Source organism: Saimiri boliviensis, chromosome 1 (assembly GCF_048565385.1).
Source record: "Saimiri boliviensis isolate mSaiBol1 chromosome 1, mSaiBol1.pri, whole genome shotgun sequence".
Classification (NCBI taxonomy): domain Eukaryota; kingdom Metazoa; phylum Chordata; class Mammalia; order Primates; family Cebidae; genus Saimiri; species Saimiri boliviensis.
The window spans coordinates 31,274,940-31,396,835 of NC_133449.1; the positions used below are offsets into that span (position 1 = coordinate 31,274,940).

Below are 121,896 nucleotides of genomic sequence, written 5' to 3' on the forward strand. Positions count from 1 at the left end.
TCCTTTCCAGGCCCTGCTTGCCTGGGGGTCACCTGCAGCAGCTGCAGAACAGTAAGGGTTGCTACCCGTTTCCTCTTCTGCTATCTTTGTCCCAGAAGGATGCTCGCCTACTGTCAGTTTGTTCTCTCCATTATGAGGTGAGTCTTTGGATCTATGGGGGTCAGGGAGCTACTTGAGGAGACAATCTATCTTTTATTGGGGCTTAAGTCCTGAGTTGTGAGCTCCGTTGTTCGTTCAGAGCTGCTGGGCAGGTATGTTTAGGTCTGCTGCAGCTGAACTCATAAAGCACTTTTTGTTCCCAGGTGCTCTGTCCCAGGGAGTTGGAGCTTTATGATTTTCCATTGCACTACTGCCTTTTTCGTTTTTTCTTTCAGGTCTGACCCGCCCAGCTAGCAGCACGCCTAGCCACTGCCTGCCCGCAGGGGCTTTGCTGAGCTGCTGTGGGCTCCGCCCAGCTGCCCTGAGCTCTTCCCTTCAGTCGTGTTTATATGGGCGTAGTTAGAACTGTCTCGGCAATGGTGGCCCCAGCTCTGTTATGGTGGACTCTCTCTGTTGTGGCAGGTTGCCTCGGCAACGGCAGCCTGCCTCCCTAGCGGTGAAGAGTCTCAGTAATGGCGGAAGCCCCTCCCCCACCGAGTCGGACCGTCCTGGTTCAGCTGTGTTTGGTTTGAAGGGCTCAACCCAGAGGGTTTCCAGTTACTGTTTTTGTTTTCGTTGTTGTTGGGGGTGGAGGGGTGGGACCAACCGAGCCTGATCACCTGGCTCCCTGACTCAGAGTCTTTTCTTTTAAGTTGAACGACCCCGCGTTCCAGTCGCTTGTTGAAAAGGTGCCAGGATCTCCCGTGCTGCGACTCATGGAGTCGGCTCGAACTGCGGCGCCGGCTCCTGGCGGATTTTTTGCCTAGGAATCTCCTGGCCTGGCTCGCTATTTCAGATGAATGGGCAACTCTGCTGTCTCAGGGCTCTGCTCGCCAGCTAAGAGGGCTCCCAGACCAGTGGCTTTTGTACGGAGAACCGCAGCAACAGGGCATGGTCACAGCAGCCGCGCGGGCGGAATCGGCCCTGCGGGGGCCAAAACAGCCGCACCGGCTGGGACTGCGACGCTGGCGACCCCTCTGCCTGGGTATCTGCTGGTCTGTGGGCAATAAGAATTCGTCTGGAAATGCGGGGTCCACTCACCCTCTGCACTTTCACTGGGAGCTGAAGTCCTGAGCTGTTCTTAGGCGGCCGTCTTCCCAGCATTCCCCAATAATTCATACATTTTAAAAGCTCTGGCAATGGAATCCATTTCAATAAATGCAGTTTGATCCAACATTATGTGTTATCATCCTTGGTAGTTAGTACTGTATCAGTCAGGGCTTAGGCAGAAAAAGAAAACCTTCTCAGGTATTTTAAGCACAAAGTAAGTTAATACCATGGATATTGCTTTAAAGTGTAAAAAACAAAAACCTAGTGAATGAAAATGGAAAGAAGGGAAGAGAAGTACCACCACCCAGAGATCAGGTACTGCAAGAAGCCACTACAGCCTGTGTTAGTTTTCTAAGGCTGCCATAGCAAAGCACCACAGACTGGATGACTTAAACAACAGAAATTTATTTTCTCACAGTCTTGATAGCCAGAAGTCTGAGATCAAGGGTTGATGTCTCCTGAGGTCTCTCTCCTTGACTTGTAGATGGTCTTGGTACCAGCCTGAGTTCTCCAGGGAAACAGAACCAATAAGATTGATGAAATGTTTAATAGAGAGAGATAAAGAGATTATAAAGAATAGGCTCACATGGTTATGGAGGTTGAGAATTCCTGAGATCTTCAGTTAGCAATCTAGAAACCTAGAAAAGCAGACAGTCTCATTCCAGTCCAAGTCCAAAGGTCTGAGAACTTGTGCAACTGTGTAAGTTTCAGCCCAAGTCTGTATCTGAAGGCAGGAGAAGACTATGTCCCAGCTCAAAGATAGACAAGCCGAGAGTGGACTCTCCACCTTTTTGCTCTACTCAGGCCTTCAATCGATTGTATAAGGCCCACCTACACTGGGCAGGTAAATCTGCTTTACTCAGACTACTGATTCAAATGTTAATTTCATCCAGAAACACCTTTGCAGACACACCTAAAATAATGTTTAACCAAATATCTGGGCATCCCATGATCCAGTCAAATTGACACATGAAATTAACCATCAGAGCCATCTTTTCCCTCTATCTTCTCTTGGTCTTCTGTACACATCTGGGTCCCAATTTTCTTTTCTTATATGAATGTCAGTCATACTGAGGTAGGGCCCACTCTAGTGACCTTATTGTAACTTAACCACCTCATTAAAGGCTCTATCTCCAAATACAGTCATATTCTGACACAACAGGGGTTAGATCTCAACATGTAAACTATGGGGCACACAATTCAGTCTATAACCCCTGAAGGAGCCCACAGAGATCTGCCTCACAAATCTGTTTCTTACAGGAGACTGTGTTGGTCTGAGTGCCATCTCCACAGGAGCCTACATGGCCATTCAAAGGCCCCTGGAATCCCCACTCATCAGAGTCCATGCTTCTCTCTCTCTCCATGCTGCTGTGCTCTTTCTACATGAGGTGATTACTTCTATTAATGCCTCCAAGGGGCACAGTAGCCAATAGTTGATGCTGTCACAGGTGAGATCACAGCCCATGGCATACTGGAGCCACCTTCATGGCCACCAAGAATGACTGCTGGAGATGCCGTCACTGCCTGAAATGGGGTAGCTTCTTTCTCCTGGCTTGTAATCTTGCACGAGTGCCTCTCTTAGCAGAACGTAGCTGCAAGTCTACTGGCAACAGAATCTGACTTGCAGCCCCTGCAACACAGGAGAGAACATAGAAGGGCAGCCATGCATCTGAGCACCAACAAGGAGTGTCTGGCACAGAAGCTTTCCCAAAAACATAACATTTGAACAGAAACCTAAACAACAGAGGCTAGTGAGCAAGGCACAAAGCTAACGTATTCACAGCAGAGGGACTAGCTTGCAAACCACTGAGGTGCTTATTAGTTTGAGAAATCCAGAAGACTCAAACTAGTATACCCGGAAGGGAATGGACAAGGAATAGTAGTAAGAGATGAAATCAGAGGGATAGTTGAGGGGCCAGACCACTAAAGTCCTTGTAATTTGAGTGACAATATAATTTATTCTACAAACCAAAACATTTTGAGAATGAGAGTGAAGGAGGTGGTATTACTAATAATTATACTGGGACAACAGCCATAAAACAAATTTTCCCAGACCAATCAAGGCACAATCACTCTACTTATAAGCCACTGTTAGGATTTCTTTTCTTTTAAACTGACTGACAAGGGAAGGTATTGGAGGTTTTAACAACAGTGATATGATGTGACTTACATTTTTAAAGAACCACTCTGGATTTTATGCTAAGAATGGGCTATAAGAAGGCCAAGGGTGAGAGAAGTTAGAAGCTTCTTGCAATCATCAAGGTGAGCAATCGTGGTCTCTGGAAGCAGGGTGGTAGCTGGGGAGGGAGTTAGCAGAGGGATTTATTGATGAATTGGATATGGGGTACAGGAGGAGCAATCCTTAACACAAAAGCTAGAGTGGCCTGAGTCCACGAACCTCTTCTCTTCTCTCTCTACACTCATATCCATAGAGATATCACCCAATTTCATGAATTTAAATGCCATATGTTTCTGTATATACCTCTGATCATGATATCCAGTTCATATATTGTATCTCTAGACTTGTGGATCCAACAATATTCCCAAATGTTTTATTCAAATAACTATATCAAAGTTGTTCTACTCCAAACTGCACTTGTTTCTCTTTTACTTTTTCAAAAGTTTCCCTCCTCTGACATTCCTCCACAACAGTAAAGTGATAGTCTTTCAATCAGTTGATCAGGCCAAAAAAAGTCATGACATAATCCCTGACTTCTCTCTTTTTCTCACATATAACACCCAATCCATCAGCAGTAATGTTAGCTCTACCTTAAAACATAATCTAAATCCACCCACTTCTTATGCGCTCCATGACTACCACCCTGGTTCTTGCCACCACCCCACCACCCTGCCTCACCTACTACAGCCCTAGCTCTCTGGCTGATTTCCTTAGCTCTGTGTTTAAGGCCTGGATTTCCACTGTCCAAACAACAAGCAGAATCATTCTTTTAAAACAAGACAGGTCATGTCTGGTGTCTTCACACTTCCCCTCCCTACTGTATATAATATATTGCCTTCTCTATCACTTACCATTGACATCTGGCTAAAGCAAGGAACAAAAAATAAAAGCCTTCTAAACTTTTCAAAACCATCAAAGCATAAGCTTTGGCCTTCAGGAGGTTTGCAGATTTCTGTGGGCCTCAGATTTGATTATCAGCCTTTTAAACAGATACTTCTTGGCCTTTCCTCTTCTCCTTAGCCCTTTGAACCCTATACCTCCCTTGCACCTGTTTCTCAATATATCCCGGAATGGCTCATAATTCTCAAACTTTATGACATTAAATGTGATAATATATACAAATATGTGATTATAGTCACTTCTCCATAAACACGTTCTTGTCTCCTTCTCTACTCCCTTCCCCTAATATGTATTTACTTTTTCTTTCTTCATATTTTATTCCCCTTTCTTTTTGGATCAGAGTCAACTTTGTGTACATTATTATCCAAATAAAGTGAAAATTGAAGTAGATGCCCAAGTTGTTTAGAGACTCTCGAACCTCACTTTTAATGATGTGAACAGAGACTCTCAGGTTAAAGCAGCAAACTGTGCTGTTTGAAGCTAGCTTGATTCTTTGGCTTCTCTTGCATTGAGGAAACCTGGTTGCTACTCCCCTACTTGTCCAGCCTAAGTTAATATAAGGTGACCAATTTCTTCTGTTGCCAAAAATAATGAGATCTCTAAAATATGGTGGCTCAAAGAGGGGAATTCAGTGTGGAGCTGATTTCATTTGATAAGATACTAAATTTTAGTGCCTGCAGAGAAACTCTATTTTGTTGAACTAAGAATGCATTTGGCTCACACCATATATTTATTTCTTTCTGTAATATAGCTTAGTACAGTGGAGAGGAGAAAAAATATTATATTCACCACCAGCCTGGGCAACATGATGAAACTCCATCTCTACTAAAATACAAAAAATTAGCCAGGTGTGGTGGCATGCACACACAGTCCCAGCTATTCAGGCTGAGGCAGGAGACTCGTCTGAACCTGGGAGGCGGAGGTTGCAGTGAGCCAAGACCACACCACTGCACTCAAGCCCGGGTGACAGAGCAAGACTCTGTCTCAAAAAAAAAAAAAAAAAAAAAAAAATGAAAGAAAGAAAAAGAGAAAGAGAGAGAAAGAGAGAGAGGGAGGGAAGGAGGGAGGGACGGAGGGAAAAAGAAATCTATTCTTAAAATGTGACCCTCATTTTATGATGGAAAACCAGGGAGCAGTAGGTAAACTTTTGTAAGATAATAAAGACTTAAAGAAATCAGGTTCCTGGAAACCTTTGTATCTAGAAAATATGATCATAAATACACCAGAAAGTTGCAGGCAGATATGGTTGCTGGAGTGATTTGTGTCCCAGTTTTATCAAAGTGGAATCCTGATTACACCTGCAAAATGTTATCAGAAAACTGAAAGAGATTAAACAGATCATCTACCACTTAACAGCAGTTTTCTTCTCGTATAATCTATTCCTACATGCTATTCATTCCCTGATTTAATAATATAAAAATTTTTGTTTGAGGTTTTCAAAAACACAGTTTTCTGTTTTGTTTATGAAGAAACAGTTGAACCTAATGCTCAGATTGTGTAATTTTGGGGTCCCTGTTACAGGAAAGGCTGAGGCTGCCAAACTGTAACCAATGTTTCCAAAGTCTTGCACCGTGTCTTCTCTGCAGCATAGCTCAGGAAGATGATGACTCTCCAAGAAAGATGAATGACTACTCAGTTTTCTCGGGGCTTGCCTGTACTCCCACTGGAATAAGTCTGTGGTATGGAACAGTGATACATAGTTCCTGTCAAAATTAACGACCTGCAGAGCTTCATTCAGCAGCAACTCATCTGACTCCAACACATGAGCCGGACCAAGAGAGCAGAAATCACTGTGCATATGTGGGTGATTCAATAAAACCCATGGGGTTTTTCCATGGTCCTTGAATTAAATATGTTCTAACTGAGCTCTCTTTCTAAACACTGTATAAGTATAAACTAATCAGGCAGCTTTTTTTCCATGCTGGTTAACAACAGCAGGGGACAGGAGCAGCTACCACAGTTACTAAAAGGAATCTGTCTTCACTCACGGGAAACTTGACTTCATTTTCCTTTACTTAGAAGTTGATTTCAAGAAATGTAAAGTCCATACTTTTTATGCTATCACAATATGTATCTATTTTTTGGTATATACAATGAATGATTCTGCAACATTTAAAAAAAAAACAGCATGTTAACTCTAAGGCATACCTTACTACACAATCTGCGAGAATAACAAAAAAGTTAAGCATCCCTCTGAAACCCCGAAGTTGGAGACCAGCTGTGGTCCCATACCAGTCACTGATATGGTCCACACAGAAGCCCAAAATATGAAAAAGGGAGTACGAGTTCTTCATCTTGAGGTCACCAAGTTTTGGAGAGAAAATGAGTAACGCAAGGACATTTTCCCTGGGGATCACACCAATATTTGGGAAGCAAATAGAAAGAGGAGTGGAGACTGAGAATTAATAGTCCAAGAAGTAGAAGGCAAACCAAGAGACAAAAAAATCGGACACCAAAATAGAAGAAGGGGTTTAGAAGGGAGTGATCAGGTGAGGGAACGTGATTTTCTAGGTGAACGGCTTCTCTAGCCACATTTAAACTTTGAAATAGTTGTAGTTCCAGTTGGCAGCTTTATTGCAAGCTTGTGAGAAACCCTCAGCCAGCACCACCCAGCTGAGTCTCTCCCAAATTCCTGATCTTCAGAAAATGTTTGTTATTGTAAATTGCTAAGTATTGGGGTAATTAGTTACACAGCAGTAGACACCTAATACAGTGAGAGCCATTTCAGTGGAGCAATGGGGTGGAATCCAAGACACATCGGGCTAAACAGTGATTTAGGAAGGAGGAAATGGGAAAACGAAATGTAGAAGTCTTTCATAAATCTTGACTATGAGGAATTTTAATAATGACAAAAATAGCACGGATTTGGCACCAGGGAAGTTTTATTGTTTTTGTTCTTTAATGGGAACCAGATTTTTATTTCAGGAGCAAAAAGTCGATACACAACCAGGTTTGAAGATAAAGATCCTGTGGGGATCTCGATGGGGATGCCATCACAGACATGAGGAAGGGGATGGGGCGGTGCAGGTAACTGAAACGGTAGAGGGGAAGAAGTGAAACCCTAATGACTCCAGCATTTATGACTCTACCTCTTGCTGGCTCTAGGTCATTCTGTAAACATGCCATCTCTAAGTGACCTAGTCTTTTCAGATTCCAAGGACCATTAGGTTCTCCTAACTGTCCAGCCAGGGACCTTGAATATCAAACTGTAAGATAGGAATGAACTCACAATATGAACACTTTGGTTATGTTTCAGGCATTTAATTTCATCTGATCAAAGCTAGAATTTCATACGGTCTAAGAGCATAAGAGACATGCTGTTCTGGGGTTGTTTGCTAGAGAAGGTGAAAGGACCCGATAAGAACTATAATCAAGTCCTTCAGTAAAAGTTAAAGGCCCATGATTCCAATACTATCAATTCAGAATTTAACATAATTCCCTCCCAGCATGAGCTTTGAATCTTTTGCTTAATGTTTTCCTCAACTTGGTATGCTCTTCACCCCATCCTGTGCTTAGGCTCTGCATGGTCAAATTGTAACCAGTTCAGAGGTCACACACTTCATTCTTTGTCTCCTAATGCTGCCCATTGGTTTTGACATCTCCTTTCTCTGATTCCTGTAGCATTTTCTTTGTGCCTCTTATTTTTTGTGTTGTGCCTTTTTTTAGTCACGTATCTTCTTAAATAATGCCCCAGTTACTCTATCAACACCTCTGACTCAGAGGCCATGCCACATTGACCTCAGTATTCTTAATACTTGGCATAGCATCTAGCATATCATGCTCTGCCTGAGGCATGGTATGTAGAATGCATTTGATGTAGCATTTGATGCATATTAGGTTGTCCTTTAACTTTTGGCTTCCCTTTTTATTGGTTGGAGAAATGACTGGCTGTTTGTATAGACGATGTATGAACTGATAATGGAGGAAGATACTCTGACAGTTTTGCCTGTCCTTGAAACACTCAAGTAAGTAAAATGCTGCATACCTTAGAAATGTGTTACTTCTTCATTTTTTCATAGCTGTAAGGAACACTTGGGACTGGACAATTGTACCGAAGATTATTTTCAATATTATTGAAAGTTATTTTCTGACAATTAGCTGTCATGATTGAGAACTGGTTTAAGTCACTGTAGTTATGAAGATCCAATGTCTCTGCAGTTTCACTTCCTGGTTTCAGAGACCCCTGTGACTGGGCAAGTGTTCATCACATGACACAATAAAGCTTTGATTAAATTTTATTCTATGAAATATGTATATTCATATGTTAGTAGCCTTTCACTTTTCTCAGAAACAATTACTTATGTTTATGATTTTGTTCTTATCCAGACAGATCTCTTTTTTTAGCTTTTAAGTAGGGGAGAAAAGCAGAGAGTACCTAGAAGTTCTGAGGTGTAAAGAAAGGGAAGGAAAATCGGTACTAATGGACATAAGCCTACAGTTATGAGGTGTTAACTCTACCACACACTTGACTTCTACAGTGTCACTTTGACCCTCATGCCAACACTGTAAGGCAAATATTGTGATCCTTATTTTACAAATGTAAAATCGAATGATGTTGAGTTACTTGCTCAAAGTTACATAGCTAAAAAGCAGCACAGTTAGGATTTCTATCTGGGACACCTCACTTCAAAGCTTCAGCCTTTGCCACTATACTAGATTGTATTTGCAGCACATGAGTATGAGTAGAATCCCTTCCCTGTACTTTTATTTGATTGCAATATATTTACGGAGCCTTTGAAACTCAGTCTTTTTAAAAGCTGTCTCACAAATGTAGTTTTCTCATTTACTTTTCATGATGAACTATTTTTAACTTAGAGAAAACTATAGAGAATAACAACACAAGCTGTATATCTACATATACATTGACAGCTTCAACAAAGTCTGACAGTTTGCCATTGTTATTCCCAAACTTGGATTTTGCAAAACTAAAACATTAATAACACAATTGAAATTTCTGATATACCCCTTCCTAATTCTCATTTTCTTCCTTCCATTCCCAGAGGCAATAATTATTATGAAATTCATTTGTATCATTTCTGTTTGTGTCATAGTCTTACTAAACATATGTATACATAAACATTTGTTATTTTTCTGTGGAGTTTTTAAAACAATGAATGAGTGGTATCACGCTTTATGCATACTTCACATAATATTTCATAACTTATGTATGTGAGATTCTTTTCATGCTTGCATATGTAGCTCTAACTTATTTATTTTAATCACTGTATAGAACTTCATGGAAACAAGTTATTCATTATCCTGTTAATGAACAAAGAGATTGTTATTGAATCCTGTGATTGCGAACAATGATACCACAAGCCTTGTTGGGCATGTCCTTTGGAGTAAGTGTGTGAGTTTCTCTAGACAAGCACTGTTCAATAGAAATATCATGCATGCCACATACGTAATTTAAAATTCTAAGGCCGGGCGTGGTGGCTCACGCCCTGTAATCCCAGCACTTTGGGAGGCCGAGGCAGGTGGATCACGAGGTCAAGAGATCGAGACCATCCTGGTCAACATGGTGAAACCCCGTCTCTACTAAAAGTACAAAAAATTAGCTGGGCATGGTGGCGCGTGCCTGTAATCCCAGCTACTCAGGAGGCTGAGGCAGGAGAATTGCTTGAACCCAGGAGGCGGAGGTTGTGGTGAGCCGAGATCACGCCATTGCACTCCAGCCTGGGTAACAAAAGCAAAACTCCGTCTCAAAAAAAATAAAATAAAATAAAATAAAATTCTAGTAACCACATTAGAATAGAAAAAGAAACCGATAAAATGTTAATTCTAAAATTAGAATTTTTAATTCTAATACTATATTTTATTTAACACAGTGTATCTAAAATACTATCGTTTCAGTAAGTAATTAACATAAAATTGTGAATCAAATATTATACTAAGAAAATGTTTTCTTGTACTAAGAAAATTATAACCAATTGAAACTTGTGAAAGAAAATGTTTTTCTTTTAAACCTAGTGTTCCTTTTACACTTGGAGTACATTTCAATTTTTCAATTGCTCTATAGCTACAAGTGGATAGTAGCTACTATAACAGATAGTGTAGCTATAGCCTATATACCTAAAAGAATTATTGAGTTGTAATGTAAGCAAAGCAATAACTTTACCAAATATTATAAAATTGCGTTCAAAGTTGTTGTCCCAATTTCACTCCCAGCAGGAATGTGTGAAAGTTTTCACTTCTCCACATCCTTGCCAAAGAGCTAAGTTATTGAAAGATATTTCAAATTGTTGAAATTTGAAGTGTGTGAAATATCTCATTTTTAAAGTTTTTTTCTGATTTATAGCTTTATTGAGCCTTTCATCACATATTAATTATACATTCATTATTCATCTTCCATGAATTGCCTATTCTTTGCCATTTTGGAAGTATCAGTTTGTAGAAGTTTTTGACATACATATTACAAATAGGTCCTTTCAGACTATGGCTTATATTTTGCCTTCTCTACAGAAAAAAAAAAAAAAAAAAAAAAAAAAAAAAAAAAACACCTGCCACAACCACTATCCTCACTGCTGATGCCCGGGTGAGTTTGGGCTGTCTCAGAATTTTATGTGTATGGAATTTAAAAGTATGTTTCCTTTTTAGTCTGATTGCTTTTTCTTAATATTATGTTTTTGAGGATCATACTCCAAAAATTAAATTTATCTATCTACCTATCCATCTATCTGTCATCTATCTATTTATTTTGAGGTGAAGTTTGACTCTTGTCCCCCAGGCTGGAGTGCTGTGGTGTGATCTTGGCTCACTGCAACCTCTCCCTCCCGTGTTGAAGCGATTCTTCTGCCTCAGCTTCCCACGTAGCTGGGATTACAGGTGCCCACCACCAGACCTGGCTAATTTTTTTTTGTATTTTCAGTAGAGATGGGATTTTACCATGTTGACCAGGCTGGTCTTGAACTAATGACCTCAGGTGATTCGCCTACCGTGGCCTCACCTCATGACATCAGCAGTGAGGATAGTGGTTGCGGAAGCTTTTTTTTTTTTAAGCTAGTCAATGTTATCAATAATATCCTTTCTTGTCAATTTTTAGTGATTCTTGAAAGAAATTCTTGCATATCTCTTTTTTTAAAAACCTTTTATTTTAGGTTCAGGGATAGATGTGAAGGTTTGTTATATAGATAATTTCCCGTCATGAGGTTTTGTTTTACAAATCATTTCATCAATCAGGTATTAAGCCCAATACTCAATCTTTTCTACTCCTCTTTCACCTGCCATCCTCCACTCTCAATTAAATCCCAGTGTCTGTTGTTTCCTTCTTTGTGTTCATGGGTCCTCATCATTTAGGGCCAATTATAAGTGAAAACATGTGGTATTTGGTTTTCTATTCCTGCATTAGTTTTCTAAGGATAATGGCCTTCAGTTGCATCCATGTTTCCACAAAAGAAGATATGATCTCATACTTTTTTATGGCTACTAGTATTCCATGGTGTATATGTACCACATTTTCTGTATCCAGTGTGTCATTGACGGGCATTTAGGCTGACTCCATGTCTTTGCTATTATGAATAGTGTTGCAATGCACATTCATGTGCATGGCAGAATGATTTATACCTCTGGGTATGTACCCAGTAATGGGATTGCTGAGTCAAATACTAGTTGTGCTTTTGGCTCTTTGAGGAATCACCATACTGCTTTTCACAATGGTTGAGCTAATTTACACTCCCAGCAACAGTGTATAAGTATGGCCTTTTCACTGCAACCTGGCCTGTATATGTTTTGTTTTGTTTTATTTTTATTTTTTAGTAATAGCCATTCTGACTGATGTGAGATGGTATATCATTGTGGTTTTGATTTGCATATCTCTAATGACTAGTGATGTTAGTATTTTTTTAATATGCTTGTTGGCTGCATGTTTGTCTTCTTTTGGACAGTGTCTGTTCAAAAATGGCTGGCAAGATGGCCAAATAGGAACAGCTCTGGTCTACAGCTCCCAGGGAGATCAACACAGAAAATGGGTGATTTCTACATTTTCAACCGAAGTACCTGACTCATCTCACTGGGACTGGTTAGAGAGTGGGTGCAGCCACAGAAGGCAAGCCAAACCAGGGTGGGGCATCACCCTACCTAAGAAGAGCAAGGGGTTGGAGAGCTTTCTGTCCTTGCCAAGGGAAGCTGTGAGGGATCGTGCATTCTGGCCCAGATACTACACTTTTCCCACAGTCTTCTCAACCCCCAAACCAGGAGATTCCCTCAGGTGCTACACCACCAGGGCCCTGGTTTCAAGCACAAAACTGGGTGGCTGCTTGGGCACACAGCAAGCTAGCTGCAGGAGTTCTTCTTCATACCACAGTGGTGCCTGGAGCACCAGCGAGATAGAACCATTCACTACCCTGGAAAGGGGGCTGAAATCAGGGAGCCAAGTGATCTAGCTCAGCAGATCCCACCCACACAGAGCCCAGCAACCTAAGATCCACTGGGTTGAAATTCTGGCTGCCAGCACAGCAGTCTGAAGTCCAACTGGGATGCTCAAGTTTGGTGGGGGGAGGGGTGTTTGCCATCACTGAGGCTTGACTAGTTAATTTTCCCCCTCACAGTGTAAACAAAGCCGCCAGTAAGGTCAAAATTGGCAGAGCTCACCGCAGCTCTGCAAAGCTGCTATAGCCGGATTGCCTCTCTAGATTCTTCCTCTCTGGGCAGGGCATCTTTGAAAGAAAGGCAGTAGCTCCAGCCAGGTTTATAGATAAAATTTCCATCTCCATGGAACAGAGCACCTGGGGATACCAAAACCTGGCAGAGACACAACAAAAAGAAAATTTCAGGCCCATATCCCCGATGACTACTGATGCAGAAATCCTCAATAAAATACTGGCAAAATGAATCCAACAGCATATCAAAAAGCTTATCCAACACGATCAAGTCTGCTTCATCCCTGGGATGCAAGGCTGGCTCAACATATGCAAATAAATAAACACAATTTATCACAAAAACAGAACCAATGACAAAAACCACATGATTAGCTCTGTAGATATAGAAAAGGCCTTCAATAAAATTCAATACTCATTCATGCTAAAAACTCTCAATAAAATAGATATTGATAGAACCTATCTCAAAATAATAAGATCTATTTATGACAAACCCACAGCCGGTATCATACTGAATGGGCAAAAACTGGAAATATTCCCTTTGAAAACTGGCACAAGACAAGGATGCCCTCTCTCACCATTCCTATTCAACATAGTATTGGAAATTCTGGCCAGGGCAATCAGGCAAGAAAAAGAAATAAAGTGTATTCAAATAGAAAGAGAGAAAGTCAAATTATTTCTGTTTGCAGATAACATGATTGTATATTTAGAAAACCCCATCAACTCAGCCCCAAATCTCCTTAAGCTGATAAGCAACTTCAGCAAAGTCTCAGGACACAAAATCAATGTGCAAAAATCACAGGCATTCCTATATACCAATAATAGATAAACAGAGAGCCAAATCATGAGTAAACTCTGATTCACAATTTCTACAAAGAGACTAAAATACCTAAGAATACAATTTACAAGGGATGTGAAGGACCTCTTCAAGGAGAACTCAAACCACTGCTCAAGAAATAAGAGAAGACACAATGGAAAAACATTCAGTGCTCATGAATAGGAAGAAGCAATATTGTGAAAATGGCCATGCTGCCCAAAGTAATTTACAGATTCAGTGTTATCCTCATCAAGCTACCATTGACTTTCTTCACAGAATTGGGAAAAAAAATCACGTTAAACTTCATATGGAATCAAAAGAGAGACTGCATAACCAAGACAATCCTAAGCAAAAAAAAAAAAAAAAAAAAAAGCTGGAAGCATCACACTACCTACTTCAAATTACACTACAAGGCTATGGTAGCCAAAACTGCATGGTACTGGTAACAAAAACAGAGATACAGACCAATGAAACAGAACAGAGTCCTTAGAAGTAATGCCACACATTTACAACCATGTGATCTTTAACAAACCTGACAAAAACAAACAATGGGGAAAGGATTCCTTATTTAAAAAATGCTGTTTGGAAAACTGGCTAGCCATATGCAGAAAGCCAAAACTGGATCCCTTCCTTACACCTTATACAAAAATTAACTCCAGATGGATTAAAGATTTAAACGTAAGACCTAATACCATAAAAACCCTAGAAGAAAACCTAAGCAAAACCATTAAGGAAATAGGCATAAGAGAGGACTACATGACTAAAACACCAAAAGCAATGAAAGCAAAAACCAAAATTGATAAATGGGATCTAATAAAACTTAAGAGCTTCTGGACAGCCAAAGAAACTATCATTAAAGTGAACTGGCAACCAATAGAATGGGAAAAATTTTTGCAATCTACCCATCTGGCAAAGGGCTAATATCCAAAATCTACAAAAAAAATTAAACAAATTTACAAGAAAAAAACAACCCCATAAAAAAGTTGGTGAAGGATATGAACAGATACTTTTCAAAAGAAGACATTTATGAAGCCAACAAACATATGAAAAAGACTCATCATCACTGGTCATTAGAGATATGCAAATCAAAACCACTTTGAGGTACCATCTCATGCCAGTTAGAATGGCAATAATTAAAAAATCTGGAGACAACAGATGCTGGAGAGGATGTGGAGAAATAGAAACACTTTTACACCATTGGTGGGAGTGTAAATTAGTTCAACCATTGTGGAAGACAGTGTGGCAATTCCTCAAGGGCCTAGAAACAGAAATTCCATTTGACCCAGCAATCCCATTACTGGGTATATATCCAAAGAATTATAAATCATTCTACTATAAGGACACATGCACACGAATGTTCATTGCAGCACAGTTTACAATAGCAAAGACCTCGAACCAACCCAAATGCCCATCGATGATAGACTGGACAGGGAAAATGTGGCACATATACACCATGGAATATTACGCAGCCATCAAAAACGATGAGTTGGTGTCCTTTGTAGGGACATGATGAACCTGGAAACCATCATTCTCAGCAAACTGACACAGGAGCAGAAAATCAAGCACTGCATGTTCTCACTCATAGGCAGGTGTTGAACAACGAGAACACATGGACACAGAGAGGGGAGCACTACACACTGGGGTCTGTTGGGGAAAATAGGGGAGGGACAGCAGGGGATGGGGAGTTGGGGGAGATGGCATGGGGAGAAATGTCAGATATAGGTGAGGGAGAAGAAGGCAGCAAATCACACTGCCATGTGTGTACCTATGCAACAATCTTGCATGTTCTTCACATGTACCCCAAAACCTAAAATGCAATAAAAAAAAAATTTTTTTTAAATCAGGAGACAACAGATTCTGGAGAAGATGTGGAGAAATGGGAACACTTTTACACTGTTGGTGGGAGTGTAAATCAGTTCAACCAGGTGGAACACTGTGGCAATTTCTCAGGGATCTAAAATTAGAAATACCATTTGACTCAGTAATTCCATTACTGGGTATATACCCAAAGGATTGTAAAACATTCAATTATAAAGACACATGCACATGTATGTTTATTGTGGCACTGTTTACAATAGCAAACAATTAGAACCAACCCAAATGCCCATCAATGATATACTAGATAAAGAAAATGTGGCACCATGGAGTACTATGCAGTGATATATGATGAGTTCATATCCTTTGCAGGGACATGGATGAAGCTGGAAACCATCATTCTCAGCAAACTGACAGAAGAACAGAAAACCAAACACTGCATATTCTCACTTATAAGTGGGTGTCAAACAATGAGAACACGTGGATATGGGGCAGGGGGCGGATCATCACACATTGGAGCCTGTCAGGGAGTGGTGAGGCCAGAGGAGGGATATCAGGAGGTGGGAGGATTGGGGAGGGATAACATTAGGAGAAACACCTAATGTAGATGATGGGGGGATGGATGCAGAAAACCACCAAGACATATGTATACCTATGTAGCAAACCTGCATGTTCTCCACATGTGCCCCAGAATTTAAAGTATAGTTTTTTAAAAAGTGAAAAAAAAAAATTTTAACCAGGCTGAACTGGCTGAAATGACAGAAATAGAATTCAGAATATGGTTAGGAATGAAGATCATCAAGATTCAGGAAGATGGCAAAACCCAATTCAAAGGAACTAAGAATTAAAATAAAACAATACAGGAGCTGAAGGACAAAATAGCAAATATAAAAAAGGACCTAATTAATCTGACAGAGCTGAATAACACAATACAAAAATTTTTCAATGCAATCACAAGTACTAATAGTAGCACAAACCATGCTGAGATAAGAATCTCAGAACTTGCAGACTGGCTTATTAAAATAAGACAGCCACACAAATATAAAGAACATAATTAAAAAGGAATGAACAAAATGTCTGAGAAATATGGGATTATGTGAAGAGGTCAAATCTATGAACCACTGGCATTCCTGAAAGGGTGGTGGGGGGGGGAAGCAAACAACTTGGAAAACACATTTCAGGATATCATCTATGAAAACAACCTTGCTAGAGAGGCCACAGTCAAATTCAGAAAATACAGAGAACTCCTGCAAGATTTTACACAAAAAGATTATCCCCAATACACATAACTGTCAGATTTCCCAAGGTTGAAATCAAAGAAAATGTGTTAAAGGCAGCTAGAGAGAAAGGGCAGGTCACCTACCAAGAGAACCCCATCAAGCTAACAGCAGACTTCTCAGCTGAAAGTCGGAAGATGTAGGAAGCCTATATTCAACATTCCTAAAGAAAAAAAATCATCAACCAAAAATTTGTTTGAAGCCTAACTAAACTACCTAAACAAAAGAGAAATAAGATTCTTTTCAGATAAACAAATGTTGAGGGAGTTTGTTACCACTAGACCTGCCTTACAAAAGATTTTGAAAGGAGTGCTAAATATAAAAAGAAAAGAATGCTACCAACTAATACAAAAAGACATGTAAACTTGCAAACCAGTGACACTGTAAAGCAACCACACAAACATGCCAATGTAATAACGAGCTAACGACACAGTGACAGGATAAAATGCATACATACCAATACTAATCTTGAATGTAAACGGGCCAAATGCCCCACTTAAAATGCATGGAGTGGCAAGCTGAATAAAAAAGAAGGACCCAATGGTATCCTGTCTTCAAGACACCCATCTCATATGTAATGACACACTTAGGCCCAAAATAAAGGGATGGAGGAAAATTTGCCAAGCAAATGGAAAAAAGAAAAAAGCAGGATCACATTCCTAATTTCAGACAAAACAGATATCAAACCAACAAAGATAAAAAGAAAGAAAAAAGACAAAGAAGGGCATTACATAATGATAAAGGGTTCAATTCAACAAGAAGACCTAACTATCCTAAGTACATATGCACCCAACACAGGAGCACCCAAATTCATATAGCAAGTTCTTAGAGATGTACAAAGAGACATGATCTCCCACACAATAATAGTGGGAAACTTCAACACTCTACCAATAGTATGAGACATGTCATCAAGGCAGAAAAGTAACAAAGTTATTTAGGACCTGAACTCAACATTGGTCCATATGGATCTGATAGACCTCTGCAAAACTCTCCACCCAAAAACAACAGAGTATACATTCTTCTCATCAATACGTGGCACATGCTCTGAAACAAACCACATAATTGGACAAAAAACAATCCTCAGCAAATGCAAAAGAACCAAAATCATACCAAACACACTCTCAGACTATAGCACAATAAAAATAGAAGTCAAGACTAGAAATGTTGCTCAAATTCATGCAATTACATAGACATTAAACAACATTCTCCTGAATGACTTTTGGGCAAATAAAAAAATTAAGGCAGAAACGAAGAAGTTCCTTGAAACTTATGAGAACAAGGACACAGCATACCAGGATCTATGGGAGACAGCTAAGGCCGTGTCAAGAGGGAAATTCATAGCACTAAATGCCCACATCAAAAATTTAGAAAGATCTCAAATTGACAACATCACAACTGAAAGAAATAGAAAAGCAAGGACAAATCCACCTCAAAGCTAGCAGAAGACAAGAAATAATCAAAATCCAAGCTAAACTAAGGAAGCAAATAAAAAATTTGAAACATTTACAATGAAACCAAGAGATTTTTTTTGAAAACATTAATAAGATAGGCCACTAGTTAGACTAATAAAGAAGAAAAGAGAGAAGATCCAAATAAACACAGTTAGACATAAGGTAGGGAATGTTGTCACTAAGCACACGGAAATAAAAATAACCATCAGAAACCACTATGAACTCCTCTATGCATGCAAACTATAAAGCTTAGAAGAGATGGATAAATTCCTAGACACATACATCCTCCCAAGACTGCACTAGGAAGAAATTGATTCCCTGAACAGAAAAAGAATGAGCTTCAGAATTGAATCAGTAATAAATAGCCTACCAACCAACAAAAGCCCAGGACCTGGTGGATTCACAGCTGAAATCTGCTAGATGTACAAAGAAGAGTTGTTATTCCTACTGAAACTATACCAAAAATCTGAAGAGGAGGGCCTCCTCTCAACTCATTCTATGAGACAATCACCATCTTGACACTAAAACCTGGCAGGGACACAACAAAAAAAGAAAACTTCAGGCCAATATCCTTGATGAATATTAATGCAAAAACTCACAACAAAATATTGGCAAAGTGAATCCGGCAGCACATCAAAAAGCTAATACACAATGATCAAGTAGGCTTTATCCCCTGGATGCAAGGTTGGTTCAGGATATGCAAATCAATAAATATGACTCATGACATAAACAGAATTCAACACAAAAATCACATGATTATCTCAATAGACACAGAAAAGGCTTTCAATAAAATTCTACACCCATAACTCTCAATAAAGAAGTATTGAAGGAACATATCTTAAAATAATAAACCATCTATGATAAACTCACAGGCAACATCATACTAAATGGGCAAATGCTGAAAGCATTCCCATTGAAAATTGGAATAAGACAAGGATACCCTTTCTCACCACTCCTATTCAATATAGTACTGGAAGTTCTAACCAGAGCGATCAGGCAAGAGAAACAAATAAATAGCAAACAAATAGGAAGAGAGGAAATCAAACTATCATGACATCTGTTTGCAAATGTCATGATTCTGTATCCAGAAAACCTCAGAGTCTCTGATCAAAAGCTGCTTCAGCTGATAAACAACTTGGGCAAAGTTTAAGAACACAAAATCAATATACAAAAATTACTAGCATTTCTATACACCAACAATAGTCAAACCAGAGCCAAATCATGAAGGCAATCCCATTAATTGTCACACCAAAAAAAAAAAAAAAAAAAAAAAAAAAAATTGCCTAGGAATACAGCTAACCAGGGAGGTAAAAGATCTCTACAATGAGAATTATAAAACACAACTCAAAGAAATCAAAGACACAAATAAATGGAAAAATACTCCATGCTTATGGATAGGAATAATTAATATAATTAAAATTGCCACACCACCCAAGACAATTTACAGATTGAATGCTATTCCTGTGAAACTACCAATGACATTCTTCACAGAACTAAAAAAAAATTCTTTTAAAATTCTTATGGAACCAGAATAGAGTCTGAATAGCCACGAAAAAATTATAAGCAAAAAGAACAAAATTGGAGGCATCATGTTACTCAACTTCAAACCACGCTACAGGGATCGCATAACCAAAACAATGTGGTACTGGTACAAAAACAGGCACATGGATCAGTGGAAGAGAATAAAGAGCCCAAAAATAAGGCTGCACAGCTTTGACCACCTGATCTTTGAGAAAGCTAACAAAAACAAGCAATGGGGAAAAGATTGTCTATTCAATAAATGGTGCTGAAATAGCAGGCTAGCCATATGCAGAAGATTGAAGCTGGGTTGTTTTTTTTTTTTTTTAACTATATACAAAAATCAGCTCAAGATGAATTAAAGACAGAAATAGAAAACCCAAAACTATAAAAACCCTAGAAGACAACCTAGGCAATACCATCCTGGACATAAGAATGAGCAAATATTTCATGACACAGCCATCAAAAGCAATAACAACAAAAACAAAGATTGTCAAGTGGGATCAAATTAAATTAAAGAGCTTCTGCACAGCAAAAGAAACTGTCAACAGAATAAACAGACAACCTACAGAATAAAAGAAAATAATTGCAAACTATGCATCTGACAAAGGCCCAATATTCAGTATCTATAAGAAACTTAAATTTACAAAAAAGAAAAACAAACAATCCCATAAAAAGTAGGCAAAGGTCATGAACAGACACTTTAAAAATATATATATACTTTAAGTTCTGGGATACATGTGTGGAATGCGTAGGTTTGTTACATAGGTATACATGTGCCATGATGGTTTGCTTCACCCCTCAACCCATCATCTACATTAGGTATTTCTCCCAATGCTATCCCTCCTCTATCCCCCCACAGACCTGATGTGTGATGTTTCTGTCCCTGTGTCCATGTGCTCTTCTTGTACAACTCCCACTTAAAAGTGAGAACATGCAGTGTTTGGTTTTCTGTTCCTGTGTTAGTTTGCTGAGTATGGTGGTTTCCAGCTTTATCCACGTCCCTGCAAAGAACATGAACTCATCATATCTTATGGCTACATAGTATTCCATGGTGTATATGTGCCCCATTTTCTTTTTTTTTTTTTTTTTTTTTTGAGACTGAGTTTCACTTTTGTTACCCAGGCTGGAGTGTGATGGCGTGATCTCGGCTCACCGCAACCTCCGCCTCCTGGGTTCAGGCAATTCTCCTGCCTCAGCCTCCTGAGTAGCTGGGATTATAGGCACACGCCACCATGCGCAGCTAATTTTTTGTATTTTTAGTAGAGACGGGGTTTCACCATGTTGACCAGGATGGTCTCAATCTCTTGACCTCGTGATCCACCCACCTCAGCCTCCCAAAGTGCTGGGATTACAGGCTTGAGCCACCTCGCCCGGCCTATGTGCCACGTTTTCTTTATCCAGTCTATCACTGACAGGAAAGACCCACACCCATGATTCAATTACTTGCTACTGGGTCCCTCCCATGACATGGGGGAAGTGTGGGAGCTTTGATTCAAGATAAGATTTGGGTGGGGATACAGCCAAACCATGTCATCTGGTTGTGGTGGTACTTCCTTAAGTACATACATTTTCAAAACTCATCAAACTGTACCCTTAAAACTAATGTATTTTATTATGTGTAAATTCTATCTTCATAAGCCTATTTTTAAAAATAATGAGATACCTTTTCTAACCCATAGAAATTATTAATATTAAAAAGACTGACAATACAAATATTGAGAATGTGGAGCAGTTAGAATTCTCAGATACCGCTGATGAGAGTGTAAAACAGTATATTCACTTTGTAAAACTCATTGGTGATTTCTAGTAAAGATAAACACATGCTTTCCTTATTATCTAAAAGTATATACCTAAGAGACATGCAAACATGTTCTCAAAAAGATTTCCAAAAATGTCCATAGCTGCTGTTTCTCGCAGTAGTCAGAAATGGAAAACAAATGTTCATCAACAAATGAAAGAAGAAAAATGAATTGTGGTGTTTAACACCATGAAATAATATGCATCATTAAAACAATAATGAATTACTTATGCACACAAACTCATAGATGAATCTGTTGATAATTCTATACCTGTGTGAATCTGCGTTGGCAGTGTATAACTGGTGACCTGTTTAGCAGCTTTAGATATAAACCTTCCATTTCTCTCATCCTTCTTGGGTTCATTCATTGTCTTGTGAGTCCATTTTTTGCCTGGATTGTAAAGTCATCCTGGAGTTTCCTCTTGTTTGGAAATCCCATTTTCTATCCCCCATCCAGATGGAAAGGTTTGGATACCATGCAAAGGATCATAAATTTTTCTACTATAAGGACACATGCACACAAATGTTTGTTGCAGCACTGTTTACAATAGCAAAGACCTGGAACTGACCCAAATGCCCATGGATGACAGACTGGACAAGGAAAATGTGGCACATCGACACCATGGAATATTATGCAGCCATCAAAAATGATGAGTTCGTGTCCTTTGTAGGAACATGGATGAACCTGGAAACCATCATTCTCAGCAAACTGACACAAGATCAGAAAATCAAATACCGAATGTTCTCACTCATAGGTGGATGTTGAACATTGAGAACACATGGACACAGGGAGGGGAGCATCACACACTGGGGTCTGCCGGGGGGAAATAGGGGAGGGACAGTGGGGGATGGGGAGTGGGGAGAGATAGTATGGGGCGAAATGCCAGATATAGGTGAAGAGGAGAAAGGCAGCAAATCACACTGCCACGTGTGTACCTATGCAACAATCTTGCATGTTCTTTACATGTACCCCAAAACCTAAAATGCAATTTAAAAAAACAAAAGAAAGAAAAATAAATCACATATAAGTTGACTTAGGTGACCTCTGAGCCAGATATTAACAAGAAAATCTCTTTATCTCTTAGTTTTTGATGTACTCTTCCTTGATTTTATCTCTCTTCACCTTTTGTCACCTGGGAGGCTGAAAATAGGGAGTGCCACAAGGCAAGGGGATCAAAAAGTCTCCTCTACCTGCTTTTGATGTCAGAATTAGCCCTGTCTGAAGCTGAGCCATCAGCCCAGCTCACCAAGTATTTGAGAGAAAAACTGGAATGGTACATACAATGTGTTTGCCTGGAGGCAGAGTTACCTGTGATGGTACAAGTGGCTAACCTTCAGGGATCGTGGGAGCTGGCAAAGGATCATCACAATCAAACAAACAGCTGACCTATGAATTGAATCTCATTCCCTAGTCACATGTTCTTTATACAATACAGACACCATGAGGACAAAAATGGCATGCCCCAAGCCCCTTAGAGTTGTCCAGCTGTCTTCCCAAGCATGTTTTTTCACTTGTCTATCCCAGAAGGCATTGGATTTGGCAGTCTCTTGCTCATTCAAAAAGCCCTAAACTACCCCTTCTAAAGAGGATTAACTTGCAAACCAGCGTTAGACTGTACTCTTTATTTCAGGCTATATCAAAATGAGGCATCCATTGATAAATGGTTATGATCAAAAGAAAGACTTGGAGAATCAATTAGTTGTCCATTGATTATAATTTTCTTTGCACAAAATATGGACTCTATTTCTCGTATTGAAGACCAATTCAGTAGGAAGAAGCCTGAGAGGGTTATATCAGATTTCTCTTTATTAGGTCAGGTCCTTTGCTCTCCATGTAAACTTCACATAAATTCTGGAGAAAAACTTCAGTAAGCCATGAAGTACCCTTTGAACATCCATTCCCTCCTGGTTGCAACATTCTGAGCAGATAAGGCAGGCAATTAACTTGGTATGGAGATAAAGTTGGGGACAGGAAGCCCGGCATGATTTTGGGCTCTTGGTAAAGGACAAGATGAAAGAACTCAGCTTATAGAAAAGAGACAACATGTTACAAGAACATACATAACCCCACTCACCACCTCATTGGGTATAGTCCTGTTCAGTCCTACATTTCCAGAAAGGTGCAGCTCTGCCGTTTATACCTGTGGGAGAGCATATTGGTGCCTAGTCTACCACAGGTATTAGATCTACATGTGGTTAGAAGGAAAGTGTCCAAAAATGTGCAAGTCCATCAGGAATTCACCGTATGTTTACACCTAGAATTTAGAGTTGTGTTCAAAGCTAGTGGGTATAAGTTTATCCCAAATCCAACTGAACCTGAGATTACGGATCCCCCCATAACTTAAAGGTAAGAAGAAGAGAAAAGCAAAGATTAAAAGAACAAGAGTGAGTTCAAGTTATTCATTGTCATTTTTTGTCTTGCTTGTAAAGTCATACTGGAGTTTCTTCTTGTTTGGAAACCCCATTTCAATCCCCCAACCAGCTGGAAAGGTTTGGATACCATGATAATAAAGCACATATAAATTGGCTTGGATTCTGGAGCAACCTTTCAAATTAACAGTAGTTTCTGAGCCCTGTGTGGTTCCACACATGCTTTGTGTTAAAGGATTCTTAAGTGTGAGACATGGGCCCTGGACCACAGAAAGGAAAAGACGTGCATGCGTGAGAAAATCAAGAAATCATGCTAGGCAGCACGTAATTCAGGACCACGTTGTGTGTGATTGCTGGTAAATACATTAACAATAAATCAACAAAGGGAGAGAGTCTGTGACTTTCCTTCAGAGATCAGAGAAACTTTAAAGGAGGGAATAAGATTTAAGCAGCATTCTTAAAAAGGATTTGAATTAGCTGAGGAGAAGAAATGGAGAGGGGGAGACATTTTTGCTTTGGCTGAAAAAGGAACAAAAGCTTGGAAGGGAGGACTAAGTGCGAAACACTCATATGACAAGAAGGAAGTAGAGGAAGAGTGAGATAAGGTTCGTAAGATAAGAGCCAAACCATTGAGCGTCTTGTAAGCTGATAGTTTGTTTAATTTAATGTATTAAGAAATACAACACTGTATTAGTAAGTCTATCCGTTCAGCTGCTGACAGTGCAGGGTTAGGTGAGGCACGTGAGGTAAACAAAGTACTCGCCTCCAGTGCAAAATTCAAGAGGACATCAAAAAACTCAGTAATCAAGATAATCAATATTTTAATACAGCCTCATTTACAAGATAAAATTCATGTAGAAAATCCATAATTAATAACATACCAAGATTTTTTAAAAAGCATCAGTAACAGTGGCATCCTAAGCCATGTTAAAGACTGAGAAAAAAGGAAAACTAAGTAATACTAATTTTGTCCTCTATTTGGAAACTCAAAGCACATATTAGTATATTAGGGGCTTTGAAAAATACTCCAAAAAGTTCTGTTCAACTCTGTTTAGTACTACTTATCTCAAGTGCATTTAACCACATGCTTTTGCAAGCAAAATTTTTAGAATATTTATCAGGATAAGCTAATATGTTTTACTATTTTTTGACTGGTAAAGAAACCAAGGCATTGAGAGTCAGAAAGATGTTTCTAGTTAACTAGGAATAAATCAGTGAAAAATGTTGTGAGTGTATGAGTTCTTTTCTTGTATAATTAAGTGTGGTGTAATGAATAGCTTTTAATCTTTAATTATTTTTACAAACCTTAGGTAACTATAATTACAAATTTATTGAGAACTGTCTATGGATATGATTGCATAAATTGTACAATCTGTGATTGCAGAAATTGTGTTAAATCTGTGTTGACTTCAATATAAAAAGAATACCCCTCATTGTATGGGAAATCAGCATCTAAAAAACTGATCTTGCTGTAAACAAGAGCTATAAGATTTGGACAAAACACAAAAACAACTACTCAAGGCTCTGGAAACCGAACAAAAGTAGGCAGTTTTTGGAGGAGAGCTAAAGTCTCCAGCAAGGAACACCATGGAACACAATGAGTTTTCACTTTATGTGGCTTTCCTCTGAAGGTAATACCTAGAAGATGTATCAATAAAAAGCATACAATCTGACCAACAGGAAAAAAGTGAACATGGCCTCACTGATCTATGGAACAATTTCAAGAGATCTAACATGTGTGTAAATGTAGTCAGTAAAGGAAAGGAGAAAAATAACAGGACAGAAAAGATGTTTGAAGAAATCATAGCCAAAAATTTCCAAAATTTAGTTAATGACTTAAATTTGCAGATTAAACTAGTTACACAAATCTCAAACAGGATATATTTGAAAAGAACCATACTAAGGTACATTGTGGTCAAACAGCTGAAAACCAAAGATAAAGAGAAAATTATAGAATGCTGGGAAGATGGCCACCTAAGAACAGCGCAGGACTTCAGCTACCAGTGAAAGTGCAGAGGGTGAGTGGACGCCGCATTTCCAGACAAACTCTTACTGCCCACAGACCAGGAGATACCCAGGCAGAGGGGTCACCAGCTTCGCAGTCCCAGCCGGTGCGGCTGTTTTGGCCCCCGCGGGGCTGATTCCGCCCGCGCGGCTGCTGTGACGTACAAAAGCCACTGGTCTGGGAGCCCTCTTAGCTGGCGAGCAGAGCCCTGAGATGGCAGAGTTGCCCATTCAGCTGAAATAGCGAGCCAGGCCAGGAGGTTCCTAGGCAAAAAATCCGCCAGGAGCCGGCGCCGCAGTTCGAGCCGACTCTGTGAGTCGCAGCACGGGAGATCCCGGCGCCTTTTCAACAAGCAAGTGGAACGCGGGGTCGTTCAACTTAAAAGAAAAGACTCTGAGTCAGGGAGCCAGGTGATCAGGCTCAGTTGGTCCCACCCCTCCACCCCCAACAACAACGAAAACAAAAACAGTAATTGGAAACCCTCTGGGTTGAGCCCTTCAAACCAAGCACAGCTGAACCCCGACGGTCCAGCTCGGTGGGGGAGGGGCTTCCGCCATTACTGAGACTCTCCACCACTAGGGAGGCAGGCTGCCGTTGCCGAGGCAACCTGCCGCAACAGAGAGAGTCCCCCATAACAGAGGCGGGGCCACCAATGCTGAGACAGTTCTAACTACGCCCATATAAACACGACTGAAGGGAAGAGCTCAGGGCAGCTGGGCGGAGCCCACAGCAGCTCAGCAAAGCCCCTGTGGGCAGGCAGTGGCTAGGCGTGCTGCTAGCTGGGTGGGTCAGACCTGAAAGAAAAATCAAAAAAGGCAGTAGTGCAATGGAAACTCATAAAGCTCCAACTCCCTGGGACAGAGACAGACAACAGGTGGATAAACCCACAAAAATGGGAAGAAACCAGTGCAAAAAGGATGAACACTCCCGAAACCAGAACACCTCTCCCCCTAAAAGGGATCACAACTCCTCACCAGCAAGGGAACCAGACCGGATGGAGAAGGAGGGTGATGAAATGACAGAATCAGACTTCAGAAGGTGGGTAGTAAGAAACTACAGTGAGCTAAAAGAACATGTTCTAACTGCACGCAAAGAAAAGAGGAACCTTGAAAAAAGATTGGACGAACTGCTGACGAGAATGGACAGCATAGAGAGGAGTATAAGTGAATTGATGGAGCTGAAAAACGCAACACGAGAACTTCGTGAAGCATGCACAAGCTTCAACAGCCGAATTGACCAAGCAGAAGAAAGGATATCAGAGGTCGAAGATCAACTCAATGAAATAAAAAGAGAAGGCAAGAACAGAGAAAAAAGCGCGAAAAGGAATGAACAAAATCTTCAAGAAATGTGGGACTATGTGAAAAGACCTAATCTACGTCTGATAGGTGTACCTGAATGTGATGAAGAGAATGAATCCAAGCTGGAAAATACTCTTCAGGATATTATCCAGGAAAACTTCCCCAACCTAGCAAGGCAGACCAATATTCAAATCCAGGAAATACAGAGAACACCACAAAGATATTCCTCAAGAAGAGCAACCCCAAGGCACAAAATCATCAGATTCACCAGGGTTGAAATGAAAGAGAAAATGCTAAGGGCAGCCAGAGAGAAAGGTCGGGTTACTCACAAAGGGAAGCCCATTAGACTCACAGCAGATCTCTCAGCAGAAACCCTACAGGCCAGAAGAGATTGGGGGCCAATATTCAACATCCTTAAAGAAAAGAACTTTCAACCCAAATCTCCTATCCAGCCAAACTAAGCTTCATAAGTGAAGGAAAAATAAAATCCTTTATGAACAAACAAGCACTCAGAGATTTCATCACCACCAAACCTGCTCTACAAGAACTTCTGAAAGAGGCTCTATACATATAAAGGAACAACCAGTACCAGCCACTCCAAAAACACACCAAATGGTAAAAGAGCATCAACACAATCAAGAATCTGCATCAACTAACCAACAAAACAGCCAGGTAGCATCAAAATGACAGCATCAAATTCACACATAACAATACTATCCCTAAATGTCAATGGACTAAATGCCCCAATCAAAAAACACAGACTGGCAAATTGGATAAAAAGCCAAAACCCATCAGTGTGCTGTATCTAGGAAACCCATCTTACATGCAAGGATACACGAAGGCTCAAAATAAAGGGATGGAGGAAGATCTACCAAGCAAATGGAGAGCAAAAAAAGGCAGGAGTTGCAATTCTTATCTCTGATAAAATAGACTTTAAAGCAACAAAGATCAAAAGAGACAAAGAAGGACATTACATAATGGTAAAAGGATCACTGCAACAAGAAGAGCTAACGATCCTAAATATATATGCACCCAATACAGGAGCACCCAGATACATAAGGCAAGTTCTTAATGACTTACAAAGAGACTTAGACTCCCACACAATAACAGTGGGAGACTTTAACACCCCATTGTCAATATTAGACAGATCATCCAGACAGAAAATCAACAAGGATATCCAGGACCTGAATACAGACCTGGAACAAGCAAACCTAATAGACATTTACAGAACTCTCCACACCAAATCCACAGAATATACATTCTTCTCAGCACCACATCACACCTACTCTAAAATTGACCACATAATGGGCAATAAATCACTCCTCAGCAAATGCAAAAGAACAGAAATCATAACAAACAGTCTCTCAGACCACAGTGCAATCGAGTTAGAACTCAGAATGCAGAAACTAACTCAGAACCGCACAGCTTCATGGAAACTGAACAACTTGCTCTTGAATGTTGACTGGATAAACAATGAAATGAAGGCAGAAATAAAGATGTTCTTCGAAACCAATGAGAACGAAGACACAACATACCAGAATCTCTGGGACACATTTAAAGCAGTCTCTAGAGGAAAATATATAACAATGAGTGCCCACATGAGAAGAAAGGAGAGATCGAAAATTGACACCCTATCATCAAAATTGAAAGAGCTAGAGGAGCAAGATCAAAAAAACTCAAAACCTAGCAGAAGACAGGAAATATCTAAGATCAGAGCAGAACTGAAGGAAATAGAGACACAAAAAACTCTTCAAAAAATCAATAAATCCAGGAGCCGGTTTTTTTGAAAAGATCAACAAAATAGACAGACCACTAGCCAGATTAATAAAAAAGAAAAGAGAGAATAACCAAATTGATGCAATAAAAAACGATAAAGGGGATATCACCACAGATTCCACAGAAATCCAAACCATCATCAGAGATTATTACAAACAATTCTATGTACATAAACTAGTAAACCTGGAAGAAATGGATAAATTCCTGGACACCTGCATCCTCCCAAGCCTAAACCTGGAAGAAGCCGAAACCCTGAATAGATCAATAACATGGTCTGAAGTCGAGGCAGCAATAAAGAGCCTACCACCCAAAAAAAGCCCAGGTCCAGATGGGTTCACAGCTGAATTCTACCAGACATACAAAGAGGAGCTGATACCATTTCTTCTGAAACTATTCCAGACAATCCAAAAAGAGGGAATCCTTCCCAAATCATTTTACGAGACAAACATCATCCTGATACCAAAACCCGGCAGAGACTCAACAAGAAAAGAAAATTTCAGGCCAACATCCATGATGAACACAGATGCAAAAATCTTCAATAAAATACTGGCAAACCGATTGCAACAGCATATCAAAAAGCTCATCCACCATGATCAAGTAGGATTCATCCTGGGGATGCAAGGCTGGTTCAACATACGCAAGTCCATAAACGTAATTCACCACATAAACAGAACCAAAGACAAAAACCACATGATTATCTCGATTGATGCAGAGAAGGCTTTTGACAAAATTCAACAACCTTTATGCAAAATCCCTCAATAAACTAGGTATTGACGGAACGTATCTCAAAACAATAAAAGCTATTTACGACAAACCAACGGCCAATATCATACTGAACGGGCAAAAACTGGAAGCATTCCCTTTGAAATCTGGCACTAGACAAGGATGCCCTCTCTCACCACTCCTATTCAATATAGTACTGGAAGTTCTAGCCAGAGCAATCAGGCAAGAAAAAGAAATAAAGGGTATCCAAATTGGAAAGGAGGAAATCAAATTGTCTCTATTTGCAGATGACATGATTGTATATCTGGAAGACCCCATCATCTCAGCCCAAAATCTCCTGAAACCGATAAACAACTTCAGAAAAGTCTCAGGATACAAAATCAACGTGAAAAAATCACAAGCATTCCTATACACCAGTAATAGACTTCAAGAGAGCCAAATCAAGAACGAACTGCCATTCACAATTGCTACAAAGAGAATAAAGTACCTAGGAATACAACTAACAAGGAACGTAAAGGACCTCTTCAAGGAGAACTACAAGCCATTGCTCAACGAAATAAGAGAGGATACAAACAGATGGAGAAACATTCCATGTTCATGGTTAGGAAGAATCAACATTGTGAAAATGGCCATACTGCCCAAAGTAATTTACAGATTCAACGCTATTCCCATCAAGCTGCCAATGACCTTCACAGAACTGGAAAAAAACACCTTAAACTTCATATGGAACCAAAAGAGAGCCCGCATAGCCAAGTCAATTGTAAGCAAAAAGAACAAAGCAGGAGGCATCACACTACCGGACTTCAAACTATACTACAAGGCTACAGTAATCAAAACAGCATGGTACTGGTACCAAAACAGAGATATAGACCAATGGAACAGAACAGAGGCCTCAGAGGAAATACAACATACCTACAACCATCTGATCTTCAACAAACCTGACAAAAACAAGCAATGGGGAAAGGACTCCCTGTTTAATAAATGGTGTTGGGAAAACTGGCTAGCCATGTGCAGAAAGCAGAAACAGGACCCCTTCCTGACACCTTACACCAAAATTAACTCCAGATGGATTAAAGACTTAAACATCAGACCTAACACCATAAAAACCCTAGAAGGAAATCTACGCAAAACCATTCAGGACATAGGTGTAGGCAAGGACTTCATGACCAAAACGCCAAAAGCAATGGCAACAAAAGCCAAAATAGACAAATGGGTCCTAATCAAACTCCACAGCTTCTGCACAGCAAAAGAAACAGTCAGTAGAGTGAATCGGCAACCAACAGAATGGGAAAAAATTTTTGCAGTCTACCCATCTGACAAGGGGCTGATATCCAGAATTTACAAAGAACTAAAGCAGATCTACAAGAAAAAAACAAACAAGCCCATTCAAAAATGGGCGAAGGATATGAACAGATACTTTACAAAAGAAGACATATGGGAGGCCAACAAACATATGAAAAAATGCTCATCATCACTGGTCATCAGAGAAATGCAAATCAAAACCACATTGAGATACCATCTCACACCAGTTAGAATGGCAATCATTAAAAAATTGGGAAACAACAGATGCTGGAGAGGATGTGGAGAAATAGGAACACTTTTACACTGTTGGTGGGAATGTAAATTAATTCAACCATTGTGGAAGACAGTGTGGCGATTCCTCAAGGACCTAAAAATAGAAATCCCATTTGACCCAGCAATCCCATTACTGGGTATATATCCAAAGGATTATAAATCATTCTACTACAAGGACACGTGCACACGAATGTTCATTGCAGCACTGTTTACAATAGCAAAGACCTGGAACCAACCCAAATGCCCAACGATGATAGACTGCATAGGGAAAATGTGGTACATATACACCATGGAATATTATGCAGCCATCAAAAACGATGAGTTCCCGTCCTTTGTAGGGACATGGATGAACCTGGAAACCATCATTCTCAGCAAACTGACACAAGAGCAGAAAATCAAACACCGTATATTCTCACTCATAGGCGGGTGTTGAACAATGAGAACACATGGACACAGGGAGGGGAGCACTAGACGCTGGGGTCCGTTGGGGGGAAATGGGGGAGGGGCGGGGGGGTGGGGAGGTGGGAAGAGATAGCATGGGGAGAAATGACAGATACAGGTGAGGGGACGGAAGGCAGCAAACCACACTGCTATGTGTGTACCTATGCAACAATCTTGCATGTTCATCACATGTACCCCAGAACCTAAAATGCAATAAAAAAAAAAAAAGTCCCTACAAACTGGAAACCACGTGACCCTGACATTTGCTGCTGTCCCATCGTCTCTTTGCTAGTGCCGTACCATGTACAAGATTTACAATCTGCGGAGAATATTTAGAATCCAGAAATTTACTCCAGTGACACTGTGGTGGTAAGATTCTAGAGTTCTCAAAAAAAAAGAGAGAAAATTATAAAATCAGCCCAAGAATATGACACACTATATTCAACACTATTTGGATAATCATCGTTTCTTATCAGAATAAAAAAGATACAGTAAAACAATATCTTTAAAGCATTGGCAGAAAAAAAAAAACCTATTAACTAAGAATTTCATATCCTGCAAAAACTTCTTTCAAGAGTAAAGCTGATATAAAGATATTTTCAAATAATGAAAAACTTACGGTGTTCATTGCCACCAGACTTGTACCACAAGAAATGTTATAGTAAGTTTTTTAGACTGAAGGGACATGATACCACAGAAAAATCAGGAAAGAATAAACATAGAGATACTTATAAAAGACCATTTCTTCTTTTGGTTTATTATAATACAGATGACTTTTGAGACAAACTTTTAGTATTGCCTTATATAATTTACAATATATGTGTATGTAATACATATAGTAACCATAACATAGAGCATGGTAAAGGCATAAATGAATAGACTCAAATAATTGCAAGGATTATTTATTTTATGTAAAGTGATATAAGATTAACTTTAAATTACTAACTCTAGATTAACTTACCCAATAAAAATCTAAGCACAGTACATCAACTAGAAAGATTACGCCAAGAAATGTTGCTAAAAATCTAATACAGAACATTAAAATCAAATTATAAAATATACATAAATAATGCAAAAGAAGACCAAAAGAGAATAGCAAAGGAAAAATGGGCAAAGAGAACAACCGAATAAATAATAAATTGGTAGGACTAAATTCAGCAATGCCAATGCCAATAATTTCATTAGACATTAATGTACTAAGCATGCCAAAGATTATCAAAATGGATTTTTTTTTCTTTTTTTTTTTTTTTTTTTTTGAGACAGAGTCTTGCTCTGTCACCAGGCTGGAGCACAGTGATGCAGTCTCGGCTCATTGCGACCTCCGCCTCCTGGGTTCAAGCGATTCTCCCCTCTCAGACTCCCGAGTAGCTGGGACTACAGGTGCGTGCGAAACACCTGGCTAATTTTTTGTATTTTTAGTAGAGATGGGGTTTCACCATGTTGGCCAGGATGATCTTGATCTCTTGACTTCGTGATCCACCCATCTCGACCTCCCAAAGTGCTGGGATTACAGGCGTGAGCCACCATGCCTGGCACAGAATGGATTATTTTAAAGGCAAGATTAAATTTATGTTGTCTACAAGAAACATGTTTTAAATATGAAGACATAGACTGAATCTAAAAATAGATAGCAAATAGAAGAAAAAAGATATACCACCTAAATAGCTTAAGAAGACTAAAATTGATATATTAAAATCAGGTAAAACAGACTCCCAGCCAAAGAGTAAAAAAATACTAGACAAAGACATTACTAGTAAACAAAACTATAGACTAATATCCCTTATGAACATAAATGCAAAAATCCTCAACAAAATATTAGAAAATCAAATCTACTGCATATGATAATATGTCATAACCATGGGGATATATCCCAGGTTTGTTTTAACATTTAGAAATCAATCAATGTAAGTCACAATATTAACAGACTAAAGAAGAAAAACCATATGATTATGCCAACAGATACCAAAAATATTTGGTAAAATCCAACATCTATTTATGATTAAAAAAGAAACCCTCAGGAATCTAAAAAAATCAGGAAACTTCCACATGATAAATGGCATATCACACACACACAAACACACACACACACAACATACAACAAACAATTAACTATAGCTACTAATGTTGAAAAGCTAAGAACTTTCTTCCTAAGCTTAAGAACAAGGTAATGATGCACCCATCACCACTCCTATTCAATGTTTTAGAAAATCTCCAGCCAATGTAATTAGATATTTTTAAAAGATGATTGAAAATAAATAAACTCTCTCTGAAAACATTATTGTTCCTCTAAAACATTCCAAAAATTTATTTTTAAAAGATTCATAGAACTAATTAACAAGTGAGTTTGTCAGGGTTGCAGGATACACAATCAAGGTACAAAGATCAATTGCATTTCTATATACTAGCACTGAATTTCAAAAATATAGAGTTCAAAATTTACAAAACAGTGCCACTTACAATAACATACAAAAAATGAATTTTACAAAATATGCATAGAGTCTGTATGCAGAAAACTATCACACACTGATAAAAGAAAACAAGTAAGATCTAAATAAATGGAGAGATATACTACGGTCATGAAATGGAAGATTTAATCTTAATAAGATGTCAATTCTCCCCAGATTAAGCAATAGCTGCAATGCAATACAAATCAAAATCTCAAAAGATCTATTTCATAGATAATAACAAGCTGAATCTAAAACTTATATGGAAATAACAAAGGAATTAATACAGCCAAAACAGTTTTGAAAAAGAAAAGTTGGACCGCTCACACTACTTAACATCAAAACATATACATTTAAAGTTATCAAAATATTGTGGTATTGATAAAAATATACACATACAGATCAGTCATATAAAAAAACACAGAAATAGATTCTGCAAATGTAGTCAGCAGGTTTGTGACAAATGTGCAAAAGCAAACCAATAAAGAGTTCCTCTTTTCAACAAATGATGCCGAAGTGATTGGATAGTTAGCTGCAAAAACACAAAAACAAAAAGTTAACCTCAATCTGTACCTTACATCTTACACAATAATTAACTCAAAATTCATCATAGAGTAGAATTTTTTAAAGCGTATATGTAAAGAATCTAAAACTAATAAGAAAATGTTTATAACCTTAAGTAAATATTTAGCTACGACACCAGAAATTTAACTTATAAAAGAAATAAATTAATAAATTATGTTCCATTTACATTAAAATTTTTTACACTTTAAAAACACTCTTAAAAAATGAAAAGACAAGACAGGATGGTAGAAAATATTTTCAATAGATATATTTGACTAAACACTTGTATTCAAAATACGTAAAATAGCTTTCAAACTCAACAGTAGGTTGAGCTCAATGGCTCAAGCCTTTAATCTCAGCAGTTTGGGAGGTTGAGATGGGAGGATCTCTTAGGCCCAGGAGTTCAGTACCAGCCTGGGCAACATAGTGAGACCATGGTCTCTACAAAAATGCTTAAAATTAACCAGGTGTGGTGGTGCACACCTATAGTATCAGTTACTCAGGAGGCTGAGGTGGGAGGATTTCTTGAGCCCAAGAGAATAAGGTTGCAGTGATCCATGAATGTACCACTGCACTTCAGCCTGGGTGACAGAGCGAGACCCTATCAAAACAGACAAACAAAAAAAACTCAACAATAAGAAAACAACCCAATTTTTTTAAATGACAAAAGATCTAGACACTTCAGTAATGAGGAAATATAGATGGCAAATCAGCATGTGAGAAGATGCCTAACATCATTAGTCACTAAGGAAATGCAAATTTAAAACAAAAAATTACTACTACATACCTATGAGAGTTGCCAAAGAAAAGGCAATAGGAAGTGCCGGTGGATATGCAGAACAATTGGAACTCTCATACATTGTTTACTGAAATGGAAGATTATGCAGCTACTTTGCAAAAAGAAAAGGTGGTAATTTCTTAGAAACATATGCATACCATAATCCAGCAATCTCACTTCTATGTATTTACCCAAGAAAACTATTTCTTTATCCGTGAAATGTACGTTTGCCTAAAAATCTATGCACAAATATTCATAGAAGCATTATTTAGAATTGTCAAAAACTAGAAACAACACATTCATCAATATTTGAAAGAATGAATAAAATGTGGTATACTTCGAGAAATTTAATGTAATATTACTTGGCAAAAAATAGGGAATGAACTATTGATACATTCAATTACATGAATTAATCTTAGAAATTTTATGGTGAGTGAAGGAATCCACATATAATAGAGTGCACACTTAAGGTTCCATGTAGGTAAACTCTGAACTCACAGAAGAGGGAGTTTAAAAGTTTGTGAAAAAATTGAATGAAAGGATAAAATAGAGAATGTAAACTTTATTTCTTAATGTAAGCTCCATCAAAGTCATGACACTTTTGTATGTGATGGTATCAGACATTAGGTTCATCTTTAAATAACTGAAAGTCCTGGGAACTTAAATAATGTCAATGCAGTTTTTTAACATTGTTAACTGAAGAAAAATGAGTATCCTTTACATATTTTTTTTTAAGATTAGGAAACAAAAAGCAGGAGCCAAATCAGGACTGTAAACCTAACAATTTCCCATTAAAACTCTTGCAAAATTGTCCTTGTTCGATGAGAAGAATGAGCAGGAGCATCGCCGTGTTGTTAAAGGACTCTCTAGTGAAGCTTTCCTGGGTGTTTTTCTGCCAAAGCTTTGGCTAACTTTCTGAAAACATTCTCATAATAAGCAGATGTTATCATTATTTTACCCTCCAGAAAGTCAGCAAGCAAAATGCCGCGAGCATCCGCCCCAAAAAAACTGTTGCTGTGACCTTTGTGCTTGACTGGTCTGATTTTGTTTTGACTGGACCATTTCCACCTGTTGGCTGCCATTATTTTGCTTGTCCTTTGTCTTTAGGATCATACTGATAAAGCCATGTTTTATCTCCTTTCATAATTCTTGAAAGAAATGCTACAGGATCTTGATCCCACTGTTTAAAACGTCCATTAAAAGCTCTGCTCTTGGCTGTAGCCTATATGGGCATCTTTCAGTCAGAATGTGTAACCTGAACCAATTGAGATGTCTGTGCTGTTGGCTATTGTTCATGTTGTTAATCATCAGTCCTCTTCAATTAGAGTGGAACAAGATTATGTTTTCCCTGACAAATTAATGTGATGGTTGGTCTGCCAGTGCAAGCTTCATCTTCAACATCATCTTGTCCCTTCTTAAAATGAGTTATCCATTTGTAACTGTGGATTTCTTTGGGGCATTGCCTCCATAAGCATTTGTGAAGCATCGATTTCACCCTTCCTCCACCCAAGCTTCAGCATCAAGCGGATGTTCGTTCTTGTTTGAATTTTAGCAGAATTCATGTTACTGTGATAGGGGGTCTTTCAAACTGATGTCTTTCTTATCCTTCTTAGTGCCTCAAACTAGATCCTGTTCAGATATGTTATAACTAGCTAATAAAACTTTATTTTGGTGCAAAAAAAATTAAATCCATCATAGTTTTTCCATAATATGCATTGTCTACGAATTATTTGAAGACTCCACACACATAGTGAAGAAAAGAAAATCAGTGGTTGTCTGCAGCCATGGGTGAAGAATAGACTGTAGCATGAGAAAGCTTTCGAAGGTAAGGAAATATTCTGTATCTTGATTGTAGTGGTTGTGACATGGGTGTATACAACTGTCAAACTCATTATATTGTATACTTGAAATAGATGAAGTTTATTGTAAATAATTTCTCATCAAGTAGATTAAAGAAAATATATTTCTAATGTCATTTTGCTCTCTTATGATGTTTTTCTTTCTCCTAAAAGTGAATAAACAGAATTTTTTTGTCTAATGAAGTAATTTGCATAATCAAGTCACTGATACATGATCCTTCTAGAGTTTCTGACCAGCTATTATAATTTCTCTGTCTTTTCTCCCTCACCTGCTCCATTGAATGTGAATAAAGGGTTTGAGTACTGACCCCACTTCTGTAGTCACTGTCCATCCCCCTACCACAAAAAGCTAGCTCTCCCCAAAGATGCTCACCCAGGTAATATGTCGCCCAGGTCATATATTCACCACGCTTGACTCCTAGAACAGCTGTGACCCAGAATTCGGAAGTTAGTGCTCCAGGAGATAGATTTTCTTTGGATTGAACTAAACTTCTTGGACCCTGTGTTTTTTTACTGACTCATATTCAGATGTTACTGGCTCTGCCTCAGAGCTTAATGCAACTGAATTATTGATGCTTCAGAAAATTATACACAGACCTCAATTGATTCTCATAAACCACAATAATCTACAGGCGAAGTTGGCCCAGGCAAACTGGTGAACCAGGAATTTTGTTTTCAAGGCCTGGCACTTAGAGTTGCAAATCTAGAAGGAGCCCTAGAGAACCCAAGTCCAAACCTGGCCCTCTGTTCAACCTGAGCTTTCCCAGCAAGTCATCCTCCAGCCTCTTCCAGAACACTCCAGTGATGAGGAGTTCACAATCAGATGTGTTGTCTTCTTTACAGTTAAGCAGGTATCTCTCCTCTGAAGTTACTCCTTATTATCTTTCTGGCCTCCCAGTTTCTGGGGTGCCCAGCGTTCAAATCTACACCCCACCTGCCCATGGCCCCATCTGTGCACCTAGGCAGTTCCTACTGCCAGAGGGCACCCCAAGTACCACTCAGCCAGCCCCTTCCCTCTGCAGGCTCCTACCCTGCTTCTGTTTTCTCACCTTGTTCTCTGCCCTGGAACAAGTGATCAACGAAACCATTTAATCCTTGCCAAGATACATTTAATTTAGAGCAATTTCAGGTCACTTGCTGCTTTAAGTTACATACAAGTGGCTGTCTCCCAAAAACAGTGCCAGGGTAGGAATATTTGACCTCATGGGCAGCTAGAAAGGAAGATATTTGTGTCACAGGACTCTTGTGGACTTTTTTGAATCAAACTGCAAGGATAGGTAGAAAGTTAGCCTATTATAAGATAAAAAGCCAACTACACTGTCCTCAGTGTTTAATATGCATAAGAATCATCTGGCCCACTTCCTTAACCAAGATCCACAGACAATCACCTCTGTGTTACTCTGTTCTCACATTATTATAAAGAACTACATGAGACTGGGAAATTTACAAGAAAAAGAGGTTTAATTGACTCACAGTTCCATAGGCCTACCAAGAAGCATACCTGGGAAGCCTCAGGAAACTTACAATCATAGTGAAGGTGGAAGGGAAGCAAGCACATCTTACCATGGTGAAGCAGGAGAGAGAGTGAGGGCGGAAGTGCTACACTTTCAAACAACCAGATCTCATGAGAACTTACTCACTATCATGAGAACAGCAAGGGGGAAATCCATCCCCATGATCCAATCACCTCCCACAGGCCCCTCCCCTGATGTGTGGGGATTACAATTCAACATGAGATTTGGGTGGGGCATAGAGACAAACCATATCACCGTCTATGGGAGTTCTTCAAGAAAATGACCCTTGTAATGAGACTTTTTGTCAAAAGATTGTTTCCTAATGTACTGGAATGTTGTGTAGATCTTAAATATTAAGCTGCAAATGCAATGTAATTACAGTAGGACAGGTTGAATTTAGGGACCAGAATGAGAGTTGAAATATGGTACTGTGTGTGTGTGTGTGTGTGTGTGTGTGTGTGTGTGTGTGTGTGTATTTAAAGGGTTACTGCAGGGGATGCTGGGAAGATGGCCGCCTAAGAACAGCTCAGGACTTCAGCTCCCAGTGAAAGTACAGAGGGTGAGTGGACGCTGCATTTCCAGACGAATTTTTATTGCCCACAGACCAGGAGATACCCAGGCAGAGGGGTTGCCAGCGCCGCAGTCCCAGCCGTTGCAGCTGTTTTGGCCCCCGTGGGGCTGATTCGGCCCGTGCAGCTGCTTTGACCACGCCCTGTTGCAGCAGTTCTCCGTACAAAAGCCACTGGTCTGGGAGCCCTCTTAGCTGGCGATCGGAGCCCTGAAACAGCAGAGTTGCCAGCGAGCAGAGAAATAGCGAGCCAGGCTAGGAGATTCCTAGGCAAAAAGTCCACCAGGAGTCGGCACCACTGTTTGAGCCGACTCAGTGAGTTGCAGCATGGGAGATCCCGGTGCCTTTTCAACAAGTGACTGGAACACGGGGTCGTTCAACTTAAAAAATAAAAGAAAAGACTCTGAGTCAGGGAGCCAGGTGATCAGGCTCGGTTGGTCCCAGCCCCCACCCCCAACAACAACAAAAACAAAAACAGTAATTGGAAACCCTCTGGGTTGAGCCCTTTACACCAAGCACAGCTGAACCTGTGAAGGTCCGGCTTGGTAGGGGAGGGGCATCTGCCATTACTGAGGCTCTCCACCAATACGGAGGCAGGCCACTGTCACCGAGGCAACCAGCCACATCAGAGAGAGTCTGCCATAACAGAGGCGGGGCCACCGTTGCCGAGACAGTTCTAACTACACCCATATAAACAGGACTGCAGGGAAGAGCCAGGGCAGCTGGGCGGAGTCCACAGTAGCTCAGCAAAGCCTCTGCGGGCAGACAATGGCTAAGTGTGCTGCCAGCTGGGTGGGGCAGACCTGAAAGAAAAATCAAAAAAGGCAGTAGCACAACGGAAACTCATAAAGTCCCAACTCTCCGGAACAGAGCACCTGGCAACAAAAAGTGCTTTATGAGTTCAGCTGCAGCAGACCTAAACATACCTGCCCAGCATCTCTGAACGAACAATGGAGCTCACAGCTCAGGACTTAAGCCCCAGTGAAAGATAGACTGTCTCCTCAAGTAGCTCTCTGACGCCCAAAGATCCAAAGACTCACCTCATAAAGGAGAGAATGGACTGACAGTTGGCGAGTAACCTTCTGGGACAAAGATAGTGGAAGAGGAAACTGGTAGCAACCCTTACTGTTCTGCAGCTGCTGCAGGTGATCCCCAGGCAAGAAGGGCCCGGAGAGGACCTCAGCAGTCCTACAGCAGAGGGGCCAGACTGTTAGAAGGAAAGCTTAAAAAAAAAAAAAAAAGGAAGTAACTTCAGCATCCATGAACTAGAAGCTCACTCAGAGACCCAATCTGAAAGACAGCAACTACAAGGACAACAGGTGGATAAACCCACAAAAATGGGAAGAAACCAGTGCAAAAAGGATGAAACCTCCCGAAACCAGAACACCTCTCCTCCTAAAAGGGATCACAACTCCTCACCAGCAAGGGAACCAGACCGGATGGAGAAGGAGGGTGATGAAATGACAGAATCAGACTTCAGGAAGGTGGGTAGTAAGAAACTACAGTGAACTAAAAAAAAATGTTCTAACCCAATGAAAGAAACCAGGAACCTTGAAAAAAGATTGGATGAAATGCTAACGAGAATGGACAGAATAGAGAGGAATATAAGTGAATTGACGGAGCTGAAAAACACAACACGAGAACTTCGTGAAGCATGCACAAGTTTCAACAGCCGAATTGACCAAGCAGAAGAAAGGATATCAGAGGTCGAAGATCAACTCAATGAAATAAAAAGAGAAGGCAAGAACAGAGAAAGAAGTGCAAAAAGGAATGAACAATATCTTCAAGAAATGTGGGACTACGTGAAAAGACCTAATCTACGTTTGATAGGTGTACCTGAATGTTATGAAGAGAATGAATCCAAGCTGGAAAATACTCTTCAGGATATTATCCAGGAAAACTTCCCCAACCTAGCAAAGCAGGCCAATATTTAAATCCAGGAAATACACAGAACACCACAAAGATATTCCTCAAGAAGGGCAACGCCAAGGCACATAATCGTCAGATTCACCAGGGTTGAAATGAAAGAGAAAATGCTAAGGGCAGCCGGAGAGAAAGGTCAGGTTACCCACAAAGGGAAGCCCATTAGACTCACAGCAGATCTCTCAGCAGAAACCCTACAGGCCAGAAGAGATTGGGGGCCAATATTCAACATCCTTAAAGAAAAGAACTTTCAACCAAGAATCTCCCATCCAGCCAAATGAAGCTTCATAAGTGAAGGAAAAATAAAACCCTTTGCGAACAAGCAAGTACTCAGAGATTTCATCACCACCAAACCTGCTCTACAAGAACTCCTGAAAGAGGCTCTACACATATAAAGGAACAACCAGTACCAGCCACTCCAAAAACACACCAAATGGTAAAAAAACATCAACACAATCAAGAATCTGCATCAACTAACCAACAAAAAAGCCAGGTAGCATCAAAATGACAGTATCAAATTCACACATAACAATACTATCCCTAAATGTCAATGGACTAAATGCCCCAATCAAAAGACACAGACTGGCAAATTGGATAAAAAGCCAAAACCCATCAGTGTGCTGTATCCAGGAAACCCATCTTACATGCAAGGATACACAAAGGCTCAAAATAAAGGGATGGAGGAAGATCTACCAAGCAAATGGAGAGCAAAAAAAAGCAGGAGTTGCAATTCTCATCTCTGATAAAATAGACTTTAAAGCAACAAAGATCAAAAGAGACAAAGAAGGACATTACAAAATGGTAAAAGGATCACTGCAACCAGAAGAGCTAACGATCCTAAATATATATGCACCCAATACAGGAGTGCCCAGATACATGAGGCAAGTTCTTAATGACTTACAAAGAGACATAGACTCCCACACAATAATAGTGGGAGACTTTAACATCCCATTGTCAATATTAGACAGATCAACCAGACAGAAAATCAACAAGGATATCCAGGATCTGAACTCAGACCAGGAACAAGCAAACCTAATAGACATTTACAGAACTCTCCACACCAAATCCACAGAATATACATTCTTCTCAGCACCACAATACACCTACTCTAAAATTGACCACGTAATGGGCAATAAATCATTCCTCAGCAAGTGCAAAAGAACGGAAATCATAACAAACAGTCTCTCAGACCACAGTGCAATCGAGTTAGAACTCAGAATGCAGAAACTAACTCAGAACCGCACAGCTTCATGGAAACTGAACAACTTGCTCTTGAATGTTGACTGGATAAACAATGAAATGAAGGCAGAAATAAAGATGTTCTTCGAAACCAATGAGAACGAAGACACAACATACCAGAATCTCTGGGACACATTTAAAGCAGTCTCTAGAAAAATATATATAGCAATGAGTGCCCACATGAGAAGAAAGGAGAGATCTAAAATTGACACCCTATCATCAAAATTGAAAGAGCTAGAGGAGCAAGATCAAAAAAACTCAAAACCTAGCAGAAGACAGGAAATAACTAAGATCAGAGCAGAACTGAAGGAAATAGAGACACAAAAAAACTCTTCAAAAAATCAATAAATCCAGGAGCTGGTTTTCCGAAAAGATCAACAAAATAGACAGACCACTAGCCAGATTAATAAAAAAGAAAAGAGAGAATAACCAAATTGATGCAATAAAAAACGATAAAGAGGATATCACCACAGATTCCACAGACATCCAAACCATCATCAGAGATTATTACAAACAACTCTATGCACATGAACTAGTAAACCTGGAAGAAATGGATAAATTCCTGGACACCTGCATCCTCCCAAGCCTAAATCCGGAAGAAGCTGAAACCCTGAATAGACCAATAACAAGGTCTAAAGTCAAGGCAGCAATAAAGAGCCTACCACCCAAAAAAAGCCCAGGTCCAGATGGGTTCACAGCCAAATTCTACCAGACATACAAAGTGGAGCTGATACCATTCCTTCTGAAACTATTCCAGACAATCCAAAAAGAGGGAATCCTTCCCAAATCATTTTACGAGACAAACATCATCCTGATACCAAAACCCGGCAGAGACTCAACAAGAAAAGAAAATTTCAAGCCAATATCCATGATGAACAGAGATGCAAAAATCTTCAATAAAATACTGGCAAACCGATTGCAACAGCATATCAAAAAGCTCATCACCATGATCATGTAGGATTCATCCCAGGGATGCAAGGCCGGTTCAACATACGCAAGTCCATAAACGTAATTCACCACATAAACAGAACCAAAGACAAAAAACACATGATTATCTCAATTGATGCAGAGAAGGCCTTTGACAAAATTCAACAGCCCTTTATGCTAAAAACCCTCAATAAACTAAGTATTGATGGAACGTATATCAAAATAATAAAAGCTATTTACGACAAACCAACAGCCAATATCATACTGAACGGGCAAAAACTGGAAGCATTCCCTTTGAAATCTGGCACTAGACAAGGATGCCCTCTCTCACCACTCCCTTTGAAATCTGGCACTAGACAAGGATGCCCTCTCTCACCACTCCTATTCAATATAGTACTGGAAGTTCTAGCCAGAACAATCAGGGAAGAAAAACAAATAAAGGGTATTCAAATTGGAAAGGAGGAAATCAAATTGTCTCTATTTGCAGATGACATGATTGTATATCTGGAAGACCCCATCATCTCAGCCCAAAATCTCCTGAAACTGATAAACAACTTCAGCAAAGTCTCAGGATACAAAATCAACGTGCAAAAATCACAAGCATTCCTATACACCAGTAATAGACTTCAAGAGAGCCAAATTAAGAACGAACTGCCATTCACAATTGCTACAAAGAGAATAAAATACCTAGGAATACAACTAACAAGGAACGTAAAGGACCTCTTCAAGGAGAACTACAAGCCACTGCTCAACGAAATAAGAGAGGACACAAACAGATGGAGAAACATTCCATGTTCATGGTTAGGAAGAATCAACATCATGAAAATGGCCATACTGCCCAAAGTAATTTACAAAGTCAATGCTATTCCCATCAAGCTACCAATGATCTTCTTCACAGAACTGGAAAAAAACACCTTAAACTTCATATGGAACCAAAAGAGAGCCCGCATAGCCAAGTCAATTCTAAGCAAAAAGAACAAAGCAGGAGGCATCACACTACCGGATTTCAAACTATACTACAAGGCTACAGTAATCAAAACAGCATGGTACTGCTACCAAAACAGAGATATAGACCAATGGAACAGAACAGAGGCCTCAGAGGAAATACAACATACCCACAACCATCTTATCTTCGACACACCTGACAAAAACAAGAAATGGGGAAAGGATTCCCTGTTTAATAAATGGTGTTGGGAAAACTGGCTAGCCATGTGCAGAAAGCAGAAACAGAACCCCTTCCTGACACCTTACACTAAAATTAACTCCAGATGGATTAAAGACTTAAACATCAGACCTAACACCATAAAAACCCTAGAAAAAAATTTAGGCAAAACCATTCAGGACATAGGCATAGGCAAGGACTTCATGACCAAAACGCCAAAAGCAATGGCAACAAAAGCCAAAATAGACAAATGGGACCTAATCAAACTCCACAGCTTCTGCACAGCAAAAGAAACAGTCAGTAGAGTGAATTGGCAACCAACAGAATGGGAAAAAATTTTTGCTGTCTACCCATCTGACAAGGGGCTGATATCCAGAATTTACAAAGAACTAAAACAGATCTACAAGAAAAAAACAAACAAGCCCATTCAAAAATGGGCGAAGGATATGAACAGATACTTTACAAAAGAAGACATACAGGAGGCCAACAAACATATGAAAAAATGCTCATCATCACTGGTCATCAGAGAAATGCAAATCAAAACCACATTGAGATACCATCTCACACCAGTTAGAATGGCGATCATTAAAAAATCGAGAAACAACAGATGCTGGAGAGGATGTGGAGAAATAGGAACACTTTTACACTGTTGGTGGGAATGTAAATTAATTCGACCACTGTGGAAGACAGTGTGGTGATTCCTGAATGACCTAGAAATAGAAATCCCATTTGACCCAGCAATCCCATTACTGGGTATATATCCAAAGGATTATAAATCATTCTACTATAAGGATACATGCACACGAATGTTCATTGCAGCACTGTTTACAATAGCAAAGACCTAGAACCAACCCAAATGCCCAACGATGATAGACTGGATAGGGAAAATGTGGTACATATACACCATGGAATATTACGCAGCCATCAAAAATGATGAGTTCACGTCCTTTGTAGGGACATGGATGAACCTGGAAACCATCATTCTCAGCAAACTGACACAAGAGCAGAAAATCAAACACTGCATGTTCTCACTCATAGGTGGGTGTTGAACATTGAGAACACATGGACACAGGGAGGGGAGCACTACACACTGAGGTCCGTTGGGGAAAATGGGGGAGGGATGCGGGTGTGGGGAGGTGAGAAGAGATAGCATGGGGAGAAATGACAGATACAGATAAGGGGACGGAAGGCAGAAAACCACACTGCCATGTGTGTACCTATGCAACAATCTTGCATGTTCTTCCCATGTACCCCAAAACCTAAAATGCATTAAAAAAAAGAAAAAAATAAGAAAAAAAAAGTACAATAAAATAAAGGGTTAGTGCATTACTTATGACCAAAATCCCCACCTGAAGGCCTGGCCACTCTTGACAAGTAGCTAAACTATCCCAAAAAGAAGGAGCAAAATGACCATCTGTCCAGGACTACCTGAGGCATCAGAACATGCACCTCATTCAGTGGCCACTGCCAGTCATCCATCACACCTGCCACCTGCCTCAACACTCTGCTCTATGCTTAATTGGATGAGACCAGGCCTAGTGTCCTTGGAGACCCATAAGCTGATGCAAACATCACCACTTTCTCTATCGTGGGCAGGAGTCATGTATTAATTACCTGGAATAGCAAGATCCAGCCTTTAAAATCCCATTCAGCTTGACATTCTTTTATATATTTCTCCCAGGTCTCAGGATGATGGGAAGCAGCATTAAAGCTTGCACACGTATTAGTCGTGTTTAGGAGTCCTTGTCTCTCCAAGTACCCCCTCATTTAGAAAAAAGAAAATTTGCTTTTAGCTCTTCTCATAGTATAAATATTTACTAAGCTCTCATTTTGTGCAAGCACCCATGCAAATATGGATGACACAGCAAAGAACAAAGCACACAAGTCCTTGCCCCCAGGAGGCTTATAGTCTAGTGGGGAAAGACAGGCAGTGAACACATAAACTAGGAATTGTCATGTATTAGAGGGTGGTAAGTGCTTTGAAAACCATTATAGCGATAAGGGAGAAAGTGTACCAGGGTAGGAGTGGGGCACTCTGTTGAACAGGATGGGCAGGAAAGACATTTCTTACAAGGTGGTGTTTGAACAGACACCTGAAGGAAGTGAGAGATGAGCCATGTGGGTGTCTGAAAGAAGAGCATTCCAGCCTAGGAGTGGGCATGTGCAGAGACCCCGGGGCTAGGGGGTTTTTGAAGATCTTCCAGAAGTCAGCATGGTGGTGGACAGTGGGAGAGCAACAGGAGATAAAGTCAGATAGGTAATGGGGCCCAGTTTCTGCAGAGCTTTGTAGGCCACTGCAAAGACTTACTCTTTTGCTCTGGGTGAGATGGGAGCCCAAATAGTGTTTGAAAGTGATGCAAAAAGGTTTACAAGTACTTATAAAAGTATCACTCTGGTCACTTGCTGTATTGAGAATACACTATGGGGAGGCAAGTATGGAAGTGGGAAGATCATCTGAGAAACTTTTGTGACAATTCTGAGAGATAACGGTGGCTGTGAAAAGGTGGGATAAAGTGTGGTGAGAACCTGACTAAGCGTCAAAGGTAGATCGGACAGAATAGGAGCACCCTGGCAATTCTGATGGAGGGGTCCAGGCACCACACTTTGAAAAGCACAACCATAGGGCAACTGTTGGAAGGACACTTGGTGGCTCTAGATGGTCTGCTAGACTCTCTGGTGTTGGGGACTGTCTTAGTCCTGACCCTCCAAGTTTGTGCATCAGTCTCATAGAGCACAGGAACAAAAGTACTGACCCAGGAAGCAGGCTCATAGCTCCAGCCCCTCAATGCCCTGTGGTTGCATCCTTTTGAGCCACAACTGAAACAATGGGTATAAAATTCCAGCCTTTATCCTAGAAGGTTTAATGTGAGTACCACTTCGAATGATGCACAGGAGTGGTCTTAGATGAGGTCTGGACCTCAAATTAGTCCCATTAACTAGGCAAAGGGTGTGATATTTCACTGTAAATTCATTAATGTGAACCTTGAAGACCTTTCATTTTTATGCAAATGTTCACTCAGTGAAATGCAAATATCCCCTGGATACAATCAGACCTTGTGCTGTCCACAGCTAACACAGTTTGGAGATTCTTTAACAGGTAACCAAAAGAAGGTATGATATCGGAAGAAAGAGGATAATCACTTGTTCACATTAGATTTCACCCACTTCAGTTTCCAGATGAGGACTCTGCTTTCTCTTTACACATTTGCTTAAGAAATCTCTCTCAATTTCTCTCTCTCTCTCTCTCTCTCTCTCTCTCTCTCTCTCTCTCGTTGTCTCTCTCTCTCTCTAATTAACTCTCTCTCTCTATCTCTCTTTCCCACCCCTTATCCCCCACCCCCTCCCTTTTGGGAATCTAATTACACATTTTTTTTCTCTTTGTTTCAGTTTGGATAAGTCTATTGATCAATCTTCAAGTTTACTGATTCATTACTGTATCTAGGCTGCCAAGCTCATTAATTCTTTATCTCTTGATATTGTGAAGAAATTTTTCAGCATTTCCCTTGGAATTTGTTTAGTTTTTGTCTTTCTGCTGACATTCTTCATCTGGTCATGCATGTTGCCCACCTTTTCCCCTAGATCCTTCAATATATTAACGATAACCCTATCTGATAATTCTAATATCTGGACCACTTCTTTGTCTCATTCTGTTGACTGCTTTATCTCTTCATAGTGAATTATCTTTTTGTATTTATCCCTTCACAGTGAATTATCTTTTTGTATTTTGCTGTGTTTTGTGTATGTGTATGTGTGTTCATACATTTTATTCAATGCCAAACATAAAGAAACAGTAGAGCCTGAGGTAAATAGAATGTATACCCAGAATTAAGCTTGCCTTTTCTACCAGATCGTAAGTTGGGGGTTAAGAGGACAGACACGATTTGGGGTTTGTTTTACCAAATTTACTTGTGATGTACCACACACTTCAGAGTCTTTTCACGATGAGCTGCTGCTGCCTTGTGCTTACTGTGAGGCCTGGAGGGCCAGAGGGGCTATTCCTTGTTTCTTCTCTACTCTCAGTTCTCAGCATGCCTGTGCCACCTTGGTGGTTCTCTCTGTGTGCTCCCCAGCAGCAGAGATCAGCTCATCCTGGTTTGCAGGGGGACTTTTCCAGTTTAAGCATGGAAAGTCCTGTGTCCCAGGAAACCCTTCATCTGGGGAAGAACAGAATGTTTGGTCAATTAAGTATCTGAGGCTCCCGAGGATTCTAAGCACTCATGCTAGGCCCCACTCAACTATCAATAATTCGTCAAATTTTCCCTTCTTTTTTTCTTTTCTGTTGCTCATTATGGGGTGTGAGGTGTGTGCTGGGTTTAGCATAGTTCCTCAGCTCTCCTACTCAAGCCTCAAGTCTTAGGTGAGCCCTAAGGGGCCAGGCCACTATGGTGGGGAATTCTCAGCATTCCTGTGCCATATCCCACCCTCTGCAGCCAAATGCTGAACTGTGGGGGATACTTAGTCAGGAGGGACCCCAGTGATGCATACCTCTTCTTTGTAGCCCTGCAGGCTTTTGTCCTGATTGGATTTCCTGCCCTCTCCTTGGGGACCAACAGCTTCTGCTTCTACCCTTCCAACAGCATCTGTGTAATGTTGCCTGAGACAGGGGCCATTTCCTGATGCCCGTGCAGTAGCCTGCTAAAGTTTGCTACTTAGCACAAGGCTCCTGGTGGGAGTTGGTGGATTTCCTGCCTGCTCTCTGCCCCCCACCCAACCTCCCACCCAGGGAGAAATTGTTTTTTGCTTCTACCCCTTTCTCAGTGACAGTATAATAGGACATGGGGACTGGGGAAGGGGCAGTTTCCTGAATCCCTTCTTTTCTGTTGTTTTTTGCTTTATCCTCCCCCCTAGAGTCAGTGGACCTTTGCCTGGGTCTTAGAGAAGGATTTTCTATCCCTCCCCAAAAGGTTTGCAGCTTTTGCTTTCCATAACAGAAAGGCCTGGAAGATGGTGGGTGATATGATTTGGCTATGTCCCCACCCAAATCTCAACTTGAATTGTATCTCCCAGAATTCCCATGTGTTGTGGGAGGGACCCAGTGGGAGGTGATTCAATCATGGGACCAGTCTTTCCCATGCTACTCTCATGATAGTGAATAAGTCTCACAAAATCTGATGGCTTTATTGCTTCTTCCTCATTTTTCTCTTGCCATTGCCATGTAAGAAATACCTTTCACTTCCTGCCATGATTCTGAGGCCTTCCCAGCCATGTGGAACTGTAAGTCCAATTAAACCTCTTTTGTTCCCAGTTTCAGATATGTCTTTATCAGCAGCATGAAAACAAACTAACACAGTAAATTGGTACCAGTAGAGCGGGGAGTTGCTGAGAAGACACCAAAAATGTGGAAGTGACTTTTGAACTAGGTAACAGGCAGACAGAGACTGGAACAGTTTGGAGGGCTCAGAAGAAGAGAGAAAAATGTGGGAAAGTTTGGAACTTCCTAGAGACTTGTTGAATGGCTTTGCTCAAAATGCTGATAGCGATATGGACAATAAGGTCCACTCAGGGGTGGTCTCAGATGGAGATGAGGAACTTGTTGGAAACTGAAGTAAAGGTGACTCTTATTATGTTTCTTGAAGAGACTAGAGGAATTTTTCCCCTGCTCTAGAGATTTGTGTAATTTTGAACTTGAGAAAGATGATTTAGGGTATGTGGTGGAAGAAATTTCTAAGCAGGAAGGCATTCAAGAGGTGACTTTGGTACTATTAAAGGCATTCGGTTTTATAAGGGAAGCAGAGCATAAAAGTTTAGAAAATGTGCAGCCTGACAATGTGATAAAAAAGAAAAACCCATTTTCTGGGGAGATATTCAAGCCAGCTGCAGAAATTTGCTTAAGTAGCAAGGAGCCTAATGTTAATTCCCAAGACCACAGGGACTATGTCTCCAGGCCATGTCACAGACCTTCACAGCAACCCCTCTCACCACAGGCCAGGAGATCCAGGAGGAAAAAGTGGCTTCATGGGCTGGGCCCTGGGTCCCCATGCTGTGTGCGGCCTAGAGACTTGGTGCTCTGAGTCCCAGCCACTCCAGCATGGCTGAAAGGAGCCAACACACAGCTCGGGCTGCTACTTCAGGAAGTGGAAGCTCCAAGCCTTGGCAGCTTCCATGTGGTGTTGAGCCTGCAGGTGCACAGAAGCCAAGAATTGAGGTTTGGAAACTTCCACCTAGATTTCAAAAGATGTATGGAAACTCCTGAATGCCCAGGCAAAAGTTTGCTGCACAGGGGATCCCTCAGGGAGAACCTCTGATAGAGCAGTGCAGAAGGAAATTATGAAGTCAGGGCCTCTACACAGAGTCCCTACCAGAGCACTGCCTAGTGGAGCTGTGAGAAGAGAGCCACCATCCTCCAGACCCCAGAATGGTAGATCCAACAGCTTGCACCATGTGCCTGGAAAAGCCACAGACACTCGATGCCAGCCTGTGAAAGCAGCCAGGAGGGAGGCTTTAGCCTGAAAAGCCACAGGGGCAGAGCTGCCCAAAAGACCATGGGAATCCACCTCTTGCATCAGCATTACCTAGATGTGAGACCTGGAGTCAAAGGAGATCATTTTGGAGCTTTAAAATGTGACAGCCTTACTGAATTCTGGACTTGCATGGGTCCTGTAACCCTTTTGTTTTGGCCAATTTCTCCCATTTAGAATAGCTGTATTTACCCAATACCTGTACCCCATGTTGTATCTAGGAAGTAACTAGCTTTCTTTTGAGTTTACAGGCTCATCGGTAGAAGGGACTTACTTCGTCTCAGATGAGACTTTGGACTGTCTGGGTTAATGCTGAAATGAATTAAGACTTTGGGGACCTATTGGGAAGGCATGATTGGTTTTGAAATGTGAGGACGAGATTTGGAGGGGTCAGAGGTGGAATGATATGCTTTGGCTGTGTCCCCACTCAAGTCTGAACTTGAATTGTATCTGCCAGAATTCCCACATTATGGGAGGGGCCCAGGTGAAGGTAATTGAATCATGGGAGCCAGTCTTCCCTGTGCTATTCTCATGATAGTGGATAAGTCTCATGAGATCTGATGGATTTATCAGGGGTTTCTGCTTTTGCTTCTCCCTCATTTTTTTCTTGCTGCAGCCATGAGTCTGAGCCCCCCGCCACCAGCCATGTGGAACTGTAAGTCCAATTAAATCTCTTTTTGTTCACAGTTTCAGGTATGTCTTTATCAGCAGTGTGAAAACAAACTAATACAGTGGGCTTTTGTGACTGTGCACCATCAAGGAAGGGCCCTCTCAGGTCTCCTTCTTGTCCCCAATCCATCTCATAAGCTCTAGGTGGAGGTCGGGGTAAAAGATCCTGCAAAAGACCCAGCAAGCAGCCTAAGGTGACCAGGTCACCCCAGTTTGCCTAGGACTTTTCCAGTTTGAGCACAGAAAGTCCTGTGTCCCAGGAAACCCCTCATCCTGGAACAGATATGAATGCTTGATCGGCCAAGTGTCTGAGGCTCCTAGAGATTCTAAACTCATGCCAGTTTCCACTCAGCTGTTGATAATCCATTGAAATTTCTGTTGTTTTCTTCTTTCCCACTCTTATGGCCATTACCTCTTTCTCCCATACTCTGCAAAAGTTAAACCGTTGTGTGTTTCCTTTGAAATTCAGTTCTTCTGATTGCTTTCCTATCTCAGTTCATTAAAAGGCTCAAAAAGTTGTAATTGTATAGACTATCTGGCTTTTCCTCATTTTTGGATTAGGGATGATTATCTATGGTAGCTTTCTCCATCCTAAGTGGAAAAAAAAAAAAACCTCCTCATCCCCTTTGCTTCCAAAGAATTGAGCTGTGGCATAAGCATATTGTCCTTATGGAAAGACATTATAAGAAGCTGCACAATGTGACCCCTGAATTTATTGTTAAGATGTTCTCATGAATGTAGTTTTCCACATCACACAGCGTAGAAATTTATCATGAGTCAGTACCAGTAATAGTTATGTTTCCCTGGTCAAGCTGTTTTTCTTTTATGAATGCTGTGAATTTAGCAACTGGCATTTTCTTTCTGTACTTTGAAGACTCAGCACCCAATTTATGTTTGGATTTAGCCACTGTACATGATGTTCTGGAGGGCATTTTCACATTTTAACTTTATCTTTGGCTTTATTTTATTTTATTTTTGAGACAGAGTCTCACTCTTGTTGCCCAGGCCGGAGTGCAATGGTGTGATCTCAGTTCACTGCAGCCTCAGCCTCCCAAGTAGCTGGAATTACAGGAGCCTGCCACTACGCCTGGCTAATTTTTGTACTTTTAGTAGTGACAAGGTTTCACGATGTTGCCCAGGCTGGTCTTGAACTCCTGACCTCCAGTGATCTGCCCACCTCGGCCTCCCAATTATTTTGTTTTACTCCTATTTTTACTTACCCTCATTTACTTATTTATTGAGAGATTATCCTGTTATAAACCACAACAAATAATTATTTTAATGAAACAGTATCTGAAAGGCAATTTGTAACAAATGAAAGCATTAATAAATTGCCAAAATTTAATTGATTTTATGGTATTGCTTTCTAGTCAACACTGCAAAAATGCATCTCTATAGGGAAGGATTCTTTTTTGGGGAGAGTGTTTCTGGAGTAAAGGAAAACAAAGGCCTTGAAAAGGGGAACCCAGGTGGTGGTGTATTCCTCTAGATGCTCCCATCTCCCCATTGGCCTCAGCAGACTTGGATGCTACCACACACTCTCAGAGCAATTACTTCACCTCTTTCTCCAATGTCACTGCTACGCGGGACTAAAACTATCTTTACGAGGTGAGCTGACAGAAATACAACTATTTATAGTGAAGCACAGCCATATGGCTTGCGTTTTTTAAAAGTCAGCTTCTTATGAAATGGAGCTCTAATAAGTGTTTATTCTCTCTCTCAGAGGGGCTTCTTTTCCTGGGGGGATAAAGAAGGGACCAGGCTTGTGCAGCCTAGACACAGCAAAGGGAAGACACCCACTCTGTCAGTGGGAGGCCTCTGTCTCCCAAGGACCTTCCAGTGCCAACCCTCCCTTATACACTCTCCCTCATTACTCCCCTCCTTCCTCCACTTTCTTTGTTCTTCTTCTCCTCCCAGCCAGCTTGCCATGTCGGAGGGATATTGAATATCCCTCCAATAAAAAATCTAGATTCTGACTGCATTGAACAAAACCAAACAAAACCTGAACCCAAAAAAAGACAGGACTAAAGAAACTAACACAGCTTGGTGCATACTTTAATCTTCTGATTATTTATTTGATTCAATAAAAATGATTATTTCACCAATGACTTATTTCATTCATCCAAATCCCAAGCTAAGATTGATGGGGAGAAATGAGGCACAATACAAATAGCATAGAACCTTTTAAGATCCATGGACTTGTAGAAAGAATGAACAAATCTCTTACTTAGAAATTAAATCCACTCAATGGCTTATTAAATCATCCAAGCACTCACATTGCCATCTGGCTCTATGCCTCTTTCTTTCATCATAGGATAGTGTAGATGCTATAAAGTAATCAGCATCCTTCTCTAGAAAGATTCACTTTACATTGCTGTTACTCTCCTTGTTTGTCCTGCCTGGACCTCGGCCCATAGCTTATTAGAGAACCAAAGGACCAAGCAGGAAAAGGAATGGCTCTTCATGAGTCTATTCCTTCATGTGCCAAGAGCTTGCTCCCCTGCTTCTTAGTGAGATTGCCATGAAGTAACCACAAAAATCCAGGAGAGCTATTATCATATTGCAGGGTTGTAAAATCATAGGTTTATTTATTTGTTCCTGAAAGGGTCTAAGCCGCCTAAATCACTGCTAAATTTCATATTTCTCATTAGAGCTCCTTTTTCCATTTAGAATACAGTGGAGCCAGTGCTCTTCTTTATGAAAGTAAGCATTAGGGATAAGGGGGTTTCAAAACCTTTTTCCATGCTAAACATCCATGTTGTCTTGACTACTCCGCGGAGGGAAAACTCTCTATTCTGTCAAATAGGTTTATGAAAGGGCATGAGCCTGATCCTCCCACAGAGCGAGGGAAGCCTCACACACAAACAGGCATGCGACAATAGGTGTATAACTGAATTGTGCAACAGCACTTAAGCTCTGGCTATTTCTCTCCTGCATGAGCTCTGTAGAAATCCAGATGGCAGCCCTAAAGCCTGTGCCTTAAGCAGAAAAAACGTACTTCTGACCTTCAAAAGGGCAAAATGAGATGGCTGCTCTGACCAGCTCTGTACCAGCTATGGGGAGGCCTTTTAACTCTGTGGGTCTCAGTGTCACTACGTATAATATGATGTGGTGGGAGTAGCTGATGTCTGAGGTCTGCTTCAGCTCCTTAAGTCTAAATTCTGAAAAACAAACAAAACTCAACATCTTCGTCAAGGTTGGCAGGAAAACGCCTCTTCCGTGAAAGCTTCAGCAAAACCAAGACAGAGTACCTTGTGAGCTAGGACACCATTATATTACTTTAGTCAAAACCACTCCATGGACACCTCAATTAACTATAATTTTGTTGCACTCTATTTTTAGAAGTGGGAAGAAATATATTTAGAGATAAGCACACATTCAGACCTTTATCATATTTAATCCACATACATATTCCAGCCCTAAACAATGACAAACTATCATTGAACATGATGGCCCTAGAACACTGAGAATACTTAAATTATCAAGGGAAGATTTCAGCTTTTATAGAGTTCACGCTCTCCTACCCTATATTCAGATTAAGAAGTTCCACGATCATGCTATCTTGAAAGACCCATCATCAGGCAAGCCGATTAGGGTTTCCCCAATATGTCAATTACCTAAATCAAGGTTGACTACATACAATTTTAGAAAGCGCCCTCTTGTGGCAAAAATAAAATAAAATTGCAAATGGCAGCATTGTCCTGAGACTATGAGTACTGCCATTTATTGTACACTTATTTCATCTCAAGGACTGGCCTGGATGTTTACATGGTAGTGAAATAAAGGACTTAAAAAAAGTAGTTTTCAACGTCATAGAGAGAACTGAAAGTCTTTTATGTCACAGAGCTCAAGCTACACCTGAAGATTTATTTTCCCCTGTGTATGCCTGAGTACCAAGAATGGTGTCTAAACTTAGGACATTTTCCTGTGCCTTTATTGTACTTCCTTGTAGTTCTGAACTGTGGCTGAGAGGCACTATAAGTCATGCTTTTTTACTTCCAGCACATAGCCCCTAATTTCATGAAGAGAGAAGAGAAGAAAGGAAACAACACTACAGACAGGGTGAATGGGAACAGGGGCCTGGGGGAACAGGGAAATCAATACCTTGTGAAAAGTTCTAGAAGTCCCAGGATATTTTAATTCAAACAAAATTCCTTGAGATCCATGACCATGGAGGTATTTAATGAACAACAAAGACACTTATTTATATGGTTACAATTTGTATTTTTCAGTAATCTACATCATCCTCAGACCTTTCTAGTTTCCTATGTGACTTATATAGTGAGTTTCTATACTTAGCACCACTGGTGCTCATTTCTCAAAACAGTTTGCTAAATATTGGCAATGCATTCCACACACATAGGCCTGAAAACACAAATATTTCCACATATTTCTTTTTTTCTATAACAATTTCTTGATTTTTGTTCAAACACATATTTCAATTACAAGTGTTCAGCCCCGTACTTAGAGAGTCCCATATCTCAGCATCCTTGGAAGAGTGACCCCCTCACAAGAGTTTGCAAACTCAAATGCTTACTAGCTACATAGTTCCAGTTCTGGTGTGGAAATGTGGGCTCTATATGCTCAGATCCTCCAACGTTTTAAATGAAACTAGAATGCTAGCGTTTTATGAAGCAAGCCCCCAATTTTTAAGTTTTTGAAACTTTGTAAAATAAAAAAAAAAATCTATATGTCCGAGCCAAACAAAGCAAGTTTTCTACCCAGATGTCCCTCTTAGTCTGCACTTTTCAGCCTCTGCCTTCAAGTCCTTTGATGGGTGGCTTCCAAGCTGCCCCTAGCAGACACCTTCTTGAACAGGTCCTGAGAACTCCAATGAAGAAGTTCCCGGAAAGGACAGTTGCTCGGGGCTTCTGCTGTACTTCACATTGTTGTGGACATCTGGTGGAGGCAAGCAGCATGTAACCTCATCATTCATTCTCTTTATTTCACATTTACTCATTATTTGGATATTGGCACCAGTTTCCAAGACTGTGGGAGTTTGCAACGTCTATTATAAAACTCTTCTCCCCACTCTCAGTAGCCATCCAGGGTCATGTCATTCTGTTATTAAAACCTGGCCTTCAAGAAAATTGATACCAGTCTTCTGGGGATTGTGAAATCTTCTGGAAAACAGAAGCTCTCATCAACAAAGACACTGCAAAAATTTGAAATGAGGTCAATGCATCAGTATCTTTTCAACAATATGAGGAGAGGGCTCCTGTATTAAAGGTCTATCTAATAATTTCATATATTTCCCGATTAACCAAGATAAAGAAAGACATGACCAGGGTTTTCATTTAGGGGTGGGTTTGCTCTGGGTCTTTGTGACTTCAGAATTTAAATTTCTGCTACTCTGTATGGATACAAAATGCATTTAATAAGGTCTATAAGCACTGCCTTCAAGCCAAAAAATTCTTCACTACAGAGTTGTCTTCCATTGATAGGGAGTGAATGTGAAGCCACATGTACTTAGATTGCCCAGTGAAAGAAACAGGAGAAGTTTGTACTTTCTCAGAGCAATAGCTAAGAAGCAACTGTCGCCATTTGGAAAAGGGTCTTTTTGAAGCTTTGGTTGGAGATCAGGATAGGGATCCCTGGAAGGGTGGTAGTAAACTCTAAGCAGGCACCACTCAGAATCCCCAGGTGGGAATTAGGCCAGCTGGCAAAATGCCAGGAGACCAACTATTATATATATACACATACACATATATATGGAGGACTACTATATCATGCAAATTACAGTTTCAACAGCTTGACAGTTTTCATCAGCACTGTGGGAGTTTTGCTCCTTTTTAATTTGGCTTCTTTAAAAGATGAATGGAATAAGGGCTTTCCGAGATTTGGGGTAGTCCTCAAACATCTTGAGGTAGAACCTAAAAGACAAGAAAGAAATAACTGTAAATACAATGGAGCCATGGCTGACAGCTGAGGTTTGCTCTGTCCAAGATCTTTGTTACAAGTCAACCTGCAGGTATTTAGGGCCTGACTATTCCCGATGGTCATTTGTGATTCTTATTTCTCCTTCCCACAGCCTATTTCTTATCAATCCTGAAGCTTCTTGTGCTGGGAAATAAAAAGTAATACGCAGAGGGTAGTGGTGATGGCTGTGCAACATTATGAATGTACCTAATGCCACTAAATTTTACACTTCAAAATGGCTAAAGTGGTAAAATTTTTGTTATGTATATTTTACCAGAATTTTTTTTAATGTGGTATCCAGAAGGAAGCACTCATTTGAATTCAGCTGAGAAATACAGGGAAGCAAAGATGATGGGCAAAGAGAACCGGTAATATTCCCCAATATCCTTCCATGAGGCCTGGGAATGCCAACAAAATATCACCTTGTCTTATGGGTTGAATTTGTCACCCCAAAAGATACGTTGAAGTCCTCACTCCCAGTGCCTGAGAGTGTAATTTTTTTTTTTTTTTTGGAACTAGGACTATTACAGATATAATTAAATTAAGATGAGGTTATACTGAAGAAGGGTGTGCCCTTAATCCAATATAGCTGTGTACTGAAAAGAAGAGCATAAGAGACAAAGAGATGGAGACAGAGACATCCAGGAGAGAAGGCCATGTGATGGCGAAGGCAGAGATTGGAGTGAGGTTGCTATAAGCCGCAGAACACCAAGGGTTGCCGGCCACCACCGGAAACTAAAAACTAAAAAGAGGCAAGGAAGAATTCTTTCCTAGAGCCATTACAGGGGGCGTGGCCCTGCCAGTGCCTCGATTTCAAACTTCTTTCCTCCAGAACTGTGAAAGACAAATCTGTGTTCTTTTAAGCCACCCAGTTTGTGGTAATGTGTTGCAGCAACCACAGGAGACAAATGCATCTTAAAGAATTCTTTCTTCTTAAGTTACCAGGCTGTCCTTCTAACTAGTTGTGACGGTAGCCCTCAAGATATAATCAAGATGATACACTCTGTTAAAGTACCTTAGTTTGAATTAGGGGGCAAATAATCAGGTACGAAAGGTGGCTGGGTTTGGGGACTGTGATTTGAGAAGTCTGGTGAGCTGCCTCTGTGCGTGCTGCCTCTGCTATGAAGGTCTGCCTTTGTTTTATAGAGGCCTTCACAAAATCCTGTTAACCTATTAAAAACTATGTCTTTTGGCCCTTCTCTGGTGGTCTGACATAACAGGATGAGGCCTCAGTTTCGGTTTCGTTGTTGCAGTAGCTGAAAATGTCTGGTGGAATTACTGTCCCTCCCCTAACCAAGCACGGTGGAGTCCACACTTCCCAGGGACCCTCCAAGTGCTGAGTGATGCCTTCTCTTCTCCCACTCCCAGTCTGCCTCTGGTGGGCAGCACACCCAGCCTGAAATGGTAATGTGGGAAGTAGAAAAGTTCCTCTTCAAAGTTTCCTTTCTTATTAAAGAATAATCATAATAAGTGTTAGAAATAAGAGTTTGTTTAAACACTTTCTTCAAAGCTTTCTTACTTTTTGCTAGTAGTTCTCTGGTAAGCCCTATCCTATGTAGCTGTTAGGCTCACAGGCATGTAGTACATTCTATGTCCTTGTACTTTAACAAAGATATTTATGCTATTACTTTTGTAAGTCCTTTCCTAAGCAACTTCCTGTCCCTTCCTTATTTGGACTTCCTCTTTTCCTTTTGTTCTCCATTGCTTTTACCTTTTAGAAAAGTTTCAAGTTGTTAGCCAATCAGGTTTTAGTTTAGATTGTGAGGTCTGGCTCCAACCAACAGAGATCAGACACAGCAGTAAGGATGACCCCAAATGCATAAAGGATAATTATGTCTGCTTTTCCTTTGTTCATTATACTCTCATGGCAAGACTGCTGGTGAGTATAACCTTTCTCCAAGAAGTAAAGATTGCCTTGATGAGAGATCCTTTGTCCCAGTGCTGACTTTTCTTTGTGGCACTGAAAATTTACATATAACAGTAAGAACTGTTTTTTCTTTTTTTAATTGCATTTTTGGTTTTGGAGTACATGTGAAGAACATGCAAGATTGTTGCATAGGTACACACATGGCAGTGTGGTTTGCTGCCTTCCATCCCCTCACCTGTATCTGTCATTTCTCCCCATGCTATCTCTTCCCACCTCCCCACCCCCCCCGCCCCTCCCCCATTTCCCCCCAACGGACCCCAGCGTGTAGTGCTCCCCTCCCTGTGTCCATGTGTTCTCATTGTTCAACACCCGCCTATGAGTGAGAACATACGGTGTTTGATTTTCTGCTCTTGTGTCAGTTTGCTGAGAATGATGGTTTCCAGGTTCATCCATGTCCCTACAAAGGACGTGAACTCATCGTTTTTGATGGCTGCGTAATATTCCATGGTGTATATGTACCGTTATGACTCTCTTATGGACTAGGAACCTTCTGCCACTCTTCCCCACAGAGTCTAGGAAGTGGTAGGAATAGGTCACGAGCTGCTGCTTCATTCATTTCAGAACTATTATCCTCAAACAATTCTACTCAGAAAAAAAGAAACTCATTCTTACCTAAACTTTCAAAATTAGGCAATGAATCATAACCCTAGGGTTCTGGTTACAAGACCATACATTCCTTCTTTGAGTATCCATACAGTCTCCAGTAATTATAGGCTTTCTCTTTCCACAAAAGGTATTTTAGGAAAAGGATCTGAAATATACACTTGAATTAAAGCCTGATAACAACTTAATACGTTACCTTTCACTTCCAGCAGTGCTTTTAGTTAATTCGTTTGTCCCCACTTCACCCCAGGTTAGCGGGTTAGTGAAGCCTTACGCCAGACCTTCAGAGGGAGGGTTCTGAAACACCTGCAATTCCTAGCATTTCCCAGCAGATGGGACAGCCCTAAGATTGCCCCACACATGCAATTGTTTGTCCTACCTTCCCCAGAAGCCAGTGTTGACCTTGGTTATGACTTATAGAGGGTGGATGTCAGGAAGGAGGGCAGTACCAAAATAAACACTGGTATTGCACGGATTCTAGAGGAAATCATCTTTCTGGAGTTTCCAGGGATCTGTGATTACCTGAACTGTTAGCACCAAATCTTGTAGCCAAAAATAGCAGCCACATAGGCATTGAAATAGTATTTTTTTAGTAGCTTGCTAGCCTGCTATGACTCCGAACTATCCACAGAGGCCAGGCATGGTGGCTCATGCCTGTAATTCCAGTACTTTGGAAGGCCAAGGCAGGTGGATAACTTCGGGTCAGGAGTTTGAGGCCAGCCTGGTCAACATGGTGAAAACCTGCCTCTACTAGAAATACAAAAAGTTAGCTGGGCATGGTTGTGGGCTTGCAGTCTCAGCAAGGGAGGCTGAGGCGGGAGAATTGCTTGAACCCTGGAGGTGGAGTGAGCTGAGATCACCCATTGCACTTCAGCCTGGGCAACAGAGTGAGACTCTGACTCAAAAAGAATTATAATAAAAATAAATAAAATTTTTTTATAAAAAGAATAAAAAAAAAACAACTATCAACTATTATCAACTATCTGTGTAGCTTTGGAAAGTGCTGGCCATGGTCCCGCACATGGAGCACACTTCCAGAAATGCGGTGGGAGAGGATGAAATTGAAGCATGGTAATGGAAGCTGCTGCTTCTGCTTCTTGAAGCTTTATCTAAGCATCTGCCTGGTGGGCACAGAGCCTGGTCAACTAACTCATGTTGTTGCAAGGCACTTCTTGCTGGACAGTCTTCCTCAACAAGACAGGCACAGGGCATTCCTGGCCGTCACCTCAGTTACCTCTGTCTCCATGGACTTATTTTTGTTCTTAGAAAAAAAAAATTATTACTGTAACTCTCATCCAGCTAACTTCCAACTTCAGTAAAAGCCCAATATGTCAGAATATACTAACCCAGATTATTGTTATCAACCTTCCCTTATGAAAATAAATATCTTCGGTTTCTAAACCTTGCTCTGCAGGTTAAAAGCCTGTTTAGAGAAGAAAAAAAGCTACATGAATGCAGCTACTTTTATTGGCAAGTTTACCTATGGTGGTGAAAAGCTCGCAGCCCAAGGAAACAAAGTGAGAAAAATGCAAATGCCAGTGCAGGGAGGGACCAAGTGGCCAGGGCAAAGCCGATCCATTCAATGATCTCACCGAAGAAATTGGCTCCAGAAACATACGTAAACATGCCACCTGCGTGCAAAAGAATGGGAAGGTCAATCATTGCAACTGAATCACTGTGACATTAAACCCCTCTGTGTTGTTCCAAAATACACAAAGGCACCAAGAACAAATGTGGGGCTGGAGACTCCCTCCATAGTCTTGGAATTTTGGTGGAATCCTCTTGGAGAGAAGGGGAAGCAAAGCAACAACAGCCTGTTGCCTGGAAAACATTCTGGAGTTGCGAAGAGCAGCCCCAACGGCTCAACGGGCTCTATCCAAATCTCTAACAACTGCCGGACCGCTAACTTTGGGTAGGACAAGGGAGAGGTGTGGGAGGTCTGGATTTTGTTTCATTCTATTGAGGAAGGGGCCACCTCTTACCTCCCCACTTCTTTCCTGGACACACTCACACTTTCACATTCACAGTCCCAAAATGTGAAACTGCGAACTGCGCTAAAATAATACAAATCTGAACTTATGGGAGAAGGAATTTAGATTCTCTTTTGGAATTTGCCCCTCCCCACCCTGCTGCAAAGCACTCTACTCTGTTCATGTTTAAAGTAGGGAGTAGGAGCTACAGGAATTTGTCCTGCTGGAGGCTGGTGAGGTTGGCTTCTTGATTTTAAATGTTTCATCTTCTATCCAATCAGGTATTTCTTCTCTCAGAACTGTATCTAGAAATCAACATATTTCTAATGATAGTAAATATATCCGCACTCAAATTTTATGGCCCACATTAAACTAGGGAAGTTTCAACCAAAACAATTTTGTTCTTTCTATAGTTATGTAAAAATACTTTGTTTTTAAATCATTCTCTATTATAAATCAAAAGTTGGAAACTAATCTTGGCAACTGGTTTTTAAGCACTTTCTCTGCTCTTCTTTATTTATCTAGTTATGGAGCGAATGTTTTTAAAATCAAAGCTCCTTAGAGTTGAATCTTTCTTGAACATAAGATTGTATCAGTGGTTCTGAACCTGTTTTTCTCTAGGCCCTGGGAGGAATCATAGATCTAGTGCAAAGGATCTATAAATCATTTATGAATACAGTAAATAAAACATCTTAACCTACTAAGTTATTTTTGTTTCATGTATATACTGTTAGGATATTAACAACTTTCAAATTCATTTGAATACGTCACTGAATTCATAGGAACTTTGTCATTAATTTTTTATTCAATTACTATTACTGTGTACTAACATCATGTCATAATTGAGGCAATTTTTGGATGTAAATAAAGGGTTGTATTTCCATCAGAAAGAGTGGAAGCCACAGACCTACACAAATACCCATCTAAATCTATTGAAGGATTATTTGGACAGATTCACTCCTATCTGCCTGTATTTGTCCGTCTCTTACCCTGGTTTCTTTGAAACAGTTATGATTACAAATATGCTGCAAAAATGCGCTCGTGCATGTAAGACCTCCCACCTTAAGTTTTGATCAAGTAAATATGGTTCTCTACACCTTTAAGAGCATACAAGTGGCAGGAAATACACAAGTTCTACCCTTAACTGCTCATAAGACAAGTCTAGATCAATTGGAGGACACACGTTTATTGGCCAAACATTCAGCAGCATTTGCAAACCTAGAAAGGATGAGCCCTCCGTACATGACAATCTTATCTACTGCAATGAGGTTGTAGGTAGCTGATTCCAACCCTACTCAAACCTCCCACTCTCTCCCACCTTCCGGGTATTGTGGTCTCACACCTTCCTGAGGGCTCTGGTAGCTCTCTGGAGCTTCTGGGTTCAGATCAGAAGAGCAGTCGCACTGTGATGGGACTGGATATGCAGGGGAAGCCAAGAGCAAGCTGAGAGCCGTTGCATCATCTGTGCCCTCACTGTCCCGTCCCCATCTGCTACCATAGTGTCATTCTTGAGACAGGCTCCAGGGAAGACTGGGAGTCTGAGGGCAGGAGAGGCATTACCTTGTGGAATCCTATAGGTGATTTCTCCAGGCTTCCTGAGCTGGCACAATATGTAGTCACTATGAATGTTGATTCCCATTCCCAAAAGAAATAAGAAGATACCTTGACAAAGAAGAGAGAAAAGAGAATTTCTTTTTAAATGTGTGCAGATTTTGGTGCTTTCTTCACAAGCTAAGCTAAAATGAAAGAGGGGCATTTAATTCCTAATTATGAAGGGTGGGGCATTTAATTTCTAAAGAATGGTCCTAAGATATGGCAGAAAGCGGGGAGGGCCATGAGTCCTGGTTCTGACTGGGGAGCGGGTGTGCTGTTTCCTAGACTCAGGCTGAAAGTGCACAGTGGCACCACTAATGGAGACAGACAGGAAGAGAGAGGAGAGCAGGAGGCGGCACCATTGACCAGTATTCAAACAGATAAACAAATAAATGAACGGATCATAATAGTAAGCCTTTAGCTCATTCACAGTCAGATCAAGGTTGCATATCTCAACAGCCGATTCCAGCCCCTTTTCCTTTGCCATCTCCCACTATAGAGGTTGGACTGAGAAAGGTGGTCACATGAGCTAGTTTCACCAATAAGATGTAAAGTGAAGTGCTGGTGGAGGGACTTCCTTGGAAATTGTTTGCTTTTCTGATAAAAAGGTGCAGGCAAGGCCAGTGCCCCTACTTCCTCCTTCTTCCTGTCTTGACTGCCGGATGTAATGCCTTGAGCCTCAGTCACCATCTTGCAACCATGAAGTGACTAACAAGAAGACCACAGGTAAACATGCTGAGAACAGTGGAGACAGAAAGTGCCCGAGTTATTCACGGTGTCGGTAAGCAACAACAGGAATGCAGAAGCCACCTACTTTGACACTTCTTGTTCTGTAAGAACTATGAATTCTGAATTATTTAGTCACTATTGTTTGGTTTTCTGAGCGCATTCTTGACTGAAACACTCACTCTCATGAAAATAAGGTGAGCTAGTTTGGAGGGCTTGACCACTAACAAACTAACTCCCACCACTGTCAGTTCACACACACACACACACACACACACACACACACACACACCCTGACATACTACACACACTGTTCACATCTTTATTTATTTTACTTAGCCACATATCCTGGAGTTGCCTCCACGTGCACTATCTACTCGTACAGAAGGGTTCTTGTTCTGAGGTGAGGAGAGCCAGGATCAGGATGCTAGATCCTGCATCCAAAAGGACATTATTACAGCCCAGAAACACTCACTGTCCCACATAGAGGTCCAACCAGACCTCCCAGCAAAGCACATTTGTGCTTTTCAAAATATATTGGGCCAAAAGCAAGAACAAGTTTAGTAAAAGCGATCAGGTCTATTCTCACCTTATTTGATATGATATAAAACAAGGATTTTCCACCTTGTCTAGTCAAAAGATCATTGGCCTGGAAGAAAGGGTATCTGAGGAGGGACGGTAGAGGAGCGGGGAGGGAAGGGGGACAGCACACACCGCAATGGAGAAAAGCAGGGACCTGGGACCAGCTGTCTGTGTGTCCTTGAGCAAGTCGCTTCAGCTCTCTCAGCCTCAGTTTCCTCATCTGTAAAATGTAAATTCTAACAGAACCAATCTCACAAGAATGGTATGAAGACCATCAATGCGTTCATTCCATCATTCATTTATTCAACTAATATTAATTGAGAGCTTACTACATACCAAGCACTATCCTAAGCACCAGAGTTGCAGGAGTGAGAAAACAGTCAAGGTATCTGTTGCCATGCAGCTTACATTTTAGTGGAGGAACACAGACATGAATTTTTCAAAAAATTAAAGTAAAAAAAATCACATAATGATCACAGCAAGGCAGAAAAATCAAAGTAGGGTCATGAGATGGAGAGTAAGGAGGGGTGGGGGCTGTCTCAATTTTAAGTGAGGTAGCTAAGGGAAAGTTATTCTGAAGATTTGACATTTGTCCTGTGATTTGAATCATGAGAAAGCAAAACATCTGAGGGACAACAATCTGGTAGGGGGACAAGAAGGACAAAGGCCCGGTTCACCTGAAGCTTGAGGATGCAGTGGGCTGGAGGAGACGGGGACAGGATGCTAAGTAAAAAGCCACAGCAAGCATTCTAGGCCTTGGTGAAGGGTTTGCATTTTTAGGTGACATAGGAGGTCCTTGCTGTTTTAAGCAGGAGAGAAATGGAGTCTGATTTCTGTTTATTATTATTGCAAATGAAATAAAAAGGTTGTATAGAATATTGAGCAGTAATTAGCAGACATAAGGAAACCAAGACACTTATTCCTACCACACACAAATTGCTACTGTTAAACACTTTAGTGCCTATCCTTCCAGATTTTCATCTGACTTAATATTCAGGCCATATTTCAAATTCCTCAGGTATCTCCCAAATGTCTACTTAAAGGTGGTTTGTGCAAACCAAAATCCAATATAGGATTATGCCTAGCATCTGCTAGTTATGTCCAGGCTCTTTTAATCTAGCTCAGATCCCTGGCTTTTTTTCCAGGACACTGACTTGTTGAAGAGATCTGACAGTTGTCCCTTAGAATGTCCTTTTTTTTTTTTTTTTTTTTTTTTATTAATACAACCAGCTTACTTCCACTGTGTTTCCTGTAAAATAGCATAAGCTATTTTCCTATGTGGTTATATTAAAAGCTTAATACAGATAGGTACATTTGTGTCTTTGTTCTCAAGTTCAGGAAACTTTTTTTCAATTTAGGTTTTTTTAAAAAGTAAGTAATGAAATTTCATAATTCGAAGGACAAACTGTATTGAAGGAAAAGCTCTGCCTGCCCACTCTGCCCCCTTTACCCTGAGATATGTAGGAAAACTTTTTATTAAGTTTTTTACAATTTCAATATTTCAGTTTCCAAGTATACACAGCAGCACACGTTATCCTTCTATTCCATTCCTACATAGAGAGTAGCATACAATACCTGCTACTTATAAATGTGTAGTGGGCATCCTATGCATAAGTTATTTGTTTTTATTTAACCATAGATTCTGGAGGTGTCTCCAGAGATCTTGGTTTGGTCTGATTTTGTTTTTGTGTTTCTTTCTTTGTGTTTGTGGTCACAGAGTATTCTATGCATATACCAGTACCACACGGCTAATCCTCTGGTCATTTGTGTTTTAAAATGTTCGCTGACTGCTTTGTGGAGAAAACAGTACACAGGATGGAAATGGAGGTAGAAAGTTTAGTTTGGAGGTTATTTTGGAAGACCAGGCAAGAGGTGATTGTAGCATGGACTATGATGAAGTAATTTAGGGAAAAGTGAGCCCAGCGGCACATGTTTTAGAGGGAGAGCCAGAAGTATTAAGCTGATGGAAGGACTGTGATGTGTGATTCTAACAGGAATTAAGCATAATTCCTGCTATCCTATTATTTTTTCATTTAGGCCAAAATAGTGTGAAAAAATGAATCTTTCTAGATTTTAACTCCACTTAAAGAAAATGAAAAAAAAAAACTCAATAATCAGTGTCTTCAACTATTTTAGATAGAATGGTCAAGAAAAGTCCCTTTGAGGAGGTACAAATTGGTGAAGACCTAAATATAGTGAGGGACCAATCCCATGAATACATGGGGGCAAAGGTTGTCCAACCCGCAGCCTGTGGGCCACTCGCAGCCCAGGACAGTTTTGGATGTGACCCAACACAAATTTGTACAGCTTCTTAAAACATTATGAAATGTGTTTTAGCTCATCAGCTATCGTTGGTGTTAGTGTATTATACGTGTAGCCCAAGGCAATTCTTCTTTTTCCAGCGTGGCCCAGGGAAGCCAAAAGACTGGACACCCCTGCACTAGGCAGAGGGAGAAATCCTGAACAAAAACACTGGGGCTGGAAAAGCTTGACAGGTTCTGGCACAGCAGGAAGGCCACTGGCACAGGAGCACAGAAAAGGAGGTGGAGGGAGCCAGGAAAAGATGCTGGAAAACTGGAAAGGCCAAGAACATTTAGGATTTATAGGCTGTGAGAAGGAATTTGTATTTTATCTTGAGAGTAAATCTACTGGAGAGTTTTGAGATAGGAAATGGCATGATATGTGTTTAAACAGTCTCTCTGGCTACCATATAGAGAAAAGACCATGGTAGGTGTGAGGTCAGGGGAAGATGAGATCATTAGGAGGTTATTACAGTAGAGAGAGGCCACGGCCACATAGACTGTGGGAAGGGTTGTTAGCTGGGGAGTAGGTGAGAAGTGGCCAGATTCACTTACCCAAGCTAAATCGTATGTCCGTGTACCATTCATCAGGGTATTCAGCACAGTAAATCAGATAGTAGCCTTGAAGGAATCCATTTCCAGCACAGAAGGCAATGCCTTTGAAAATGAGTAGAACTGGATAAGGCCTCCCTCGACTGAGCAGTGGGTAGACAAATGTCCTAGAACACATGGGAGGAAACGTTAGGATCCATTGTTAAAAAAGAAAACAGTCAGACAATAAGAGGAAAAGGTTTCAGACAGATAACCATATCAAACCCATTTTTACAAACTGTTTTCCGTTACATCTGTGGAATGAAAGAACATTATTAGCTGGTTCTAGAACAACAATTTATGGTATAATTTGGCCCTTTTCATTAGAATTTTTAGTAGCCATAATTATCTTATTTTAATCTCACAACAGCCTTGAAAGGTGAGTATCATCCCCATCCAGTAGTTAATAAATTGAATTTTATGAGCTCAGGCTTGGAGAGCAGCTTTCTATAAATCTAGAAGTGAAATCTAGTTTATATTAGAAGAAACGTAAAGGCTGGTTTACCCCAAAAAGTGGAATGGCATTTTGATAGCAACCACTTAACCACATGGCTTTCCATAATGTTTTTCTGATATGATTAGTTACTGATATTATGCATTCCCAGAAAGTGGACTGCAGGGTCCCTTGAGAAAAGACACACACACAACACACACACACAACACACACACACACACACACACACACAAGCGGAGAGAGAGAGACCCATCTAAATATCAGAAACGATTAATCTGGAGGAATCTAGGAAGAAGGGCTTGAAAAATATAAATACCCCCCAAATAAAAATTTACCCAAGATATAATACTATACTAGACCACAATCTATATCCCTTTATGACTGTTCTTCCCTTATGGTGCAGCATAATGGTTCTACAGGAAAGTTCATAAACTTTTGTGAATAGCTTAATAATTAACTATCAAGTAAACAGCCCCATAACCAGCAATGAATTAAAGAAACATAGCAATACCATCACTCAGAAACCTCTCATGTGTCCCTCCCTGTTCACAGTACCACCATCACCCCGCAGGTAACCACTATATGGGGATTTTTTTTTTAATAATTTTTCCTTCTTTCTTTTCTTTCTTTCTTTCTTTTTCTTTCTTTTTTTTTTTTTTTTAACAATCTTACCACATTTGGGAGCTTTCCTAAAAACACAGTTTATTTTGCTCATTCTTAACTCCATAAGAGTGGAATCATACTCTGATTCTTAGTCTATTCTTTAACACCTCTTTCTTTAACTCATTACTATGTTTGTGAAACTCAAGCATGTTGTTGTGTACAGCTACATTTGGGTTGCTTCCTGAATGTTCATACCCACTCTGAGATTATTTTGCTATAGCTCCCACCTTTCCCATATTTTAATGATTTCCTTTTTATGTTTAGATCTTTGATATGTCTGGAATTTCTTTTGTTCTGAGAAGTTAGATAAGAATTCAACTTAATTTTTTTCTGATGTTAGTAAATTTACTAAATGTCTCTTTCCTACTGATGTGCATTGCTGTTGGTATTATACACTAAATTATCATATGTATTGGTTCTTTTTCTGAGTTCATGGTTCTGTTCCATTGATCTATTTATTGCCAATATCACACTGTTTTAATCATTGTAGTTTTAAAATATGTCTTAATTTTGATTGAGCCTATTCTTACATTACACTTTTTGAGATATTTTTAAGTCCAGAATGGGTAAGTCCTTAGAGACAGAGAGTAGATTAGTGGTTGCCAGGGGCTGGGGCAGGGAGGAGTGACAGTGACTGATACAAGGTACAGAACTTCTTTTGATGGGTGATGAAAATGTTCTGGAATTAGACTGTGGTGATGATTGCTCAACTTTTTGAATGTACCAAAGCCCACTGAATTGTACATTTTTAAACTGGATTTTATGGTGTATGAATTCTATCTCAATTTTTAAGTTAATTGAGAGAAAATTCAGGCAGTGTTGTATAGAGGTTAAAATTTATGGTCTTGCACTTGCTGCATGACCTTGTCACTTCACTTCATTGTGTCTGTTTCTTCATCTGCCCACCTTATAAGACCAGGCCATGAGGATTTAGAAGAAAAGGGCTTAAAACAGGTCAAATAAGAGAGCTCAATACATGTGTATATTTTTGTTGTTACCTTTATTATGTTGTGGTTAACATCACCTTTCTGTTCAGGTGCAGGTTGTACCTTTCTACTTATTCAGATCTTTTCAGTCTCTCAGTAGGCTTTAAGGTGTACATGAGATTTTCCATTTACATCTTTTAACTGTTTTACATGTAAAGGAAGACCTTTGATAGTATTAATTTTGTTCTCAGCCCTATCCTGAATTTTCTTATTTATAATCATTTTTCAATTTATTTTCTAGAATTTTTGCAGCACCTGCAAATAATGTTTGACTCTTCTCTTAGAAAGAATCTCAACATCTTCATCTTTTGACCATGCTCTGGAATGACATAAATAGCAATGGCATTACCTTGTCTTTAAAGATTTTGAAATCCATCTAGACCTATTTTATTGGAAGGACAGGCTGTTGATATTTGTGATGGCTCATCTTACCTATCAACTTGACTGGACTGAAGGATACCCAGATAGCTTGTAAAACATTTCTAGGTGTGTCTATGAAGGTTTTTGCAAAAGAGATTAGCGTTTGAACCAGTAGACTGAGTAAACAAGATCCACCCTCAGCAACATTGGGAGGTGTCATCCAACCTGTTCAGGGCCCTAATAAAACAAGACGTCAGAGGAATGGTGAATTTATTCTTTTTGCTTGAGATGGAACATCCATCTTCTCCTGCCCTGAGATTTCAGAGCTCCTGGTTCTCAGGTCTTTTGATTCTGGCACTTACACCTACTCACTCCTATCCTTCCAAAACCTCCTGATTCTCAGGCCTTTGGGCTCAGACTGAATTATACCACCGGCTTTTCTGATTTTGCAGCTTGCAGAAAATATATCAGGGGACTTCTTGGCCTCCATAATAGAGTAAACCAATTGCCATAATAAATCTCTTGTATATTTATACATATACATCCTATTGGTTCTGTTTCTCTTGTGAACTCTAATACAATATTATTGACAATAAGATTTCTATTTGTCTCATGGTAATTGGTTTGTGTAGATTATGTCTTCAGGGACCTCTTATGAATTCTGGAAGATTTATATTTTCATAGAAATAGAAGGTCATTCTTATTATTCAAGTTTTTAAGTGTATTGTATAAGACTGACAAGATAATATCTTATGAAATTTTTAAACTGTCAGTATATTTTCTTATTACCCCATCAGCACAAGCATCTGCTATGCTGCCCTTTCATAGTTACAGCCATATGCCCTCCTCCAACCCCTAGTAACCACTTTCTGTTATCTCTTTCTATATTTTTATCATTTCAAGATCCTCTAAATGGAATCACACATATGTAACTCTTGTAAACTGGCTATTTTTATTCAGTGTCAATTCCCTCAAGATTCATCCAAGTTCTATGATATATTTTTAAGCAAAAAAAGAAATCTGAAAAATAGTATATATATATAGTGTGCTAATCTTTTGTAATCAAGAAAGGGAAATCATAAAACATACATACTTACTTGCTTCTTTTTTATAAAAGTATTATCAAGATATAATTTACATACATAAAATTTACTCTTTTGGGTATTCAAAAGAATATTGACTGTAGTTAACTATAAACACTGAATAAATAGAGATCTATAAGTTGATAATGATACTTTTAAAAAGATGTTAAGACATTTGTTACCATTGGAGGTGACTATTATTATACTAAATTCTTACTCTGATAAAATGTAACTAAAAGGATAATTAAGTATCCTACATCTCATGTTCCCACCTTCTTAAAAGGAACTATAATTCATATCTTTAATTAATAAGTGAAACCTTTTATTTTTGGAAGGACAACTAACATATGGAAGACTAATTTTAAAGTTTGAAGAAAAGGATTCCAAAGTATTATCCCAGAGATTATATGTTGATAACAAAAGAAAACGATTTTATAATGGTGAGCTCTATAGGTCATTATTTCAACAAAATGACCAAACTTGGCACCACTGAGAATGGGAGAATTCATTATTACTTACCTCCTGATATGATACACCATGAGTTCTGCAGCATCACCAATGAAGTATTCTTGCCAAAACTGTAACCTGAATCTAATGGAAACCTTACAACTAACTTTCACTAAGATGAAAAAGAGGAGATAGAGCAAAAATTTAATTGACACCAAGATGAAAAGATAAATTCAGAGTATGAGATATTCTATTACTGGCCCTCTTCAAAAAGTCATTGTCATGGTTAAAAAAGATACCTGGGGGAGAATAGTCAGTTCTAGATGAAAAGAGATTCAAAAGCAATAGCCCTTAATGTATGATGTTTCAATATATCTTTTCAATGTTTTGAAAAATTAGCTATTAATAACATCTGGAAGAAAAGGCATTTGAGGAAATCTGAATATGAATTGGATACCAGATTGTTACTGATAGCAGTGGCCACTCCAGATGTCTTGCTGCTGCCATCATGCCAGCTGCAACAGGAAGACACAGCTGGGGCTGCACACTCCATGGCCCCTTCTGAGTTGGAGCAGGAGCTCCCTGGGTACTGCTGCAGCTGCCCAAACCACAGCTGCAGACCCAGGCTTCTCACTCCACAAAGCAGGCAGGAGCACCACCCTCCTGCGTGTAGCTACCCAAACTGCAGCTGCAGACTCAGGCATCCCTTCACTCTTGGGGGCCCAGGAAGGACCCCCTGCTCTCAGAGCCTCAGAAGTATTTTTCCCTGCTTCCTAGTTTCTCCCTGCTGAAGGCACCCTCTTCCACCTCCAAGCAAAGTCTCAGCTGAGCCCGGGGACCATGAATGGCAGCAGGAGGCAGATAGATTCCTGGGCAGATGAGAGTAGGTCCCTGGAAAGGCCCCACCTTCAGGCCAGGGAGGGCCTGAAAGCTGTGAGCCAAATGGCCAGACCCACGCCAATGTGAGTGGGGACTTGTGATGCCTCTTCTGGACCCAACCACGGACCAATTGGCATGCACCTTCTCCCCTCGGAGGTCCATAAATGCCACCCTGAGCTTAGCCAGAGCAGGACAGAGGATGAAGAGATGACCAGCTGCAGAGAAGATCTACCCTCTCTGGGCCTCCTCTCTGCTGGGAGCTGCAGACATTGGAGTAACCTGCCTGCAGAGAGGAGCCACCCACTCCAGGACCTCCTCTCTCCTGAGTGCTGAACATTGGACAAGATGATCTGCTACAGAGAGGAGCTACCCACTGGGGTCTCCTCTGAGCTGTTCTGATACTCAGTAAAGTTCCTCTTCATCTTATTCACTCTCCACTTGCATGCATACCTCATTCTTCCTGGATGCAGAACAAGAACCCTGGCAAACGTACCACTGACCAGAGGCTTCTGGTCAGAAAATCAACACCCCAAAATTCCCATACCATTGTTATTAAGGACTTGTTATTTTTCCTGGATGTGTTGTTTTGTCAGAGAACATCCTTATTCTTAGTAGAGGCATACTGACATGGTTCCTAATGGATCATCAAAAATATAATTATTTTTATTAAAATTACATAAATGAGAAATATAAAGAAAAATTTCATAATGTTAATAATTGTTGACTCTAGGTGTCAGGTATATAGGTGTGGGGTTTCTTTATCTGTTTGAGATTTTTCACTGGGAGAAAAAAATGTTGGGGAAAAGAAAACTATTTAACTGAGAAATCTAACCAAACAAAAAGCAACCAAAAGAAAAAGTTTAAGTGGAAAAATCCAGGTAAAAGGACAGGGGGTGGGCATTGAATATACTGAAGCAAAGAACTAAGATTAAATAACTACAGTAATTATGGTTACACTGCTGAATATAAATGTGAAAAACCTTAACAACAACGTAAAACTGTAACCAATAAAATTCACAGGGTTGAGAGAGGTGGTGAAAAGACACGTGGATGAATTTTTTTCTTTCTCATCCTTTGTAGCGGCAAGTCAATAGGTACACATGTAGTTGGAGGAGTAGGAGAAAGAAGAGAACTTGAAAAAATATGATGACCTCAATCTTTTTTAATTTTTGAATTTTTTTTCTTGTCTTTTTGAGAAGTTAGCAATATCTCTTGAGGTGAAGAAATAAGGTTTTAATATTCAGAGATTTCTTCAGTTTCATCTCAGTTTCTTTTTCTCCAGTTAAATTCAGATAAAACCACATTGAGTACATTTTATTAAGATATCATATTTTGTAGATGCTTGTTTTTTTGAAAACTTGTCAATCTATCTCATTTCCTACCTGCACATGCATATAGAGGGATGCCCAATGAGTGGTTTGTTCAATGTTAACAGCACTTAATTCTAGAACATGGATTTAAGGTGTTTTATTTCTTCTCTATGCATTTCTATATTGGTTAAATTTTTGTACTAGTGATGGATTATTTGTTTCAAAATGAGTCATTGTCAAAAAAAAAGAGCTTCAATTTACAAACTATTAGCAGCTTGTATGATGTCTAAATAACAAAAAGAAAATGGAAAAATTCAGTCTTTTAACTCATTCATGATCTTAGCCTGACCCATTTGTTCTTCTGTATTTATCAGCTCTTTTAAAATAAATAATCAAATGGCAACTTCTGGGGCTAAATTCAATTATAAAGTTTTCTGCAAATTGTGGGTTGACTTCACTTAAAAGCTGAAAAAAGATTTTTGTTGTTGTTGTTGTTCTTGTTGTTGTTGTTTTTAAGTAGGAAACTAGCATGGGCTGTTGCACCACTTGCTCTCAAATTCAGTCCTAGAGAAATGACAGGCTGAAGGGTATTATCTGGTGGGTGGGTTGGGAGCTGTGGCAGCATCTTAGGACAAACAATAACCTGATGCAGCACAGAGGAAATTTTACATTCTACTCTTGCCTTACCTATTCTCTTATGTTCCTCTGCCCCTTCCTCTCCCATTGTCACTGTGATGAGAAACAGCCCAAGCTGCCTGGGATCTATGAAATCGTATCTGGGGAGTGCAGAAATTCCACTGGAGTAGGCAGTGATGAAAACAGGCACAGACTAGCCAGCTACCCTAAGCCATTCTCTCAAAATACCCATGGCCAGGCTAGAGGATTGCAACCTACAATCTCCTTGTCCCAGTGCTGCTTCTTAATAGTCTGACAGCCAGTTGCCTGGAAGGACATGGGAATTTTGGGGACAGCAGTTTTGTGGTGTTGGATGTCTCACCCTGAGTTTCATCCACACCTCTTCTTTAAGCTCACACCAGAAGGTACAAAGACCAGGCTCCAGCATTTAGCCTTAACCCAATACAAATTGTCTTCTCCAGGAAGATGTGTATCACAGGCCAAAATAATTACGTATCTGAAAAGTACAACCACTAAGAAATATTCAACAACATATAATATATAATGTATGTAACAAATAATGAACAACATGTACCATGCAAAGTGGAATTATCGTGATAGAACAACAATTTTAAATAAGTACAATAAATATCCTTAAAGAATTTTTTTTCAAAGCAGAAAAAATACTTAAAAAAGAACTGAATAAAAATAATTTGTCAAAAATTATAAACCCTATTAGTGACAGAGTAAGAGCAAGAGCTAGGTCTTCTGATAATCCCAGTTTTCTACACTAAAGCTTTCTAATTAATCCTGAATTGGCATTTTCAAAAAGATGTACTGTCACTGTATGTGAATGAGTGACAAACTCAAAAAAGAGAATCCATAGTTAAGTAAGTTTGGGATCTATAAAATCAGACAAGACCTAACATTTACTCATTGTGGGATTTCTTCAAGTCACAACAGGCTAGGGATAGGGTGAGTCTCTGAGAAGGACCCCCTAGTTTGGCACGTTTATCACAGAACTGGAGCTCCACTCCAGAAAATGCTTGTCTAAACAAGACAGATAATCCTATACAGACAATTGGATCCTGCAGCTTTGAAAACTGATATTTGATTCTGTAAATTTCATATTCATTTTTTCCCTCTCTCTTACACATACATACACATGCACACACACAAGCACAAATACCTACACACATGCTCATGCTAGACAACCACACACATCCCCAGGGCATTAATCTGATCTTCTGCAGACAAGAAAAAGCAGGCAAGATCTGTAGATTTCACAGATAATCACAGCTGCATTTTGGATAGGAATACCTATTCTTCAAAGTCAGGGAGGTTTGTCTTAGATCTCCTCCTGAAAAACAGGAAGTCTAAGAAAAGCCCTGGGATTCACGTCAGGGATAAGGGTCACCATTTTTTTTTCACCCGGATTATATGTGAGTGTTGCCTCCTAAAATTGCTATGAGGATGAAATTATCTAATTTGATGCTTCCTATGAAGAAGTACATTTTAAACTATGGATTAACTGGCACAAGTATGCAGACAGGTGTTGCATTATGTGTAAGCCAAATTTTATTTATTTATTTATTTATTTATTTATTTTTGAGATGGAGTTTCACTCTGTAGCCCAGGCTGGAATGCAGTGGCACGATCTCAGCTCACTGCAACCTCCACCTCCTGGGTTCAAGCAATTCTCCTGCCTCAGCCTCCCAAGCAGCTGGTACTACAAGTGCACATCACCACGCCCAGCTAATTTTTGTATTTTTAGTAGAGACAGAATTTCATCATATTGGCCAGGCTGGTCTCTTGAACTCTTGACCTCATGATCCACTCACCGTGGCCTCACAAAGTGCTGGGATTACAGGCATGAGGCACCATGCCCGGCTGAGCAAAATTTTATAAACAAAACATCAAGGTGGTCTTGAAGACCTGCACTTCGCCCCTTGGCAACAGCAGTTCCACATCTTTCCTCTCTTGGCTTGAATATCGACAATTCTGTTGGAACAGGGAGGCTGCCCAGATGTTCTTAGGATGATGAAACTTCTCACTTCTATCATCTGCTCTCCTAGCCAGTTAATGGATTATGAGGCTCTTTAATTATCTATATTAAAAAGTTGAAGAGGAAAGAAAGGTCAGCTTCTTGTGCTGTCTCCCTAGAAACTAAATGCTATCTGCTATCTCCCTCTCCCCTTCACACCTAGACTCAGGCCTCCTATGTCATCTGCAGATAGATTGTCTCCCACCCCACCCAATCACAACAGTGTCTACAATTCATGTCTTTCATTAAATAATTACTTTATCTGCTTCTCACTCCTTCAAAACACAAATACACACAAGAAGGGAAAGGAAATTGAGTCTCTAATACCAGGGTGTGCATAAGTGAAATACATTCATGAGTTTTTCTTCCTTCTCCAGAGGGAAAGCCAACAGAGTGAGGACATGGTGGGAGAGCAAGTACTCTGTGGTTAAAGGTCAGGCTTGAAGGATTTCACTGTTTCATAACTCTGTGATCTTGGACAAATTTCTTCATCTGTAAACAGGTTAATCATTAACCTCATTACATTATGAGGTTGGACTCCTTGGACTATTATAAGAATCATTGGATTCCCATGAAAATTAAATAAGATGATGAAAGAAAAAGTAACTGATACACCATTGTTGCTGACTATGTGTTTCTCCTTGCATTTACACCCCATGAGAACTTTAGGAGACTGAAGGTGGCTTCTTAGAAGGAAAGGATCCTGAAAGGCTACAGAAAGACATTTTAAAAAGTTGTATTTTTGTAACACTTGTAGTCGAAGTATGTATTAATCGGGGGAGGCTCATTACTCTAACAAACAACTGCAAAATATCAAAAGATCAACAAAATGAAAGCTCATTTCTTGTTCATGCCACAGTGAAATGCTATTCAAGCCTCTATTCCACAGTCATTCAGGACCTAGGCTCTTCCAAGGAATCTTCTGCATCCATCCAACAGGCAAAGGAAGAGAGAGGAAGGAGGATTGTGTAGAAGGTTTTCTTAATGGCCATATTTCAGGCTGGAAGTGGCATAAATTCCACCCTAATTCCTTTGGCCCTGCCCAACTGCAAGAGGGGTGCTGGGAAATGTAGCCGATTGGGCTTCCCAGCAGGAAAAGGAAGGTTTGGTGAACACATGGCACAGACAGAAGGCTTTGGAGAACTAGAAGTCCCAGAAAACAAATAAAGTTCATCTAATCTGAATACCTTTGCTATTGGAAAGCTGGAAGTAGTTCAAAACTTGTTTCAATGTAGAAATAGACAAAGACAATGACAAGAAGTGGGAGAGAAGAGAGTCTATTAGCCCAAGAGGCTGGTAATTGGTGCTATAGAGTTGTAGGTGAGTTTCCCCTCTGATCTCTTGCTGCACCTATAGTCTGAGACTCAGTTTCCCTGGTTTGGGACCACATCACTTTAATTATCTTCTACAACTCTAATGTAAATTTTCATTCTTTTATGTTTGTTCTCATAGAGAGACTAATAAGTACTCTGTAAATATAAAGTTTTCTATCACTGCTAAGTAAATATTCATTTGGGGGGACTCTTTGGAAAGGGTTAACTGAAACTGCAAATCCAAATTTAACCAAAGGAAAAAAGCTTTAAAATTACACATCTTGCATAGACCAACTCATATTTAGCTAAATCTTCTTCAAATATAAATGCTAATGCTAAGATTATCAAGTCAATTTGAAGACTTTTCACTATATGAAATTTTAGACTCATTGTCAATCAAAATGAATTCAAACTCTATGTATAAATACAACGTTTCCATGTATATATTTAATTATTCTGTATAGTAATTACTCCTTTCTTGACCCTGTATCCTTGTTCATCTACTACTCCATTTTCCTGCTTTCCTTTATAGCAACTCCAGAGAGTTGCCTATACTTACCATCTCTGTCTTTTCCTCTCCTTTTCTCCTTCCCCCTCCTCTCATGGAAATAAATCTTGGTGAGGTCACCAGAGACCATCACACTTCCAAATCAAAGAACCAATTTACAACTCTCTTCTTATTTGACAAATTAATCACTCCCTCCTTCTGGAAACATTTTCTTTACTCAGCTTCCAGCACACCACACTCTCTTGGTTCTCCTGCTTCACTGATCTGTTCTCATTTTCCTTTGCTGGTTTCTCCTGATCTTCCTGACCTCAAAATACGAGAGCGCCCCCAAAACTCAGGACTCTTTTTCTTCTTCATTTACGGTCTCTATCTATGTGATCACATCTAAACATATCATTAAATAACATTCCTATAATCTGAATGTGTCCCCCAAAATTTATGTACTAGAATTTAATCCCCAATGCAACAGTGCTGGAAGGTGGGGCGTTTTAGGAGGTGTTAAGGTCATGAGGTCTCCACCAACATGAACGGATTAATGCTGCTATAAATACGACCTAAGGGAGTGGATTTGCTCATTCTTGCCCTTTCCCCTTCTGCCTTCCTTCATGTGAGAATACACCAAGAAGACCTCCATCAGATGCTGGCACCTTGGTCTTGTACATCCCAGACTCCAGAACCATGTGAAGTAGATTTCTGCTTTTTGTATATTACCCAGTCTCAAGTATTATGTTATAGCAACACAAAACAGACAAAAGCAGTTATCTACAGAATAGCAAGTTCCAGATTGATATCTCCAGACAGGATGTCTGCAGTCCTTAAACTCAGACTCATATGGGCAACCACTTACTATACCTGTAGTTTAATGGACATTTCCATTTTAACACTGTCAAACCCAAACCTCTGATTCCCTATTTTTCCCCAAACTTGCACTTCCCTCAGTCTTCCCCATCTCAGTAAATGCCAAGTTTATTCTTCCAATTGTTTGAGCCAAAAACCTTAGACCATCTTTGACTTCTCTCTCTCTCTCTCTCATACCCCACATAAAATCTGTTAGCAAATTGTGTCATCTTCATCTGCAAAATATTTTCAGAATCTGGCCACATCTCACCAACCCCACTATTTCATCTGAGTTTAAGCTTTCATTAAACCACACCTGGGTATTTGTAAAAGCCTCCTCATTAGACCACCCCGCTTCCTCTGCTGCAGTCTTTTCTCCATATAGCAGACCAAGTAACTTGATCATATTACTTCCCTCTGAAAACCTCCTTCATGACTAAACAAAAGTCCAGATTTTTGACCGCCTTCAAAACCCTAGACAGTCTTATTCCCCAACTACATCTCTGCTCTCTTCTACAACTTTTATCCTTGTCCATCTCACTGCAGCCATTCTGCTCAAATGTCAGCTTTCTTGACCAACTTATGTAAAACAACTAACCTCCAATGCCTCTAGCACTCGCTAGCCTCACATATATGCTTGACTTTTTTTCAGTAGCACTTTTTATTAATATATCCTACTTTCTGTGTTTATTGTCCATCTCTTCCCATAAGAATGTATGCACCATAAAGAGAGAAAATGTTATCTATTTTCTTCATCACTACATCTGCAATGCCTTGAACAGTGCCTGACACATAGTAGGCCTAGAATGAATTTTGAATGAATGAGAGTCTATCACGTGCTATAATTGACACACATCATATGCATCCAGAGCTTCAAATTTTATCCCATTATGTATGAATCATAACTGTTACTTCCAGGAGGGTGTGAAGTAGATACACTTTTCCACATTCTTCCTGTTAAATATAATTCAGTCTCTGGACATTATTTGTAAAGCAAACATGAGAAGATACTAAAAGTTGGAGAGAACAAGGCACATGGACTGGAGACTTTAGGATTTGAAGAAAAACAAAGCAATATGTTCCCGGGTTTTCATTTTGCCTCATATATTCTAGACTTAGAGGTGATGAAGTTGGCAACCATAAAATGGAACAGTTACAGATCAAAAAAGCCAAACTAAATTGTACTTCTTCTATGATTGGGATGAGAAAAAGGGAAAACCTAGAAAGACAAAAACTTTTAGAATATAATTGCTCTGCTATAGCAAACACCACAGAAAAACTGGCTCACTCTCACCCCACTAGTAAAATCTGACAGAAGTGCAGAAGCCTGCACTTCCCCCTTACCAAGCTGTGATAGGCACTCTAATCCCTTGCCAGGCTGTGTCAGAAAAGGCTGGGTAGGGAGTCAGAAATTCCTACTGGGAAGTAACAAGTCAGAAATTCCTACTGGGAAGTAACACTTCTCCACAATGTTAGTAAAGACCACATGGGGAGCCAGGACTTCTTAATTCCACATCGTCCTGCTGGCCTGGGTAGTATTAGAGAAGCCCTAGCGGAGAGTTGGAATATTCACCATTTCCCACTGATAACAAGGCCAACTTCCCTCCTCCACCATCATGTCGGTGGGGAAAGGAAGAAAACATTCCCTCCAGTTGGGAGGAGAAAGGAAACATTCCTAACTCTCAGCCAGACATATCAGTGGAGCCAAAACTCCCACCACCACGCAAAGTAAGAAGGAGCCTCTACATTCAGGTTTCAAAATGTCCAGGTTTCAACCGAAAATAACTTCACATACCAAGAACCAAGAAAGTCTCAAGCTGAATTTTTAAAAATCAATAGATACCAATACACTGTATTATGTAATTCTAATCGTATGAAGGGCAAATATTTAAGACAATTATATTATGAATGAGGAGGAAAAAAGAGACATTGTAGGAGGGATCTTTTCTACACTCAAACTGGTAAAATGACAACACCTTTAAACTATGAAAAAATTGTGCATTTATAATTTAACACTAAGAGCAATCACTAAAAAAATATGAAAGATACTCTCATATCAAATCTAAGGATAAATCAAAATGAAATTCTAAAAAATGTTCATATAATCACCAGGAAGCATAAAAAAAGAAAAAAGACGTAGAAAAACAGAGAACAAATAGAAAACAAAAAGTAAAATGGCTGGGGGGCAGGGGCTCATGCCTGTAATCCTAGCACTTTGGGAAGCAGAGTTGGGTGGATTATCTGAGGCCAGGAGTTTGAGACCGGTCTGGCCAACATGGTAAAACCTTTTCCTTACTAAAAGTACAAAAATTAGCTGGGTGTGGTGACACACACCTGTAATCTCAGCTACTCAGGAGGCTGAGGGAGGAGAAGCACTTGAACCCAGGAGGTGAGGTTGCAGTGAGCTGAGATTACACCACTGCATTCCAGCAGCCTGGGCGACAGAGCGACTCCATCTCAAAAAAGAAAAAAAATTAAAAATTAAAATAATAAAATTTCAGACTTAGGCATTAGTATATTATAATTTCAATAAATGTAAAAGACTTAAATCATTGGAAAGACAAGAGTTGGCTAAAGACAATTAAAAGGCAAGAGTTGACTAAAACATGACCAAAGTATAGGTTGATGACAAGTAACTCACTCAAATATAAAAATATAAGCAGGGTAAAAGTAATAAAATTGGGAAAGATGTATCATACAAGCATTAATTAAAGGAAGGCAGGGAGAACATTCTAGGGAGCTGGAAGAATAAAAAACATGAAGAATCTGTCTTCCTACCTAGGAAACAATTGCACTGGCGGAGTATGTCTGATATAACTATATTGGAATTCTGGAGTCTATTGAAGGCTTGCAACTTTCAGGATAACATTTGGATGGTACATTGCAGTTAATTTTGATTTCAGCTCAGTCAGTTTTAGCTCTTAGTACAGTAGCAGCAACCCATTTCTTATCCCCATCCCTGTGGCAGACAGCTGTGTATGTATTCCTGCAGCAGCTTGCACAGAGCTTAAAGGAACCAGAGTAAGCAAAAAGGACCCTGTCCTCTAAGTATCAGGCATGTGTGCATAGATTGATGATTGCTACTTCTGAACAGAGAGATATAGACAGAGAGGTGATGGTTTTTGCTGTTATACCTTATTCTATTGTTGCAAGCCCCTCCCCATATAGCTGAAATGACTTCCAGGGATTTAAAGAGGTGGCATCCTATTTCTACTCTCTTTTTCATTTTTCTCCTTTTGGGAGCCAGATGCTAAAGAGGGACATTCAAAACAACTGAATATATGGGGAAAATTAGAAAGTTAACACACATGACTAAAGAAAGTTGCAAGCTCAGAGAATACCAGTAAAGACCTTATGTTTATACCTCAGGCTGATCCTTGGCAGAGAGAGACAGACTAAAGCAATTTTTATAAATAAATAAAACAGTAAAACAATAACAAAAAGCAAAAATCCAGATGAAAAAGAAGAATCTGTGCTCCAGAGTTACATTATTAAATTCAAATGCCAAGTTTAAAAAAAAAAATCATTCAAAAAAGAGTAAAATACGGCCCATTCAAAGGAAAAAACAGTCAACAGAAACTGTCCCTGAGGAAGACCTAACAGCAGATCCACTCAAAAAAGACTTTAAAATGAGTGTCTTGAAGATACTTAAAGAACTGAAAAAGAGGGAGTGGGGAGCAAGATGGCCAAATAGAAGCCTTCAACAATGGACCCTCAAAAAAAAATCTACCCTGAAGGAAAACCAATTTAACAAATATCTATACACACAAAAAGTACCTTCGTAAAAACAAAGAATCAAGTAAGCAATCAGTACTTGGTTTTAACTTCATATTGCTGAAAGAGGCACTGAAGAGGGTAAGGAACATAGTCTTGAATTGCAATGATGCCCCTCCCCTATCTCTCTGGCAGCAGCCAAGTGGCACATAGAGAGAATTTGTAAACCTGGGGAAGGGAAAGTGTAGTGATTGTGGGGCTCTGCATTGAACTCAGTGCTTCTCTGTCACAGTGAAAACTAAAACTGAGCTAAACTCAGCCAATGCCAACACACAGTGAGCATATAGTTCAGCCCTAGCCAGAGGGGAATCACCCATCCCAGCAGTTGGAGCTTGAGTTTTGACAAGACTTGCCACCATGAGCTAAAGTGCTCTGGGATACTAAACAAACTTAAAAGGCAGTCTAGGCCACAAGGGTTGCAATTCCTAAGCAAATCCTAGTGCTGTGCTGGGCTTAGAGTCAGTGGACATGGAATACTAGCCAGAGTGGCTAAGGAAATGCTTGTGCCATTCCTCCTGCAACACCAGGCAGCACAGCTCACAGCAACAAAAGTGACTCCCATCATCTCCTTAAGGAGGTGAGAGGGAAGAGTAACAAGGGCTTTATCTTGTATCTTGGATGTGATTATTATGCACTGCATGCCTGTATCAAAATACTTTATGTACCTCATGAATATATACACTTACTATATACCCACAAAAATAAAAAATAAAATTAAAGAGCCTAGGCAACAGAGTGATATCTCATCTCTATTAAATTTATTTGTTTATTTAATTATTTATATAATTATCCAGACATGGTAGCATGCACCTGTAGTCTTAGCTACTCAGGAGGCTGAGGCAGAAGGATCACCTGAGCCAAGTAGGTTGAGGCTGCAGTGAGTTAATTGAACCACATACTACAGCCTGGATGACAGAGCAAGACCCTGTCTCAATAAATAAATAAACTAAAAGAAAATGTGCAGAAAGTCAAGAAAATAATATATAAAACAAAGTAACAATATAAATAAAGATTTTGAAAACCTAAAGAGAATATTTGGAGCTGAGAATTAAAATAACTGAAATTTTAAAATTACTAGAGGGCTTTGAGGGAAGATTTGAGTAGGCAGAAGAAAGAATCAGAGAAGTCAAAGATAAGGCAGTGGAAATTATCAAGTCTGAGGAGCATAAAGGGAAAAAAAAATTGAAGAAAAGTGAGAAGAGCCCAAGAGACCTGGGAGACATCATCAAGAGGTCCAACATACACATTGTGGGAGTACCAGAAGAAGCAGAGAGAAAGAAAGGAGTAGAGAGAATACTGGAAGAAATAATGGTGAAAAACTCCCCAAATTTGAAAATAAACATGAATAAAAACCTTCAAGAATCTCAATTAACTCCAAGTAAGCTGAATTGAAAGAGAATCACATGGATATACATTATAATCAAACTTGACAAATATAATGGCAAAAAGAAAATCTTGAAAGCAGCAGTAGATAAAAATGACTCGTCACATACAAAGTATCTGCGATAAGATTATTAAGGATTTATCATAGAAACTTTACAGATCAGAAGGCAGTGGGCTGATATTTTCAAAGTGCTAATATCAAAAAGAAATTGTCAAGCAAAAATGCCATATCTGGCAAAACCTGAAAATGAGGAGAAACTTAAGACATTCCCAGATAAATAAAAGCTGAGAGAGTTTGCTACCTTACACTTGCCATGCAAAAACTGCTAAAGGGAGTTCTGCAGGTTAAAAAGAAAGCATACTACACAGTAACTAGAATGTATATAAAGAAATAAAAATATAACTGAAGGTAAATATAGGGACATTGTAAAAGTTGGTATCATTACAAAATGGTTCTTAACTTGACTTTTCGTTCTCTACATGATTTAAGAGACTCATACTTTTTTATAAACAACTATTAGTCTAAATGTTAGTATCCCTGAAACTATGGTTTCTAACTCATCATTTTGTCCATATAAGAGTTTAATGTATTTCAAAGAATTATTTATTCGTGTTTTGTGACACACGATATGTAAAGTTGTAATTTTGTGACATTAACAATCAAACGAGATGGTAAGGGAGCTGTTAAAGTAGCAGAGTTTTATGTTATTGAAGTTAAGTTGGTTTATAAGTTAGAATGTCATAAATTTAGGATGTTAAATGTAATTCACATGGTAATCACAAAGAAATAGCTGTAGAATGTATATGAAAAGAAACAAGGGATGGATAGTTATACAGAAAACAAATATAAAAATTACAGAATTTTTCAGTGATAACATACATGAAAATGTATTAAACTCTTCAACCAATATAGATGGACTGGATGGAATTTTTAAATTACACAAATATATGCTGTCTACAAGAGACTCACTTAAGATCCAAAAGCAAAAATAAATTGAAAGTGAAAAAATGAAAGATGACATTATATGCAAATGAAAACCAAAAAGAGCAGAGGTGTCTGTACTAATGGGTGAAATAGACTTTAAATTTTTAAAAAATGATTACAAGAAACAAAAAGTACAATTATATTAAAAGGTTCAGTATCGCAGGAAGATATAAGACTTATAAGCATTTCTACACTTAATGACAGACCATCAAAGTAAAGACAGCAAAAACTTCAGAATTGAATAAGAGTCATTTCTGCAGTAATAGTTAAAGAATTCAATACCACGTTGTCAAAAATGAATAGAATAACTAGACAGAATATAAGTAATGACATAGCGGATTTAACACAATAAACCAACTAGATATAACAGAAATATACAAAACACAACTCTAACCACAATGGGACACAGTTAGAAATCAATAACAAAAGTAAAACTGAAAAATCTATAAATATTTGAAAATTTTAAAACACATTCTTAAAATAAAATCAATGGATCAAAGGAGAAAGCAAAGGGAAATGAGAAAATACTTAGATATGAATGAAAATGAAAGCATAACATGCCAAAACTTATAGAATGCAGCAAAAGTAGTACTTACTAAGCATGAAATTTGAAACTATAAATGATTGTATTAAAAACAAGGAAGATCCCATATTAACCACCTACCTTTACAACTTAAGGAACTAGAAAAGAACAAGCTAAACTTAAAGCTAGTAGAAGGAAGAAAATAATAAAGATTAGAAGAAAGATCAAAGAAATCAAGAATAGAAAAACAGGAAAAAGACAATAAAACCAAATGTTCCTTTTTTTTCCTTTTTTTTTTTTTTTTTTCCTTTGAGGTGTGGTTTCAACCAGGTTGGAATGCAGTGATGCAGTCTTGGCTAACTGCAACCTCTGCCTCCCAGGCTCAAGTGATTCTCCTGCCTCAGCCTCCCAAGTAGGTGGGACTACAGGCTTGTGCCACCACACCTATCTAATTTTTGTATTTTTAATAGAGACGGGGTTTCACCATATTGGTCAGGCTGGTCTTGAACTCCTGACCTTGTGATCCTCCTGCCTTGGCCTCCTGAAGTGGTGGGATTACAAGAATGACCCACCACGCCTGGCCCTTCTTTAAAATAATAATTTTAAAAATGACAATTCTACACCCAGATGGACTAAGAAAAAAAGAGAGAAGACTCAAATTATTAAAATCAGAAATAAAAATGGGACATCACTACTAATTCTATAGAAACAAAAATAATTATAAGAGTGCACTATGAACAGTTCTACCCCCTGAAATTGGATAACCTACATGAAATGTTGAAATTCCTAGAAATACTAAACCTATTAAGACTAAATAATGAAGAAATAGAAAATTTGAATAGACCTATGACTAGTAAGGAGATTTACATCAGTAATTAAAATCTCACAATGAAAAAAGAAAAGCTCTTGATCTGACAGTTTCACTGATAAATTCTACCAATAGTAGAAATCCTTCTACCTTTTAAAGAACTAACCTCAATTGTTCTCAAACTTTTCCCAAAAAAATGAAGAGGAGAGAACACCTCCTGACTCATTCTATGAAGTAAGCATTACCCTGACACCAAATTAAAACACAGACACTACCAGAAAATAAAATTATAGGCCAGTATCTTTTATGAACATCAATGCAATTTTTTAAACAAAAACTAGTAAACCAAATTCAGCAGCATATAAACAGAATTATGCACCATTATCAAGTGGGACTTAATTCTGGAATGCAGGAACAACTCAACATACAAAAATCAATCAATGTAATCCATAACATTATCAGACTTAAGAAGGACAAAACAAATGGCCATTTTAATTGATGCAGAAAAAAGCATTTGACAAAATTCACTTTTTCATGTTAAAAGCACCCACCAAACTGGGAATAGAAAGAAACTTCCTCAACATAATAAAAGCTGAATATTAAAAACCCAAAACAAACATATTCAAAGATGAGAGCTCTTCCTTTAAGATCAGGTATAAGTCAAGGATGCCTGCTTTTGCCACTTCTATTCAACCTAGTACTAGAAGTTTTAGCCAAAGCAATAAGACAAGGAAAATAAATCAAAGGGCTACAAATCAGAAAGGAGGAACTAAAATTATCTCTGCTTACGGATGATATAATCATGTATCTAGAACACTTAAAGATTCCACATACATTTTTTTAAACTGTTAATAAATGAATTAAGCAAAGTAGCAGCATAGAGAGTTGGCACACAAAAATCAGTTACATTTTTATATACTTACAAAGAACAATATGAAAAAGATATTAATAAAGTTTCATTTACAATAGCATCAAAAGGAATAAATACTTAGGAATTAACCAAAGATGTGAAAGACTTGAACAGAAAAAATTATAAAATATTGCTGAAAGTTAAAGAAAACTATAAAAATGGAAAATATTCCATATTCATGGGTTGAAAGACAATATTTTTCAAATGTCCAGACTACCAACACAATCTATTGACTCAATGCAATCCCTATCAAAATTCCAATGACATTTCTTTTTTATGCAGAAATAGAAAAGTCCATTCTAAAATTCATATGGACCCTCAAGAGACATCAAAAAGCCAAAACAGTCTTGGAAAAGAAAAAAATATTGAGGGCTCACATTTCCTGATTTCAAATCTTACTACAAACTATAGTAATCAAAGCAATATATAACTGGCAGTTACACAAGTAAAATCTATAAAGACAAAGACATATAATCAACTTAGATGCCCATCAGTTATGTCCTTTGCAGCAACATGGATGCAGCTAAAGGCCTTTATCCTAAGCAAAGTAATACAGGAACAGAAAACCAAATACTACACATTCTCCCTTATAAGTGGGAACTTAACATTGAGTACACGTGGACATAAAGACACAAACAACAGGCACTGGGGACTAACAAAGTGGGAAGAGTGAGAAGGGGCTGAGGGCTGAAAATCTACCAGCTGGTGACTATGCTCACTAACTCTGTGATGGGATCATTCACACACTAAACCCCAGCAACGTGCAATTTACCCATGTAATAAATTTGCACATGTGCCCCCCTGAACCTAAAATAAAAGTTGAAAAACAAAGTCTAAAAATACACATAGTTCAATGAAATACAATTGAGAGTCCAGAAATAAACCCTCATATATATGGTCAAGTGATTTTTGGCAAGGGTGCTGTGATTGTTGATTTTGGATGTCACCTTGACTGGATTGAGGAATACCCAGCAGCTGATAAAGTACTAATTATTCTCAATGCTTCAATAGAAACTGATCATGTCTCCCTTCTGTAAAAGGGAAACCCTGGTGGGTTTTGATTGAATGATTTGATTTGATTTGGCATTTGATTTGAATGATTCGGCTACCCCAGGTATATCTGTGAGGGTGTTTCTGGAAGAGATTGGTATTTGAGTTGGTGAACTGGGTGAAGATGATCTGCCTCAATGTAGGTTATGGAATAAAAAGGTAGAGGAAGGGCAAATTTTTTATCTCTCCTCTGGAGCCGGAATTCATTTCTTCTACTCCTTTCAAGTGCCTATGGTCTATATACCATGGTAGATTATATATTGCATCATGAGACAAGTTCAGATTCTCTGGTCTTTGGACTCTAGGATTTGCATAAGTAATTCTCCAGGCTCTCAGGCTTTCAGCCTTGGACTGAGAGTTGCAACATTGGCTTCCATGGTCCCAAGGCCATCAGACTTGGAACAAGCCATGTCACCAGCTTCCTTAGTATTCCAGCTTGCAGATAATCTGTTATGGAACTTCTCAGCCTACACAATCAAGTGTGTTAATGCTCCTAATAAATCCTTTCTTATATCTCCTCCTGCCTCTCTCTACATAGATAGATATAGATGAAGTTAGATAGATAGATATAGATATAGATATAGATCTCCTATTAAGTTCTATTTCTCTGAAGAACCCTGATTAAAATATATGTCAAGATCATTCAAAGGAGAAAGAACCGTCTTTTTAGCAAATGGTGCTGGGAAAACTGAATACCCATAGGCAAAATAAATAAATTGGACCCTTGCCTAATATTATACAGAAAAATTAACTCAAAATTGATCAAATACCTAAATATAAGACATAAAACTATAAAATTCTTAAAACATAGGACAAAAGCATCATGATATTTTATCTGTCAGTAATTTCTTGGATATGTTATCAAAGGTACAGGCAACAAAAGAAAACCAGAAAAATTGGGCATCAATTTAAAAAAATTTTTAATTGTCCATCAAAGACACTATTAACAGAGGAAAAAGGCAACACACAGAATAGTAGAAAATATGTGCAAAGCATATATCTGACAAGAGATTGACATCCAGAATATATAAAGCACTCCTAAAACTCAACAACAAAAACAAAACAAATAGATTCAAAACTGGGCAATGGACTTGATTAAATATTTCTCCAAAGAAGCTATACAAATGACAAATAAGAACCTGAAAAGATGCTCAACATCACTAATTATTAGGAAAATTAAAATCAAAACTATATGAGACACCTTCTCAAACCAAACCAATTCAGATGGCCATTATTAAGAAAACAAAAAACAGCAAGTCTTGGCAAAGATGTGGAGAAACTGGAACACTCGTGCCTGTTAATAGAAATGTAAAGTGGTGCAGCCACTGTGGAAAACAATATGGTGGTTCCCCAAAAATTAAAAATAAGATTACTACATGATACAGCAAATCTACTTTTGAATATGCATCCAAAGGAACTGAAAACAGAATCTTCAAGCAATATTTGCACACTCACACTTATAGAAGCATTATTCACAATAGCTAAAATGTGGAAGCAACCAAGTGTCCATTGACAGATTAATGAATGGATAAGCAAAATGTGGTATATACTTACAATGACTTTTTGAAGGAAGAAAATTCTGGCATGATCTACAACATGGATGAACCCTCAGAGCAATGTGCTATGTGAAATAAGCCAGTCATAAGAAGACAAATTCCATGTGATTCACTTATATGAGGTAGTTAAAAGTAGTCAAAATCATAGAAAGTGGAATGGTGGCTTCCAGGGGCTAGAAGTCTGAGGGAATTCTTTTTTAAAAAGACACAGAGTTTCAGTTTTATAAGACAAAGAGTCATGAGCTGAATAGAAGTGATAATTGCACATTAAGAATGTATTTAATGTCACTTGAAATAAGGGTTCAAGTGTTAAGTTTATTATGTTCATTTTACCACAATAAAAAAATTTTAATGTTGCACATTAAGAATGTATTTAATGTCACTCAGAATAGTTCAAATGTTAAGTTTATTATGTTCATTTTACCACAACAAAGCCGCAATTTTTGTGAAGCAAAATCAAAAGGAAAAATAAATAGATCCACTATTATAGCCAAAGGCTTCAACACCCGTTTCTCAACAATAGATAGGAAAACTGGAAAACTAGAAAATCAGCAAGGATATAAAAGAATGCAACAACACGATCAACTGACAAGATATAATCAACATTTCTATTACACAGCATCCAACAACAGCATAATACACATTCTTTTCAAGTGGCCATGGGATATATACCACGGTAGACCACATCTTATATCATAAGGCAACCCTAGACAAATTTTTAAAAAATAAAATTATATAGTATATGTTATAATAATAATAGAAGCAAAACAGATATCAGACATAAAAATAACAAGAAATTCTCCAAAACTCAGAAACTAAACAGCATACTTTTTTTTTATTGCATTTTAGGTTTTGGGGTACATGTGATGAACATGCAAGATTGCTGCATAGGTACACACTTGGCAGTGTGGTTTGCTGCCTTCCGTCTCCTCACCTGTATCTGTCATTTCTCCCCATGCTATCTCTTCCCACCTCCACACCCCCCGCCCCTCCCCCATTTCCCCCCAACGGACCCCAGTGTGTAGTGCTCCCCTCCCTGTGTCCATGTGTTCTCATTGTTCAACACCCACCTATGAGTGAGAATATATGGTGTTTGATTTTCTGCTCTTGTGTCAGTTTGCTGAGAATGATGGTTTCCAGGTTCATCCATGTCCCTACAAAGGACGTGAACTCATCGTTTTTGATGGCTGCGTAATATTCCATGGTGTATATGTACCACATTTTCCCTATCCAGTCTGTCATCGTTGGGCATTTGGGTTGGTTCCAGGTCTTTGCTATTGTAAACAGTGCTGCAATGAACATTCGTGTGCACGTGTCCTTGTAGTAGAATGATTTATAATCCTTTGGATATATACCCAGTAATGGGATTGCTGGGTCAAATGGGATTTCTATTTCTAGATCCTTGAGGAATCGCCACACTGTCTTCCACAATGGTTGAATTAATTTACATTCCCACCAACAGTGTAAAAGTGTTCCTATTTCTCCACATCCTCTCCAGCATCTGTTGTTTCCCGATTTTTTAATGATCGCCATTCTAATTGGTGTGAGATGGTATCTCAATGTGGTTTTGATTTGCATTTCTCTGATGACCAGTGATGATGAGCATTTTTTCATATGTTTGTTGGCCTCCTGTATGTCTTCTTTTGTAAAGTATCTGTTCATATCCTTCGCCCATTTTTGAATAGGCTTGTTTGTTTTTTTCTTGTAGATCTGTTTTAGTTCTTTGTAAATTCTGGATATCAGCCCCTTGTCAGATGGGTAGGCTGCAAAAATTTTTTCCCATTCTGTTGGTTGCCGATTCACTCTACTGACTGTTTCTTTTGCCGTGCAGAAGCTGTGGAGTTTGATTAGGTCCCACTTGTCTATTTTGGCTTTTGTTGCCATTGCTTTTAGCGTTTTGGTCATGAAGTCCTTGCCTATACCTATGTCCTGAATGGTTTTGCCTAGATTTTCTTCTAAGGTTTTTATGGTATTAGGTCTGATATTTAAGTCTTTAATCCATCGGGAGTTAATTTTGGTGTAAGGTGTCAGGAAGGGGTCCTGTTTCTGCTTTCTGCACATGGCTAGCCAGTTTTCCCAACACCATTTATTAAACAGGGAGTCCTTTCCCCGTTGCTTGTTTTTGTCAGGTTTGCCGAAGATCAGATGGTTGTGGGTATGTTGTATTTCCTCTGAGACCTCTGTTCTGTTCCATTGGTCTATATCTCTGTTTTGGTACCAGTACCATGCTGTTTTGATTACTGTAGCCTTGTAGTATAGTTTGAAGTCCAGTAGTGTGATGCCTCCTGCTTTGTTCTTTTTGCTTACAATTGACTTGGCTATGTGGGCTCTCTTTTGGTTCCATATGAAGTTTAAGGTGTTTTTTTCCAGTTCTGTGAAGAAGGTCATTGGTAGCTTGATGGGAATAGCGTTGAATCTGTAAATTACTTTGGGCAGTATGGCCATTTTCACGATGTTGATTCTTCCTAACCATGAACATGGAATGTTTCTCCATCTGTTTGTATCCTCTCTTATTTCGTTCAGCAATGGCTTGTAGTTCTCCTTGAAGAGGTCCTTTACGTTCCTTGTTAGTTGTATTGCTAGGTACTTTATTTTCTTTGTAGCAATTGTGAATGGCAGTTCGTTCTTGATTTGGCTCTCTTGAAGTGTATTACTGGTGTATAGGAATGCTTGTGATTTTTGCACGTTGATTTTGTATCCTGAGACTTTGCTGATGTTGTTTATCAGTTTCAGGAGATTTTGGGCTGAGATGATGGGATCTTCCAGATATACAATCATGTCATCTGCAAATAAAGACAATTTGATTTCCTCCTTTCCAATTTGGATACCCTTTATTTCTTTTTCTTGCCTGACTGCTCTGGCTAGTACTTCCAGTACTATATTGAATAGGAGTGGTGAGAGAGGCATACTTTTAAAATTCATAGATCAAAGATGCAGTTTGGAGGCAAATAGAAAACTACATTGATATTTGATTTGGTTTTGTAACCACTTTACAAAATAAACTAGGTAATTTATTTAATAATTTTCAATATCTCCAAAATAGAGATATTCTGGCCCAGATGGCTTTACTGGAGAATTCTACCAAACATTTAAAGAATTTCTTTGTGATTTCTTCCAAAAATAGAAGAATTTCCCAATTCATTTTATAAAGCTTGTATTATCACAAAAAAAAAGGCAGATAAAAAAAAAGACAAAGACAGTGTAAAGAAGAACAAGGGAAAAAATTACAGAATACTAGTCCCCATAAAAAAAAATGACACAAAAACATTTAACAAACAGAATTCAGCAATTCTATAAAAAGAATTATATAATATGACCAACTGGGGATATATTTCAGAGATGCAAGGCTGGTATATTTAAAATCAATTGATGTAACCCACCATATTAACAGAATTTAAAAAAGAAATAACCTGATCATATCAATTTAAAATTTTATAAAATTCAACACCTATTTATGATAAAATTATAAGGAATAGAAAATAGGAGTAGAGGAAAACTTCCTCAACTTGATAAAGAACATCTACAGCTAACATTATACCAAATAGTCAATGACTGAATGCTTTTTTCTTAAGATTGTGAGCAAGACAAACATGCATTCTTACTCCTTTTATTCAACCAAGTGCTAGAAATTGTAGTCAGTGTAATGAGGTAAGAAAAGAATTTAAGCCTACAGATTAGAAAAGAAGAAATAAAAGTAATTTGCAAATAACATGATTATCTATGTGAAAAATCCCCAAAGTAAATGGAAAAAACCCCTCACTCCTAATAAATTATTTCAGTGAATTTGCAGGTTACAAAATATACAATTAAATTTCTATTTGCTAGTAACGAATATATTGACACTGAAACTTTAAAATACTATACAATTTACAATGACTCCCAAACTATGATATTTATTTGTTAACCTAACCAAACATGTACAAGAGTTCTATAGTGAAAATGCCAAAGAATTAATAAAATAAAAGATCTCTTTAACATGGTGACATGTCATGGTCATGGATTAAAACACAGTAATAATATTAATTATCTCCCAAAGTGACAATGCAATTCTTATTAAATCCCATAAATTTTTTTATAAATATAGACATTCTAAAACTTATGCATGCTCCTCAACTTACAATGAGATTTCCTCCTAATAAAACCATTGTTTTTAATATATCACAAGTTGAAAATACACTTAATACACCTAATCCACCAAATATAACATTTTAGCCTTGCCTTACCTTAACTTACTCAGATGACTTACATTATCCTACAGTTTGGCAAAATAATCTAGCACAAAGCCTATTTTATAATAAAGTGTTGAATATGTCATATACTTTATTGAACAATACTGTGCTCAAAGTGAGAAACAGAACAGTTGTGTGTATACTCAAAATATGGTTTTTACTGAATGCATTTTACTTTCACACCTTTATAAAGTCAAAAAATTTTAAGTAGAACCATTGAATTTCAGGAACCATCTGTACATGGAAAGTCAAAGGAACTTGGATAACTAAAATAACTGGAAAAAAAAAAACAATAAAGAGTAATTATCCTACCAGACTTAACACATTAAATAGTTACAGTGATTAAGACTATGTGCTGCTGGTGGAGAGATAGACACATAGATTGACAAAACAGAATATAGAACCCAGAAGGAAAACCACAAAAATAGGCTTAAATATTTTTTTATAAAGGTGCAAAAGCAATTCAATGGAGGAAAATTAGCCTTTCAATCAGGAGAAAATACTCAGTATCTAGGATTAAGCAAGAGGTCTTGGGCTTGACACCAAAAGCACCATCCATAAAAGGAAAATTTATAAATTGGACTTCATCAAAATTTAAAACTTGTGCATTTCAGGAGAGGGATATCAGCAGGATGGTAAAATAGGTAATCCCACCCCTCCTTATTCCACAGAAACATCAAGCCAGCAATAATATACACACCAAAATACCTTTACTAGACTACTTTTATGAGAAGTTTCAAGTATCCTAGATGAGCATAAAATGATGAACAGCCACATTAAAACAAAAAGAACCAAACAAATTCTAGATCTGAAGAATCTAATTGCTGAAAAAAAAAAAAAATAGAAAACTTCAAAAACAGAATTGATCAAACCAAAGAAGGAATCAGTGAAATCAAAGACAAGTTATTTGAAATTATCCAGTTAGAGGTGCAAAAGAAAAAAGAATGAAAGAGTTAAGAAAGCCTAAGGGACACATGAGATACTATCAAGAGAACAAATACATATATTATGGTGATTCTAGGAGAGCAGAAAGACAAAAGGACAAAAAGCTTATTTAAACAAATGATTACTGAAATTTTTCCTAAATTCCAAAAGGGAAATGAACACTCAATAATTCTTATACAAGAAAGACGAGAAGAAGAAAGGCACACAGAGGAGGAAGTAATATGAAGATGGAGCAAAGAGGGATGTAACCACAAGCCAAGGAATGCCAATAGCCACCAGAAGCTGAAAGAGAAAAGGAGATTTTTCTTCAGAGCTTCCAGAGGAATTGTGGCCCTAATGATACATTAATTTCAGACTTCTGGCCTTCAGAATAGTAAGAGTAAGATTTTTTTCCATTTTGAGGTAATTTACAGCAGGAAGTTAATATAACTTGTTGGAGTAATATTAAACCATTGAGATCAATTTCAGTTCAAACATCCAGTAAGGGAAATGTCAGCAAAGGACCACAGACAGCTAATATTTATGTATTGCTTACTATGCTCCAGGTAATGTTCTAAGTACTTTGCCCATATTAACTCATTTAATCTTTATAACAATCCTAGAAGACAGGTATTTTTATTCCCTTTTATACAGAAAGAAACTGAGGCACAATTAGATTAAATTAGCCCAAAGTTCATAGTTATGAGATATCAGAGTTGGGATTCCGGTCTAGGTGGCACTGATTCCAGAGTTTCTGCTCTCTAGTATTTTCCTCTATTGCAGTCACATGTCCAACCATCAGAAGATTACACTGCTGGTTGCAGAAGCAAATCACCTGAGTGGCTTTAGAAATATTAAAGGAGGTCAGGTCCAGTGGCTCACACCTGTAATCCCAGCACTTTGGGAGGCCGAAGTGGGCAGATCACCTGAGGTCAGGAGTCTGAGACTGACCTGGGCAACATGGTGAAACCCCATTTTTACTAAAAACACAAAAATTAGCTGGGCATGGTGGCAGACGCCTATAATCCCAGCTACTTGGGAGGCTGAGGTGGGAGAATCGCTTAGACCTGGAAGATAAAGATTGCAGTGAGCTGACATAACACCACTGCACTCCAGGCTGGGCAACAGAGCAAAACTCCACCTCAAAAAAAAAAAAAAAAAAAGAAAAGAAAAAAAGAAATATTAAAGGGGCGAAATCACCCTGAAGACAAATTAATCATAATCTCGGTCACACGACTTTGAGCAGTATTCATTTTTAAGGGTTCCCCAGATGATTTTAATGTGCAGCCAGGTTAAAAGTCAATGACATAATGATGACTACCAGAGGCAGATTTAATTAATTTGTCTAAATCTGCATTGCTTAGATGTTTTGGCTTTTCCAAAGTCTACATCTACACAGAAAAACTGTACTGCAAAACCTAGTAAAAGGCTTAACTCAGTAAAACCATATTTTTTTCCTTCTAATTGCCTACTTGGCCGATGTTTATCAAGGGTTGTACATAGGAAAAACTCAATGTGAAGGCTACCTAGTAATCAATTATTTGTTTTAATTTTGGTATTGAGGGAGTAGAAATGGAGAACGAAAAACTGGAGATAAAGTAGAAGTGGGTGAAAAATGGAAATTCACCCACATCCCCAGAATCTGTTCTGGCCAACTCTGGTCTGGACACTTGTGACCTAGAAATCCAGAGTACAGCACCTTGGGGACTCGATTCTGGAACTGCCCTAGAGCAAACTCAAAAGCTGTTATTGCTTCTAAAACAGGACCAACTTTCTTATATTCTCCTGAACAAAAAGGAATTCATCATGAAAGCAGCCTCCTAGAGCCTGCTCCAGGCCTGACACAAGTCAGTGCTGCTTGACCTTCTGATGCAGAGTCTGAGGTTGAACAATCAGAGACAGGGCTAGTGCTATCTCACTTTTAGATCAGCACTGTAAAGGACTTCAGAAACTAAGCTCTACAGCGTCTAAATCTGCCTATACTAATGGATTTTAAAGCTTTTTAGCCATGGAGCACTTTCTTAAATGGAAATCTTACTTGGAAGGCCAGCAAATAAAAATCAGGGGGGAGTAAAAAAAAAAATCAGGGGGGAGTTTCCATACTTGAAGAGAATCTGAACCCCAATTGGCCAGACCTTTAATGTAGGAAAATACAAAGAGCCTTTGGCCAAGAGATAGCCAGGTAAACATCAAGAACTGCTCTGCCATTGTACATAATTCTAGTAACAAGGGATCTATTTGGTTATCCCTTGACCTGTCCTGCTCTGAAGTGTGCCTAGTGTTAATTTCCCAGGCTGCCATAACAAATTGCCACAGACTGAGTGGCTTAAATAAACAGAAATGTATTATCTCACATCCCTCTTTTTCTTAATGATGGCTAATATCTTCCAGTTCTGAAGGCAGGAAGTAGGAGATCAAGGGGTTGGCAGAGCCATGCTTCCTCTAAAGGATCTGGGGAGGAGTCCTTCCTTGAGTGTTCCTGGCTTCTGGCAATGGTCTGCAATCCTTGGCATTTCTTGGCTTGTCATTGCATCACTCCAATGTTTGCCTCTGTCTTCAGATGGCCATCTTCCTGGTATTTCTCTGCATTTGTGTCTGTTTCTCTCCTCTTATGAGAGCACCAGTCACACTGGATTTAGAACCTACCTTAATCCAATATGACCTCATCTTAACTACAGTCATGAATCATAATGATATTTCAGTCAATGGCAGATTACATACACAACTATTGTTTCGTAAGATTATTGTGCCCTAATTACCTATAGTATTCAGTACAGTAACATGCTGTACAGGTTTGTAGCCTGGGAGCAATCAGCTATACTATAGTCTAGGTGTGTAGGAGACTATACCATCCAGGTATGTGTGAGTACACTCTATGATGTTTGCACAGTGATGAAATCACCTAACAACACATGACTCAGAATGCATCCCTGATGTCAAGCAATGCATGACATCACAAAGACCCTATTTCCAAATAAGGTCATAGTCTAAGATTCTAGGAAAAACACGAATTTAGGAGAGACAAGCTTCAACCCAATACACAGCTTCAGTCCTACCTCTGAACTTGTTAATATGGCTGAACCCCACTACCATAGCCAGATCTCCCCCAGCAGCTTCCCTGACACCAGATACCCGTGGCTCTGGTTTTTTGCTTCCATCAGCTTTTATTGCCTAAATGTTTGAGCTCCCAAACTGTTTGATCTCCAGGCTCCAGATGTTGCCACTCTGGCTTGACCTGCTGCCGAGTCCAAAATAGAATGTTTTCTTGCATGTTTTCCTTTCTGGGATTTTAATCAAGAAAAAAACAATTAAGCTCTCTGCAGAAAATCCTAAGGTGTCTTTCCAGAAAGATTGCCCTGGAAACCACTCTTTAACTCATTCAACTTCCCTCTTTTATATTAATGATGGCTAATATAAATTGTTTTTAGAAAGTGTTTCTTAAGTGATATCACATTTTAACATGAGTCATGCCAGAACCTACCATTTTTCTTTTTAAAAAACTCTTTATTCTTTGAATAAAATTTGCATAAAACAAAGAATGTTGATTTGTATTTTATTTTTATTTTAGTTATTCACAATTTGCTCCAAAAAAAGGAAAAAAAAAGATTAAGGCCATACATAAAGATGTATAAAGTCCTGCAAGATGGCCTAAAATTTAAAGAAAAAGGAGGCAAATGAAAGTAAAGATATAAAGTAAGGTGAATTGATTAATGAAGTTAGCACCTAGACTCTATGTCAACAAGTCAGGTATGTTTGTCTATTCAATACAACAAAAATTTAACTATGAACTTTCTAGTAATGAATACATCAGTGCACATAAGTAAAAGTAAAAAACCAACACACACACACACACACACACACACACACACACACACACACACAGAGCCAAGCAACACACTCCCAACCACCAAAGTCAGCTCTGAAGAGTAATCTCACAGTTTCCTCCAGGAACTGTTAGGATTTAAGTAGAACGGGGTGGTTTGTGAGATTACACATAGAACTTCATCAGTTTTTTAAAAACTGTATATTCCTAACAATATCTATGTACACACCAATACCCCTTATTTTAAAAAAAAGTCACTGACCAGTGGGAATGAAGTATTTTAGGTAGGTAATTGGATAGGTGCTCCAGGATATTCTATGACACATGATTAGTATATATGACCTCTTTCTGAAGACCTGGCCCTATATCCACTAATAGGACATTCCATTCTTTTTTCACCTTGTTGCTACTGCTATTTAGAAATCTGTCAAGCAATCACTGCCTTTGATGTAAGCATCTAGATAGACTGTGGGGATAGGGAAAGAGGTCTGACCAATGAAACTAAAACCAAGATGGTCTAAGGGTGTCTAGAGGCTCTATCTCCTGTCCTTCTTCCCTTGATTTTTCTTCTACATCTCACAGTTCCCTGAAGTTCTCTAGTATTTTTTGTATTTCTGTTTAACTATCCTAGGCAATAGCACTGATTCTTAAAAAGTCCTTGTTTTTTGAGAACAGGCACCTAATTTCAGGCTCCTAGTCTTTGGGTGTAACTTGTTCAATGCTTTGCCCAATGCTTTGCCCCTGGAAAACCTGCATCAGCACTCTCTCTTCTTTTCCCATCTTTTTTCCTGTGCCTCCTTTCTCCTTTCTCAACTTCTCTTCTTTTTACTGCTGTATCTCCTTCCAATCTCTTTCCTCATCTCCTTTTATTCCCTTTCCCTATTCTTTTATGCATCTGCTTTTCTTCTTCATACCCTTGCCCTCTCTCTGAGTAGCCTCTCTATAATCCTATAGCCCTACAGAGCTTGTCACACATTACTTCATGACTTTGTTTCTCAGTCTCTCTACAAGAATGGAAAGAGACCAAAAAAAAAACTGAAGGGAGACAAACCAAAAAACTGGATACCAATTTTAGGGAGATCAGGAGATACAGTATCCAAGGGCTGTGCAGAGAAAGGCAGCAACCCATCTAGTTTCCTGGATGGGTGCCATCCCTAAAATGTTACTCAAAGTCCCCAAAATATTATTTTATAAATTCAAGAATCAAATCTTCTATAACCGATCCCATTCCTAGAAAAGCAATAGAGAAGTGCCTCCCTGGGGAAAGCATAGTGATTCCCTCTGCATCTGATCCCTTTTTCTAAAATGAAGGCTCAATGCCTTTCCAAGACCTCAATAATAATGCAATGATATTTGTAAAAGAGCACACCTGACTCCTCTCTAAGTGTGCCCTAATGACACAAATATTAAGTTAGCAATATGAAAATGGCTGTTATAACTGCATTCCATGTGTTTACAAAATTAGTGACATGAAAGATAGAAACAAAGAACAAAATCCAAAATTCTAGAGATGAAAACTACAATCAATATCTGAGATAAAAATACCAGAGATGACATTAACAACAGATAAGACACTGTAGAATAAAAGATTATAAACTTGAAGAATAGCAATAGAAATTACCCAAATGAAGCACAGAGGAAAAAAAAAAAAAACGATGTAGGTTTCATAGATACTTTCCTGAATAAAAGAAAGGAGAAGGGTATGAGGGGGTGGAGGGGGGAAGAAATGAAGAATAGTGTATGAAAACCATCCAATTTTGATGAAAGTCTTAAACTCACAGATACAAGAAGTTTAAAGAACCCCAGAATAAGAAATATAAATACACCAAGGAATATAGTAACCAAGCTTCTCAAAACCAGTGATAAAACAGAAATGTTAAAAGCAGGCAAAGTTAAGAAGACATGCTAAGTACAGAGGACAAGGATAAGGGCAAGAACAGCTTTCTTGTTGGAAACAACACAAGCAAGATGACAGTGGAATATCTTTAAAGTAAATGAAAGAAAGCAGCTGTCAATCTGTAATGCTATATCCTGGAATTTTATATTTTAAAAAACAAAGAAGAAACAAAAACACTTTCAGAAATACAAAATCTGATTTCGAGTAACAGAAAAAATGATACCGCATAGAAACATAAATCAACCCTCAAAAATAAAAAACATCAAATATGGCAACCACATAAGTAAATATACAAGCTTTTTACTATTTTATTTAAAACTGTTTAAAAGATAATTGGCTATTTAAACAAAAATAATAGTAATAAGCTGATGCTTTTATAGCAGATATATAAGTAAAACAACAACAATAACATAAGGGCAAGAGGGAAGAAATGGAAGCATATTATTTCAGATTTTTATACCATACTTGAAGTGGTATAATATCACCTTAAGGTAGGCTGATAAATTTAAGATATAGGCAATAAATCTTTAAGCAAATTAACAAAAGAAGAAAAGAAAGAGCTACAATGGATAAACCAACAACAATATAAATTGAAATAAAATAACACAATTCAAAAGATGGAATATTAATAGGAAATAGGAACAAATAACAGAGACACAAATGGAAACAAATAGCAAGATTATAGACGTAATCCAAACTATATAAATAATCTCATTAAATGTAAACATTCTAATGTCTCAGTTAAAAATCAGAAATTGTCAGAATGGCAGAGGGGAAAAGAAAACTTCAATAGTATGCCACCTTCAAGACACACACATTAAATCTAAAGACAGAAACAGATTAAAAGTAAAATGTTGGGAAAAACACAAATACATATACCATGTTAACCCTAGTAAAAAGAAATCTGTAGTGGCTACATTAACATCCGACAAAAGTAGATTTCAAAGCAAAATATTACCAAGAATAAAGAAGATTATTTCATCATGATGAAAGAATCAATTCATCGAGGGCATAACAATTCCAAATGTCTATGCATACAATAATAGACCTTCAAAATACATGAAGCAAAAACTGATAGAACTGTAAGAAAAAAAGGCAAGTCTTCAATTTTAATCAGACATCTCAATACTCTTCTCTCAATAATTAGTAGAATAGGTAGAAAGAAAATCATCAAGATATAGAAATTTGAAGCACACTAACAATCAAAATAACCTATGGACATTTTTAGAACACTCCCCCTCTTAGCAGTATACACATTCTTTTCATGTTTACACAGAACAATTATTATGATTGATAGATCAAATTCTGGACCATAAAACAAGTTTTAAAAGGACATATGTCATACAAAGTATGCTCTCTACCCACAGTGGAATTAAATTAGAAATGAATACAGAATACGCCTGGAAATTTCCTAAATATTTGGAAACAAAATAACATCCTTCTAAATACCCGACGGATATGAGAATGAATCAAAAGACAAATTAAAATATTTGAAATAAATTAAAATGGAAACAATATATCAGAATTTGTGAGGTGCCATGAAACAGTATTTAGGATGAAATTCACAGCAATAAATGCCAATATTACAAGAAAGAGAAAGTCTCCATTTATAACCATGGTTTCCACTTAAGAAAATAGAAAAAGGAGAGCAAATTGAACTCAGAATAAGCATAAGAAATGACATAATAAAGATCAAAACAGAAAGCAATTAAATGAAAACAAAATCAATAGTGAAACTCAATGAAATAAAAATCTAGATCTGAGATGATCAAAAAAATTTCTAAAGCTCTAGTCAAAAATATCTGGAAAAAAGTAAGAAAACAAAATTTACCATGATTAAGGATGAAAGAGATGAGATTCTCACAGATTCAAAATATTAAAAGGATAATAGTTTGGACTTTGCCAGGTACTGCTTTGCTGGGTAATGTACGTACTTTGCTCAGTAACATGATTACATGTTAAGGGATCTTCAACATCTTGATTCAAAGAAGAAATAGAAAGATGACAATTTCAGAAGTGAATGGTGCCATAGCAGCTCAGTGGGGGAGATTTCACACATGAAGGATAACTTCTAAATCTCTCATTGCAGTAACATCTTAATGGGGTGTCATATCTCTGCTCAGATTTAATTGCATGGTCATTTTGTAAGGTACATCTTAAAATCTTGTAAAACAGCATTATTTCTTCTATTAGGTATAATAGTTAAATCATTAAATACTTTAATAATACTACAAGAAAAAAATATATACCTAAAGTATCAGCTATTTACATCACTTTATATTCCAATCATGGTCAATTTTCATTATACATGTCAACACAGATTAATTCAGAGTGTACTCTTTAGGTGTTACTTTTTAACTAAATGGCTTTATATATTTATTTCCATACATATAATCCATGAAATTAATATTTTTGAAGTATATATGATAATTTAATCATACTGATTACAAGCAATCCCTAGTTGTAAAGCGTTTAGGTAACTTCCAGGGTTTCACAGTTGTGAACAATAGCACTATAACTTTGTATAGACTGATTTCTTTCTTTTGGATTATTTCCCTTGATTAGAATTCCTGGCCCTCCTCCTACATCCTCAAAAAAGTGAAACAGTTTTTCAGCACTTGTTGAACATTGTCAGATTAACTTCACAGAAAGTTTGAACAATTCTCAGTGACACAGGGCCATATGTATATATATATATACACATATATATACCAGTTTTCTTATTTTTATTGAAGTAAATTACTATACAGTCAACTGAACATATTTAAAGTGTGCAATTTGGTAGCCATATATATATATATATATATATCCATGAAGCCATGTGACATAAAAGTAATGAACATATCCATCACAACAAAAGGTTCTTCATACCCTTTGTAGTTCTTCTACCTTCTTGTTCCTCTTGTGTCCTCAGGAAACCACTGATGTATTTTATGTCACCATAGAATTTTATATAAACATAATCATAAAGCATGAACTCTTTCTAGTTTTTGGGTTCTACAACTAAAGCTACTACAAACATTTGTATACAAGTCTCTGTGTCACAGGATCCCTGGTGTGTCACTTCACCAGCTGGAAACCTCTGTGGCCAGAGGTGCCTTCTGCGTGAGAATTGCTAATGCCCACTGGGCTCAATCTGCCCACTCAGTCTGGCAGGCTGCACTTGGCTTGTGCTACAGGCCTGGACCCCACACCTGTCAAGGGTGAGCCAGGCACTGAATGATGAGGAGTGTGTGAGTGAGTGCCAGCTCCATGTGAGGCTGTGGCTGGACCAGATGTACCACAAGTGGCTTCCACTGTAGGCATTCACATCTGGATGAGGAGAACATGGTGGTGCCTGGAAACTTGGAGATGTCAGGAACCACAAAGCACCAAAGAGGGTGTTACAGCCCTGGCTCAGGGATCCCCTAGTTCTGGGCTCCCCAAAGGGCCACAGCTCCTCTCTCCTTCTTGTTACCTGCAATGCGATAAGCAAGAGGGCATATTTCAGCCCTGTTTGTGTTACAGCTCTTTGAGTACCCCCATTCGGCAGGTCCTCAGTTCTTGTCCCATATCCAGGAAGAAAGAGGTATGCAGACAACTGGAGGATGAGCAAGACAGAGAGGAGCTTCAGTGAGTGACAGACCGGATCTTGGGAGACTGAACGTAGGTAGCTCCTTCCCACAGATAGTAGTCCTGACTTTTGTCCAAGTCTGTCTGAAACCAGAGTTTTTATGGGCTCAGAAGGGAGGCAGTACATGCTGGTTGGTCCATGGGCAACCATGAGTAGGCTCAGAAAAAGCACCATAAATTGTCACTCTGGGCCACTGACTCCACACAGAACTGATAGCCCAGCCCTCAGGTTTTAGGCCATCCTGGCTTGAAGGTTGGGTTTCACCTGGGACCTGCTTCTTACTCCCCAGGAGCCTGTCTGCCTTCTGCCACCATCCACATGCCATCCATGCTCATGCCAAGAGGTCCCTGCAGGCCTGAGCCAAGCTAACCTCAGCCCCTACTTGCCCCCACTCCTATGTTCATCAGCACCCTAAGTCTGGAGGGTGCCAAGGAGGCAGGGGGCTGATGTGTCAATGCTGCCCTGAGTGTGTGCACTCCAGGCTGGGCTGCAACAGCACTTGGACTCAGCCACAACTTTGCTCTGTTCCAGAGCAGTCATCTAGAACAGAGAGAGGTCAAGGAGTGGGAGCAGGCATTTCCAAGCCTGTAGGGGCAGGGGGGCTTCCCAGGCCCCTGAGAGCACAAGAAAGCCCGGGTTCAAAGCCATGGCTGAGCAGCTACAGCTTCTCCCAGGAGCACTGGGCTTTTGCCACCCCCCATCAACTTGGTAGGGGGTGGGGCTCATGCTTGTTCCCAGCCATGACAGCTCTGCAGAGTGCGCAGCCCTAGCCAATTCTCTCCCATTGCAGCCACCCCAGATGGGATGCTGCTATCATCATTTGTATGAACACATGCCTTTAGTTTTCTTAGAAAAACAAATAGAAATGCAATGGCTAGATTATATGATAGGTATATGTATATCATAGGTATATGTTTCACTTTTCAAGAAACTGTCAAACAATTTCCCAAAGTGGTTGTCATTTAAATTCCCATCAACAATTTATGAGAGTTCTCGTTATTCCACATCCCCAAAAACACTAGGTATGTTCAGTATTTTTTATTTTAGCCATTCTATCAGACACATAGTGATACCCCACTGTGGTTTAATTTGCATTTACCCTAATCGCTTATAATAAGGATCTTTTCATGTTCTTATTTGCCAGCCATATGTTTTCTTTGTCAAAGTATCTGTTCATATAATTTTCCTACTTTTAAAGTTAAGGTCCAAAGGCAGTTCATTGGAGAAAAGGTAGTATTTTCAACAAATGGCACTAAAACAATTGGCTGTCCACATGCAAAACAAACAAACAAAAATCTTTCATTCACACCTGTAATTCTACTTTAAAATTTAATTCAAAATGTATCATAGATCTAAAAGTAAAACCTAAAACTACAAGTCTTGTAGAAGGAAATATAAGAGAAAATCCCTGTGATCTTAGATTAGGCAAAAATGTTTTAGATACGACATTAAAAGCCAAAGAAAAATAGAAAAATGAGACTTCATCAAAATTAAAAATTTCTGATTTTCAAAAGACAGTTAAGACAAATTCTACCAGATGTATAACGAAGAGCTGGTACCATTTCTACTTAAACTATTCCAAAAAACTGAAGAAGAAGGACTCCTCCCCAACTCATTCTATGAGGCCAGCATCATCCTGACACCAAAACCTCTCAGAGACACAACAAAAAAGAAAACATCAGGCCAATAAACATCAAGGCAAAAATCTTCAACAAAACACTGGCAAACTGAATCTGGTAGGACATCAAAAATCTAATCCACTACAATCAAGCAGGCTTTATACCCGGGATGCAAGGTTGAGTCAATATATGCAAATCAATAAATGTGATACACATAAACAGAAATAAGAACAAAAACTACATGATTATCTTAATAGATACAGACAAGGCTTTCAATAAAATTAAACATCTCATCATGTTAAAAATCCTCAACAAATGGGGCATTGAAGAAACATAATTCAAAATAACAAGAGCCATCAATGACAAACCCACAGCTAACATCATACTGAATAGGCAAAAGCTGGAAGCATTCTCAATGAAAACCAGAACAAGATAAGGATACCCTCTCTCACTGCTCCTATTCAATATAGTACTGGAAATCCTGACCAGACCAATCTGGTAAGAGAAAGAAATAAAAGGCATCTAAATAGAAAGAGAGGAGGTTAAACTATCCCTGTTTGCAGATGATGTAATTCTATACCTGAAACATCCCGCATAGGCTCTGCCCAAAAGCTTCTCAGTCTGCTAAACAACTTCAGTAAAGTTTCAGGATACAAAATCAATGTACAAAAGTTACTAGCATTTCTATACACCAACAACTTCCAAACTGACAGCCAAATAAAGAGTGCAATCCCATTTATACCTGCAACAAAGAGAATAAAATACCTAGGAATACAACTAACCAGGGAAGTGAAAGATCTCTGCAATGAGAATTATGAAACACTGATGAAAGAAATTAGAGATGACACAAACAGAAAAAATATTCCATGCTCAAAAATATTCCATGGATGGAATCAATATTGTTAAAATGGCCATACAGCTCAAATCAATTTACAGATTCAATGCTATTCCTATCCAACTACCAATGACATTCTTCACAGAATTAGAAAAGAACTATTTTAAAATTCACATGGAATCAAAAAAAGAGCCCAAATAGCCAAGGCAATCCTAATCAAAAAGAACAAAGCTGGAGGCATCGTATTACCTGACTTCAAACTACATTACAAGGCTACAGTAACCAAAACAGCATGGCACTGGTACAAAGCCAGGCCTATCAACCAATGGAACAGGATGGAGAGCCCAGAAACAATACTGCACACCTACAACCATCTCATATTTAATAAAGTTGACAAAAACAACCAATGGGGAAAGGATTCCCTATTCAAACTGGTGCTGGGATAACTGGCTAGCCATATGCAGAAAATTGAAACTGGACCTCTACCTTACACCATATACAAAAATCAACTCAAGATGAACTAAAGACTTCAATGTAAAACCTAAAACTAAAACACCCTAGAAGAAAACCTAAAAAATGTCATTCTGGACATAGGCCCTGGCAAAGACTTCATGACAAAGACACCAAAAGCAATTGCAACAAAATCAAAAATTGACAAATAGGGCCTAATTAAACTAAAGAACTTCTGCACAGGAAAAAAAAAAAAGCAACTATCACAAGAGTAAACATACAACCTACAGAATGGAAAAAAAAATCTGAAAACTGCATCTGACAAAGATCTAATATCCAGCATCTACAACTTAAACTAATTCACAAGCAAAACCAAACAATCCATTTAAAAGTGGGCAAAGGACACAAACAAATATTTTTCAAAAAAGACATATGCAGCCAAGAAGAATATGAAAAAATGCTCTGCATCAAATGTAAATCAAAACCACCATGAAATACTATCTCACATCAATAAGAATGGCTATTATTAAGAAGTCAAAAATAATAAATGTTGTAAAGGTTGTGGAGAAAAGAGAATGCCTATACACGGCTAGGGGGAATTTCTCAAATAATTTAAAACAGAATCACCACTCAACTCAGCAATTCCACTATTGAGTATATCCCCCAAATAAATATATATTGTTCTACCATAAAGAGACAGGCATATGTATGCTCATTGCAGCAGTATTCACAACAGCAAAGACATGAAATCAACCTAAATATCCATCAATGGTGGACTGGAGAAAGAAAATGTGGTACATATACACCATGGAATATTATGCAACCATAAAAAATGAGATCATGTCCTTTGCAGGCCATTGGCAAACTAACACAGAAACAGAAAACCAACTGCATATCCTCACTTATAAATGGGAGCTAAACACCAAGTACATATGGATACAAGGAGAACAACAGAATTGGGATCTACTTGATGGTAGAGAATGGAAGGAGGGTGAGGATCAAAAAAATACCTATCAGGTACTATGCTTATTACTGGGGTGATGAAATAATCTGTACACCAAACCCCTGAGACATGTAGTTTACTTCTATAACAAAACTACATATGTAACCTTGAACCTAAAAGACAATTTTCTAAAAAACAAAAGACAGTTAAGAGAATAAAAAAGAAAAGCCACAAATGGAGAGAAAATATTTGCTAAGTTTATACCTGGCAAAATACCTCTATCCAGAATATACTAAAAACTTTTAAAACTCAATAATATGAAAACAAACAATCCAATACACTGGAACTTAGACTTGTTTATCACAAATTTGTTGGCAAGTAAAGAACATTGACTAAGAGCATGAGACACAGAGTTAAGTTCTGAAAGATAACTCTGTAAGATTGTATACTGCTGATATAACAGGACAGGCAGAGAGGCAAGAGAGAACCAGAGTCTGTACATGAAAAAAATCTTGAGATGTTTCATGGTCAGAGAGAAAAAAATATCAAAAGCAGATTAACCTGTTTTCTTCACAGTAACTTCTAGGATTAACCTCAACAATATGGAGCAAATATAAGAAAAAAACTTGAAAATGGCCCAGACTCTAATTTAAGACTTGGGTAGTAGGACTAGATAATATGGCATAGTTATAGACGATGTTTGAAATCTTCTAAAAGTGGAGAAAAATTTAAGACCGAGTATACAGAGTATAAGGCAAATTTAAGTCACAGATTACCAAATGGGCCCCTTTTCCCAACAGATGTCACATCCCCACCCAGAAATCTGGGAATAGGCCATTTTTCAAGGACCAGGTCAAGTCTCCCATCCTCACTCCCACTCACTCCACCAATGTTCTGCACTGCAATCACTTGTAAAATAGCACTAATAACAGGGATTGTCTCAAGGACAAAATGAGATAACCAATGTAAAGCACGTAATATAATCCCTGGAACACCCAGTGCTCAATAAATATTGGTTTCCCTTCTCTCCCTTCTATAACCAAATGGAAGACAAATTGCACTGTTGGCCCTAGTTCAGAGGTTTTTAAAATGTAGAGCTCCTATCTTGAGCTGAGTCTTGTTAAAGACTCCTGGGTTGAGCACAGAAACTTTTTAAACAACTTGAATCCAGACTTTGATGTCCTTATTGCCATACATGGCAGGGAGTCAATGGTAGGACGGGAGATACTCGAAGTGCCAGAAATAAGTTGCCAGGCTGTGGCAAAATTCAGGAAGTAGACAACTTTTGCATTCTATCTAGTAACAAAAAATATTTATGCTCCCCCTCCAACTGGCTGAGGGCCCTTCACTAGAGCATCACTGCAAGTCTTTCCACTGTCCCTCACTCGTTTCTTCTCAGGCAACAAAACATGAATTACCTGCTGGATCAATCTGACAGCAGGACCTGCCAAAGGATGCGTACAGCTCAGTCCTTCTGCTGCCTTTTGAGAACAGGCACTAATGTGAGAGGCCTGTGGTTGCCCAGCCGTGATTGTAGCTAAGTATTTCTGAGGTACAGTGTTAGAGGCCCACATGATCTAAAATAAAAGCCGCAGTCCCACAAACCAGCTTTACCAGTAATAAAAGGTGGTAAATATGTCTCTAGTTGCCTAATTCCTGGATCTCTCAGGGAGCCCCTGGCAGTGGCCCATACCAACCAGGCCTCTTTCCCTCTCATTTTACATTTTCCCACCTGCCTGATACTCTCTGACATTGCTGCCACCCAAGTTTCACACCAGAAAGAGTGAGAAGCACACAATGAAAGTTCTTTCCTGCCTTCTTTTTAGAGGGCAATCACTAGGCATTGTACTCCTGTGACTCCTATAAGACCTATCATAATTCTGAGCATGTAGAACTCTGATAAAGATCAGAAGCCCTGGCTTTAAGCTCCACTCTGCCCTTTCTTGCCATGTAATTTGGTACATGTCACTTTGCCAGTCTGAATCCTTGAATTCTAATTGCAATGAATTCCAATTGTAATTCTTTATTTTGTTTGTTCTTTTTAAGTGACATTAAATTGGATTTTAAATGAACAAGAAGTTGGTTCTTTCTTCAGTGTGGTTAAAGTGAAATGGTCACGATCCCTAAAGCTGGTTTATATACATAGCTATATATTTTTCAGATGTACTTATGATGTCATTCCAAAATGAAAACTACAAGAGTCCTACTATTTTCCCATAAGGGTTCAAACAAAAAACTTGAAACCCAAGAATTCACAGAAAGCAATGTTTACTATCAAGTCCCCACTTACATGTAGCAGAAATTTTCTAAAATGTGCCCATTGCTTTGCTATAGAATATAACCAAATTTTATTATAGAATTAATTACCAGAGCACTGAATGTAAAGCTATGCCATTCATAGTTTTCTTAAGAAGGGATTGGTAAACTGTGGTCTACAGGCCAAATATGGCCCACTGCTTGATTTTGTAAATAAAGCTTTATTGGACTACAACCACATTCATCTGTTTATATAATGTCTGTAGCTGCTTTCCTGCTATAACAGTAGAGGTGAGTTGCTGCAATAGAATTCATGACCTGGCTTTTTACAGAAAATGTTTGCTGGCTCTCATTCTAAAAAATCCTTCAGTTAATCTTAATTGATCCAAATTATGCCTCAGGGACATCCTTAACACATGATCAAGTGACCACAGAAATATTTCTTATCTTGTTTGGTCTTTTTTTTATCTTAATCTGTAAAAGGAGAGATTTTTTTTTTATCTTAATCTGTAAGAGGAGAGTCTATTGTTTCCAATCTAGGTATTAATTCTCATACTGATTCTCAGCAAATGAGTAGTTTCCTTAGAGAGGTTTGATTACTTCTGAATGGTTGTGACACCTGCACCTCTCATGAAATAAGAGAAGCATTGGCAGGGCCCATGAGGAGACTCAGTTTCCAACTCCTGCTTTGCCCCTAACTGACCCAACCTTTGGTGCTTTGCTTCTGTAAAACGACGAGGCTGGACAGATGAGAATTACATTTCCTTAGAACAGAGAATTAATGATCCAGTGTGTGAAATGCCTCAAGGAAAGCCACACTGGCTACTATGAAAGCCCAAGGAACAGCATCACAACTGGATTTAGGGAGAAGAAAAGACTCAGACAAGGCTTCTTGGAGGAAATGATGCCTGACCTGAATCTTGAAGGATGAGAAGTTCTGCTGGAGAATGAACTCACCAATAAAGCAAAAAGGCATTTTATTGAGGCCATGATTTTATCTGGACAATTAAGAAAATGTTTTAGCATCTAAACCTTAGGGAATATCTCTCTGAATTAAAGCAGACTCTAATGCGTGCATTATGCTCTGCTTCTAGGTGTAATCATGAATGTTACACTGCCCAAAACCTTTTCACAATGTAGTCACCTTTTTCTAGAAAAAAAAAAAAAATGTTTCTTTGTGTCTTGTTCATTCAGTTATCAAAGTCCCATCAAAGTATTGAAAAAGACATCAGCTACCACATGCATAAGTGGTATGACTGACCGCTGTATGGAACACCAAGACTTTTTGTGAAAGCGAAGATCAATCAGAGTTTGGACAAAGGGTCATTCCACAGCTGTAATCACAGCCAACAAGAGGTGAGATAACTCTTGACTTCAAATAACTTTGGCAGTGGGATTAGGCAATATGCTTAGGCAGCAGTCACTTTCATGTGGCTAAACAACCCAGCAGCCACAACAATAGATTCTGAAGGGAGGAAAGTTATCTGAATTGACCTAACTATGCAATCTCAGCAATGATGATTCCCAAGTAATTGCTGCTAGCTCTCCTACAATACTGTCTGTACTGTTGTTGTAAGTAGAGTTCATTCATGCATTCAACAAATGTTAGTGAGTACAAACTATGTCCCAGCTCTTCGTATACACTGGAGATACAACCATTAAAAAGTGAAACGAAAACCCTTGACCCTGTGAAGTCTACAGTCTTGTGCATCATCTTTGCATTGAGAAAAATGTAACAAGTTTTAACTTCCATTCAATAGGACATATTGCTGCTCTGCACAGTCCCCAATGGACATTTTGCAAAAGAGTCTGAACCAAACCTGAGCCACCGTTCCTCCTTGTCTCTCCATCTTATTCTCTGTCATAGCAACACACAGGACAAGATAAAACCAAGAGAGCCTGATGCTTCTTCCTTAATGCAACCTTATTATCAAGCCAAATGACTTTTTAAACCTCAAAACAGATATGTGTGAATATCAAGACCCTAAAGAATGCTCATAACCTTTGAACCACTTCTGGGAATCCTGACTAAGAAGGCAGACTAGCTTTTGAAAAGAATTTAGATGCAATAAGTGCACATCACAGCTTCAATGAACCTAGCCCCACCCCAAGACAAATTAAATGCCCAACTATAAATGAATGTATAGGTAAATTATTGTTTTTACATTAGATGAAATCAGCAGATTTTAAGAAATCTATGATAATGAGGGAAAGTACTCACTATAAAATGTTAGGTAATTAAACAGAACAAAAAACCATATGTTCAACATAACAAGCATGCGTGAAAATCTACTAAGAAAAAAGATTTGATAGATAGGGACACGGATGAACCTGGAAACCATCATTCTCAGCAAACTAACACAGGAACAGAAAATCAAACACTGCACGTTTGCACTTAAAGGCGGTTGTTGAACAGTAACACATGGACACAGGGAGGGGAGCATCACACACTGGAGTCTGTGAGAGGGAACTGGGGGAGGGGCAGTGGGGGGTGGGGAGTTGGGGAGGGATAACATGGGGAGAAATGCCAGACAGAAGTGATGGGGAGGAAGGCAGCAAACCACATTGCCATGTATGTACCTATGCAACCATCTTGCATGTTCTTCACATGTACCCCAAAATCTAAAATGCAATAAAATATATATTTTTTAAAAAAAATAAAGTGAAAAAAAAATTTCTAAAGCATTAACATTTAATATACTTAGATGCTGTAATTATGATTCATTTTTCATTAGGAAAAATGATTTTTAGAATAAAAAATTTAAATAATTTTAAGCATACAGTTTTAAAAAGCAAGAATGAGGTCTCATTTATTCAACAAGTATAAAAGAGTTTATTATCATACCTGAAGAGCCTCAGATCTGGATTCACACTGCCTGGGTTTGAACTCTGATTCCTCCTTACTGTGTGACCTTGGGCAAGCAAGCTATTTAACCTCTTCTTGCTCCAGTTTCCCACCTGCACCTCCAGTGCCTACCTAAATGGGTTGGTAGGAGGATGAGTGAACAATTTACTTGAAGTGTTTGGCACAGAGTGTAACACCCAGTAAGCACTCAAATGCCTCAGTGGCCTCATAGAAAGAGTTCAAACAACAGGAAAGATAAACATCATATCCCAATGCCTCAGGGACAAGTAATTCAGAGCTGTACTTCTAGTGGGCAATTTCCCTCGGGCAGAATCAATCTCCAAGACCTTTGCTAATATTTTTAAGTTTCTTCCAAAGAAGGACGGTAAGTAGATATTTCTTTTATGTGTAATTACTCCTTCGGTTTTTTTTTTTTTTTAATGTACTGGTCATAATTTATTGTGCAAAGTGCCTTTCGATTTCAAAAACAAGCCTACACATTATGTTAATAGAATTGTCATAAAACACTAATCATTACTCTAAGATTAAATGACCTCATAAAAATATTGTTTATGTTGCCAACATACAGTGGTTAATTTAAAGATAAAAATAATTGTTGATAAAAATCACGTTTCTCTGTCAAATGTCTATTCAAAAATCAGTGAAATAAAAAACTAATCTCTTATCTCCTGTATCCAACATCCTTCTTTCTGTGCAAATTAAACTATCTAAATATGAGTAAAATAAAATCTGTGTAAAATAATCTTGTTCACAATAGACTTTTAGTAAATATTTGTTGAAAAGATCAATTTAGTTCTTATTGCTTAACAATAGACAATATCTGACTTTTTGAAAGAGTGAGAATTCAGTTAAGATTGCATAAATATTGAGTCTTGACCAATAAAGAAGATTCAGAGGATAAGAGGGAATTAAGAAAGAAAGATTGAAATTTGTCTCTGACACCTTCTCTCGAAATGAGACATCACTTTTTCTTTATGAGAGAGACTATGCCAGAGGCATTCTTTATCCTAATTTCTAATCCAAACTTTTTGATCTTTTGACCCTAGGAATCTTCTACTCAAAATAAGGCAGTTCTTCTTCAAAGTTTTGATTTTGTTTGCTAACCTTTCTCTGTTTATGGGATCTGTTCCTTTCTTGCATGGAATATCTGCCTACTTAAAATGGCTAAAAGGTCTTAAACCTCGGAGATTCACAGGCTCAGATTTGAATCTTAGTGCGCACCAGCTGGATTGTCTTCTTTCAGTCCCATAACCTTACTCAGCCTCAGTTCCTTTGTAAAGTGGACATAATAAATAATCTCTCAAAAGGTTACAATAGAGTTAAGTTAAACCATAGATACTAAACGATTGGGCATGATAGGCAATTTAACAACGTGTTTATTCTTCCCTTTCCCTGTGACACTTTGCTGAGGCTGGACAATCTTTCTGTGAACCCTGACATTCCTCGGTCTCTTTCCTGTCTTTCCTTCCCAGAGCAGAAGGTAAAGTTCTCCTGAACTCGTATATATATATATATTTTTTTTAATCTAGAGGAACACTTGAGCTCTATGTTAACTTTCATCCACTCACAATTCAGGTCCCAGGGAAACTGGAAAGGTAGATGAATTAGTGGTGTGCTTGGTCCCTTTTGAGAAGGGCCTAAGAAGCAGGGACCCTTGCTTAAGTCAGTGGGATCTCAGTATATTCTCTTGACCATCTTTGAAATCTGGATTTGGGCTCTGCCCACCTTCCTTCTTAGACCCGAAAAGACTAAATCTGTGAGCTGCGTTTTCCGCAGGAGATGCCAAATGCGTAAGACTCTCCCAAGATCCCAGAAATAACATATTAACATTATGTTAATATGTCCCCACCCGGCAAGGAAAAGGTGAAGGAAGAAAGAGAAGCGGGGCGGGGTGCGAGATGCCACAGGTACCTGCGGATTAAGGAACAGTCCTAGCCAATAGCTCTGCCCAGTCTGAGCTTTCCAGCTCGCCTCTCGCCTTTCGCCTCTCGCCCGCAGCGCCTTTCTCTGGAGCAGCCAGAGCATTTGGAGCGGCTGAGAGGGGATGAGGTCCCGGGGGAGTCAAGGCGGTGTCTGTCCCGCAGCCGCTTCTCAAATCTCTAGCGTCCAGCCCCGGCCCGGCCCCCGCCAGGTTCGCCCCGCAAGCTACCCTCAGCGTTCCTCGCAGCGCCCCGCGCTGCCTCCTTGGCGTTCCTAGGTGCGCGCTTCGCGCTGCGCTCCTGGACGCCGGGAGCGGGCAGTGCTCTGCACTTGGCGGCCGCAGGGGAAAAACGCTACCTGTAGAAGTAATGTAAGCAGAAGAAGCCCAGAAGCACCGGCCCAGGTGGCCCGAAGAGGGAGAGCGGCTGACGGGCGAGGATCCCAGCGGGCACCACGAAGGAGGGTAGCTCCTGCAGGAACCAGGCGGCTGGGGCGGACAGGCTGGTAGCCGCGGGCGTCAGGATCTCCGTGTGCTTCCCGTAGCTGGCGGGCTTCGCGAAGTACAAGACCAGTGCCCCGAAGGCGGCCAAAGTGACGCTGCCTGCCAGCACTGGGCTCTGTTGGCACTGAACCCCCATCGCGCCGCGTTCCCCGCCGGTGGCCGCTGCCCTAGCACAAGAGAGCGCGGACCCCTTTATGGAGTGCGAGACACCACCCCATGTCCGCCCCCCTCGGCCTTGGCTCCCGCCCCTCCATCCTGCCTCCCACCCCGGCGCGGCCAGCCCTGGCTCGGCTTCGCAGGAATACCCCTTTCTCAGGGATTCAGCCAAGGGAGACAGGGAGGACGAAGGTTTCCTTAGTTCCACAAGGTGTCTGCGCCCGCGCGCCCGCCCTCTCCACCGCTTTATATTCACCTCCGCCTTAGGCTGCCCTTCGATATCTTGTTCCTCAACTATTACCTTCTGATGCGGCAACTTGTGGAACTAAGACACTGGAAGAAAAACCCACGGAGACAATTCAGCTGGGGTGGTTCTCCCGCCCCAACACACACCCTCTGTGCAGTCCGTAGCCACTCAGCCCCACCCTCGAACACCCCAGCCGGGGTCTTTCCAGCTCCTCCGGTTCCTTATGCACCTTCACTCCCCCACCGCTCCTACCCAACCTTGTGACCTTCCTTGGACTCTGAACCATCTCGGCTCTTTGAGCGTCTGCCAGCCCCTCTGCTCTGGGGCGCCGCGATCCTTAGCCACTCTCAGCATCAGTGCCAGCTCTGCCCCACCACGCGCGCCAAGCAGGTACCAGTCTCTCCCTGCCCTAATTCCTCAGCAGTTTCTCTCTGCGTCCCCGCACGCGTCCCTGGGCCGCCCGCCTGGGTCAGAGAGGAGCGTCCGCTGAGCTCAGGCGACCAGGCACAGATTGGGGCCAGAAGTCGAGGTTCTGTCTGTCGGTCCTCCCCCGCCACCCTGTCTAGGTCCCCCAGAGTGGCGCAGACTCAGGCTAAAGTCTAAGGGTACTTTTCTGGGACGCCCTTTCCCAGCTCCTACAGCCAATGAGCCGTGGCCCATAAGGTAGTGGCCTGGCGACCCCGCTGCTCTCTGAACTCCTGTCTAGCCATCACACACCCAGACGACTCTTTCACTCTTCCATTTCCCACCTTTATCTTACCCTCCAGCTCCTCCTTCTCCTACCTCTCCCCTTCTATGAATCAGCATCCAGGCTTTCTTGGCTGCCTCCTCCTCTGTTTCCCATCCCTTCTTTTCTTCTCTACCTTCTTTCTTCGACCTGGCTTTCTCCTTCCGGGTTGACCTCCTCTTCTCACCTGCTGTTTACCTCATTATTCCATCTTCGTGTCCCATCTCCCTTGATTACTTTATTTCTATTTTCTCCTCTGGTCCCTACTTGGGGCTCTACCCCAGTCCCTCCCATTTTTCAGTCTTCCCTTACTTTGGAGGTCTCTTGTTCCTTCCCCTTCAACTCACACCTCCGAGAAGCCCCATTCAGTACTTCCCCATCCACTTCTGCTGGGTCAGGCCAGCTGGTCCAATGTCAGACACAGTCCCTCATCTGCTCCAGTTTGGATCTCCTGATTGTTGGCACACATGATATACAGCAATGCTTTAGTGCTACAGGACATCCTCTGCTTGCTGACAAGAGACGTTTATTAATTATATTCTCATTGAGTTATAATTAATATTAATCATGCTTCGGTTTTAATTTGATCACCACTTCCAAATCACCCATACTGACTGAAGTATTTTTCATGGAATAACCAGGTGTTAGCCATCACAGCTGTTTCAAGCTTTTTTTGCACTGACTTTAGAGTTCAAGTCCAGTCCCAGCTTCCTCAGCTACAACCTGCTTGTTGAAGATGGCCAAATCTGGATCTCCAACAAAGACATGAGCTTTAGCTCTGCATTTTCTCCCTGCTGGAAAACTCCACTTGCATGTCCTTCAGAGATCTCAAACCCAACCCTACTCAAAAGTAAAGGTGGTTATCTTTCCCTCAACCCGTTTAGACCCAAATCCTCCTATGTTCCTGAGTGTTATCTCTTCCCTGTCCTCAGTCCCCTTAGCATCCCTAGGAAGCTGGCTGATAGACTCGGGAAACTATAGATTTCATGTATGGCAATACAGCATTAGGAGAACAAACAGTGCAATATTTCAAACCCAGCTCAATGGAATAATTTTTTTAAATGAAATGTCTTCTGTCTCAATTTCATTCTCTCTTTTTCTTCTAACTCTGCCCAATTTTTGTCCTCCTGAACTTTTCTCCACTATTATAACAGTCAGCTTGATAAAACCAGTGATCTTCGGTTTATACATCTGTGGATTCGCTGTGGGTCAGAAATCTGGGCTGAGCTTGACTTATCTTGACAGTGTTCACTTATTCATCTATCTAACAACTTAGAGCCCAGCTCCAAGCTGTGTTTGGATGGAGAGACTTAGCTGAGACTGTCATCCTGGGATGAGTGAGCTAGTTCTACCATGTCTATACAATGTTCATAACAAAAGCACAAGAGTAGAAGAAACACACAAGGCCTCTTGAGGCTCAGGCCAAGAGCAATCACACCTTTACTTCTTATTTATTTTATTGACCAAATCAAGTCATATGATGGATTCTAGAGTCCGAGTGAGAGAGTATCTGTAAATTTACATGGTAAAGGGCATAGATATAAGGGGAGGTAGAAAATTAGAACCAATAATGCAACTGGTCTGTATTACACACATGAAGGAAGTGCTCAAATTATAAATATACAGCTTGATTGATTTGCACAAATTGAACACACTCTTGCAAGCTGCACCTAGGTCAAGAAACAGATTATCAGCATACCAGGAACTGTGCTCCTGCCTCCTTATATCCTCCTTCCAGGAAAAATAAAATAAAATAAACTACCCTGACTTCTTTTTTTTTTCTTTCTTTTTTTTTTTTTTTTCTTTTTTTTTTTTTTTTTTTTTTAATTGCATTTTAGGTTTTGGGGTACATGTGATGAACATGCAAGATTGTTGCATAGGTACACACATGGCAGTGTGCTTTGCTGCCTTCCGTCCCCTCACCTGTATCTGTCATTTCTCCCCATGCTATCTCTTCCCACCTCCCCACCCCCCGCCCCTCCCCCATTTCCCCCCAACAGACCCCAGTGTGTAGTGCTCCCCTCCCTGTGTCCATGTGTTCTCATTGTTCAACACCCGCCTATGAGCGAGAATATACGGTGTTTGATTTTCTGCTCTTGTGTCAGTTTGCTGAGAATGATGGTTTCCAGGTTCATCCATGTCCCTATAAAGGACGTGAACTCATCGTTTTTGATGGCTGCATAATATTCCATGGTGTATATGTACCACATTTTCCCTATCCAGTCTATCATCGTTGGGCATTTGGGTTGGTTCCAGGTCTTTGCTATTGTAAACAGTGCTGCAATGAACATTCGTGTGCACGTGTCCTTGTAGTAGAATGATTTATAATCCTTTGGATATATACCCAGTAATGGGATTGCTGGGTCAAATGGGATTTCTATTTTTAGGTCCTTGAGGAATCGCCACACTGTCTTCCACAATGGTTGAATTAATTTACATTCCCACCAACAGTGTAAAAGTGTTCCTATTTCTCCACATCCTCTCCAGCATCTGTTGTTTCCCGATTTTTTAATGATTGCCATTCTAACTGGTGTGAGATGGTATCTCAATGTGGTTTTGATTTGCATTTCTCTGATGACCAGTGATGATGAGCATTTTTTCATATGTTTGTTGGCCTCCTGTATGTCTTCTTTTGTAAAGTATCTGTTCATATCCTTTGCCCATTTTTGAATGGGCTTGTTTGTTTTTTTCTTGTAGATCTGTTTTAGTTCTTTGTAAATTCTGGATATCAGCCCCTTGTCAGATGGGTAGACTGCAAAAATTTTTTCCCATTCTGTTGGTTGCCGATTCACTCTACTGACTGTTTCTTTTGCCGTGCAGAAGCTGTGGAGTTTGATTAGGTCCCATTTGTCTATTTTGGCTTTTGTTGCCATTGCTTTTGGCGTTTTGGTCATGAAGTCCTTGCCTACACCTATGTCCTGAATGGTTTTGCCTAGATTTTCTTCTAAGGTTTTTATGGTATTAGGTCTGATGTTTAAGTCTTTAATCCATCTGGAGTTAATTTTGGTGTAAAGTGTCAGGAAGGGGTCCTGTTTCTGCTTTCTGCACATGGCTAGCCAGTTTTCCCAACACCATTTATTAAACAGGGAGTCCTTTCCCCATTGCTTGTTTTTGTCAGGTTTGTCGAAGATCAGATGGTTGTGGGTATGTTGTGTTTCCTGTGAGGCCTCTGTTCTGTTCCATTGGTCTATATCTCTGTTTTGGTACCAGTACCATGCTGTTTTGATTACTGTAGCCTTGTAGTATAGTTTGAAGTCCGGTAGTGTGATGCCTCCCGCTTTGTTCTTTTTGCTTAGAATTGACTTGGCTATGCGGGCTCTCTTTTGGTTCCATATGAAGTTTAAGGTGTTTTTTTCCAGTTCTGTGAAGAAGGTCATTGGTAGCTTGATGGGAATAGCATTGAATCTGTAAATTACTTTGGGCAGTATGGCCATTTTCACGATGTTGATTCTTCCTAACCATGAACATGGAATGTTTCTCCATCTGTTTGTATCCTCTCTTATTTCGTTGAGCAATGGCTTGTAGTTCTCCTTGAAGAGGTCCTTTACGTTCCTTGTTAGTTGTATTCCTAGGTACTTTATTCTCTTTGTAGCAATTGTGAATGGCAGTTCGTTCTTGATTTGGCTCTCTTGAAGTCTATTACTGGTGTATAGGAATGCTTGTGATTTTTGCACGTTGATTTTGTATCCTGAGACTTTGCTGAAGTTGTTTATCAGTTTCAGGAGATTTTGGGCTGAGATGATGGGGTCTTCCAGATATACAATCATGTCATCTGCAAATAGAGACAATTTGATTTCCTCCTTTCCAATTTGGATACCCTTTATTTCTTTTTCTTGCCTGATTGCTCTGGCTAGAACTTCCAGTACTATATTGAATAGGAGTGGTGAGAGAGGGCATCCTTGTCTAGTGCCAGATTTCAAAGGGAATGCTTCCAGTTTTTGCCCATTCAGTATGATATTGGCTGTTGGTTTGTCGTAAATAGCTTTTATTGTTTTGAGATACATTCCGTCAATACCTAGTTTATTGAGGGTTTTTAGCATAAAGGGTTGTTGAATTTTGTCAAAAGCCTTCTCTGCATCAATCGAGATAATCATGTGGTTTTTGTCTTTGGTTCTGTTTATGTGGTGAATTACGTTTATGGACTTGCGTATGTTGAACCAGCCTTGCATCCCCGGGATGAATCCTACTTGATCATGGTGGATGAGCTTTTTGATATGCTGTTGCAATCGGTTTGCCAGTATTTTATTGAAGATTTTTGCATCTATGTTCATCATGGATATTGGCCTGAAATTTTCTTTTCTTGTTGAGTCTCTGCCGGGTTTTGGTATCAGGATGATGTTTGTCTCGTAAAATGATTT

General features: G+C 39.3%; 1 protein-coding gene across 1 annotated transcript; it reads right to left on the bottom strand.

Moving 5' to 3' along the window:
* Positions 1 to 55,998: 55,998 nt before the first annotated feature.
* Positions 55,999 to 116,544, bottom strand: SRD5A2 (steroid 5 alpha-reductase 2). Its single transcript, XM_003943978.4, has 5 exons — positions 116,264 to 116,544; positions 68,009 to 68,172; positions 63,813 to 63,914; positions 61,763 to 61,913; positions 55,999 to 57,706 (listed from the first exon to the last, which is right to left on the bottom strand). Exons 1-5 carry the CDS (start codon positions 116,542 to 116,544, stop codon positions 57,640 to 57,642), a joined length of 765 nt encoding a protein of 254 aa, XP_003944027.1. The 3' UTR covers positions 55,999 to 57,639.
* Between the last annotated feature and the right edge of the window lie 5,352 nt (positions 116,545 to 121,896).

Coding starts and splice junctions, on each gene's coding strand:
- SRD5A2 (XM_003943978.4), bottom strand. CDS start 116,544: ATGGGGGTTCAGTGCCAACAGAGCCCAGTGCTGGCAGGCAGCGTCACT. Junction 63,915..68,008: donor GGACATACGATTTAGCTTGG/GTAAGTGAATCT, acceptor TTCTTTGTCAAG/GTATCTTCTTATTTCTTTTG. Junction 61,914..63,812: donor CACCTATAGGATTCCACAAG/GTAATGCCTCTC, acceptor TTTTGCACGCAG/GTGGCATGTTTACGTATGTT.